Source organism: Miscanthus floridulus, chromosome 9, assembly GCF_019320115.1.
Source record: "Miscanthus floridulus cultivar M001 chromosome 9, ASM1932011v1, whole genome shotgun sequence".
In the NCBI taxonomy this organism is placed as follows: Eukaryota; Viridiplantae; Streptophyta; class Magnoliopsida; order Poales; family Poaceae; genus Miscanthus; species Miscanthus floridulus.
In genome coordinates, this window is record NC_089588.1 from 6391730 (window position 1) to 6535908 (window position 144179).

General features: G+C 45.5%; 7 protein-coding genes across 7 annotated transcripts; 2 read left to right on the forward strand and 5 right to left on the reverse strand.

The window, feature by feature from the left end:
* The first annotated feature begins 12068 nt into the window (after positions 1-12068).
* Positions 12069-14740, forward strand: LOC136481249 (uncharacterized). Its single transcript, XM_066478603.1, has 3 exons — positions 12069-12230; positions 12912-13094; positions 14468-14740. Exons 1-3 carry the CDS (start codon positions 12090-12092, stop codon positions 14738-14740), a joined length of 597 nt encoding a protein of 198 aa, XP_066334700.1. The 5' UTR covers positions 12069-12089.
* A 2130-nt stretch (positions 14741-16870) lies between these two features.
* On the reverse strand, positions 16871-18391 carry LOC136481250 (glutathione transferase GST 23-like). Its single transcript, XM_066478605.1, has 2 exons — positions 17834-18391; positions 16871-17734 (listed from the first exon to the last, which is right to left on the reverse strand). Exons 1-2 carry the CDS (start codon positions 18185-18187, stop codon positions 17327-17329), a joined length of 762 nt encoding a protein of 253 aa, XP_066334702.1. The 5' UTR covers positions 18188-18391; the 3' UTR covers positions 16871-17326.
* A 4029-nt stretch (positions 18392-22420) lies between these two features.
* LOC136481251 (salt stress-induced protein-like) lies at positions 22421-23196 on the reverse strand. Its single transcript, XM_066478606.1, has 2 exons — positions 22960-23196; positions 22421-22847 (listed from the first exon to the last, which is right to left on the reverse strand). The coding sequence occupies exons 1-2, from the start codon at positions 23131-23133 to the stop codon at positions 22527-22529; spliced, it is 495 nt and encodes a 164-aa protein (XP_066334703.1). The 5' UTR covers positions 23134-23196; the 3' UTR covers positions 22421-22526.
* Positions 23197-46810: 23614 nt separating this feature from the next.
* On the reverse strand, positions 46811-67547 carry LOC136479144 (salt stress-induced protein-like). Its single transcript, XM_066477104.1, has 4 exons — positions 67311-67547; positions 66957-67207; positions 61534-61549; positions 46811-46936 (listed from the first exon to the last, which is right to left on the reverse strand). The coding sequence occupies exons 1-4, from the start codon at positions 67497-67499 to the stop codon at positions 46811-46813; spliced, it is 582 nt and encodes a 193-aa protein (XP_066333201.1). The 5' UTR covers positions 67500-67547.
* Positions 67548-70506: 2959 nt separating this feature from the next.
* On the forward strand, positions 70507-71007 carry LOC136479145 (secreted RxLR effector protein 161-like). The gene has a single exon (XM_066477105.1). It carries the CDS (start codon positions 70507-70509, stop codon positions 71005-71007), a length of 501 nt encoding a protein of 166 aa, XP_066333202.1.
* A 6789-nt stretch (positions 71008-77796) lies between these two features.
* LOC136479146 (uncharacterized) lies at positions 77797-80259 on the reverse strand. Its single transcript, XM_066477106.1, has 4 exons — positions 79782-80259; positions 79438-79502; positions 78770-79152; positions 77797-78688 (listed from the first exon to the last, which is right to left on the reverse strand). The coding sequence occupies exons 1-4, from the start codon at positions 80257-80259 to the stop codon at positions 77797-77799; spliced, it is 1818 nt and encodes a 605-aa protein (XP_066333203.1).
* A 19955-nt stretch (positions 80260-100214) lies between these two features.
* Positions 100215-103965, reverse strand: LOC136481252 (protein SCARECROW-like). The gene is made up of 2 exons (XM_066478607.1): positions 102108-103965; positions 100215-100936 (listed from the first exon to the last, which is right to left on the reverse strand). Exons 1-2 carry the CDS (start codon positions 103766-103768, stop codon positions 100492-100494), a joined length of 2106 nt encoding a protein of 701 aa, XP_066334704.1. The 5' UTR covers positions 103769-103965; the 3' UTR covers positions 100215-100491.
* Positions 103966-144179: the final 40214 nt, after the last annotated feature.

Sequence of the window (144179 nt, forward strand, 5' to 3'; positions counted from 1 at the left end):
ATTTTTTCCATGAAATGAAAAACTTAGACAATAGTTAGAAAATTGTAGAAAATCCGTACTAGTTGAACTTGCGGACCATGTTCATCTCGGCGAGCATGTTCTCTGCCGAGCGGTAACGGACGTCAAGGAGGAGCTTTGATTCTACGAGGGAGAGCGGCAACGGTCATGGAAGACTGTGTTCCCTTCCTCGTAGAATCGGAGCTGTTCCTTGGCCAAGTACGGTGTCGTCCGGTGGCGAAATGCTCGCCGAGATGATCACGTAAGCAAGGTCAACTAGTACAGATGGTTATTTATTGAAACATGTTTTTGAGCTATAATTTGATGGATATTTGATAACTTCAGACCTACAAATGTCATCTACAAATGTTACTATCCTCGGCAACATAAACGCCCGCGAGCTCGCCGATATCGAGCAGGTCACTTAGAATTATTTTTTCCATGAAATAAAATACTTAGAAATCATGCCTTTTATTTTTTAGAATTAATTTTTCCATGAAATGAAAAACTTAGACAATAGTTAGAAAATTATAGAAAATCCATACTAGTTGAACTTGCGGACCGTGTTCATCTCGGCGAGCATGTTCTCTGCCGAGCGGTAACGGACGTCAAGGAGGAGCTTTGATTCTACGAGGGAGAGCGGCAATGGTCGTGGAAGACCGTGTTCCCTTCCTCGTAGAATCAGAGCTCTTCCTTGGCCAAGTACGGTGCCGTCCGGTGGAGAAATGCTTGCCGAGATGATCACGTAAGCAAGGTCAACTAGTACGGATGGTTATTTATTGAAATATATTTTATTTTTTATAGATATATCTAGTGGAGTAAAAGCTAGATGACTGCCCCGAGAGACAACATAGATGAAGAAATGATGAATATTATCAACACCGGCACTCAATTTGCCGATGGTGACCAGCAGGATGTAGATGACGGGAGTCAATACCTGGCTCTTGAAGATAACCAAGAAAATATTGTGCAAGAAAATACTGGCGAGGTATATATATTTATATATATATTTGAATATCTATCATCTATTATGTGTACACATGATATTTATTTATTCTTTTTTTATACATAGCCCTCTGGATCGACGACCACAACGGCGAAAAGCAAAAATATTCGAGGCCCGAAAAAGCCATTGGAGGGGCGCTACATAATATCGGAATTCAATATCGAGACAGGCGAACCACTTGGGCCACATGCAAGAAAATTCGTGCAACACTATGGGTACCTTGTAAGGGATAGACTTCCGATCAGTGCCCATGAATGGAAGCAAAAGATCAACGAGCCTCATGTTAGTTTTGTCTCTGATCTTGATAAGAATTTAATTTGGGATGATATCCTTCAATATTTCACGTTGCAAGCGGATGATTATGATGATATCAACGATGATGAATTGAAGGAGCTAGTTTGAAAGTGGGCTATGAAGAAGATGGCCACACAATTCCAGACTTGGAAGAAATCCCTATACATGAAATACATCAAGAAGAACCTAACGTCCAATTTCAATACTAGGGGCCTGCTTGCGAAGTTGAGGCCCTACTGGAATGATTTTGTACAGTACAAGACATCGGAAGAGGGTGAGGAACGGGTGGGAAGGAACCAAGAGAATGCCCGACAGAAGGTATACCACCATGGCATGGGATCTGGTGGCTACGTAACTACCATTCCTAAGTGGAAAAAATGGAAACGGATATTCTTGCCAAGGGTATCACACCAGAATCACTCAATTGGTCCAAAGGCGCGAAGAATTGATTTTTCGCTCATGGGGGAAGACTGGACCTAGAGACCGGAAAGCTGGTTCATGGCCCAAAACTCGAAAGAGCAACACAAAGATTTTTTTATGCTCTACAAGCTAAAGTTATTGGTGCGTTCAGGCCCAATAGAGAGAAGGATGAACTAACGTATGCCATCGGGACTGCTGAACACAGTGGCCGAACGAGAGGTTTAGGACGGAACATTTCTTGGGAGCATGGTTTCCCTAACGATAGAGATACCTACAGAAGCCGGCAGAGAAGGAAGGATGAGGAAGCAGCGTGGATCAGCAGGTCGGAGGAATATGTTCGTTAGTCACGGGAGATGTTGCTTCAAGCACAGGAGCGCGAAAAAAACATGCAAGCTAGAATGCAGGGCGGAATCATAAAGCAAGTGCAAATAGCAGTGAGTGCCCAAAGGCAGGCATCAGATCTAGGAATCAACATTAATATTAGCCCCCTGATCAGTTGAAAAGCAGCTACGCTTCCATGGAGTTGCCAAATCAAGATGACGCAATGCTACGTTTCCCCGTGGATGACATCACTGCACCGTTTACAACATGTGAGCTACATATTCCAAAAGAGAATGCCACAATCATGGTGGCTCTCGGTGTTTTTTCTCCTCCAGATCATACCAAGACACCAAGAATCCATGGGGCAATAATACCACCTGTATATGTTAGCGTCTCAGTGGATAGAGTTAACAAAGGTTTTAGTGATCTGGCTCTTGACATTCCAGGAGGTGATGGGGAGAAGACTCTAGGAGAAGCAGAGAAGACATTCATACTATGGCGCAAGCGCGACATCATTATTCCCGGGGTCTCTAGTCCACCGCCGCTTCCTTAATTGCCAGACAATAGGTGCGGACACTAATTTTGTATTGACATGCATGATTAAAAATAATAATTTCTTATACCTAATTATTCTTTTTTGTACTCACACAGCAGGGTCGCCGCCAACCTAAGTCCAATTATTCAATCTCTAGATCATCATAGTGCTCCGAGCAATCAGGTGGCAACGTCGCCACCGCCACCACCTCCAAGGAGGTCTCCAACGCCTCCAAGGAGGTCTCCAACAGCTTCCCCGCCTCCCTTGATGACTAAGAAGAAGCCAGCTCCTAAGAGGCCCGCCCCGTAAACAAAGCCGTTGGCCCACCAGCCGGCAAAGAAGAAAGCCTTATCTAATCCAGTTATTCCCCAAAAACTATCTTACGAGAAAAGTGAAAAGGAATTAAATGTTGCAGTACAAAAAGATGTGGACAGTTTCTTCGAAAAAGTGAAAAAGCAACGAGAAGCGAGGGAGAACTCGGAGAAACCGTACTTCTACCTACCTCCAGATCTTCTAAGAAAGAAGGTGGACCAGAAAAAGCGGAAATCTCAAAAGACCCTACTAAAATCGGACTACGACCGCTCTCTCACCAAGTCATTTGAGGCGGCGTAGAAAAAGACTAGAGTAGAGAAAGGTGTTGCACAACTCAGACAACAATCGCAACAATCAGTCCCCCCCTCTTATCGTTCGTAATGAATATGGTTCGAACTTAGAGTTAGACGTCGATTTTGAGGAGCTGGCTCGGTTTTACGAGGAAACTGGTTTGGACCTTGCCCAAGTGCTCGCTGAAGGACTATCTGCTCCGAAAGTGGATCCTTGGAAGAAATTTGAACATGGAAAGAGTCTATACAACCCTGAGGCCTTGAGTGAACTAGGTACGCAAATATACCTGCTAAACAAGTGGTACATGGCGGCGTGTGAACGGGGAGAGGCCTTTGTTCCTGTCAGAGTTAGAAACCAACATTACTTCCGTGACGATGACGTTATATATGTCGAGTTTGTAGAATTACACCAACTATGCCATCTGGACTCTATCGACAAAAGTCTCATTAGCTGCTATTGTCTGTAAGTGTGATTATTTTCTACTATTAAAGTGTATATATATAAAGCTACATGTATATATATAAATTATATATCCTCACACTATATTTTTATATATGCAGATATGAGATGACATAACTTAGAAAGAGAAACGATAATGATGTTGGTTTCGTTGATCCAAATGTCGTATTCAAACACCCTAACCCTCCGCCTCAATGGAAAGCTGAACTCGAGAAAAATCTCATGAGGTTCTTAGTGAACCAACAAAACAAGGACATAGTCTTCCCCTACAACTTCAAGTGAGTGTTAAATAATTAATGTCGATCATATGGACATTTGTTCAATTATTTGCTTACTAGCTAAGCTATCTCCCATATATATATGTTGACTCTAGTTAATGTCGATCATATTTGTGTATAAAAACATATGCAACAATCACTGGATATTGATGGTCATCGATATGGCCAATAGTTGGTTGAGCATCTTAGACTCGTTAAGAAAAGAGCAAACAGAGTACCAAGACATGATAGATATTATCCAAGGGTAATTTGGTCTCTCTAGCAACTATATATACCCCGATCTCTTAACTGCAACAATTATTAAAGGCCAAATTAATTTTTTATTTTATTGGGCGTAGTGTTTGGAAAAATTTCATTGAGGAACACCACATGAAATATTACAAAGCGCCACTAGATGTAATCACACACAAAGTAAGTACTATATATATATATATATATATATATATATATATATATATATATATATATATATATATATATATATATATATAATTCAATTAACACCATGCATGCTTTCAATTCACCGGATCATTTTTCTCGTAAAAGTGGGTTCTGAGGCAAGAACAGGGGAACAACTACTGCGGATACTATGTTTGCGTGTTCATCATGACGTACGCAAAAAGAACTCCTAAAGAGATCCTCAAAGTACGTTATATAAATATATTCATATATTCATAATTTCTTTTGTTGCTCATATATATAAGTAATCACGTGACCAACACACACACACACACACACACACATATATATATATATATATATTAATACTTTTCCTTTAACTTTTATTGAAGACTCTATGGTTGAAGGAAAAAGTCATACGACGTGACCAACTGAAAGCAATTCAAGAGACCATAGCAGGATTTCTTAATGACCAGGTCCTCAACCTCGCCGGCGAGTTCTACAATGACATCAACGAAACATGGAAGCCAAACCAGATGGAGTGAATTTGTTATCTCAAGGATATGATAGAATATACAATGCAAGCTTTATTTGTAATATATATATATATACATACATATTATATGTACATAAAATAATGTACAATATATGTATATGCATGTAATATATACGTTAGTTTCATACTTTAGTTTGTACAAAATGTTCGAACATTATAAACATATAGAATACGTATATTACTAGCAGCGTAGAATGCGTATTCGAAAACCAAAACGAATCATCAATTGAAAATAGAAACAAAAAAAGGAAACCTTTAGTCCCGGTTGATAATACCAACCGGGACTAAAGGACCGCCCCACGTGGCCAGGCTGGGAGGCCTCTTTAGTCACCTTTAGTCCCGGGCGAGAAACCGGAACTAAAGGAGGGACCCTTTAATCTCGGATTCGTGCTCCCGGTTGAGAAACCGGGACTGAAGGGGTTTCCCAACCGAGAGTAAAGGTTGTTTCTATACTAGTGATCTAGCAACTATACAAGTTATACCTATATGTATTTATGTTTGTTTCCAAAATCTTGGGTATTCCTTGGCATACAGGGGAATACCCCTAGCGCCGCCCATGGTTTTAACCATATTCGCTGATGTTGAAATTTGACTTACGCTACAAAAAAAAAAATACTATTCTATAGCTAAAAAGTAGTTTCTGAATAAGCTCACGTAAACGGGGCCAATTTGTTTTGTGCTGTGTGTGCTAGATTGAACAAACGGCCAGCTAGAGCCCATGGCGTCTCGTTAAACTGCCTGCTTTGTTCGCTTGAACTAGGGGGTGGATACTTCCTCCTAACCACCGGGCATGACATGGGAATGGGATCCAGGCTGCAGGCTGCAGGCAAAGGCAAAGGCCTGCCTCCACGGATGAAATGAATGAAAGCGATGGATGTGAAAATCAATGCATGGCAATGCAAGCGATGCTCGAGGCTGCTGGACACTGGAGCTAGTAGCAGCAACATTGACGCTGACATTTCAAAACGTTTCATAGAGCCAAGCTATAGGAATCCTGCCAACATACGTAGGCCAACGGCCGTTTCGCTGTGTTAGCTAGCTGTTTCAAGCGCCGCAGGTCACACGTGAGTGAAATATGACACCCTCACCCACACGGCCACACCCTAACGAGTGCGGTGCCCGTGGGCACCCACACCCACGAGTGGATTGTCATCCCTAACCAAAACTGGGTAAGTTGGTTTCACAAACCGACTACGTCGATTTGCACTAGTTTACACTAAGCCAACTAAAATTGGCTTATGCCCTGTTTAGTAAGGCTCCTTCCTAGCTCGGACTCCTTCAGAAGAGTCATATCATATGTTCTGTAGGAGCCGTTTTTCAGTAAAAAACGGAGGAGCCAGAGTCGTTTTGAAAATTTTGGCTCCTTCAAAATGGCCTCGGCTCCTCTGATGGAGCCTCTCAGGAGGAGCCTTGCTAAACACCCCCTTAGCTCATTTATGTAGCTTTAGCTGGTCCTATCCGTGAAAACCGACTGAGCCGGTTTTGGCCTACAGTCCCAGGGGAGATCTAGGAAATACATAGATAGATTTTCTCCATATATGAGAGCTTCACCGCTGATTAAAGTATCCAACTGTTCAAAAAATAAATCTACCTTTACTTTTTGCACCGTCACACCTTAATCTCTTCTACCCCCAATTACTTGTTATTTACGCTTCTCTCGATGAGATTCATTAGTAGACATCTTAGGTGGCCTTGCCGAATCTACGGCACCCCCTACGTGTCTCCAATAGAGGTGCTCTTGGGACTATGCGGCGCACCCTGTCAAAAGACCGATTTTCACGAGTCGTCGTTGGCTGCCGTGTTGCATGGCCCATGCGCTTTAGATAGGGATGAAAATGGACAAAAAAGGTATCCATTTTCGCTGGATCCTGTTTTAATCCATTATGAACCTATATTTAATGGGCTTACTGGGCCTATTGTGCATCGAGCCTCTTTATGGAGGCAGGCCACTATCAGAGAGGCGGACCTGTTAATACGCCCATCTCTATAAATCTATTTATGGAGACTAACAATTTTTTATTGCCTCTATAAAACTATTTTAGGATATGAGGAATTTTTTACCGCCATCGAAAATCATCAGTTATTTTAGAAAACAGATAAATTTTATGACCGTCTCCACTAATGATTGAGCAGTGCTTCGCGAAATCATTTGCACAGTAGTGTAAGCTAGATTTGAGTGTCCGCTAGGAGATATAGGGCATGTTTGGCAATGATCCAACAGCTCCACATTCACCGTTTTCAGCTTCTCCACCAAAACTTTACCGAACAGTCCATATCTACCAAATTGGTGAATTTAGAGGCTAGTCAGTAAATTGGTGGAGCCCTCCCAACTCAAATTTGATGGAGTCGGAGAAATTACCCTCCACCGCCACCGGTTCCCAAGAACCAAGATACCGGTTCGTTCTAATTTTTTTCCTATTCTTCCCCGTCGCGTCGCTCTCTCTCTCTCGTAGCGCAGCTCCTTCGCCGCGACGCCGGCCACGCGCTCCGGACCCGCCCCGCCGACGAGGCACCTACGCGATAACCTCCGGCCGCAAGCGCTGCCCTGACACCGTCCGCCCCGCTGCCGGCGCCACCGGAGCTCCGTCCGCGAGCGCCATGGCCAGGGAGCGCAACATCCGGCGAGCCTCTGTCCGTGAGCGCCCAGCGCCTCCCTCTCCTACTCCGCCGGCGCAGTGGTCGCCAACCGCGCCCCATGGCCTGGCCGCGTGCCTCCCCGCCGGCCGTGCCTCCCTGCTCGCGAGCTCTGGCGAGGCCGAGCCCGGCCACCGTGGACACGCTCGGCGAGGCCGCCTGTGCGCACGACCTTCGCCGTGGCCGAGCCTGGCGAGGCCGTCCCGAGCCGTCGTGGCCTCGAGCTCTGGTGAGGCCGATCTGCGTGCCTGCGATGTGCTCTCCTCTGATAGGATGAGGATAGAAGAGCTGACGTGTAGCCCAGGATGGCAGTGAGATAGAGAGAGCACTAGTTCCAAAGGTAATTTTGTCCATTCGAACGAAAATACCCTTACGTGCATCTGGAGCAGCTGTCATTAGCCAAACAGTTTTCTAGTAAATCCACGAGGAATGTCGGATCTACGGTGGAGCTGAATGCTAGAGCCAGCTTCAGTTTTTACAACGGTGAATTCCTGCCAAACAGGCCTACGAAGTTTTTTTTTTAAATACGTTTAGATGCACGCTAGCTATTGGTGAGCATGAATGGCAACAGTGCTCCCTTGTTCCAACGCAACCAACCCTAGGAAACAGCGCAACTTGGATTCTCGCGTGGTCAATACAGCAGCAGTAGCTGGTCAAGCTGCTGCTCAGACAACCCTTGAATACACAACTGAACACGCTTCGTGAACGGCAAAGTTCAGTCTAAAGAACACCAGTGTGACACTGACATACGAATCTCTAAATTTTGCCCAAATTCATAATGATTAGTATTAACATTTATGTTTCAAACAAGATTTATTACGAAAATATATTCCGTTACTAATCTATTGATACTTATTTTGTATTATAAATGTTAGTAATTTTTTTGTATAATTTTAGTCGAAGTTGAAATCATTTCACTTACCGGGAAACAAGAATTGCATTTTTTTGGGACGGATGGAGTAATAAGGCCAGTCTCATAAGTGATTTCATCATAGTTTCGTTGGCGTTAAATATGCTGATATGGCACCGCGAAGAGAGATGATAAGAATTTCATGGGAGCAGAGAGAATTTCGTTGGGATGAAACTCTATCTTCTGCACTGTTTTCAAAATACGATGTGTTGAAAACTCGGACATGATATTAAGACTAGTCTAATAGTATAATTATGGAGGAATATGATGGATATCCTAAAACAATGCTGAATGATACGAAGCCTTTAGGCCTTGTTTAGCTTGTCCCTCTTAAAGTTTAGTCAGCTAAATCTAGTCTGTTGTAGTCACTTTTCACCCAAATAGTATGACTAAATGAGACTAGATGGCCTTTAGCCAACTAGTCACTAAAATGTTGCTAAAAGAAACTAAACCTCACTTTTTAATCACTTTGGAGCCAAACCCTGACTAAAAAAGACTAAAAAGCCTCTTTTAGCCGTCTAAACCAAATACCTAGTGACTAAAGTTTAGCTCGCTGAAATTTGGCTGATGTGATGCTTATGCTAATTTATTACGAGAGAAAAACACTGTTCATTCGCTGAAAGGTACTGTTTGAAGTATTTTAAGCCATCAGATCCTAAAGCTTAAGAGAGGGAACCAATAAGGTACAGGACGATGACAACGTACGGGTGGAGTGTTGAAGTGGAATCCATTCTTTTGAGGACATTTTCTCTGTTCACTCTTTTCGTTTGTTGGTTTCAGTCAGGCTTATTTAATCAGTCAATAGTGTTTTCCTCTAAAAAAATCAGCACCGGTCAGCCTAAACCAGCACCACCACCAACCAGCGAATACGCCGGTTGTGAACACTTTTTTTATGCAGCACTGTGCAGACACCCACTCATCTCTATAAATACACGTATGCACAATCCTACTTCTATGAGCATATCTAAACGACCGAACCGATAGATCTCGAAATTCATAAAGTCATCGATGTCGCCTACCACTAAAAGCATAGCGCCGTTAAATTTAGGATTAAGGGCCTGTTTAGTTCCTAATTTTTTTTGCGCAGTACCCATCACATCGAATCTTGCGGCACATGCATGGAGTACTAAATGTAGACGAAAAAAACTAATTGCACAGTTAGGTGAGAAATCGTGAGACGAAACTTTCGAACCTAATTAGTCCATAATTAGACACTAATTGTCAAATACAAACGAAAATGCTACGGTAGCAAAAAAAAAAAAAAAACCCAAATTTCTTTGCATCTAAACGCGCCCTAATACCACCTATGCTAAATTGAGCCCTTGTTTAGTTCCACCTCAACTTCCAAAAAGTTGCTACAGTACTTATCACGTCGAATGTTTACGGCCTGTGTATGGAGTATTAAATGTAGACAAAAAGAAAAACTAATTGCACAGTTTGGTGGGAAATTGCGAGACGAACGTTTTGAGCCTAATTAGTCCATATTTGAACACTATTTGCTAAATAAAAACGAATGTGCTACAGTAGCCCAAAATTCAAATTTCTCCTACTAAACAAGGGCTGAGGAATTAAATGCGGGTGGAGCCTGACAAACCCTGTTCTGAACACCTGATCACTGCTCTACGGACTACGAGTGCAGTACTACCTACAGTGTCGTACCTGAGTCACCGTCCCACCAGGATGGGTTACAGACTTGCAGTCGCACAGGAACGCAATACCTCATGGGCTGCTCACGCTTGTCTCCCGCCGTTCAGACAGACACTCGTCTCTGTTTACAAGGTGTCAAATTTTAAAAGTTTAATTACAAGAGAGTTACCGAATATATATTATATACTACATACACCGTACCATACCATGCTAGTGCATCAATCCAAGGTTCCTATGTGACCTGCTGACTAGTAAGAGTGACGGCCCGCTACCCGAGAATTAAAGTTTGCTCAGTGCCCTCTTTTTGTAAATAAAACTTAGTAACTCCTAAGGGTAGAGCAGACGTATTTTTAAAAGCAAGTAAATAAAGTATTTCAGGCATATTACTTATGAGATCTTTGTCTAGGATAAAAATATATAAGTTTACTTATGAGCGGACATATAAAAGCAAGTACTCCTTGCAGATGACCGGCAACAGCAAGCACTCGTTAACAATAACCAGAAGCATCATCTGCTACAGTACACGGCAAAGTTCAGTCTAAAGAACACCAGTGTGACACTGACATACGGTTGGATCGAAGTTTACCATGTGTTTGGTTTATCAGGCATGCGCGAGTTGCAGAAAATCTGGTGGTCGGCGACCTACCTGGTGTCGACCCGGTCGGACCTTAATCGCCTCCGCTAACTAGAGGTAGAGGGATCATCAAATTTGGCTAGAAGCAGCAATGGAGTCCGCACGTAATTCCGTAATTCAGTAGGCTATAATGATAATTTTATTTAAGGATAATCGAAAATAAGCCCTCGCTGTATAGTTTTTTTTTAACCGCTCCCAAAATAAATTCGCAAAACTAACAATTTTAGTCACGCCAGCACGTCAGGCCCAACAATCTTACTATGGTGTCCTCGACGAACATCTGGCAGGACAGGTGGATACCGAATTACCGATGCACTTTGACGCTAAGCCCTTGTTTAGTTGGACCCCAAAATCCAAAAAGTTGCTACAGTACCTGTCACATCGAATATTTGCGGCCCGTGTATGGAGCATTAAATATAGACGCAAAGAAAAACTAATTGCACAGTTTGGTGGGAAATTGCGAGACGAACGTTTTAAGCCTAATTAGTCAATGTTTGGACACTATTTGCCAAATAAAAACGAAAGTGCTACAGTAGCCCCAAAATCCAAATTTCGCGAACTAAACAAGGGCTAAGCCACTCACAACCAGGGATGGACAGGAGGTGACTATGGTGTGTATTCTGTAAAGTCGGCGTACCGGAAGCTTACGTCAGCACACCAGCAACAAACACTGGAGAGCTCGGGAGATGAGTTTTGGAAGAAGACCTGGAGGCTGAAAGTACCCCCGGAAGTGAAAGTGTTTTGCTGGAGAGTTCTCCATGAATTTTTGCCGGCGAAATCAGTGTTGATCCAACTGCATTCTGTGAGATATATGTGGAGCTGACAGCACGCGAATCCATTCGGCATGTCTTCTCTTGACTGAGTGCACAATGCTCTTTGCCAAGGCGGTCGTGAAGATAGACAATCAGGAGCCGGTCGGACTTTGGGCAAGAGGGGATTTTATCAACATTCTCGTCTGCCGCCAATTCTTACTGGGTTCCCCTGCTTTGAGAAGGCCACCACGATCTCCTTCTTCCTGGGTTTTCAGGGCCTCGCCGTGCCTCTCACCGGTGTCTTCGCTCGCCTCATCGGGCTCCACCTGAGCCGCGTCTGGTTCCACGGCCCAGGCGAGCTAGGCGATGCCGTGTCCTCGCCACGGTGCCCGTGCTTGCAGAGGCTCACCGTTGAGGACGCCCGTGGGCTGAGGGATCTCGCCATACATTCGGAGTCTATGCTGTTGATGGAACTCAGGGGCTTGCGAGACTTGTCTCAGCTCACGGTTGTGGCGCCGGCGCTCGAGGAGTGAACTGTGGAATCTTTTCTCAAGAGTCCACCAATCGCCAACATTTCGGCCCCTCTGCTAACGAAACTTGATTGGATTGATGAATATGACCCGAGCTCTGTCCACCTTGGCAAGATGGCACATCTTCAATGGCTGGGAACTCGCTATTATCTTGTTTATGGAAATGGTGGTTTCCTGCACAATCAGTCTTGTTTGAGTCTCTTGCAGCGCTTTGAGGGCATCAGAAGTCTTTGTCTAACGCTGGTGTATCTACAGGTGAGTTCTCACTTCTATTATCTGGAACCATTATGCCATCGTAGTACCATACCATGCTATGCTAGTGTATCAATCCAAGATTCCTATGTGACATGCTGACTAAGAATGGTCCTCCGCTACCACAAAATTAAAGTTTGCTCAATGCCCTCTTTTTGTAAATAAAAACTTAACTCCTAAGGCTCCAGCAGGCATATAAAAGCAAGTAAATAAAGTACTTCAGGTGTATTACTTAGGAGTCTTTGTTTAGGATAAAATAAGTTGACTTGTGCATTGAACCAAATGGCTTACTTAAAAGAATGTTTCATTTCCACTATTTTGACTTTTTGTCAAATTGTCTAGAAGATGGTGATATCAGGAAACCATCATTGGTAGAAGTCATCGCATATTTTGGTTTGCTTAGGACCTCAGGTCTCTCCAACATTGCTGAGCACACTGATTAATTACTATTTTCCATTATATATGCAAGAAACATGAGAGCCAAAGTATTTTCTAGAGAACAAGTAGTCCAGTCTTTTAAGCAGCTCACAATGGCCATGCTTTGTGTAAGGAACCCAGAATGAACTTGTTAGCTTATAGCGACAGTTTTGTTCACACAATGGTCAGCTAGCAGCTTTAGGTTTCATTCCCCTTCGAACTGTCACATGTGACTCCCTTTGTTTTACTTCCTATGAAAACACACAGGTTATAATGAACTGTGACTACATGATGGAAGACATGGCAGTGCTACCAGACATTACATTTTTGTCCCTGATGGTAATGGCAAATGGACATGCCTTGGAGGCCAGCGCATTCCATGTTCTCAGATTGTGTACTGGTATAACAAAGTTGATGCTGTTGTTCGTTCCTACTAGATCAGAGTTAGAGGTAAACCTATTCTTTGTTTACCTAATATCTCTCTAGACACAGAAAAAAAGGTAGCATTTTGGTCCCTAAAAGGCATTTTTGATGATTAATTTCTATCGAAGTATATATCAAAAGCCAAATTAATTTAAAGCATTCTTATTAAACTATTTTTCAAGGTAGATGAAGGGCAGGTCTGGTGCAAGCGGTAGAGTCTTACTGCCTGTGACCGGAAGATCCCGGGTTCGAGTCGCGGTCTCCTCGCATTGCACAGGCGAGGGTAAGGCTTGCCACTGACACCCTTCCCTAGACCCCGCACAGAGCGGGAGCTCTCTGCACTGGGTACGCCCCTTTTTTTATTTTTCAAGGTAGATCGATGCATGTTGTTTTTATGAAGAAAAAAAAACATGTGTTTGTATTTAGTTAGACATGGTCCCTAGTTAAACACAACACATTTTCTTACTAGAGTAAGTATTTAAGTTGCCATGGAAGTAATAGGAAGAAACCTGCATTTGTATTTTTTTTGTCAGATGTATGGTTTATTTGATATCCCAATGATAGCACTTTACTCTGTAGATTTAACTGTTGGTATACTATTTGGGCTGTAAATAGTTGCTCTCTTTCTAGTTATTGTTAGCCTGTTTGAAATATATGGTTCTGGACTTCTGGTGAGTCGTTGAATGACGCTAAAGCAGATCAACCTTGGTAATGTATATAAGAGTTAGAAAATAATATGTCAATGAACTTGAAGTAGTAATTAGCCTGAGTATTTTTATTTTTTTAAAAGAAAAATATAAAGGTTATGTAGGTCCATACAGGGGCTATGCACTAAGGCCGCGTTTAGTTCGCCGAAGTCGGCGCCGCCTAATTTACTGTTCATCCATGTAGCGCACTGTAGCTTTCGTTTGTATTTGGTAATGATTGTCTAATCGTTGACTAATTAGGCTCAAAACGTTCGTCTCGCAAAGTACAACTAAACTGTGCAATTAGTTTTTGATTTCGTCAACATTTAGTACTCCATGCATGTACCGCAAGTTTGATGTGACGGGGAATCTTCTTTTTGCATAGTGCCAAAGTTTGGATTTTGGTGGAACTAAACATGGCCTAAGATTGATTCAAAGTCTCCTTAATTTTGGGCAGTTAATAATAGCATATTTCTGTTATTCCATGGAATTCTATGTGATTTTATAAACAGAAATTATGCTCTTGTGTGCTATCTTTTGTCTTAGCAGAAAATTATATTGCTGCAACTGGTTACTAGGCTGAATTATTTTGTAGTTGTTGATATCAACACATTGGCGCACCTCGAAAGTGTTCAGGAATCTGACAATTTACTCTCTCATTTTTGTCATTCAATCATCAATTAATTTTATTAAGTTGATACTTCCTGGTTTCAGGCCCAGACTGTATGCACATCCGATTGCATATGCCTTCAGCTAGTAGAGTGGGAAACAGAGGAACTCTTGTTGAATCACCTTGAAGTAGTAATTGGTGGATGGATAGGAACTAAACATGAAGTTGCTTTTGTGAAACGACTTTTTGATTGGGGGACAAAGATTAAAGAGATGACAGTAAATTTCTGTCGTTCAATCTCTGAAGTCAAGGCCAAGGAGCTGTACCAAATATTTCAGAGTTTCTCTAGGCCAGGACTATGCATGAAATTTTACTGATTTGAGAACTGTAGTAAGGTGTTATACGCACCTAAGGACTAGCACACCAAGTTGTCACTATAGGCACTTTTTTTATGTGTTTCTTCTTGTTATGAACCGTTGAACCGTACTAGCACACCAAGTTGTCACTATAGCACCAACATGCTAGCAGATCTTAAACAATTTGCTAGCGTGTGTGGTGTGCGTTTGTATCAAACAATTTGCTCTCTATAAAAGCAGGTAACAATTTGCTCTCTATAAAAGCAGGGTTTACCTCGGAAAAAAAAAACAGACAAGTCGGTCAGCCAGCATGTGGCATATAGCTAAAAAAAAAAATCAGTAATAATCGATTACACTAGAAAACCTGGGGCGCGGTGTTGCTGCGCCATTTCTGAGCTGACTAGTAGTGATTTTGTGTGGGGTCTAGGAGAATTTGATGAAGGAGCAATGCTATCTCTGAGCTGGCCGGGATTTGACGAAAGAGCAATGCTTGCCTTTTAGTAAATCTGAATGAAATATAATATTCAAATAGAACATGAAATTAAAATAAAATATGGAGAAAATAGTTTGTTGGTGGATTAAGATTCGACGTCAGAGTATAATTATATTATAATTTTCTAATTTTTATTTGTTTTATCAGCTTGCAAGACTTTTTGCTACGAGCATTGTACGACAATGTCGGCACATGTCTCTTGAGCCGTTAGCTGGTTTTATCGTATTTTGTTAGCTGTTGAAGACATGCATTTTGCTGTTTGATCGAACTTTACTGAAGGATGGTGGAAGAAAAAGGTTATTACCTTGTGATTCGTGATGAAGAACCTCGGTTTGATTTTTGATGATGGTGTTCACCAGCGATGACCTATTGCGTTGTTACAGTGGGTGTTCACCAGCAAAGATACAGTGTGACTTGGCGTTGTTCTACCGGTAATAAGGAGATCTGAAGGGTGATGGGTGTGTAGAACTCGAGTGAGGGATGCCTCAAGTTTTTTTGACGACAGTAGTGGGTTCAATTATTAGGGTACAAAATCTTCCTTCCGATTATGCTTACGTATGGATCTGATAGAAGAGTTCTCTAAAATGCGTTTTTTGAACATCACACGATAACATGTAAAGCTCCGTAGAAAGACATAGTAAAAAAAGTCCATCCAGGGATGGGCGCCATTTATAGTTTTCCAAACGTGCCGGCACGGCACATCTAGGCACAGCACGCTAGACACGGCTGATGAACCGTGTCGTATCGTGTCGTGCCACCGTGCCCGACTCTAGGCCCAGACACGGCACTATCATTTCTGGAGCGTGCCGTGTCGTGTCATGCCAAGTCTAGGCTTAGCATGCCCGTGTCGGTCCAGGCACTAAACTGACAAAACCCCTCAATAAACTCAGCACAGTAATTCAAAGAGATCTAAAATGACTAAATTCACATGAGATAAAAACAGACCAGAATCAGGCCCGTGCCAGCCCGTATCGCGAGGCCCGTTTGGAAATTTATAGCGCCATTGAACGTCACCCGAATTAGCTGCCAGATCACTGGTACTGCCAAAGAATGGATTAGTACGTGGCCAATGAAGGAGCTAAAGATGTGTCCTTGGGATGGGCCCCGTAGAGCTGCCAGATCGCTGGTGCTATCCAAAGAACGGATCAGTACGTGGCCGGCGAAGGAGCTACGTGGCAATTTTGAGACATGCTACTACCGGTTCCTCGCTGTTTGGCACACGGTTCAACTGATGTTTTTTTTTCGTTACGAAAAAAAACATTATACTATAACTGATAAATCAGACAGATAAATTCAAACTTTTTGTATAAAGGATTACTGCTACTACCTGCGTCTTGGTAAAGTTAACTCGCTTTTATTTATAATAACCATGCGTGGAGGGAGAGTAAAAAAGCAGAGGTTGCGCTGCACATGATGCAGGGCACGCGACAGAGAGTAGAGATCGACCAGTAGTTGCTTTGGAAATAGCACACTCAGCTCATCTCAAAATCTTTGATTCGTGCATGGTCAATGTCTGGTCAAATGTCTTAGTATAGCAGATGACCGATGCCAGTGCTGCTGCTGCAACAGCGACAAACAATCAAACATGCATGCCATGGTTCATCAGAGCAGCAGCAAAGGACTAATTAATAATAATCTGAAGCATGCATCATCTGTCATAGTAGTGCCAAGAACAACAGTGACAGTGACACTGACACGGTTGGATTGTCGTTTATATATGCAACAGGCATGACACAGAGGTCAAATTATCAGTACGACACTGTACTATGTACATATAAGGGCTCGTTCGGTACGGCTCCGCCGTCCCCGGCTCTGTTACTGTAGCGCTACTGTAGCACAGAGCCGGAGAAACTCAAGTCATGGCTTCTCCAGCTCCGGCTCTTCACAGTTATTTTCTGTCTCGATTTTCGAAACGACTTCTGCTACCGTGTCGCTTCAGTGCTACAGTGCCGTGCGGAGGAGCCGGAGCTAGCCGGAGCTGCACCAAAGAGGGCCTAAATACCTTGGCTTTGTCTTTCTTTACATGGTAAAAGCTCTTTGACTCTTTCAGAAAGGATAGAGAGCAGAAGAACGTGATAAGACGAGAAACGCACAGTGCAAGTAGCTAGCTCTAGTTACTGCTGCTGCTGCTGCTCAACTTTTGCTCTTGCTGAGACGAGAAACGCTTCGCGCATCGCCTGACACCTGGGCCGCAGCTTCTCCAGCGGCGGCAGATGACCCCTGACGGCCGGCGAGCTGAGGAATCTCCCCATCCACGCAGCCAGGGACGGCATCTTCTCCTCCGTGACCATCTTCACGCCGCCGCCGCCGCCGCCGGTGACGATCTCCTCGTAGATCGGAATCACGTACGCCAGCGGGCTGAGCGACAGGTCGACGAACCCGACCTTCTCCCCGCCGAAGAACGGCTTCCCGGAGACGGCGAGCTCCTTCTCCAGGACCAGCAGCTGCTCTACGGCGGCTTCGTACGCTGCCTCCTGCTCCTCGCCCTCCGTCGTGAACCACCTCCAGATCGGCGGCGAGAGCTGCACGCATGAAGGCACGTATGCAGAAACTGAAACTGATGAACACAGACAGAGCTGCATGCAGATAATGAACTCCTCTTCTTCTTCCTGAGTCCTGACCTTGTCCTGCTTGAATCTGGCCCAGAAACGAGCCATGGCACGCCGGTAGGGGTCGCGAGGGAGGATGGGGTCGCCGCGGTGGTTCCAGGCGTCGTCGATGAACTCGAGGATGACCTGCGACTCCGCGATGGGCCTGCCATGGTAGACCAGCACGGGGACCTTCTTGTGCACGGGGTTGTACGCCAGCAGCTGGGCGCTCTTGCTCCGGAGATCCTCCTCCACGTACTCGTACTCGACGCCTTTCATCGCTAGCGCCCATCTCACCTGGAGGACGTAGGGGCTTGCCCACATGCCGAGCAGCTTCACCGCCTTCTTCTCGCTCTCTGCTGCTTGTTGCTCGAGATGATGATCCATGGTGCCGTGGTGGTGTTAGCAACCCACTGGTAGAACACAATCACTGAATGGACTAACACGATCTCAGGTAACAGATACAGTTAGAGATGGAGTTCAGGGGAGTAGCAAGCAGGGGGGAATGAGAGAGGATGAGGAGCAGGGGGCGGTTACAGAGGAAGAGGGAGTTGGGGAAGAGGAACAGTAACTAGGAGAAGAGAGGATGAGTTGTATTCTGAATATTCGACGCTCCGCATAAGGCACTCCTGGTTCCTTTTGTAGATGCTCCGGACAGCCTACGTGTGGGCCCACATAGCAGCGTTCCTGACAGGTGGTGTGGTGTTTACTGATAACTACTGATATATGAATATGATGAGCTTATCTCAGTTGGTTTAATCTGTTATTAGCTTCGTTTTTATTTGTGTATATATATAAGCTACTATTTCTTTAATTTGGTTTCATGTGGTGGGGACTAATTTCAATGGTTAGTCAGCTTTGGCGGCTTTATTTGCCATGGAATAGTCTGCATATGTCGTTGTCTCAACATGGACATGACTTTTCTCTTCAGTAATTGGTATAGGTGTTGCATTGCACATTATATTGACCACGTGTCTGACCACAGCATAGCTCTTTTTCAGCCATACAAACGCCAACAGAGTGAAAAAACCTCGCGTATGAGCGTCCGTGGAGCTTATTTCTGAGCTCCTGATTGGTTGCTTTTTTATTATAGATCCCATGTGCATGTCACTTTTCGCAGCTTTTTTATTATGGACCCCATGTGCATGTCATTTTTCGCAGGCAGTGGACCACATGCATGCAGCCAGCTGCGCTAGGCTCGTTTGCTCTGGCTCGGCTCGTTCAGCCTGTTCACACTCACCGTAGCGGTACCGTGTAGCCTTAAATATTCTTGGATGCTCTACCATTTTACTACTCTCGTGTCCAAGAAGCCATACTCTGTCCTCCTGCTTGTGTTTTCCTCTTATTTCGAACTCCCAGCCATGAGCCAGACACCAGCTCTTCCTGTTTCCAGCGATTGATCTGAGACTTCTCGTTCTAGTGGTCGTGGCCAACGCTTCAGGCATCCTTTGCTTCGATGTGCTTGTGGTGATTTGGTTGTCGCTTTACATGCTGGCACACCTCGCAACCAAGGACACCACTTCATTAAGTGTTCTAAGCATGTAATAGATCTTCACCTCATACATTCAGTATCTTTTTCCTATTTTTTGCTTTTTGATGATGCTTTTTTTAGGACAATGGTTGTGCTCATTGGATCTGGGACGACCTCCTTGAGGATTATGTCAACATTCGGTTGTCTCAAGCTGATATGGTTTATCATAACATAGTTTTTGGTCTTAGATCTGAGATTGAAGCTAAGGCTGTCCTTTTGGCCGAAGCAATGGAAGAGCTTGCTACTGCCAGAAGCAGTAGTCGCCGTAGGCTTTTTTTCTTTTCTGTTCTTTGTTTTGTTGTTTGCCGGATCCTAGCCAAATCATTCAACTGAGCTATACTCCGTTGTTTGTAACTACAGTAATTTCTTAGTAGTTCATGTAGCACTTGTATCTTTGAACTTTATGAACTTGGCTCAGTCTTTAGCACACCAGATCATAGCCAAAGTATTTTTATTTTCTTTTTAATTACATCTTGGTGCTACCTCCCTCGGTTTCCCATGATTACATAAATTATGTGCGTGTTATTTAAACCATTCATTCCGCTTTACGGTTGATATATTTTATCATTCATTTAATTGCGAGTATTTATTTAGAAAACAACGTGTTCTAGGTGTCTGTATTACTAATTTAGAAATTAGGGCAAATTCATGGTTTTATTATAACCAAACCATATTTAAACTGTCATCTAGACATTATCAATTATTTTACTTAACAGGTTTTTGTTAATAATTTTTAGTCCATGTCGCTTCAGTTTTCTAGACTTACTTTGTGAATTTTGAAATATTTCAGTCCCAGCCGCTTCAGTATTCTAACCTTTCTTGTCACCTATTTGTACTGGCATCCTTTTTTTTGCAACAAGGTACATGTCATATACTACTGGCCAAAAGTTTGACAAGTCTATCTACTGCACCGTTATCTTTTTTTATCTCCATCCATATCTCTCATGTTCCTCTCAAAAGTTGGACAAGACTAAGGCCCTGTTTAGTTGGGCTTTTGGCTTTAGCTTTTGGCCCCAAAAGCCAAAAGCCCAACCAAAGGGGCTGCTTTTGGAGGGTGCTTTTTCAGAAGCATCTGCTTTTCCGTAGTTCATTTTTGAAAGCTGGTTTGACCCTGCTTTTAGCTTTTGGCTTTCTGCTTTTCGAAATTGGTGGAATTAAAAGCTCTTCCATAGTTGTTTCAAGAGAGATAAAGATAAAAGGTATATTTTATACTTGTTTAACCAAACAGCTTTCAGCTTTTCTACAGCTCACAGCCCACAGCAGCTTTTCCACAGCTCACAGCCCACAACAGCTTTTTCCCACAGCCACAGCTCAACCAAACAGGGCCTAAACCTGATAGCACATTGTACTATTATATCATTTTCTTTATCCTGCCCTTGTGTCTCTAGTTCTTTACTAGACACCCCTATTCTCGGAATATGTCACTAGAACTGCATAGTATGTTTGTGCAGTTAGTACTGACTTTTTTAAAGAAAAATAACATAAAAAACCTTTTGGATCAGTTATATTTAAATTGTGTGTCCTTAATTTAAATTATGTGTTCTAGTTTACTTAATTTAAATTATATGGTTGCAGTGGGTAAAGAAAACCACAAGGGTTGGATAAAGAAAATGATAGGTTTAGTCTTGTCCAACTTTTGGGAGGTACATGAGAGGTATGGATGGAGATAAAAAAAGATAACGGTGCAGTAGGTAGACTTCAAGCTTTTGGCCAGTAGTACATGGCATGTACCTGGTTGTAAAAAAAAGATGCCAGTACAAATAGGTGACACAAAAGGCTAGAATACTGAAGCTTCACAAAGTAAGGCTAGAAAACTGAAGCGGCAGGGACTGAAAATTATTAACAAAAACCTGTTAAGTAAAATAATTGATAATGTCTAGATGACAGTTTAAATATGGTTTGGTTATAATAAAACCATGAATTTGCCCTAATTTCTAAATTAGTAATACAGACACCTAGAACACGTTGTTTTCTAAATAAATACTCGCAATTAAATGAATGATAGAATATATCAACCGTAAAGCGGAATGAATGGTTTAAATAACACGCACATAATTTACGTAATCATGGGAAACCGAGGGAGGTAGCACCAAGATGTAATTAAAAAGAAAATAAAAATACTTTGGCTATCTAAAGACCGAGCCAAGTTCATAAAGTTCAAAGATACAAGTGCTACATGAACTACTAAGAAATTACTGCAGTTACAAACAACGGAGTACATTTCAGTTGAATGATTTGGCTAGGATCCAGCAAACAACGAAACAAAGAACAGAAAAGGAAAAAAGCCTACGGCGACTACTGCTTCTGGCAGCTTCAAGCTCTTCCATTGCTTCAACCAAAAGGACAGCCTTGGCTTCAATCTCAGATCTAAGACAAAAACTATGTTCTGATGAACCATATAAGCTTGAGACAACCGAATGTTGACATAATCCTCAAGGAGGTCGTCCCAGATCTAAAGAGCACAACCATTGTCCTGAAAAAAGCATCATCAAAAACCAAAAAATAGGAAAAAGATACTGAATGCATGAAGTGAAGATCTATTACATGCTTAGAACACTTAATGAAACGGCGTCCTTGGTTGCGAGGTGTGCCGGCATGTAAAGCGACAACCAGATCACCACAAGCACGTCGAAGCAAAGGATCCCTAAAGCGGTGGCCACGACCACTAGAACGAGAAGTCTCAGATCAATCGCTGGAAGCAGGAAGAGCTGGTGTCTGGCTCATGGCTAGGAGTTCGAAATAAGAGAAAAACACGAGCAGGAGGATAAAGTGTGGCTTCTTAGATACGGGAATAGTAGAATGGTAGAGCCTGCTAGAATATTTAAAGACACATGGTACTACTACAGTTACAGGGACAAGAGAGAGAGACGCGCATGTCCATAGAGCTGAACGAGTCGAGCTCCGATTCACAGCCGAGCCAAAGAAAATGAGGGTACACGCATTCAAGTGGTCCTTTGTCTGACAAAAAGTGTGCATGTATGTGGGTCCTATGCCAATAAAACAGCCAACCAGAGGCCTGCAATAGGCTCCACGCAAGGTATTGCATTTCAGCAAACGCCAGTGATCAGTTACATATATACTCACTCTATCCACAAATATATAAAAAAGACCTATCAGATTTAATTTGTCTATTACAACATACTACGCCCGGCCGATTTGTTTTTATTTATTTATGTTTCCATCATCCTCACAGTACTAATTTCGTCCCTGACGTCTGGATGCATACTTCTTGTATGCCGCCGTGTCTGATGATGATGATGACGACGACGACTTCATGTAAACCCCAATGGCGTCGACAAGCCAGCCGGAGCGACCCCAGAAGCCGACGATGCAGGCGCCGTCCGCTGCCGGCACGGAGAAGTAGTGCGACCCTGCGGCCACGCTGCCGTAGGGCCCGTACGTCCTGCCGGCGCTGGTGCGGAACGTCAGCGAGGTGGTCACCACGCCGGGGACGTTCGCGAAGTGCCCCGTCGTCCCCTCCACTGCCGTGATGTGCTCCCCTGAACGCAGGTCGATCTGCACAGGAATTATTTGTATATATATTCACATAACTTTTGCAAACCAAGCGAAATGCATGCAAGGATCGGAAGAAAAGGAGATGGATCTGGGCGGTCGCGTTAGTCGTTACCTGGGTACGAACTCCTCTGGAGCCGTAGGAATCCGGGAGGCCCCACGGACCAGCCACTCGGGGCGGCGGCCCCCCATAGTCGCCGGCAAGGGTGTACTCGCAGGAGAGGGAGTGGACGGCGCCGGAATGGTAGAGGATGATGCTACGAAGGCGAGGAGCGCTGGCGCCGCGCATGTAGAACGGCTGCCCGCCGGATCCACCCCACGGGCCCACGCTGATCACGCCCCTCGGCTGCAATGCAATACACCACGCCATCCATTATTATTCACATATATTCAGACTGCTAGTACTACTTTATATATAGGCCAAAATTTTGATATGGAACACTTAACAAAGATAGAATTAGCTAGTCCGCGTCTCAAACATCAAAATTTGCTAGATATGATCGTGAAACCATGATCTTTTGTTATACGACACCGAAACAATATCTTTTTTCTCAAATCTAAGGAAAGAAAAGGTGGGGAAATGTTGTTTTTGCCTTTGTATTTACTTCATTATTCTGAACTCACTACCGGAAACCGGCACTTTGCCGAGTGCCTCGGCACTCGGCAAAGATTTACACTCGGCAAAATGAAAATGCGAAAAAACCCAAAAATAATAGCAAATTTTTTTTCCGGGAGAGGCCGCCATCGGCCAGCGCCCATCGAAGTCGTTGCATTTTTTGCGCAAAATTCTCGGCTAACGCGGCCGGCGGGATTCAAACTCACGACCTCTTCCTCGTGTGTCTGTGTGTGCTGCTCTACCACTGCACTACACTATCACTTGTGTCTAGATTCCGTTATCTATCCTCATATATTATACTAAACCGAGAGTAAATTGCTTGTTTGAGGCCATAAACGAATTCAAATTAAAAAGTGGTCAACTACAAAGTTTCATAACTTTTCGAGATCTATAATTTTCATTTAGGAAGTTTTTCCATCCAAGATCGTTTGAAAAATTCAAATTTCAAATTTGAGAGATTCAAACATAGTTTTGCATGATAAGATGATTTCAAATCAAAAAGTTGTCAGCTACATAGTTTCATAACTTTTGGAGATCTACAATTTTCATTTAGGAAGTTTTTCCATCCGAGGTCGTTTGAAAAATTCAAATTTTAAAATTTTTAAATTCAAACGTCGTTTTTGCATGACAAGATGATTTCAAATCAAAATGTTGCCAACTACAAAATTTCATAACTTCTCAAGATTCTACAAAGTTTATTTTGGTCATTTGTTCATCCAACATAGTGGTAGTAACATTATTCACAAATCTTATATCTCTCTTCTACTTTCATGAAACTAATATGAGAGATGAGAGAGATGTAGATTTTATGAACAACGTTATTGTCGCTTTGTCAAATGAAGAAATGATCCAAAATAAACTTTGTAGATCTTGAGAAGTTATACAACTTTGTAGTTGAAAAGTTTTTCATTTGAATTCATTAGGGCCTCAAAAATTGCTTTGAAAAAATAATTTGCCGAGGACAAAAAAAAATACACACGGCAAAATGCTTCTTTGCCGAGTGCCAAAAAAAAGGCACTCGGCAAAGACGCATTTTGCCGAGTGCCAAAAAATGGTACTCGGCAAAATACATCTTTGCCGAGTGCCAGGAAAAAGGCACTCGGCAAAGACGCATTTTGCCGAGTGCCGAAAAAATGGCACTCGACAAAATATATCTTTGCCGAGTGCCGAAAAAAACACTTGGCAAAGCCATCTTTGCCGAGTGCCGAAAAAAAACACTCGGCAAAGCCGTCTAAAATACACTCGGCAAAGCTTCCGGCACTCGGCAAAGTGCTGGTTTCCAGTAGTGACTGCATGACACACTAGTACTACTTTATTTATATACACTAGTAGAAAACAGACATTCGTTTCAGCACATTAGTCCCGAGTCCAAGTTTCAAGTCCGTCAAAGGACCTTTAGTTCCGTTTGGTAATAAGTCCCGATTCGTGTAACCAACCCGGACTAAAGAGTCTTAAGGCATTAGTCCTGGTTGGTAACACCAACCCAGATCAATGTAGACCCTTTATTCCCGGTTGGGTGTTACCAACCTAGACTAAAGGTCCTTTAGAGGTTAGTTCAAAAGGAAAGCATCCCATCCAAAATCACATGTGTTGTGTAGGTGGGGTGGTTAGTTATAAGCGAGGCAATGGATGAGGTTTTGAATTGAGTTCGAGTCCCACAAATCACACATTATTTTTTTAGCCTCACACAGACCCTTTAGTCACGGGACTATAACCCATCTATGTACTAGTGATATATGCGCTTAACTGCATGCCACCCTAATTATATATCTGGTATACGAAACCCTAGCTTGCCTAATACCTTCTCCATTTCAAACTGTAAGTCATCTTGTTTTTGTTTTTGAATAAATAGATTTTGCTATCTACATGTGTATGAAGTAAAAGCTATAAATTTGGAATAACAAAAGCGACTTACAATTTGAAAAGGAGGGTGTACTCACAACTACATAAACGCCAACACTACCGGTTTTGCAGGGTAGTGGAGAAAGTGGTGGTTGAAATGGAGGTTATCATTGTCGGTTTGCATCCGACGGTGAGAATTGAAGAAAAATTATAAAAAGAGTATGCTAGAATCTGCGACCGGAACCACCGGCCAATTCCACGCCCATGCCTAGGGGTGGAGCTTCCTTAGGGCCAAAGAGCCCCCCCCCCCCCCCCTATACAAACAAATTCTTAAGTACATATTTAATTCTACCATTCAGTTGACAAGAAAATGTTAATATGGCACCTATTAATGTTGATCATATTTGATTTGCCCCCTGTAAAATGGTCCAAAGTCTGCCACTGCCCATGCCTCCGTGGCTGAGCTCGCCCCTAGCTTGCCATTGAGCTCGTGCCCGTGCCCGCACCCACTGCCATTGAGTTTGTGCTGCCCCGAGCCACCATCGTTGAGCTGTGCCTGCATTAGGCGGCTGCTATGGTGCTGTGCACCCCACAACTGTGCCAGGGAGGGGGGCACTAGCCGCGCTGAGAATGTGGAGGGAGAGAGAGTCACGCGGAGGAGAACTCCAAGGGCCGTATGCCCCATGCCCTAGAATTTGCCGCCACGGGCCACGACACGCCTGGGGTTAGACTAGGGAGTTGGAGAGAGAGAATCACTGGGGAGGACATCTCCACGGAGAGCCCAAGAGGGAGGGGAGAGACAAAAAGGGAGGGAGATAATAGAAAGATGGGAGAAACATAGGGCCGGTGGGGGCTTGGATTGGTGTGCTCCCTCCATGTGCACCCGTTCGCAGGGCTGACATGTGGGCGCAAGGGTCCTCCTATCAGACACCTTGAGAAAGCACAACCTATGTACGTGGTGCGAGGGCGGTGCAGGTGAAAGCTCGGTGTGCTAGGGGGGGGGGGGGGGGGGGGGGGAGGGGGGGCGTTGTTAGCATCGGCTCCTCTCTCTTGAACAGGCAATAAAGATTGTTTTCACCACCAGTTTTAGTTTAGTGATATATTATCACAAACGGTTTTAGTAAAATCGGCTGTGAAAAAATAATATTGAAAAAATATATTTCTGCAGTAGTGGCTAACAATAATTGATCTCCATCGACTCCTATATAAACAGTCTGAAGTAAAAATAATAATAATAATAGAAAAAGAAAGATATTATTGTAGTGTCTCTGGGTACTTGAGGTAGCATTTGCACTGCTCTTTGTCTTTAGCACATCATTAGCCGAAGGGAGCTCAGGCAGGGCGACGTAGGGTTCCAGTGCTTCTTCACGAAGGGAGGACGACGACCTCTCAACATCAGTGCTCCATGACGCCACAACGACGGGTACTAGTTCTCTGACTCCACCACTAACCCTCCTGCCTCCTCGTCGCCGTCCCAAAACATCGAGGTCCCAAAGCTCCTGAAACACAAGTACATGGCAATTGACAAACAAGTCACCTCTTTTTATGACGACGACGACGCATGGAAGCAGGGGATGGATAGAAAGATGATCTCTACCCTAGAAGAGATCGAACACAACGTATATGTAACTGATGGATGGAGATGATGCATGAACAAGCAGGTAGCTGTAGCTGGAGCTATTGTGCTATCGTCGACGATACGATCGATCGATCGATCACCTTGGTGACGTAGTCGAGTCCTCCTCGCCAGGTGAATTCGACGCCGCCGCTGTTGTCCGGCCCCCTCTCTAGCGCCCGCCCGAGCTGGATGCCCACGAACAAGGCGCATGTGTACATGCTCAGAGGGACGACGACGAGGAGCAACACGGCCGCCCCGGAGAGCTTCGCCATTTCTCTCCCTGCCCTGCCTGAAACAGCCGGCCGGGGATCGGTCGACCTGGACGACGACGACGGCAGGACGGAAGGTATATATGTGTATATGGTTGGCTAGCTAGGGCGGCGTCCTCTTATCTTAATTATTATGCATTGATCATTGATGGTATCGATTAATTACCTAGGTCGTTCATTTGATTGTCATTGTCGTCGCGTCTCTGTCAATCAGCTGCCGCCTGCCGCCGGTACAGCGACATGCATTCATCGAGACATCCACATGGAAACAAGGGATAGCCCGAGTAATTAAAATAATTAAGAATATTTCACTTTGGATTCAGCAATCCGCCGTGGTCTTCAACGCTTGGCGACTAGGAAACTCCGAACGGCGACAAATGGATTCAACAGGTTAGGCAGTAGGGTTCATTGTTGCCTGCTTCATGCATTACATGGTTGGACAAATCAAGCAAATATATATGAGAATTTTTACAATGGTTATCGAAAAATGGACGGCTCACGAGGAGCGATCCGACGGCTAAAAAGGTAGAGGAACCAATTGGAGAGGCACCGGGAGACACCAAGTGCGTACTAAATGGTGGGACCACCAAGTGCATACTAAAATTAGTGGGATCAACACCTTAAAAAATGGTGCGATAATTCTATTTTTGAATTTCTTTTATACAATTAAGGGTACAATGGTAAATTTATAATACAAAAATAATGTTTAAGTAGTATAGAGATGATTGAATTAGTATAGTTTGTCACATGTATTTCTTAAATTTCGACCGTCTGTTCTTTCGCTCCGAGCGTCCGTGCTGCGGTGGCACCAGCTGGCAGGGAGAGGGCGAGGCAGGGTAGCGGCGGCGCCGGCTACCGGGGCGAGGGCGAGGGCGGCCAGAGCACGCGATAGCTTCTCACCGGTCCCCGGCGAACAGCGCCACCGCGTAGATCCGGTGAAGGCGGTGGAGGAGGCGAGATCCGGGTTCGGCGGCGTCCGTGCTCCTGTTCACGGCGGCGGCGGCCGTCCCAGCTGCCGGGAGGGTCAGGCGGCATGGTGCGCGCGTCCGCGGACACGGCGGTCCGAGGTCGCTCAAATAGGCCGCCACGAAGACGGTGGAGGGGGCGAGATCCAGGCCTGGCGGCGTCCGCGCTCCCGTTCGCCAAGGCGGCGGCCGTCCCCGCTACGGGAGGGTGCGGGCGGTCCATGGTGTGCTACGAGGGCGGGTACGCGGTGGACACAATGTTCGATGGCAGCAAGCTGGGGATCGAGCTGCAAGCCGTCCAGATCACCCCCGCCGTCTTCGACGGCAGCAAGCTGGGGATCGAGCCGTACGCCGTCGAGATCACCCTGCCGGCGACCTCCTCGTGCTGACTCCATCAACACAACATCTACAGGGTCCAGCTGCCGCTGTCACCATGTGAGCATGCTCTGCCTCCGACCAGTTCCTGCCTGTTTTAGTTTTTTCAGGTTTTAGCCTCATGTTGGACAGGATGACATGAGCAGTACAAAAGATGGGAGAAAAGAGCAACAACTGACCGAATTACTAATAGAATTTTCAAGTTGCAATACACTAGATTACTTGTCCACGTGATATAGGTACCAGTTAACACAAATTAGGTTATCAGTAACTTTCCAATTTCCAAAGGTGTGGTAAAGCTGTGTTCAGAGAGAGAACATAATGAAATCACCAGTTTTGTACTTAGTAACATTTATTAAGGTCGCTGTATGATAGTACCAAATTCTATGTTATATCTGGTGCTGTGCTTTTTTGTTTATTGCATTTTAAATCAAGCAAAGTTCCTTTGGATTGTCCTTTTGACTGAAAACTGACCCTTTCTATCCTAGGTTAGACTACACAAATTCTAGGCTATTCATATTCTAATAACTACATCAGAAAACTATCCAGTTATGCTATCAAAGCTACAAGAAGGATTAAAGTTTGAAACTGATAATGGCTATGTACTCCTTCCTCTAAATCCAATTGAGGTACACTGTCTTCCCTTTTTATGGTTTAGGCAAACTCTAGTTGGCTTGTGTATCAGATGACTGCAGGTGGGTGCTGGCCTTCAACTGGAAATACCTTCCATGCTGCTGTAATCATAAGGATTTTCATATTTTTGTGTGATAAAAATATTTCCTTTGAACCACTGGATGGAGTGCATTTGTCATGTGTGTGGTCCTTGATTTCTGATGAATCTGCATCTAATTTAGGTAGGGTGAACACAGAAATGTGACTCTTGATTCCTGGGAGCATGACGCCAGCTTGCTCCGAAAATTTAGAATTTGTGACGAGAAATTTATTTTGCTACCCAGTGCTAGCTGCAGTTCCAACCATTATGCTGTTGTATAGTCCATAGGATTATAAATTTTGAGTTGTGATGTTCATGTATCATGAGTACACAACAGTGCTAAAATGTTCAGAGATCAGTCTAGCCGGTAGGAAGCTTAATGGAACTTCATTGCAGTGAAGCATCTCCAAATTTAATCAAAACCAGTATAGTAAACATGTCATAGCTTACCTATGCCAATAAGCAGAATATTTCTCAACTATATGTACAGGTTGCTGCAAGCAATGCTGAATTCAAAGGAACTTGCATATCAGATGTCTGCAGGTGGCTGCTTGCCTTCAACTAGAAATTAATATTTCAGTCTCTTCTTTAACTTTAGTCATTAATATAGGAACTCTACTGATTGATATACGGTGGGCAGCAAATGAGCAAAAGATTCAGATCATCAGACGAACCATACAACTGCAGGAGAACAGATTAGTAGATGTGAATTGTGTGATAGATAGATTTGTTTACTTCTTTGTGAGCAAAGGGAAGTGATATGGTTACTTACATGGTGCTTGGTCGCTGAACTGATGATCATATATTTAGAGTACCTAGAGAAATAACAAGTTCGTCAATTTGGGTCAACTGGAGCACTTGTCTCGGGAGTTGAAGCAAAAAGTGATGATGTAGAAGACTATATGGCATTTGCTGATTTAGTACTTCATTTAGAAGACTAGTTTTACTATGAAGCCTAGCTGCTGTTATTTCCCTGTTAGTAGTATTGCATGCTTGTATGAGGGACACATTCCATACTTCCAGTTAGACATGTATCATATGGATGTTTGTACGAGGGACACATTTCGTGTTTAGTTTTTTTTCTTCAGAAAGAAACAGGAGATGATTAGTTTCTTCTTTAATTGTGCATGTTTGGTTAATGTCTCAGTGATTGTTTCCTTAATAATATCAGTAAAATTCATAGAAAATGCTATCTGCTTGATCTGTTAGAGGTGACATCCAAATTGTTTCATGTCCATAGGTCCATCAGATTTGGGAAGCTTCAGGGTATCCAAACTAGCATGCTATTTTATCAGACAACTGCTGGAGAAAAAAAATTATCAGACAACTAAACACAATGTAAGTTTGAACTCTTTACTCGCTAGTAGTTTCACACATGAATTGCTGAAGAAAATGTTTGACTAAGTATTTACGCCTGAACACACATGAATTTAGTTCAGCACATCATTTAGGTCTGAACACACATCGTTCTAGCCATCTGGACAAACTAAAGATCAAATATAGCTTACTAAATAGACAGCACATTAGTTCTAAAAAGGCCTAAAAGGGCTAGTCTGCTGTTTTCCGGGATGCTTGGCCCTTTGAACTCGTTTAGCGATAGATTCGCTACTAAATTCATCTGCGACAGTAGGAGGAGTATTGACAACTAATTTCGTTGGCGGTCGTCCTCTTTTCCTATTTTGAGCTCCTGTTCCTTTTTTAGATCCTGTTCCTTTCGTTCCTTTCCCTCCTTTTGTTCATTTCCCTCCTTTTGTTCATTTCCCTTCTTTCGTGCTGGCCTCAGGGTTTGGAGTTTTAGTCTCTATTATTTGAACATCGCTTGAATTTTTAGCCTGTTCGTGCTGGCGTTGTTCATCCGGATTATTTGCATAGTACTCTTCCTCCTAAGAATCATCAAGAAAAATGTTAGACCCAGCATATTTTGTACAGTCTGGTATAAGTTGATGCATCTGGATCATTTTTAATATGAATTAAAAGTTCAGACCGTGATAGGATTTTGATATGATTGTTGTCGTCTCATGTTGTGATCAGAAAGGAGCAACCTCGTGCATATTCTCCGTTTAAATCCTTGCATTTGTGTCTATACAAGTGAAAATAGTGCACTGTCATATAACAATTATTGAATGAGTCTATAGATATTTGGAATTAACAAGGATTGTAAGACTCACGTTTGTGAAATGATTGGCCATTTTTTCTCCATCCCATGCCAACATATAAAATATTATGAACGCCCCGCATGAATGACTACAACGAACATAAGAATTAGTAATTGACGTAGAACATTAATGTAGAAAAGGGAAAAGGAGTATCCGTCTGTTTGTTGCGGTATGTTATGATAAGGAATTCGTTTCCAGACGCGCAAGTTAACCAAGCCATCGTTGCCCAAAGAATCCATGCATTCTTGTATGCTTTCCACCTAGTGGATGGTGAGATAGATGTTAAATTTGATCGAACTGGAATTGTAATTGAATAGGTGGTACGTGTTACGTTGTACTTACCAATGACTTCTCTTGGTTTTCATCTCGGGTTGAGGCTAAGGAGTTAAGTAGCTAGACCTCTTTCTTTATAAAATTTAGCACTAGGAGAGCCTAGTGGTTTTTGTTTATATGCATAGGCACAAAAATCTGAAAACAATAATTGCAATAGAGATTACCACAAATACAGTAAACCGTCCTAATTGACAAAACTTTGAAAAATAAATACAGATATGATCCTGAATGCAAATGTCAAGTAAAAGTGTCCAAACAAAATCAGTATTACATACTAAATGCCTTCGAACACATTTGTCGGCAATTAACTTCTTAAATGTCAGGTGTTGGTCACCCAGATTATCTGTAGCCAACTTCCTGGCTTGGAAAGTTGTTATGAATGATGCCTCTTCAGTCTCCACGTTGCTGAAAATCAACATAGGCATTTATGACCTGCAAAGGGTGGACTTATTAGTACATAGTAGGTGTTTGCATGTTATTGTGGACAAAAATGATCTAAAATCAGTTTACCTCATCTACTATAAAGCCATCTGTGAAATTAGGGCATAGCTGTTTGGCTGTAAGAACCTGGTCACCTATTTGTACAACCTTAACATGGTCGTAACTCATTACTACGAAGCATCCGGCTTCTGTGTCTATTGGACTCACTTTGTAATCATTGTCGACAATTGGCTTCCTTGGTGTGATGTGTGTAGAGGCGTCACCTTAGTGCTGTGTAGAGGGGCTGTTCTGCTGCTGCGTGTTCTTTTTCATCTTAACTTTTGTTTCAGTGTGTGCTTCAGCATTGATTCTCGCCAGTGCATGGGAGAAATGCAGTGGGCCACCTGGTGCTGACTTCTTAACTAGTATCTGTGAGTATCTGTGGTGATTCCTGTAGTTGGTATTTTTTGTTGAATTCTAAAATATCAAATCCAACATTAGACAAAGTAACTGAAGCCACATTTGCATACCCGAACTTATACAGATGTAGGCAAAGATAACCGAACTTGCGAAGATGTAGCCATAGACGGCTGACCTTGTGCAGATGTTGGCGTAGATGGGTCAACAATACTTTGCAGTAGTTGTAGGATTTGTTGTTGTACCTATTGTGTTTTCTGTTTTTTTTGAGAAATTGTGTTAGACAATGAAGCACGGATGGGAACCGAAAATGAGTACTCACGCTGGTTACCTTGATATTCATTTTCATTTCTACAGTATCGTCTTCTATCTTGCTCACCCTAGCTTCCAGTCTGTTGTCCAGCCTTTTCTTCTTTCTAATCTTAGCTAACTTCTTGTTTTGTGATAATATTTTTCTATCATATTTGTGGTCTATATCCATAATTTTTTTCCATTGCTAGTGCAATATCCGTTTGGCTATCGTTCGCCCATTCTTCAAGAAATTTCTTCTACATAAATAGGAAAGAATGAATTAGGCACACAAATGAGGTTGTGCACATAAATAGATGTCATACATACTTGTTCGTTGCTTAGACCCTCCTCGCGTATTGACGCTTGTTCTAACATTGATGTTTCTGCTTTTATATTTTTTGGCTTGGTGGTCTGCTGCAGGGTGGTCTGACCAGTAGTGCACGTCATAAGCTAGAAACAATTAATAAGATAGTTAGGATGTATGCGTATGAACAACAACATATTGATGGTATGTTTTAAAACTTATAGTTCCTCCATCTAGGCCGGCCTGATTAAAAGCATGCCATCGAAGACCAGCATTGTCTTTAGTTCACCTCGCCATCAGTGGTGGTTGGATTGTCTCGTAACTGATGCCAAAGGAGAGGCCACGGCACTTGCCGCCGGACATAACCGCCGCCGCAAGGCCCTCGCCCGGTTCCGCTCCCTCGACTTCGGCGAGCGCAACGGGTACCTCAAGGGCGTCGCACCCATAGATGCTCAGCAGAAGAACATGGAGCTCCTAACCTTCTCATGCAGTCGAGGTAGCTCCTGGAAAGGAACGCTGCCCACCGAGGTATGGCTACCGTGGCTGGAAGATATCTCATTTACTTTATGAACTGGCCAACCTGAGCAGCTGCAAGGGTGAAACCTCCCACCGGCGCAGCCCCGAGCATCTTCCTCTCCGACAAGGCTCGCCCGGAGAAGACTCGCCGGAAGGAGTCCACGTGCGGCTCCATCCCGACAAAAGCCTCGTAGACAGTGATGAAGCCGGCGACGTACGACACCCTCTAGTGCGCCACCTCCTTCGGCGGAACCAGCCCCTTCTCTGCGAAGGCGGCTAGCACCATCTCATCCATGTTGGGGGACCTCCAACTTGACATCGCACTCTGGAATCATGAACGGGTCTGTGAGTTCTCCTTTCCTTCTCCCTTCCCCTATTTAAAGAAGAGGCAGAGCAGTTGAGGAAAGGCGAAAGGATTAGGGCGAGAAACCCTCTCCCTTCCCCATTCAATGCGGACGGGAAACGACGGGACGTGCCCTGACCAATGGGACTCACCCTACCCGACAGAACGGCACCTGGTCAGATGGGACATGGCCTGGGTATGGCCCACCACTACCGCACGACCGGGCACGAGAAACAAAGCACCACCACACGCAGGCGGCCCTCCACCTTCCCAGGCGGGACTTGGAAAGGCCCAACTATGGGATCTCCGCCCAAGAGAGACCATCGGGCTTCCTAAAGTCAATTGAATGGCTCAGGAAAATGCCGAGAGACATGTCAGGAGCAAAGGGATGCCCCATGTGGGCCATGCCGACTCCGTCACGAACGACGAGCACGGATCCTAGTTGGACATTTCTGATTGGAGCTCTTCAAACCCCATCACTCGAGTCATCAAGGTAACATTACCAACCTCCACTATTTTTTATATAAACATTCATACATCCATACACGCATTCATTCATTCCATACACCCGCGCCCCCAGACGATTCTACCCAAATCGCCCGGGGGCCCGAAGCAGACAGGGTCATCTCAACCTTCTTATTCGATCCTAACCTCGACCAAACCCACAGAATCTCCATCGAGAGGAGGCCAGCGGGCCACCCGAGTCGGTCTTCGGAATGACCCAGGCATCTATCGGGTTGTAGGTTAAGGAGTAGTGGAATGTCACATGAGGGCTATGCCTACCCCGTCACGAACGACGGACCCAGATTTCACTCGATCATACCTATTAGCGAGCTCACCGAGCGCGTCACTCGAGACTAAGCCATCGAGGCAAGCGACGTTAGCTCAGTCCCTCCGGTTGTGAGAAACCGCGGACGGGGTAACGCACAAAACTCAACTGACCCCTACCAGGCCCAACGGGGCTCAGGGTCTCAAAACACCCAAAGGCCTTGGGTGCGCCCGTGACCACGACTCCGACACGCCCGATCCCTCGACCACGCCTCGGCTACGCCCGACGCCTGGATCCACGAGTCCACCTCGCTCGATCCCTCGGCTGTCCCATGGCCTCACCCGACGCATGGATCTGCGACCCCAAACTTGCCCCATCCCTCGGCTACATCTCGGCTACGCCCGACGCCTAGATCCGCGAGTTCCCCTCGACCGATCCCTCGGCTGTCCCACGGCGGCACCCGACGCACGGGTCTGTGACCCCGAACTCGCCCACCAAGGTGCACACACTCACGCCCGCTGACTAAACCCCCCAGGCGATTCTACCCGAATCACTCGGGGGCTCGGGGGCTATACCCGTGGGTCTGCTCGCGCGCACCCGCGGACAAAACAAAAACTTCCCCCACTGGCAACACGAAAACCCCCCAGATGATTCTGATCGAAACGCCTGGGGGCTCGGGGGCTACACCCACGGGTGCGCTCGCGCGCACCCGCCGTCAAGACAAAAATCCCCCAGACGATTCTACCCGAATCGCCCGGGGGCTCGGGGACTCGGGGGCTCCTGTCGGGTTCATAAACCCGGGGTCCCTCGTGGACCGGCTTCACCAGCAAAGGCTCGGTCCAGCAGACAACGTTGCGAACGACGCGCAACTTCTGAGCCGGCCCAAATACCTAAACGACAGGATAGAGGGGCGATCCAATCTCCGAACGGAAGGCCTAGCCGAGGCGGAACGGCGCTCGCTTTCAACTTCAGCCCGCCTCTCCTACCGGAGCACTTGTTTCCGACTCCAGCCCACCTCTGGACAGCCTCTCTGACCAGAAGGCCTGGTCAAACACCACTTCCGACTCTGACCCCACGACTCCGACTGGGGATGCGCCAAACCCCTGCTTATAGTTCTTCTCCGACTGGCGCAATCAGAGCCGATTGGGACCAACCGACCGGGGACGCCCGCTCGGTGAGGACCAGGAAACGGACGGAGCAAGTAAGGCAGGGCACTCAAGTCAACCGCAATACCGAGGACCGTACCCTGTACACCTACAGGACAGTACCCTACAACCTTCCTGGCATGTCAGAACCCAAGTAGTATTGCGGGCGCCGAACATTTTCCCTACAGTGTTGTGGGCACCATCAACTCCCATACCAGACAAACACGGTAAGGCTCCCCCCACGTGCCTCTAGGCATCAACAGTGTTACGGGCGCCGGCATTCACCATACCAGACGAGCACGGTAAAACCCCTTACGTGCCTCTAGGCATCAACAATGTAGCAGGCACTGACATCTGCCATACCGGAAGAAGACAACGCAACCTCCCACATGCATCTGACATTTACAATGTTGTGGGCGCCTACAATCATCTTTTACCCGACGGCATGGGCAACAAGACTTAGCATACGTACTCTCTCTCTCTCTCTTGTAAGGCCGTTCCCTTCATCTATAAAAGGGGACGCGCTCCCTCCCAAAAGGAGGATCAGTTCACTTACATCAATTCAGCACACCACAACAGAACCACCAGGTTCAGACCTCGAGCACACGCTCGAACACTTAACACATAGTGAAGCTCATGTCTCTCTCGGTCCTTCAGACCAGAGTCTGACCGGACCTCTTGTACCCCCCATCTTTCTTCCTTCCGTTTGTAACCCCACAACAAACTTCGAGCACCTAGGCTCAGGAATAAAGTCACCGACCGACTCAAACTGGACGTATGGCACGTTGCCTGAACCAGTATAAACCCTGTGTCATTGAGTGCTAGACCACCTCGGATCACAACGTACGGCAAAACTACAAATATTTACGTGTTGGTCACTTTATGCACCAACAACCTCACTCTACTAAATTTTTCACATTTCTGATATGTTGCGCAGTCACTTGGAGGTTTCTTCACTTTTTCTTTACAAAAATGTGTTGACAAACCCGGCACATAGAAATACAAGGTGTTGACAAACCCGGTACATAGAAGTACTGGCAAAAGATGCAGATTGGCGTATGCACACATTGCAAATAAAGTACTGGCAAATAAAGCATGGCATCATTCAGGCCACTACTGAAGAAGCATCAGCAGATGAGCGTGCAGTAGCGCTCACTTGCTGTTTTTTTTAAAAATTATTAACTAGCAGCAGCAATCATCTGTACTGCAATGTCAAAAAATGTGTAGAGTGAGAAGGCCTGGCACTGCATCAATGGTACAGGGAAAATATCCAGCACTTCGGTTCAAGCGAGAAGATATATGGGATAATCGGAGATAGCCTGAAGAAGGAAATAAGTCCATTCTTGACTATGTGCATACAGGTACAGCAGCTATGCCATTTCAGCTATGAGGAAATACAATTTTCTAACAATTGTCAATTTTCATAGGCTCCAAGAGCTAACCGTGTGAGACCATCTCGGGGATCACTAAAAAAGCATACACTCTAATGCGCTAGCTAGGCAAGCATCAAGTCTACATTGGCAAAACATTGTTAAGTGTCAGGATCATACACTGGAAACAATGAAAAATAATTATGTGAGTCTATTCTTAATATTTTTCAGCTGTCTTACAGTTAGGGAATTGCACAAATGCATTATTGCTGCATTCCTAAGTTGAATATATGAGATAAATCAAATGCAAAACAAGTGCAGAGGACGGGAACCTTGGCCTTCTGTGATTGGAGCTCGATCCGATCCAGATCAGAGAGTTCTCCACGGGGACGGAGGTGGACGCTGAGCTCCAGAAGGGATCTGTACACGGGGGCGACCGGGCGAGCGTTGTCCACGGCGGGGACAGTGGCGAGCGCAGTCGACGGAGGGCATGGGCCAACCGGCGGAGGCCAAGCACGTCTCCTCGGCAGCTACGATGACGGCGCGGGCGGGGGGAGCAGGGGCCGTTGGCATCAGGCGGGGCGCCGGGGAGGAGGGAAGAACGACGGGCTCGGTGCCGCCTCTCGAGCGACGGGGGCGGCAGGCGAGGGCGGCGGCGCCGTGCGAGGGCGTGGGCGAGGCGGCGCCAGCTAGGGCTACAGCATCGGCAGGGCTACGGCTTGCGTACCCCTTCGGCGCGGGGGCTGGGGGTTCGGGTGCGTGGGCTGTCAGGTGGGGGAGGGAGGGGGCAGCAATTACCACACTAACCTTCAACACATAAAATTAATTAGCGCTAATTAATTGGTTAGGAAACCAGAGGAACCAAGAAGTACCCCCAACCATCGTAAAAGAGCTCAATATATATACTACGGAGTAGTAGTTTATTTTTTATATATACACATCAACATCCGGTGGCCGATCGCATGCATGCAACGACATGTGTGCTCACCTAAGGACTTATGCTCACCCCATACGGCTGCTGATCGAGCAAATTGTTGAAGAGGCTGAGCAGCAAAATTCTACTACCGCTTAACCTGTGCCCTTTAGAAATGCTTAACTCGTTGTTCACTATTCGGTTCTCCGTACACCAACGATCCTTCCTCTAAGCCTCTATCCCCTCTCTCTTGTTGTTGGTCATCGCAGATGCCACCAGGTCTATCACAAACCTATAGTCAAATTGGTTTCGTGCCTATCTCTCCCCGTCGTTTCACTGGCAACTGATGATATCATTGCTGATGTGTGGGATGGCCGCACCATCACGGTTTCCCATGCCTCCTTATCTCAGGGATCCGCCCCTCTTGGTGGTCACAGGCAGTTGCTATGCTCTACGCAGTGCTCTCTTCCAGTGTTTTCCACTGCTGCATCAACCGCCACTTCTGTCATGCCGGCCTCCATGTCTACCTGCTAGTTGCCTATTTTCTCTTTTCTCTTCCCTTCTTCTCCTTGGCTCGAGAGGGGTTTGATAGTTAGAGGTTGGGTTGCTTGGAGTGGGTGGTGCTTTCACCCGCCCTCTCTATTTATTATGATTGTTGATATCTACGAGGAATGGTGGCAGTGGTATGAGTGAGAGTCTGAGTCCAACATCAGATTAGGAATCTCGCAAGATAGTTTCTCGCTAGGGTATGCCCTACTCACTACTACAGAAATGAGATCTAGTTCCGGTTGAGAACTAGCTCTACTCCCGGTTTCCCAACCGGGACTAGCAATCCGGGACTAAAGGTGTTGTTCTTTAGTCCCGGTTTGCCACAACCGGGACTAAAGATTCTCCCAGCTTTAAAAAAAATAATGCCTCCCACCGTTGCGTCCCGTGAGATTCGAACCCAAGACCTTATGCACTGCCTCGAGATTCGAACCCAAGACCTTATGCACTGCCTCGCGCGTAGCTTACCACCCCACCTACACAACACATTTAACAATGGGTGGGATGCTTTCCTTTTGAACTAACCCATCGGGGGACCTACCAACCGGGACTAAAGGGTCCTTTAGTCCGGGTTGGTGTTATCAACCGGGACTAAAGGGTCTACCTTTAGTCTGGGTTGGTATTACCAACCGGGACTAAAGGTTGGAGGACTTTTAGTCCCGGTTGGTGGCTCCAACCAGGAGTAAAGTCCACCTTTAGTCTCGGTTGATGTCTCCAACCGGGACTAAAGGTTCCCTGCCACTGTGCCGAACCCAGTAGCCGTTGGTCAGGGACCTTTAGTCCCGGTTGGAGACACCAACCGGGACTAAAGGCCTCTCTAGTCCCGGGGGCAAAAAATGCCGAGGCTAATGCCAAATTGGCACATCGTTCTAAAGTCTGTTATCTAGTAGTGACTTGTTCTCTCCTAATTTTTAGTCTCAAACTACAAAACTTTCTTTGTTTCTTTATGAATGCTCAACCCAACCCAGTTACCCACCCACCTATACACCTGTCTTCCCTCCCCTACTACTAAAAAAGAGTGAGAAGCTTTTGTCCACCAGCCATTCACTACGCATCCCCCCTAACCATTGATTAACCTACGCTAGCTCCAGGCTTCGATTTTTTGGAAAAAAAAAGCGTCTGACGTGAGCTGCCTTCGATTTCCCTCCAAAAAATGGTGTCGGAAAAATATGAACCAACCTCTAGCAAAAAGGGAATCAACCTCTCCACTCTCTCCAAAATTTTCAACAAAAAATCTGAGATCAAGTAAAAAGGAAAGCAATAATTAGTCGGTCCTCAATGGCAGACTCTCAAATATTGACATGCCTAGCGCAGAAAGATATCAAGGTCCATCAAGGGTTCCTTATGTCCATACTAACCATGAATCACATAGATATTATTAAGAATTATCACAATAAAAAATCGAGCAAATAAAGCACTAATCAGTAGTCCACTCCAGTACTGTCAGCGCTACACGCGTTCATATGATGCAGCATCCTAGCTCTCGGCTTAGGGAGGAAGAGACTATGGCCAAAATCAGGTTTTGGAAGTGGAACTAGCAAACAGAAAAGATGAGACGCTCCCGCGGGTCCCGCTGGGCTCCCTCCCCCGCCGCTAGGGCGCCCTCGGCGGCCTTGGCGGCTGCTGCCTGATGTGCCTCCCCCTCCCTTCCCCTCCCTCTGCCCTTCCGGTGAGCCCTTCTTCCCCCCGCCTCCTCCTTCCCTTCTTGGTAGTGCTCTGCCATGGCCGCCCCTGCTAAGCTGCCTTCCCTAGCTTCGGCGGCGGTGGGGAAAAAGTTCTCCTTCATTCTCGGCAAGTATGGGATGTCTGTGGCTCCTGGTGCGCCATCTGCTGGTGCCTTCGCTCTGCTCGTCACCCTTGGCAGGTGCCGTTTTCGACTAGATGAAAGTTTCATTGCTAGTACTCTCAGTGCCATTTTGGGTGATCTTGCTGAGCATTTTCGTGTCAGTTTGATTGAGGATAGAATCTTCGTCTTTTCCGTTTCGTTCAAGGCTATTGGTTTTGAAATCTACAGAATCAGAAAGTTTGTCTGTGATGAGCTTGAGCTTTCTTTCCATCTTTTTAATGACTCTGGCTTGGCCTCTGCTCGCTCTTTCTCAAGTTATCTGCCGGTTTTCCCTTGGGCGGAAGTAAGGAAGAAATCTTCTTATGCTGATGTAGTGAAAAAACTGGTTGCAGTTCTTACTGGTGCAAACAGAGGTTTTTGATCGCTTATCCTTTCCAAGAATTTCTGTCTTTGATCGATTGAATTGGGTTCCAAGGCGTTCAGTGAAACATCAGGTATCTCAGGAGCAGATCAGTCAGCCAATTTCTAACTCTTCTGTAATGGAACGATTGCAATGTTCTGATCATAACTCACATGGACTCAGTGTTGAGCGGGATGAACTTAACTTAGATTTGAATTTGGGTTCTTTATTTGGGGTTTCCAAAGGTTCAGTTGATCTCTTCTCTTCGGTTCCTGTGTCTTGTCGGCGCTGTCACTCTTCATCCCACTCGAGGTTTGCATGCAAAGCCCCCATTAAATGTGATAAATGTCTTGGGTGGGGCCATGTTGCAGCCTCCTGCCGTGCGAATTGGGAGAACCTGTAGAGACGTGTGAATGGACGCCCCCTGCTCGCGAAGGATTTTGGTCCATCTTCCGATCACGCCAACTGGTTTAACCCAGCCTGAATGACTGCGGGCCCATCTACACCACCGCGGTTCCTGGACTTCTCGGATTTCTCAGGTGCCCCTTGGCCTTCCCGCACTATACATTGGGACCCTCCGTGCTCTCCGAGGCTCTCGGTGGATTGCATTGCTCATCCTAGAAACCCCAGTCCTCACCACTCGCATTCTCCTAATCATCACAAGGAAGGGTCGCCAATGGCATATTTCCGTGCTGATCCAGCGCCTTTCATCCCTGAGGGTCTGCACTAGATTGATGTCCAAGCGCGCAAGCCCATGGAGCGTGTGGTTCTGATGCGTCCACGTGCCAAGCATCATGATCTGGCCATCGTCTCCATCGACCCAATGCCTGAGCAGCAGGTAACTTTTCAGGCTATCAGAGAAGTTGTCTCAGATTTCTTGGTTAATGAGCAGCATGTTGTCATCACTGATATGCAACCAACACACCTTGGTCAGGCGTTTGTTAGATTCAAGAATGTTTTTGATAGGGATCGGTTGATTCAGCATGGTGCGTATGTGTTTGGTAATGTCACAATCACCTTTGTTGAGCATAATAAGGGTAGGAACTGGCGTGCAATTAATTTCAATAGGGAGTGCTGGATGCTTTTGCTAGGGGTACCCGCCTGACTATAGAGAAGATGAGTATGTGGTCAACACAATCTGCTCCTTTGGCAGAGTTATTTCCTGGGTGGATGACGTAAGACATCAGTATAGAATCCTGGTTAGGGCTCGTGTGGTTGACCTAGAGTCTATTCCACAGTTCTTGGTGCTTATTGAAGGCGAGGGTTTCAGGGGGAATCTTGGACAGTGCAGTGTGAGATACTGCAAGGATAGATGCTAGGTGGTTTGCCGGAAGATGAAGACCCAGTGCCTGGACCGGATGATTTCCCTCCGAGGGGCCCTTTTGATCTGTTTGGTTTTGGCCAGAATGGTCCTAGCCTAGCTCCTCAGCCCAATTAGTAGGGTGGGCCTAATGTGTTTCCTGCTGGACTTGATGGAGGCAACGTGGGACAGAATAACCAGCCTGCTGATGCTATCTGGGATGGATGGCCAGATAATGTTCAGGAGATCCCCAATTTTGATCTCAATGAGGATGCTGAGAACCCACCAGAGCTTAATCTAAATGAGGTCCTTGACATGTAGGAAATGATTATTGACCCAGTCATTCAAGGCCCTCAACATCACGAAATGTTTCTTGAGCTCAATGATCTGCTTAATCAAGTAAACGAGGAGGAGGAAGATGAACATGTGAACAATGGTGCTTTGGACCACATTCAGGAGGATTTTGCCAATACCTTGAATGATCCACTAGCTGTTGAGGTGAATATCCCTATCTTGGATGGGCCGGCTGATAACTTCATGCCTTTAGAGATCTAGGATGGATGACCTCATGAACGAATGCAGAGATTCAACTAGATTGTGGCTGAGGAAGCCCAGAATGAGGGTATGGGGCCTCAAAATCTGCAAGTTGGCATGGTCCTGATCGGTGATCAGCTCAATGCTTCCACCCAATCCCTTTTTGAAAGGCACAACTACGATAGCTCCTTTGTGGACCTAGCTGGGCCTTGGGCCAAATTCTTTGCCCCTGGTCCTAACAAGGTCCCCTCAGTTCCTGATCCCCAGTGATTGGGCCAACTACTTCACTGCCCTCCTATTGTCCCCAGGCCATTTTAGTCATGCCAAGCAATTCATGCAGTCCAATGCTCTCTTGGGTAGTATTGATAATGGTCAGAAAATTGGTTTCACTCTGCCTGCTTCTTGTCCTGTGAAGACCTTCCCTTCCTGCATAGTTAAAGCACATGTTGCAGATGATGAAGCGCTGGAAAGTGCCAGTATGGTGACAGAAAGCTTAGCTACAGATATGTTTGTGGACTTAAATGAAGCCCCTCCTGTTGATGAAGAAGGAAGAGTGAGGAACAAGAAGAAGAAGGGTGCTTGTTTTAGTGGAAACAGATGTTAGGAGAGTCCCAGGATCAAGGTGAACAAAAAAGGATTCAAGGATCCAATCTGCAAGGACAAGTCTTGCCTTGGCTGTAATGCCAAACCACCTTCCCTCTCTACTAAGGCCATCAGGAGTATTAGCTCCACTCTTTGTGATCTTGATGCTTCTCAAGTTACTGATGCTGCTCTCAGTAAGAAGAAGAAGAGTCAGCCGGCCCCTGTGGGAACTGGCTCTCAAAAAAAGAAGGATGCCTCAAGCAAGAAGGATGCTTGCAACTTCAAGCAAGAATGATGATGCCCCCAAGTAAGAAGAATGGTGCTACTGATAAGTAAGGTACTGCCCTCCTCACGGTGCATGGAAGAAGTGGGTAATAGGATGGCCTTTTGCCTCCAGTTGGCTTCCTGCTTTTGCTTTTTTCTTTTAGTATCTGGAATGTTAAACTTTCTGGTAGCTTTGGCTCAGTGCCTGGATGGTCTGTTGATCTTTGAGATCATATGTAATGTTTCTTTCTATCTTTTGCCTGAACTATGTACTTATGCTATGCATACTTGTACTTGGGCCTACCTCTTTACTGTTTTCTATGGATAGTACAAATTACAATAGATCTTGGAATGTTCTATGTTGGAACATTAGGGGCATCAATGCTGATAACAAATGGGAGTCCATTAGAAATAAAATCATAGAAAGTAAATGTGATATCATTAGCATCCAGGAAACCAAGAGAGAGGTTTTTTTATCTTACTTATATTAGGAAATTTTGCCCTAGATCTTTTGATAACTTCTGCTTCATCCCTTCGGTTGGAGCTTCAGGGGGTATTCTTATAGTCTGGAAGAGTTCTATCTTCTCAGGTCATGAGGTTTTCCAAAATAGGTTTGCAATTTCTGTGGAATTCTCTTCTATCCACAATAATGATCCCTAGATTCTCACTTCAGTTTATGGGCCTTGTGATAGTGAAGGCAAGGCTAGAATTCATGCACTGGTTTGAAAATATTCAAATGCCAGATGATCTTGCCTGGCTTATCATTGGTGATTTCAATCTCTATAGAAAACCTGAAGACAGAAATAGAGCAGGTGGAAATGTGGGTGATATGCTCTTGTTCAATAATGCAATCAGTGCATTGGGGCTTGTTGAAATTCCTCTACATGGGAGAAAAATTTACTTGGACCAATAAGCAGCATCCACCACTCTTAGAAAGGCTTGACTGGTTTTTCTCCTCTCAATCTTGGACTCTCAGGTATCCTCTTACCATTGCTCATTCCTTGGTCATGGAAACCTCTAATCATTGGCCTTGTGTGATTAAGATCAAAACTTCCATTCCTAAGGGAGGAATCTTTAGATTTGAGAATTGTTGGATGGCACATGAAAGCTTCTTGCCTATGGTTGCTAGTTGTTGGAATGGCTCTTTTTCTCAACTAGGATGCAACCAAGCTCCTGACTACCAAATTCAAGTCTCTAAGATGTGCTCTAAGGTATTGGCAGGCTAAACTTTCAAATCTCAAGATCACAATTGAGAATGTTAAATTAGTTATTTCCTTCCTTGACTCTATTGAAGAATGGAGGGATCTGTCATTACAAGAATGGAATTTCAGAGACATCCTCAATCTGAAGCTCAGTTCTCTCCTCCACCAGCAAATGATCTACTGGAAGCAAAGAGGCAATGTTAAATGGGTCCAGTTGGGGGATGAGAATTCTAAGTTCTTTCACTCAATAGCAACTAGTCAGGCATAGGAGGAACCTGATCACTTCACTAAATAGCCCATCTGGTGTCCTAGTTTATGACCATAATTCAAAGGCTGAGCTCATTTGGTCTGATTTCAAGGACTAGATTAGGCTCCTCAAGCTACCAGAACATGCTGTTTGACCTTGATTCCCTCTTTGGCCAGCCCTGTGATCTAAGCTCTTTAGAAGTGCCCTTTAGTAATCAAGAAATTGATGAAGTTGTGAAGAATTTGCCTCTAGACAAATCTCCAGGGCCTAATGGGTTTAATAATGAATTTCTAAAGAAATGTTGGTTTCTGATCAAGCATGATTTCTATAACCTATGCTCTGCTTTCTTCTCTGAAGAGGTTTGCCTCCAGAGCATCAATGCCTCCTTTATAACCCTCATCCCAAAAGTTGATGGGCCAACCAGAATCAGTGAATACAGACCCATCTCCCTGCTCAACTCCTCGGTAAAAATCATCACTAAGCTGCTGGCTAACAGACTTCAGCCCTGGATTACTAAGTTGGTCCATGTCAATCAATATGGCTTCATCAAGTCTAGATCTATCCAGGACTGTCTGGCTTGGTCCTTTGAGTATCTGCACCTTTGCCACTCTTCAAGAAAGGAGCTTGTAATCTTGAAGCTAGACTTTGAAAAAGCATTTGACAAAATTGAACATGAGGCTATGTTGCAAATTATGATGAAGAAAGGTTTTGGGCAAAAATGGCTGGCTTGGTTGAAGCTTATCTTTTCTTCTAGGCACCTCTTCTGTTCTACTAAATGGTGCTCCTGGTAAGGTCTTCCATTGCAGAAGAGGAGTTAGGCAGGGGGATCCTTTATCCCCTCTTCTGTTTGTGCTTGCTGCAGATTTATTGCAATCTGTTCTCAACAGGGCAAAGGAGCAAGGGTTGCTCAATCTCCCAATCCCTCTTCAGTATACTAATGACTTCCCAATCCTTCAGTATGCTGATGACACTCTTATCTTTATGGAAGGATGTGCTAGGCAATTGTTTGTGATGAAAGCCCTTCTAAACACTTTTGCTGATTCTACTGGTCTGAAGGTGAACTTCTCCAAGTCAATGCTAGTTCCAATTAATCTCTCGGAGGAAAGGCTTCAACATCTTGCTGCCACCTTTGGCTGCTCCACTGGTAGTCTGCCTTTCACCTACTTGGGGCTCCCATTGGGTACTACTAAACCAAGAGTTGAGGACTTCTTGCCTTTGGTGACTAGATGTGAAAGGAGGCTGGTCAGCACCTCCCTTTTTCTCTCTCAAGCTGGGAAGCTACAGATGACTAATTCTGTCTTCACATCCCTTCCTATGTTCTTCATGAGCACTTTCCATCTTCATTTCCACTGTCAGGGAGCAAATTGACAAATATAGAAAGCACTGTCTTTGGAGAGGGTCTGAAGAAAACAATAGAATCAATGCCAAGGCTGCTTGGCCCATGGTGACCAAGTCAAAAGAAGAAGGTGGACTTGGGGTGCTGGACCTCAAAACCCAAAATGAGGCCCTGCTCCTAAAAAACTTTCACAAGTTTTACAACAGAGCAGACATTCCCTGGGTGCATCTTATCTGGGAGAAATATTATAGTAATGGTAGGCTCCCTAATCATGTCAAGAAAGGGTCATTCTGGTGGAAAGATGTCTTGAAATTGTTAGATAAGTTCAAAAGCATGGCCTCAGTTTTAGTGGCAGATGGTGCTTCTTGCCTTCTCTAGAATGATTGCTGGATGGGTCAACCTCTAAGATTAACCTTTGCTGAATTGTTCTCTTTTGCCAAGAAGCCTCTCCTTTCTCTCCAATGTGCAGCCTCAGTTACTAACACCTCCAGTCTGTTCAGCCTTCCTCTTTCAACAGAGGCCTTTGCACAATTTCAGCAGATTGAAATCATCCTGCAAAACCTTCAGCTGTCTGATGGTGTTGACACTTGGATGTATATTTGGGGCAGCTCCATTTTCACCTCCAAGAAGGCTTACTGTCAGCTACATGGAAGAAGTTGGTCACACCCAATTTATAAATGGATTTGGAAATCCTCTTGCCAGCATAAGCACAAGGTCTTCTTCTGGTTGCTCACTAATGATAGACTGAGCACCCATAACATTTTGAGGAGGAAGCACATGCACCTTCCTTCTTACAATTGTGTGCTTTGTTCTTCGAATTCATGAGGAAACTGTTCAGCATCTTTTTTTGGAATGTGAGATGGCTAAAGCCTGCTGGAATCTTGTTGGCATCACAGTTAATTTAGCTCTGGACCCTTTACAGATCTTTGAGAGTTTCAAAATGCAGCTAAATGTTAGTTTTTATATGGAAATTATCATCATTATGAGTTGGAGTATCTAGACTATTAGGAATGATGCCATTTTCAGAGGACTCCCTAGTTACCGTTCAAAGGGCTTCAGATGTTTTCAAGCACACTTTTGGCTTGCTCCTTTGGAGGGCTAAAAAAATACTTTCCTTCAATTGAATTATGGCTAGAGCACTCTCTGTAATTGTCTTAATTTTCTTTGTTTCTTTTTTTGTTTCCTGAATTTCTCTCTGCCTGCGGTCTTCCCTGTAACCTCTTGTAAAACTTTTATTTTTTTGGTAACCTTCTTGGTTACTCTAATAAATTTCTAGTAGGTACTACCCGAGTCCCTCCTGTTCCCTAAAAAAAGCACTAATCAGTAATTATCACCATTTAGTACCTAATTGAGGGGGTGGGCTTGTATAGTATAGAATCCAGGGGGTGAGGGCCAGCGCAAACCCCTGCCCCCCCCACACATCCCTCGTTCACTACATGTATTGTTGAGTCTTGTTTAGTACCTGCTTTCTCATCGTCTACAAACAGAAGTGGTTCTCCTCTTTTAGGTTCAGTACTGACCCTTCTTTGCCAATGTCGTCAACAACATCATCTCTTCTCCACCCCATTAGTCGTGGCATCTTCATTTGCAAATGAAAAGTATGTGTGTGATCCAATCTACTATTTAATCATGCATGTTGTTTCAGAGACAATGTTGTTATTAGTTGTGTTGTTTAATTCTACTAGTGTATTATAGAATTAAATGCTAACTAGTATGTGCATTTATTGTGATTTATGTTCTAAAATTAATCATAAACTTACCTAATTATGTAACACGATACTCGGAGGGTGTGGCTAGAGTTTTGGTGCAATCTTATCCTCGTTTGTTGAGAGAAAAGAATGACGAAGGAGTCGCTAGCATTTTTTTTATTTTCCCTCACCTCTAAGTAGGACGAAATCCAAGTGAGCTGTTTTTTTCTATTTTATCTCACCTCCATGTCAGACGAAATCTGAGTCGCAACATCTCCTCTTGTTAGGACACCCTTTGTTTTGTGAGAACAAGGAACTTTTGTCTCTCTCCCTTTCCTATATCAATACATTTTTTCACTTATAATTAATGTCACACCCAGTTTTAAGAACAAAACCAGATGTACCCCATATGTGTGTCCAGTAATCAATCACACACATATGACGACAAATTACATAGTATCAAGTACAGTGTTTATTACATATCGAATAATAATAAATACATAGAGACGAAGTAGACATCAAAGTAGCGGAAATTTAAATTCTAATCTTCAAGTGAAGCCTCCAAGAGCCACAGAGATGGTTGACTGGGGTAACATACACCTAGCACTCCTGTTAGTCTTCTAGGAACTCCTCTATGTGTTCATCATTCTCTTGAGCGCCTTTGACTAGAGACTAGGGTGTGGGGGAAATAGCGAGGGTGAACACATGTCGTACTCAAGCAAATATAACATGGAAAAATGAAGGCTCCAAAGGCTAGACATGGTTTAAGAGCAGTAAGCATTTTTAGTACATCAAGTTTTATCATTAGAACCTGAGTTGCTAAGTTATACTTAAGCTCCAATTCCCACAAGATCATGAGTAATGGCAATAATACAATAATGATTAAACCTGAACATCAACATCATAGAATAACAATAAGAACCGATTATTTCATCAGTTTTCCAAGCCACTCGTGATCGTGAGCACGACTGTTATAATAGTTTTACACTCTACAGAGGTTGTACACTTTCACCATGAGTTGTGATTTACCCTTTTGCCCGAGGTGTTCAGCCTCTTGACCCACTACCAAGGAAGGCCGGCAGGGTTCACTATGAAGTCTTTCAAAGGCTTGTCTAACAAGTTAGGGCTGTTAGGTTTCCAATTGGCAAGTAGATATAGAGCCCCTCTTTCAAAAGGCACACTCACGCAGAAATACTCTTAGGAACAGAGGCCGCACTATATCCATCGTGGCAAGCCCCTTTTGCGCCCTTTCGGGTAATCACTAACAAGCTAGAAAAGATCCTCATACGTGACTAAAGCCAGAGCCATATAACACTCATGGTTGTACTGTAAGTCTCGGATTTTGCTCACAGATAAGTCCTTAGGGATTCCATGTTACTAAAAAAGCACATTTTAAACATAATTGCATTTGTCATTAGTCAACATTAAGGAGCTTCTTCATTAAAGTAGAGCAACTAGCAAAACTACCCATATTCATAAACCCAATAGGTATCAAGGATCAAGATAACGAATACTAGAAATATCCTTAAGGGCTAATAATATTCGACACATGCAACATGAATACAGTGACTATGATTATTAGGTATCAAGGAGAGCCTCATATTATACTTGTCTTCAATTGCTCAAACTTCCTCATACTTTGCTTCCAGTCATCGCCTTCTGATCTTCGGCGCTCACAAACAGTTCTCGTTCTACTCGTAGCAAGCACCACGCATAGGCAGACATACAAGCAACAAGTAAAAGCAACTAAGAACAGTACACCAAACAAAAGTAAGCAACATAATAAAACAGGGCTAGTTCTACGGTCACGAGATCACAAGAAATGTCGAGAATAGAACTATCATTAAAAGAAACAACTACAAACTTGATTTATTTTAATTGAGCAAAACCATGTGAAAAATATTAGTTCAGATTAGCCAAATTACAATTTACTTAAAAACCTAGTTGAACTAGTCATATTTTATTTATGAGTGTTGCCGCATAAGTTAAGCAAGTTAAACTTTAACTTTGCAAAGATAAAAGAACACGTGAGAACCACACGTGAGAACAACTATTCGAACTATATGTGATACGTGCTTGGGCTAAGTAAATTATAGTAAAAACACATTTATGTTTACAATTAATCATATTAACATTTACATATAAAATATCAAAGTATAGCACCTATATTGTTTTTAATTTTAAAACAACTGACATGAATATTAATCAAATTAATATTTAAATTATAAGATTCAGAGATATTTGACATGATAAATATCGTCACTAACATGCAGTGGATCATCACAGAAAGAACTATAGCCGGATGGAACGGGCATGCAGGCTTATTTTTTTTGTATAAAGAAAGATCTTAGACCGGTTTGCAAGTATGATGAGATACAACAAAGAGTAAACAGTGAACTTGCTAAATGATCGTAGAATGGCTTGTACAGAATTGATTGGTACGTTCCATAAGTCACAAACAATAGTAAAAAGGATATGATATAGATTAGATAGGAACCTGAACACAAAGGAAACAGAATGCGTTGGCTTCCTCATGGCCGATCTGTGATAGCAGAGACTATGTGACGGTCGTTCGTGGTGAGCAGAGGCGATGACAAAGTGCAGAATAGCTCCGTGGAATGTGAAGCTCGATCGGCCAAATTTCTCTATGATCTGGGCTCTTTAACTTCCTCGGCGTGGGGGTGCAGCAGTCCTAGACGTGCACAGCTAGCATGCATGGCGGCTTGCATGCTCCTGCTCGGCAGGACAGATGAGAGATGATGAGTGGGGATGACCATCAGCATGGCACAGGCAACAGATGGTAGATCACCAGGCCAGGCACAGCAACGTACCGAAACTATGTATGGTCTGCATGCACTGCCAGAGATGAATTTGACGGCAACGGATTGATCTCCCCATGATGATGGCGCTCCATAAGCTTGAGAGGCGAGGGCGACGGACGCCATGTAGGCACGGCCGGCGGCGGTCGATGGTGTCTTGGTGGAAGAGCTTCACGACCCTCGGGGTTTGTCTGTCCGAAGGCGTGATGGATCGGCATCGTCGACTTCGTGAGATGAAGGTGATCAGACTTGCTGGGAGACAGATGACAGAAATCCTGGGTGGTGGCGCAAACTTGAGAACCAGGCGATGGTGACATGCGGTGGAGCTCTGATGGATGGGCACTAAATGCAGAGCTGAGATTGGTGGCGGCGGCCATGAGCTCAGGCGCCTTTGGAGCTATGCTAGGGTTTGGAAACAGGATATATCTGCATCAAGGCATCACGGCTGAAAGCTTCTCGATCTGATCCTTTTATAGCGCGGCAAGTTTGGGCTCAGAGGCAGAGTTGGAGCAGTCGGCGTTTGGTGCAGCAGCATACGGGAGATGGGGAACGATTCTCTCCTTTCCTTCTAGCCGAGATGGATTAGGATTAAGATTCATATTTTCGGAATATTTAATTTCACGACTAAAAGTAATGCCACCGCCACGCCAGACATGGCTGCTGATGTCGTCAAGGATTTCATCGACTCCTTCCGATCCTCGATGCGGCATCCTTTGAAGAGTTTCAACGAGCCTTCGCTTTGCAGCTTTCGCCCATGACGAGGGAGGCAATGGATGCGCTCTTTCCGATTAGGCGGGGTACGAAGGGTGCGGCTGTGGCTGATGCGTAGATGAGCTTTAGCCGCCTTAGTTGCCCCGTATAGTACATTTTGATGGATTTGATTCTCTAGTGTTCCGGTTATGCTGATGTCTCGCTAGCAAGAATGGAAACACTGTTGTAACCTTTTAAAGTTTTCTCTTGATGAAAAACGGGTTAAACACCCGATCGAGAAAAAACTATTTAAGTCACGAAAAATACTCCGAAAACTCCAATAATTCAGAAAATTTTCTAGAGACACTTTTGAACATGAGGAATCCAAATAAAGTATCTGCATCAGCCCCCTCATCGCGTCCCCTCCTAGGGTGAGGGTGACTGGGAAGATCAACTATGATGCGGACGATGATTTCGTGCCCAAGGGCAGTGCTCGTCTAGCGGCCAAGAGTAAGTTCAGGGAGCCGAAACGAGAAGCTCAGGCGAGGAAGGTTATGATGAAGAGACTAGGCCTCGAAACACCGACGGAAGTCCTCGATGCGGCATCCTTTGAAGAGTTTCAACGAGCCTTCGCTTTGCAGCTTTCGCCCATGACGAGGGAGGCAATGGATGCGCTCTTTCCGATTAGGCGGGGTATGAAGGGTGCGGCTGTGGCTGATGCGTAGATGAGCTTTAGCCGCCTTAGTTGCCCCGTATAGTACATTTTGATGGATTTGATTCTCTAGTGTTCCGGTTATGCTGATGTCTCGCTAGCAAGAATGGAAACACTGTTGTAACCTTTTAAAGTTTTTTCTTAATGGAAAACGGGTTAAACACCTGATCGAGAAAAAAACTATTTAAGCCACAAAAAATACTCCGAAAACTCCAATAATTCGGAAAAATTTCTAGAGACACTTTTGAACATGAGGAATCCAAATAAAGTATTTGGAGCCCATAAAAAGATATTTTGGAGCATTTAAAAATTAGATTATGCTCGCGGAAAAGTGGAAACGAGTTCCAGAAAAAGCCAGAAAAAATCTCGAGAAGTTTTGGGAGATAGTTTGATGGATGATGAACTCAAAGAAATGATTTGGTGCACAAGAAAAGGATCTCAGAATGAAAAGATTAGGATCAAGAGAGCACATGCTTGATTATAGAAAAAAGACAGACGAGCCGGAGAAGGATAGACGACATACTAAACGCACTTTAAAACTTATCACAATCACAACACGTAGTCATGTAGCAAGCAACATCACATCAAGTAAAAGCCCATCAAATTAATTCAGAAAAGTTCAGAGATTCATATTTTTCCTATAACTAAATTTGCGCTGGCTCTAACTGAATTTGGTAAATTCTATCCAAATATTAAAATCATTCAGTTTGTTTAGTGCTTTCTATTTAGAACCCAAAATCAGAAATTTTGAGGTGTGACAATTAATCTTGCACAAATCGCTGAATTGCATGCATGTCCACAGTGCGCTACATACCTATGCGCAACAATAGCATTATCAAAGAAGAACTGCAAGATCGTGTCAAGCCATGTGGCCGGGTATGTACTGTGATGCTAATCAAGTATCATAGCCACCAGAAGGTAGTTGTTCCCTTTATGGTCACCATAGATGGAGAGTTGTGCCATATTTGTAGATTAGGTTGTTCACCTATAGTTGTCTTTATTGTCGCTTTGTCTTCTATTTCTGTGTGCTCGGCTACCCCTGGTCGCAAAATATTTGTCTATAATAACAAAAATTCTGATAGTGATCCTTGAGAATCATCTCGCAAGGTTTGTGTAGGTCATGCCTTCCGATCGATGATCTTGGTAAGTCTAGGGTTAATAAGATCATGGATCGTTGCTGGTGTACTTCTCTCTTCCTCTTAACAAAGTACATGCTGGGACACATGCCCCCCACCTCCACCCCCGCCAAAAAAAGACCCTAGACTAAGATTGAGCTAGCTAGTAGTAGATAGATATATAAGTTCAGTGCAATATCATGCAAAGAGTATACAACCTGATCAGTTTATATGAACCGTCGACATTGGCTTGGATATAACTCAGTGAAAGCCATGTGTGTCCATCCATGTGCTATCAGTAGGACCACCAGATCGATCTATATAATCCGTAAATCTCTGCGTGGTGTACAGATTTTCAAGAATAATTTGGAGTTAATTCAAATATATATGCTGCCTCCATCACACATGCATGGATGGATCCATGGTCCATGCATGGAAGCACCACTACCAACCGACAGTGATGCCCCTTCACTTTCGATTCTTAAGTTGAAAATTCGAAAATGACACTGGTAGAGAACCGAGCTTTACTCCCGGTGGGGAACCACCTCTAGTCCCGGTTCCCCACCCGGGAGCAAGCATCCGGGACTAAAGGGGGGTCCTTTAGTCCCGGGTCAGGAACCGGGACTAAAGGAGGACCTTTAGTCCCGGTGGGTAACACCAACCGGGACTAAAGGTGCCTCCTGACATGCCACGATGGCCGGCACCTTTAGTCCCGGTTGGTAATACGAACCGGGACTAAAGGTTTTTTTTCTTTTTTCTTTTCTTTTCATTTTTTTGTTTTCTTTTCAAAATAGGTTTTCGAAGTCGTATTGTACACTGCTAATTATACATTTATACGCGCATATAGTATGTTTCGGTTCAAGCACAATGAACGTATTAAATCACACAATTCAAGCATATATATATATATATATATATATATATATATATATATATATATATATATATATATATATATATATATATATATATATATATATATATGCATGCATGCATCATATATATATATTTACATGCATGCATGCATATGTGTATTTTACATTATATTATTTCATGTGCATATATTACAAAAGATTGCATTATAGTTGTTGTGACATAACAAGTTTCCTCTCATCCTCTAGCTTGGCTTCAATGGCAGTGTTGGGTCGAAGTAGAACTCGCCCTTGGAATCGATGACCTGCTCATTAAAAAATCCGGCTATAGACTCTTGAATTGCTTTGATTTGGTCTTGCCGTATGACCTTTTCCTCCAACCATCGAGTCTACAGGTTTGAATTAAAGGAAAATAAATTAATATATGTACATATATATATATATATATATATATATATATATATATATATATATATATATATATATATATATATATATAAAGACATAGTAACACAATTAATAATAATAATTAAACGAATATACAGTGTATTTTTAACGTACTTTGAGTCTCTCTGTAGGAGTTCTTTGGGAGAGCACCTTGATAAACTTGCAAACATAGTAACCACAGTAGTTGTTCCCCTGTTCCTGCCTCAGACACCACTTTACGAGAAAAAGATTTATCATCCAATCTGGTGATCCGGTGAAAGCTATATGTTTAATTAATAAAGATGATGCGATTCAGGGGACTTACTTTCAAAGGGATTACATTCAGTGGCGCTTTGCATTTTTCCATGTGTTGCTTCTCAATAAAGGTTTTCCAAACACTGCCCAATAAAAAATTTGCCACGTCATCAGATATAGTTAATCATCATGTTTGTGTGTATATATAGTTGCTAGAGATCCCGAAATTACCTCTGGATAATATCTATCATATCTTGGTAGTCTTGTTGTGGTTTTCTCATCGAGTCATAGATTATCAAGTGACTTTTCACCAGATCGATGTCCATCAATATCCAGTGATTGCTGCATGTGTTTATAGGATATAACGCATAACACTCATTAATTAACTAGAATCAACATATGAGCCATTAAGGCTATGATCGACATGATTAACACTCACTTGAAGTTATAGGGAAAGAGTATATCCTTCTTGTGGCGTTGGTTCACTAAGAAGTTCATGAGATTACTCTCTGACTCAGACTTCCAATTAGTCTTTGGAGTAATTGGGTCTTTGAATACTATATGGGGATCAACAAAACCAATTTCATTGCAGCCTTCCTTTCTGAGCTCTGTCATTGTAAATCTGCATATATATAGTACTTGTTAGGATAATTTATATGCATATACACACATATGATGAGTTTAATAATAGATCGAAAGAATTATTACTTACAGGCAATAGCAGCTAATGATAACTTTGTCCAGAGAGGTCAGGTGGCATAGTTGATGAAATTCTGCAAAGTCAACATACATAACATCATCGCCACGGAACCAATGTTCGTCTCTAATTCTGACACCAACGCAGAAGTCTCCACTGGTAGACGCCTACATGTACCACTTGTTTAGCAGGTACATTTGCGTCCCCAGATCAGATAAGGCTTGAGGGTTGTATAGACTCTGGCCTAGTACAAATTTTTTCTTCCAAATATCAACCTCCGCCGCACTCTCAATGTTTCCATCACCAAACATCTGGTAAAGATCGAGACCAGTCTCATCAAGAAATTCACCAAGGTGATCCAAATCGACATCCGGAGGTATGTTTGCCTGATGCATTAATCCTAAATTCGAACCATATTCATTACCAACAACTAGCGGGGGGATTGATTGGTGCGCTTGTTGTCCGAGTTGGGCAACTCCTTTCCCTGCCCGCTTCTTTTTCTGTGCCGCCTCAATTGACTTGGTGAGAGTGCGGTCATAGTCTGATAACGTTGATTTGGACGGCTTACGAGATTCCCGCTGTTGTTGCTGGTAAGAAGTCACCTTTTTTCTTAGAATATCCGGAGCTACGAAGAAGTACGGTTTCTCCGGGTTTCTCCTTGCTTCTTGATTCATTTTAAGTTTGTCATAGAATCTAGACATGTCTTTTTTATATGCATCAGTTCCTTCTTCCTTGTCTTCAGATATTATTTTGGGAATAGCCCTTGGTTTCACGGTGGCTTTCTTTGCAGGCGGGGACTGGTTCTTCGTTTGAGGGGCTGGCCTCTTGCTAGGCTTCTTGGTAGGCGGGGGCGGGGGAGGCGTTGGAGACCTCCTTGGAGGTGTTGGCAGCGGCGTTGGAGACCTCCTTGGAGGTGGTGGCTGCGGCGTTGGAGACCTCCTTGGAGATGGTGTGGATGCAGCCTCGTCTTCCAACACAATGTCATCGTACAGAGCACTATGATGATCTGGCGATTGAACAATTGGATTTAGGTTGGGGGAGGATCCGCTACAAAAAAAGGAATGACATATTATTATGAGCAGATTGTTAATTATTTAAGCCAATACAAATTAATGATGTAGTGTTTTCATCCGCACGTACCTATGGTGAGGTAGTTCAGGAGGAGGTGGAGCCGACATCCCTGGAATGATGATGTAGCGCTTGCGCCATAGAATGAATGTCTTCTCCGCTTCTCCTAGAGTCTTCTCGCCATCACCTCCAGGAATGTCAAGAGGCAAATCACTAAAACCTTTTTCAGCTTTACCTACCGAGATGGTAGCATATCCTTCTTGGATTATATTCCCATGAATCCTTGGTGTCTTGGTTCGGTCGATAGGATTAACAAGACCGATAGCCACCTTGATTGTGGAATTCTCCTTTGGAATGTGTAGCTCACACGTTGTACAAGGTTCAGTGACGTCATCCATAGGGAAGCGCAGTCCTGTGTCCCCTTGATTTGGTATCTCCGTGGAAGCGCAGCTGCTTTTCAACTGAACAGATTGGCTAATGTTGATTCCTGGCTCTGATGCCTGCTTGCTTGCACTCACTGCTATTTGCACTTGCCTTTTGATTTCCTCCTGCATTCTCGCTTCAAGGTTTTTTCCCGCTCCTGTGCTTCATGCACCGCTTCCTCCAACCTCTGGAGCCGCTGTGCCTCTTCTTCCTTCTTTCTCTGGCGACTTCTGTAGGAAGGTCTGTCCTGAGGGAATCCATGCTCCCACGAGACACTTCCTTTGCCTCTAGTTCGGCCACCATGTTTAATAGTCCCGATGGCGTATGTCAGCTCATCCTTCTCTCTGTTGGGCCTGAACGCACCACTAGCAGTAGCTCTCTGAGCATAAAACAATCTTTCTGCTGCTTCTTGCAGTCTTACGCCATAAACGCACTTCCCTGTCTCCTGGTCTAGTGTTCCCCCATGACCGAAAAACCAATTCTTTGCACGTTCTGCCCACTCGAGTGATTCTGGTCTGATACCCTTGGCAAGAAGGTCTGCTTCCATTTTGTTCCACTTCTTAACGGCAGTCGGGTAGCCACTTGATCCCAAGGTATGGTGGTATGTCTTCTGTTGGGCATTACGTTGGTTCTTTATCACCCGACTCACACCCTCTTCCGAAGTCTTGTACTGTACAAACTCATCCCAATAGGGCCTCTGCTTTGAGATCGGGCCTGGGACAGTAAAATCTGGTGCTATGTTCTTCTTGACATACGTCGTGTATAGGTGTTTCTTCCAAGTCTGAAACTGGGTGGCCATCTTCTTCATTGCCCAATCCCTAACTCGCTCCTTCAATTCATCACCATCTATTATATCATCATAACCATCTGTTTGGAGCGTGAAATGTACCAAGACATCATTCCAAATTAACGCCTTGTCACGATCGGAGACAAAACTGATATGAGGAGCATTGGTCTTCTTCTTCCATTCACGGGTACTAATCGGGAGCCGGTCCCGTACAAGGTAACAACAGTGGTGCACAAATTTCATTTTATTCGGCCCCCCCGGTTCTCCTGTATCCACATTGAACTCCGAGATGATGAAGCGACCCTCCAATGACTTTTTGGGACCTCGAACATTTTTACTCTTCGTTGTAGTTGTTGATGTCGATCCAGAGGGCTACAAAACATAAACATTATTTTTAATGTCATGAGCACACATAAGACATATGATAATATATATAGCTAATAATAAAAAATATATACTTGGCCAATATGTTGTTGCTCATTTTGTTCAAGAGCTAAGTACTGACTCCCGTCATCTGCATCCTCTTGCACGTTATTTTTAGCACCATCATCGCCGGCAACTTGAGTGCCAGTGTTGATCAAATTCATCATCAACTCCTCCTCATCCATATTTCTCGGGTCGGCCATCTAGCTTCAAAAAACAAAACCAATATATAGTACGTCAAATCTTTGCTTATTACATGCGTAAAATCTACAAACAATATGCATTATTAAATCTTGCCCCTCGGTCACGGACGCAATTCGCCACACTAGGACGAACTACGTCGGTACTAGGGCGAATTAGGGCACGAGAAAGGGCGGTGTGACAAGAGTGGTGGTGCTCCACTCCGCCGTATATATGTCTGTACACATGGGTGAACGAGGGCGGCGGTGCTCCGCCGTATACATAGAAACGCATGGACGAAATGCATATGAATACAAATGACGTATATATATGTGTCGGCGCGGTGGCCGGTGTGCTGACGACGATGACGTGAGGCGGGCCGGCGTGCTGACGACGACGACGACGTGAGGCGGGCCGGGGCGGTGTCGGTGCGTGATGTTGTGATCCTATGTACCATGTGAACCATGTAGTCATTCATCATATGAGAAAATTCTATGTTAATAATGTAAGTATAAGTCATTATGAAATGTAAGTATATGTGTCTTATTGCTCATATAACCATTACTATTTCCGAAATGATAAGAATTTATTTTCTTCTTCTACAGGCGATCTCTGATGCTATGATATAAAGTTTGAAGATAGTCTTCCCGGAAAAAAATATGTAATGCTCATATTACTTTAGCAACATTAATATATTATATCTGTATATTCAAAGTTCACAAATGAAGAAACATTGAAGTTTTCCTTCATTAATTTGTCTGTAGCCATGCATGCAAGTCCAACCAAAACTGCTAACATCATCACATGTGATATTTTTGATAAACTAAAAAACGCTTAGTTTACAAACTGGGTATCAAAATTGAGTTCCTATTTGACCATTATATATCCTACAACAAATCCTTCAAAAAAAAAGACCCTATGAATATATTTGGATAAAATTTCGTTAACAAACATTGATCTATGAAGATAGAAAAAATTCTTCTATTGAAACTGCATCTTGGAATAATGGCATATCATATAGTGATGAATATATGGCGGTTGATGGGCTGGATCATTTTCAGCTTTAGTGACAACGACAATGGTTGCCATCCTGAGGAGTTTGTAACGAAAGTTCATTAGCGGATGGTTCGTAGCGTTGTTTCCAAAAAATATATAGCGTGTTTATTATACAAGCCATGGATTTACATCGATCTAATTAATTTCTAAAGTAATTTCATTGGTGGTCCTTAATTATACTTGTCATGAGTTCAGGTCCCAGTGATCTTAAAATGTATTTTGTACCATAAAATGCAGTTTTTGACACTCTAATTAAACTTGCTAATTTATCCATATAATATCCAAATATTCAAAACTTGCCTTAAGATATGTTTTTATTTAAAATCATTTAGAGTTCCAAATATTCATTTTTAGTTCCTAGATTTTGTGATTCAAAATTTGGAATTTTCAATCGACCTCGAGCGTTGACATGGCTTACACCAAAGTTGTAGTTTTCGACGTGATCTATAACTCGGCAGTGGAGGGCTCGGACAAATGTACAAAGAGATCGACGAATATATCACCTCGATCATGCTCGGCAGTGTGGAGGGCCTCGGGCGTGGTGGGGCAACGCGCGGTGGAGGGCCTCGGGCGCGGAGGAGGGCGCGGTGGAGGGCCACGGGCGCGCGCGGAGGAGGGGCACGGGCGCGCGCGGTGGAGGCCGCACGAGGAAGAAGACGGCGGCGCCGGTGTCACAGAAGGCGAACGGACGCGGCGCGAGGAAGAAGAGGGCGGCGGTGTTCGACGAGGAAGAAGACGAGCGGATCGATCTGCGCCAGGCGCTGGAGGTTATATATCAAAGAGAATTACTCCCGGTGCCAGCCACCAACCGGGAGTAAAAACCCTTTACTCCCGGTGCGTATTACCAACCGGGAGTAAAGGTACCTTTACTCCCGGTGCGTGTTAACAACCGGGAGTAAAGGTATACCTTTACTCCCGGTTGGTAACACGCACCGGGAGTAAAAGGTTTTTTTGGCGGGCCACGAAACTGCAGCCCACCTTTACTCCCGGGTGGGCTTCCCACCCGGGAGTAAAGGTGGCCTTCAGTTTTGTTTCCCGCCTGTTTTAAGCAATAGTCTTGTTAAATACAATAGAAATGTAATAGTTTTTATTAAATACATAGTAAATTAAATAAAAGGCATAAAATTATTTTGTTAAAAATATGAATTTTCTTTTTGTTTATTGCACATAGGAAAAATCGATAACCTAACTTTTTTTATTTTTTGTTAGAATTATAAAACATAATGTAACTAATATTTATTATTTCGTTAATGCAAAGATGTAGTGTTTAATTAAAATTATTAAAACTATTGGTTTTGGACAGGAAATTTGTTTTCACATCATTTTAACGTTAATATTTTAATTTTTCATCACTCAGTATCCTAATTTACCTTTTTGAGAGAGAAATCCCACCAAATCAAACATTGATTTAATTTGAAACATGACATAATAAACATCTGAATTCACAATTATTACATAATATCTCAAACACACACTATATTAAATCACTATATCTCAAGTGGGCACAGCAGTGAACTTCTTCTTTACGTATGTCCCTTGGTTATGATCGCTTCGTAACCATGGAGTGTCCTCATCATTTACCAAGATGCTAGGGTCTTTGTTCACTTTGAAGGGCGGAATTCGGTCATCCTTTTCATATTCTTCTGACATGTCCGACTTGTCCTCAATTCCCACGATGACTCTTTTCCCTGAAAGAACTATGTGGCGCTTTGGCTCTTTGGTTGAGTCATTATCGTTTTTCCCTCTTTTTGGTTTGGTAGACATATCATTGACATAGAACACCTGATTCACATCCTTGGCAAGGACGAATGGTTCGTCTTTGTACCCAATATTACTAAGGTCTACTGTTGTCATTCCATACTCGTTGTCTACTGTTACCCCGCCTCCGGTCACCTTGACCCATTGGCACTTGAACAATGGGATCTTCAGAGTAGGTGCATATTCTAGTTCTCATATTTCATCTATGCGTCCATAATATGTCTGCTTATTCCCATTCGGGTCTGTGGCATCTATGCAGACACCACTGTTTTGGTTGGTACTCCTTTTATCTTGGGCTACTGTGTAGAATATGTTCCCATTTATCTCGTACCCTTTGTATGTGACGATATGCCATGATGGTTGCATAGCCAATAAATACAGTTGCTCATGGATGCTCTCATCACCTTGACATTTTTTTCGCAACCAACCGCCGAAAGTTTCCATGTGCTTATGCGTAATCCAAGCTTCAGTCTTCCCTGGAAACTCGGATCGTAAGAGATCCCTTTGTGTCTCAATATACGGATCTACCAAAGAGGAGTTCTGTAGAACTGTGTAGTGCGCTTTATTGAAATAATCATCATCCGTACCAATATATGTTTTCCTCCCTAGTGTCCCCTTTCCGCTTAGTCTCCCCTCATGTCTCGATTCAGGAACACCAATCGAGTCAAGGTCAGGAATAAAGTCAACACAGAACTCAATGACCTCTTCTGTTCCATAGCCCTTGGCGATGCTTCCTTCTGGGCGAGCACGGTTGTGAACATATTTCTTCAGGACTCCCATAAATCTCTCTAAGGGGAACATGTTGTGTAGGAACACAGGACCGAGAGTGAAAATCTCCTTGACTAGGTGAACTAGGAGGTGTGTCATAATATCAAAGAAGGAAGGAGGGGAACACTAACTCAAAGCTGACGAGACATTGAACCACATCATTCTGTAGTTTAGCTAGATCAGTTGGATCAATTGCCTTCTGAGAAATTGCATTGAGGAATGCACATAGCTTCACGGTGGCTAGACGTACATTTGGAGGTAGAATTCCTCTTAATGCAACTAGAAGTAATTGCGTCATGAGAACGTGACAGTCATGGGACTTTAAGTTACAGAATTTCTTCTCTGGCACATTTATAATACCCTTTATATTCGAGGAGAATCCAGATGGTACCTTGATGTTGTTTAAGCATTCAAACATGATTTCCTTCTCCTCTTTGCTTAGAGTGTAGCTAGCAGGACGTAAGTAATGGCGTCCATCATCTGTCTTCTCTGGATGCAGGTTGTCTCTTTCACTCAAACAACGCAGGTCCTGTCGTGCTTCAAATGTGTCCTTAGGCTTTCCATACACACCCATAAAGCCTAGCAGGTTCACACAAAGATTCTTCGTCAGGTGCATCACGTCGATCGAGCTACGGACCTCCAGGACTTGCCAATAGGGTAGGTCCCAAAATATAGACTTTTTCTTCCACATGGGTGCGTGACCGTTAGCGTCTTTCGGAATAGGTTGGCTTCCATGTCCTTTTCCAAAGACGACTTTCACATCATTGACCATATCGAGTACATCCTCACCGGTTCGGTTGCGAGGCTTGGTCAGGTGGTCTGCCTTCCCTTTAAAATGCTTGCCTTTCTTTCTTACGGGGTGATTTGCAGGAAGAAATCGACGATGGCCAAGGTACACGACCTTTCGACATTTTTTCAAGAATACACCTCTAATATCACCGAAGCAGTGTGTGCATGCATTATATCCCTTGTTTGACTGTCCTGAAAGATTACTTAGAGCAGGCCAATCATTGATTGTTACGAACAACAATGCTCGTAGATCAAAGTGTTCCTGTTTGTACTCATCCCACACACGTACACCTTCTTTATTCCACAAAATGAGAAGTTCGTCAATAAGTGGTCTCAGGTACACATCGATGTTATTGCCAGGTTGCTTCGGGCCTTGAATGAGCACAGGCATCATAATGAACTTCCGCTTCATGCATAACCAAGGAGGAATGTTGTAGATACTTAGAGTAACAGGCCAAGTGCTATGACTACTGTTCTGCTCTCCAAAAGGATTGATACCATCTGTACTTAAAGCAAACCTTAAGTTTCTTGCGTCATTTGCAAACTCCGGGAATTCTCTGTCGATTGCTCTCCACTAGGACCCATCAGCAGGGTGTCTCAACATATTGTCTACCTTACGGTCTTCTTTGTGCTATCGTAACAATTTTGCATGTTCTTTGTTTCTGAACAGACGTTTCAAGCGTGGTATTATAGGAGCATACCACATAACCTTGGCAGGGATTTTCTTACGCGGACGTTCGCCCTCAACATCACCAGGGTCATCTCGCCTGATCTTATACCGCGACGCATGGCATACCGGGCATGCATCCAATTTCTCGTACTCTTTGCCATGGTATAGGATGCAGTCATTAGGACATGCATGTATCTTCTCTATTTCTAGCCCCATAGGACAGACAACTTGTTTTGCTTCGTAGGTAGTGGCGGGCAATTTATTGTACTTCGGAAGCATCTTCTTTTGCATTTTTAGTAACTCTCCAAATCCCTTGTCAGATACACCATTCTTTGCCTTCCATTGCAGCAATTCTAGTGTGGTTCCCAACTTTTTCTGCCCTGCATCACAAGTTGGGTACTAACAATTTCTTGTGATCTTCTAGCATCCGCTCGAACTTGATCTTCTCCTTTTCACTTTCACATTCTCTTTGTGCATCACGAATGACCTGACAAAGATCATCAGCCGGCTCATCTTCTGTGGCTACCTCTTCTTCAGCTTCTCCCATTGCAGTATCATTGAAGCACGCACCATCAGGAATAATATCATTGTCGTCCCATTGTTCTTCTTCACCTTCTTCCATTACAACACCGGTTTCTCCGTGCTTTGTCCAACAAATATAGTTTGGCATGAAACCCGACTTGAACAAGTGTGAATGAAGAGTCCTTGAGCAAGGATATTCCACCGTATTCTTACATATGGCACATGGGCAGCACATAAAACCGTCGCGTTTGTTTGCCTCGGCCGCACGTAACAAAGAATGCACGCCGTCAATGAACTCTTGGGAGCGGCGATCAGCATTATACATCCAATAACGGCTCATCTGCATTACATGACATAAATATCATATTAAAACCTAGATCATAATTAATTATTTATACAACATGCGTGCCACCACAAAAGATACAAATTTATGAAAGCATCGCTACAATGTAGACAATCCCAACTACCACTAAAAGAACTAAAGCTAAAATACATTTCAGGAGCACAAGGATTTCGCGACCAATCTCAACTAAAACAGACAGATCCCCCGATTGTGCAACATCTTTGGGCTTCTTCGGCTGGATCACTGCCTCATTAGCCGCCGTATCTGCCTGTTGTGCAAGATATTTTTGCACGAGTTCAACATACTCTTCCTCCCAGTAGAAGCCTGAACATCGTCCACTGCCATCCCACTGAAATTAAAACAAAAAATTAGAACTTTAATCACAACCATCATGAAAATAGGTATAAACTAACCATAATCATTAAATACGATAAAATAACTCACATTGCGATCCGGACACTTGTAGAAAATACGATCCTTGTTGGGACCCTCCTTCTTCACTCGGTACTCCATCACAATCTTCGTCTCATCACGACACTTACCGCATGGAATGAGAGGAAAGCCCGGCCTAAGTCGCTCTGGAAACCCATGAGAGGCCGAGGACCCGGAAGCAGTTGCCATCTACTCTCTATACTCATTTTTTAATACACTATAAATTTCTCCTTTTATAAACAAATAAAATTAACAAACTATAAAATTATCTAGATCTCTAAACAATGATATTTTTAATGGTCATTGTGTTCTCGTCTTTTACTGCGGCAGGTAAGTAATTCATATGATATTTCCGCAAATTAACAGAAGAATGGGAATGTACACACATAACAGACTACTACGTTTAGGTACGGTGATTGACAGACTACTGCGACGATATCGGGACATGTGAATAAATAACCATCCGTACTAGTTGACCTTGCTTACGTGATCAGCTCGGCGAGCATGTCTCCACCGGACGGCACCGTACTTGGTCAAGGAAGAGCTCCGATTCTACGAGGAAGGGAACACGGTCTTCCACGACCGTTGTCGCTCTCCCTCATAGAATCAAAGCTCCTCCTTAACGTCCGTTACCGCTCGGCAGAGAACATCCTCGCCGATCTGAACACGGTCCGCAAGTTCAACTAGTAAGGATTTGCTATAATTTTCTAACTATTTTCTAACTTTATATTTATATATACTACGTTTAGGTACGGTGATTGACAGACTACTGCGACGATATCGGGACATGTGAATAAATAACCATCCGTACTAGTTGACCTTGCTTACGTGATCAGCTCGGCGAGCATTTCTCCACCGGACGGCACCGTACTTGGTCAAGGAAGAGCTCCGATTCTACGAGAAAGGGAACACGGTCTTCCACGACCGTTGTCGCTCTCCCTCGTAGAATCAAAACTCCTCCTTGACTTCCGTTACCGCTCGGCAGAGAACATCCTCGCCGACCTGAACACGGTCCGCAAGTTCAACTAGTAAGGATTTGCTATAATTTTCTAACTATTTTCTAACTTTATATTTATATATACTTTAACATTCTTTCATGTAAATATGCAAGCTTGAAGTGATTTTGAGCTCAAATTGCTTACAAATGAAAAAAATCACAATAAAGAACCATAAATATATATAGTGAACAAAATGGCATAAGAAAATGGTAAAAATTGAGAGTATGAGATTGCTAACCTTTACAACTGAAGAATCGACGGAGGAATCGAAGAAATGGACGGAGAAATCGAAGAATGGATGGAGGAACAATGGAGGGAGGGAGGAAGCAAGAACACTACTGCAGTGAGCTTCAAAATGTGCTGAGCTCGGGCTCGGGGAGGAAGGAGGAGACGGCCGATTTATAAAGGGAGAACATTTAGTCCCGGTTGATGGATCCAACCGGGACTAAAGGTAACTTTCCAACCCCGGGCGCAGCCACGGCCCGAGAGTAGACCTTTACTCCCGGTTGGAGCCACCAACCAGGAGTAAAAGTATACCTTTAGTTCCGGTTGGTGGCTCCAACCGGGACTAAAGGTCCCTGCCCCACCAACCGGGACTAAAGGTCCCTGCCACCTCTGTCTGGCGCAGTAGCCGTTGGGCAGGGACCTTTAGTCCCGGTTGGATCCACCAACCGGGACTAAAGGTATCTCTAGTCCCGGGCGCAAAAAATCCTGGGACTAAAGTCCATTTTGGTCGAGGATCAAATGTCTGTTCTCTACTAGTGTGATTAGGCATCCTGAAGAGCCGACAGTGATAAAGCCACGGGCCGGCAGTTACACCGGAGACTCTAGAGTCTAGACTATACTAGACAGTCTGAACACTGAAGGCATAAACATAGAGTACATAACATGAGCATGTATGGAGAGGTCCTTCTTCAACTAGTTAAACTGTAAACAACGTACGCAATATATAATCACTGAAGCTCTGGAAGACAAAAGTCTTATTGGACACGGTTACTTTCATCCCCTGTCTCCGGGTACGGGTAGTTGTAGGTTATGGTTGGTGCGCACGGCTTGATGTAGACGCCAATGGCGTCGAGAAGCCGGCCGGAGCGTCCCCAGAAGCCAACGATGCAGCCGCTCGCAGCCGGAATGGAGAACGGCGTCGCAGTACCAGTCCCGGAGCCGCCATACGGGCCGTACGTCTTACCGCGGCTGCTGCGGAACGTCAGCGAAGTGACGACGACGACGTCAGGGCCGTCGCCGAAGTGCCCGGTCGTCCCCTCCACCGCGGTGAGGTACTCCCCCGCAGACAGCTTGATCTGCACAGGAATTTACCCACACCGAGATGTAGTTTTGCAATCCACATGCATACATAGAAGAAGGAGGAGGATGTCTGGGTCCGGCCGGCCCGGTCGTCGTTACCGTGGCACGAACTCTTCTGGAGCCGAAGGAATGCGGGATACCCCATGGAACCGCCATTCGGACTCGCTGCTCGCCGTTGGCGTCTTCATCGTCTCCGGCGAGGGAGTACTCGCAGGCCAAGGCGTGGATGGCGGCGCTGGAATGGTACACGGTGATGGCACGAAGGCGAGGCACGCTGGTGCCGCGCATGCGAAATGGCTCGCCACCGGGTCCGCCGCATGGCCCCACGCTGATCACTCTCGGCTAACAATGGATATGGAGTAAACAAACACATGTGTTAACAATGGATGGCTGCATGTGTGCCAGCCATTGTTATCAGCCATTGTCGGTATCTAACGGCAAGAACACATTGGTAAACTGATATGTCAACGCTTGGCCTGCAAGGATGCTGCTGCTTTGGCTGCATAGACCTTCTTCCAAGACGACGGCTTTCCATCACAACTTGCGCAGCAGCTTCAGCGCCGCTCCCTTTCGCCGTCTCCCAAAGTTTCTGGAGAGGATCGATCGTGAGCAAACAACTGTCGTCGTGCCTGTACAGATATATATATGGCCGGCGGCTGCCTATATGATCGTCGATCAGTCACATACCTTAGCGACATCCTCGATGCCGTCGACGATGTGGAAGTTGTGGCTGATGACGACGCTGTCTGCTGCTGCTGATGCGGGGCTCCTTGCTGGACCTCCCCTGCCAAGCTCCAGGATTATCAGGAAGACAGAGATGTACACGACCACGGGAACGGCGAATGCGACGACGGTGAAGACGGAGAGCCGTGCCATGTCCTTTGCCGCCGGCCGGCCTGCAACGCGATGGATCGAGTTGTTTGCTTGGGCACAACACAACCAGGTTCGTTGGTGCACGGACGGCAGCACAACCGGTCTATATCAGGCTACACATATAGCTAGGCCGTCGCCATATGCAACTGATAATGCTATTATTCTTACAGCTTATTGAATCCACCTATATTTGTGGATTCAGCTTAGTTGTCAGTGTTGTCTTTGTGTCTGTCAATTAACAGCCGGCGCAACAATGTTGATGCTTGATAGGGACATCAAAATCCAAGGAAACAAGGCCAAGAAACAACACTACCAGAAGACGAAAATCACTGACGGTTGTTGGTTTCCCTGTCAGTTTACTATTATAAAGAACAAGGTAATAGTCCTGTCGGCCTTCAGAAATCGATAGAAAACGCTCATTTTATTCAGTCGGTTTAAAACTATAATCAGCAATATATAGTTAAAAACATCAGGAATCAGAAAACACCGCTCACTACAGTTTTTTCAAAAGACGAGTAAAAGGTTTTTCCTGAGATGGCTGACATATCCTTCTCTCTCCTACGTAAATCGCCAGCGCTTCTCCTTGCACTGGCGGCGCCTGTCGGCGTCGTCGGGCGCGAGCACACGCGCAACGACCTCAGTGGCCAGCTGGCGTTCATAGCGTGGGCACAGTGGTGCCTGCGCCGTCAGGCGGGGTGGGCGACGAAGCAAGCGGCAGGAGCGGCAGAGCAGGAGCAGGAGCAGCGTGGGGTGACCATCGACGGCGAAGCAGAGCTGAGCAAGGCAGCGAATGGGCGGCGCGGTGGAGGCGCCCATGGGGAACGCTACGACAGCCGATGGGCGATGCGAGATGGGGGAATGTCACTCTATATTATTTTATTAGTGAAGAAACAGAGGTAGACGACAGCAGGCCTGTTGGACCGGTCCGCGGGCATGAGAAGAAGCGACCGGGACGAGAGGCGTCCGACAGATGTCCTCACCAGAGTATTTCCGCTAAAAGATCAGGGGAAACAAGACAAAGTTATATTTGAATTTGTTCATGGAAAATCCTCAAGGATCCCCGGATGACATAAATCCATAAAAATTTTACCACCTGTTAAAAAGCAAGAATGACTAGAGAGATTCAACAAACAAGAGATGGGCTATCAGCCTATCACCCGACTACCAGAGTGCATCATGAAATATAGTGCTGGCGTTCGAGTACATAATATGGATCGCGAGGTTCTTCGTCTAAACTGTAAACAACAACGTGCGCAATATAATCACTGAAGCTCTGGGAAGACAAAAGTCTTATTGGACACGGTTATACTTTCATCCCTGTAGTGTCTCCGAGTACGGGTATGTTAAGTAATCTGCTGCTCTCCTCTAAACGCGCGACAGGAACAGGCGCTGAAAGGCTCCCCGTGCCACACTATAGCCATAGTAGGGGCAGCGCCAAAGTCAGCCCTGCTATCACATCTAGTCACTGTAGCAGCATTGCAGCCTGATATGTCTGTGTACTAAGGTTAGATGGGTAGAGTTGTATATATAGTTTTCCACTGCAACTCTACACATCTAATTCTAGTACAAAGACATGTCAGGCTGTCATGCTGCTACAGTGACTGGATGTGACATGACTTTGGCGCTGCCCCTACTGTAGTTACAGTGCGGCAGAGGAGCCTTACATGTCTGTGTACTAGGATTAGATGGGTAGAGTTGCAGTGAAAAACTATATATACAACTATACCCCTCTAATCCTAGTACACACATGTCAGGCTGTCATGCTGCTACAGTGACTAGATATGACAGCAGGGCTGACTTTGGCACCTGCCCCTGTTGTGGCTACAGTGCAGCAGGGGAGTCTTTCGGCGCCTTCCCCTGCCGCGTGTTCAGAGGAGAGCAGCAAATTACTTAACAATTATAGTGTGCGAGTCAGCGTCGGCCATCTGGTGCCGCTGACCTCTCGCACCATGCGCACGGCGACCTCCTATCGTGGCTGGGCAGCCACAACAGCGTCACTGCTGTCGCCCATCTACAAACCGTCCGTCATCGTCAGTGGTTAGTCCAGCGACGGCGCTTGTACGACTTTGATACCACTTGTTTGCCCCTAGATCTCCGACACGAGTGAGCCGACCGCTCACCGGCGTTGCCGACCACACACTATGGCTAGAGATAGAAAAAGAAAAGAAGAACAGAGCGCACACACACAGCACAAGCACCAGCGTTGGCCGGAGCTCTGCAGAGGAGATGGCCAGACTGAACTCGCTCTCTTTACTGAGTTGCAGTCATTCGAAAACGAGCCGCTATCTCGCTATTGAAGCTGTCGATGTCCTCCGCACGCGAAGGTAGATGCAACACTCTACCGAAACATCGTTGGCGGTCTGTGCTACCTAGTCCACAGAGGCCGAACATTGCGTTCGTCGTAGACTACGTTAGCCGCTTTATGGAGGATCCCCTAGAGGATCACTGGGCTGCGGTGAAGCGGCTGCTGCGCTACGTTAAGGGGACGGTGGATCAGGTGATCGTCTTTCCCAAGACCGACGAAAGTGGGTTGCAACTCACTGTGTTCAGCGATGCAGACATGGCGGGGGACATCGATGGACGGCGGAGCACCTCTGGCGTGCTTGTCTTCCTCGGGTCGGCTCTAATCTCATGGTTGTCGCTGAAACAGAAGGTGGTGGCGTTGTCCACGTGCGAGACAGAGTATGTAGCGGCGGCCACAACGGTGTGCCAAGCTGTGTGGCTGCGCCGGCTGCTGGACGAGCTGACCGGTGTGGAAGCTCACCCACCAGCACTGATGGTGGACAACCAGCCCGCCATCGTCCTCGCGAAGAATCTGGTTCTCCACGACCAGAGCAAGCACCTCGACGTCAAGTTCTACTTCCTCAGTGACTGTGTCGATGGAGGACAGATCGTCATCGAGTTCGTCGAAACTGGTCGATAGCTCGCGGACGTTCTCACCAAGCCGCTCGACCGTCATTGGTTTATGGAGCTGAAGAAGATGATCGGCATGGTGGAGGTTCTAGGGTTAGCAGCAGGATTATAAGAAAAATTATTAAGTAATTTGCTGCTCTCCTCTGAACGCATGGCAGGGGCAGACGTCAAAAGGGCTCCCCTGCCACGGCATTGTAGCCACGGCAGGGGCAGACGCCGAAAGACTCCCTGCCGCACTGTAGCTACAGCAGAGGCAGACGCCAAAGTCAGCCATGCTGTCACATCAAGTCACTGTAGCAGCATAGCAACCTGACATGTATGTGTACTAGGATTAGATGACTAGAGTTGTATATATAGTTTTCCACTACAACTTAGTTAAGAGAGCGAGTTCAGTTTTGTCATCTCCTCTGCAAAGCTCCGGCCAACGCTCGTTCTTGTGCTGTATGTTTACGTTCTGTTCTTCCTCCCTTCTTCTATCTCTAGCCATAGAATATGATCGACAATGCCGGTGAGCGGTCGGCTCACCCGTACCGGAGATCCAGGGCCAACAGGGTATAGTAGCCTGTGGCGGGTGCCACCGCACCGCACGCTAAGGGCGTCGAGAAGCTGGCCGGAGCGTCCTCAGACCAACGATCGATGCAGCCGCTCGCAGCCGGAACGGAGAACGGCGTTGCAGTACCAATCCCGGATAGAGCCGCCGTATGGTCCGTACACCTTGCCGCGGCTGATTGCGGAACATCAGCGAGGTGATGACGCCGCCGGGGGCATGGCCGAAATGCCCGGTCGGCGTCCCCTCCAATTTCCAAGACGACGGCTTTCCATCAGAACTTGTGCAGCTTCAGCGCCCGAGTACAATCTTCGACGAACTACAACATATGCAACTCTCTCTTTCGCCGTCTCCCAATGTTTCGGGGAAAAAAAACGAGGCCGTACGCATGCAGGACATGCGCACATGGCTATCTGGTTAGAACTGATGGAGTGAGCAGCTCGATCATGAGCAGACAGCAAACGCCTGGATCGACGTGGACCACGTACGTTGACGACAGCCTCGACGCCGGTGCCGATGCGGTAGTCGTGGGTAAGGATGAAAACGGACGGAATCGAACGGAGAACTCCTCAACCGTTTTCTACTTTTACATTTGAATACGAAAACGAAAACGAAAGCGGACAAACCGAACACGAAAACGAACACGAACTTACGGAATATCGAGAATTTCGAAAACGAAACAATTCGAGCGGAATTATATCGAACACGGTCGGTATACGAAAACTCAATACGGAATACCGACCCGTAGACCAAGTGCATGACTAAGTGCATACATGATCAAGTTCAAGTGCATATAATAATTAACAAGTGCATATTATAGAAACATGAACTCGATCTGAGTCGGAATAATTTTATTAATCTTTTTAGAATAGATGTAGTATTTTATTTTAAAGATTTATTCAGATTTTTCTTTTGAGTAACAAAGATTTATTCGGCTGATGCAAAAACTATCAAATGATTGACTTTGCAGGTGGGGGTTAAACCGATGAGCTTGATGGGCTATGGCCCAGGTGGGCTTTCGTGTAGATGCTGCCGGTTTCCTGACATTTAGCACATCTCATGAGGTGAAGAGAGACGAGGCTGAGCGCCGTCTATAAGAGAGGGCAGCTGGCCACCAGTAGAAAGAACACAGCTGCGTGGTGAACAACCTGTAATTGGGCTGTATGACCTATGCAGTTGGCCAAATTCGGTTTAAACCGAATTTTCAATTCGGAATATTTCAAATTAAAAGTAGAAAAGTAGAAAACGGTCGGAAAAATGTCTAAACCGTTTTCTACTTTTACATTTGAAATACGAAACATCTGAAATGCGAAAGCGAAAACGGTAAAGTCGGACAAGAAAATACGGATTCGATCGGATTAAATATAAAAAAACGATACGGTTCGGTTCGGGATATTTTCGTTCCGTTTTCATCCTTAGTCGTGGGTGATGAGCTGAGGATGCTAAGTACTGGATCTCCCCAGCCAACCTCCAGGATCACGAGGATGGAAGAGGTGTACAAGCACACGGGGACGGCGACGGCAATGGCGAGCACAGTAAGTTTGGAGAGCCGTCCTCGTGCCATTTCTCCCCTCTCCCGCTGCAACTGCGATGGAGTTGGATCGATGTCGTTTTTGCTTGGCCACAAACCCAAGTTGCTGGACGGACGGCAGCACAACCATATATATAGGCGTCGCCATATGCAATTATTACTCTTCTTATTACAGCTTATTGATTCTACCTATATTGATCGTTATCTTTACTTGTCAGCGTCGTCTTGTGTCTGTCAGTGTCAATCAGCAGCCGGCGCAACGATGTTGTCATGTTGATGGAGACATCAAAATCTGAAGAATCGAGCAGACGACTAGAGGAAGTGAATGAAAGCCAATTCAAAATTTTCCTCCAAGAATCAGGCCTATGTGCCAAAATAAACCCCAAGCGCTTTCAAAGCCCGAAACTAGATCACACAGATCAACGAAGATCAAAGACAACGAAGAAACTGCATGGAAGCGAAACGAACTAAAACGCGGCAGAAACACAAACAGCAACAGGAAAACCGGCATGACCAGTTTGCAGACCAGCCTGGCCAGTTTTCAGTTTTTACACACCACATAGGGAAGCTAGCCTAGCCGGTTTGTGAGCTGGCTTGACCAGTTTGCTAGAACTGGCTTGGCCGGTTTATGGAACCGGCCTGGCCAGTTTTGCTGAAACACCAGCCCGAGCTAAAAGGAAAAATCCTAGATTTCGATCAAATACATCTGCAAAGTTTCAACTCCAAAGGATCAAAGGCAGGCAATAGAAAGAAATGACTCTCCAAAATGGGGTTTTCTCCATTTCCAAAACGAGTTGATTTCTCTGTGCTCGTGGGAAAAACCGCTTGAGCCAGTGGCTTGAGATGTTCCCAGGAGGCAATAGCACCAGAAGATCAACTTAAAACAGTCCCTAAAACTCAGATCGAATAGATATCAAAGATCTCCAAAAAACAACCAAAAACACTGAAAAGAGGAGAGGGGAAAGATGGGCTCGCATTTTCAGATGACAACTTGATTGATTGATCACACCAAATCATCTTTACAAGACCAGGTCTAGCCTCATCCCTTCTTCCTCCCTCTAGAAATTGGAAAACTAGATTAACAGGTGCTCACCCTCTCTAATTCAAATCCTCTCTAAACATGAAACACTTGGCTAGCCTATGGAAATGACTTAGGTGGGAGACATGGTTGTCTTGAGCAGCCACTATCTTTATTTATTGGGCTATTACACATTTCAAGACTACCCCTAGGTATTTGACTTGAACCTCTTAGCCACGGGTGCATAATGGTCCAAAATGGATTTCGAGCATCGGACGGCCACGAGCCCTTCATAAAGATGCTTCCCCTCAAAGCAAGCTCTCCGATGACGCCACGTATCGCTCTGAGATCCTTCCCTAGGTTTGAGGTCCAAACACAACAAACCTGCCACCCGCGGTTTTTTTTAGACCAAAGATATTCACCTAGCTTTATTAGAAAACGTATCGAACACCCTGGTCCGATGCTGGGGCCTCCAGCTTACAATGACAGCATATTGAACAACTAGAAAAACAAACTCGACTTAAAGAGTAACTCAACAAAAGCTCTCAGCACACAACGACTAACTCGACTAGAACTAACAGAACGACCTGGGTAGATACATGATACCCCGGAGGGGAGACAAATTACACCGCAGTAGACGCATTCGCTGAGATCAGATTTATCGTGTCTTCCGGCATTGGTTTCATCTTCGGCTTGAGGAGAGGGTGCCAAGTCTTGGATAGCATTAGTGTCTTGTATATCAGCGTCGTCGGCGTTGTCATGACTTTCTTGTTAAACACCACATCATTCCGGGACTTCCAGATCGACCATAGCGCCCCTGCACATAGGAATATGGTTACCATCTGCTTGTTACCTCGACATCCTACCAAAATCTCTAAAAATAGAGAGGAGCAGCTAGTTGGTGACTTCGACCACCCCAGGCAGTCCCTCATGAAGGACCAGAGGAAGACAGCAATGGGCATTGAAAGAGAATGTGGTCAGTAGATTCATGCTTATCACAGACAAAGCATTTCTCAGGGCCGGATCACTTCTTTTTCTTTAACTGAACTCCACACCGAATTCGGTCATGCACAACCTGACAGCAAATGGAGGAAGGAAAGAAGAATCGGAGCAAGGGCGAGGCAGCAGAGCAGGAGGAACCGGAGCAGACGACGCTTTAGTTGCAGTTTAGAATATTTGGTTTACAATGTTCATGCCTTTCTCTCTGTGGCCTAAGCCTTCTCATATATGCAACAGACTCACGCACGCATACATACCGGGCTCACTCATTCTCCCACTGAGGCCCAAACACCCGAACGTTCTTCTTCTTGGGCCGAGCAGGCCTTCCTCCTGCCAAGCCCGGCACCGCAGCCTCCACTTGCTCATTCGGCACAGAGTGGATGCCATCGGTCCTGACATCCCATCTCCCTTGCGCGCCTGGATGTCCCCAAACAGCAGTGCGCGGAAACTGTTGACGAAGGTACTCCAGATCCTCCCATGTTGATAGAGATGAAGGCAACTGAGACCATTTGATCAACCCTTGACGCACAGGAACGGCACCTTTGAAGATGGAGCGACGTTGAAGAATCTTCTCAGGAATACTCCAACGAACGGAAGAAGGAGGCAGAGTCTTCTCCACAACGTGATGACCGCCCACTGCTTTCTTAAGCTGAGACACATGAAAAACAGGGTGAATAGAAGACGAAATAGGAAGCTCCAACCGGTAGGCGACGGACCCAATACGCTCCAGGATCCGAAAGAGCCCGAAAAACTTGAATGCTAGCTTCTGGTTGGCGCGGTCGGCCAATGACGATTGCACATAGGGCTGTAGCTTAAGGAAAACCCACTCATCAACTTGAAACTCGCGCTCGGAACGGCGTTCATCTGCCTGCTTCTTCATGCGCTGCTTAGCTCGATGAAGATGTTGTTTGATCAACTGAGTCATCAGATCACGGTCCCACAACCACTCAGACAGATCAGCGATAAGGTGATCATCAGCAGCCGGTAGCCCAAACTGGCGAGGAGCAAACCCATACAGCACCTCGAATGGAGAACGGCCGAGAGCCGAATGAAGCGAAGTATTATACCAGAATTTCGCCACATCCAACCAAGAACTCCAACGGCGTGGACAAGCATGAACATAACATCTGAGAAAAGCCTCCAAGCACTGATTGACCCTCTCTGTTTGGCCATCCGATTGCGGGTGATATGCCGAACTCATACACAGATCGACCCCAGCCAATTTGAACAGCTCCCGCCATAAGTGTCTGGTAAAGATACGATCCCGATCGGAGACAATAGCGTTGGGCAACCCATGCAACTTGTAGACTTGGGACAAAAACAGCTTAGCGGCCCCAGCAGCAGTGAAAGGATGCTTAAGGCCCAGGAAATGTGCATAATTGGAAAAGGTGTCCACAACAACCAAAATACAGTCAAAGCCGCCAGATAAAGGAAGACCCTCAATAAAATCCATAGAGATTACCTGCCAAGCGCGATCCAGAACCGGCAAAGGTTGCAGGAGGCCAGGTAACCATGAACGGTCTGGCTTGGCTTGCTAACAAGTGAGACAGGAATGGACAAAGACTTGGACTGTTGCTTTCAACTCTGTCCAGGTAAACAACTGCTTGATACGGCGGTAAGTGACTGGAATCCCGGAGTGACCTCCCACATGGCTGGTGTGGAGAGCAGCAATGATACGAGTCTGGAGCTCCTAATTATGACCGATCCAGACACGCTGATTATAGCATAGTAATCCATCCCGAAAAGTGAAACAGGGAACAGCCGCAGGATCAAGGATCAGTTTAGCAATCAGCTGCTGTGCATGGGCATCGGATTCATAAGAAGCAGCCACCTCTTGCAACCATTGTGGTTGAACTACAGAGACCGCAGAACATTGCCGTGCTGGTATGCGAGACAAAGCATTAGCAGCGCGATTATCCACGCCTTTACGATACATAATCTGGTACTACAATCCAAGGAGCTTGGTAAAAACTTTTTGCTGCCAAGGCGTATGCAGTCGCTGCTCTGACAGTTGCACCAAACTCTTCTGATCAGTCACAATGCGGAACTCAGCATACTGTAAATAGCTACGCCAATGATCCACTGCCAAAAGGATGGCTAGGTATTCCTTCTCATATGTAGACAGACCTTGAGATCAGGGACACAGGGATTTGCTGAGGAAAGCTAGTGGATGACCATCTTGTGTAAGCACTGCACCAATGCCCGTCCCACTGGCATCTGTCTCCACATAAAATGGTTTGGAAAAATCCGGTAAAGCCAACACTGGAGCATATGTCAGGGCCTGCTTCAGAGCGTGAAAAGCAACTTCATGGACTGTCGACCATAAGAACAAAGCTCCTTTCTTCAACAAGTCTATTAGAGGCCAGGAAATTACCCCAAAATGCTTCACAAAACGCCTGTAGGCCCGCTAACCCTAAGAAACTGCGAAGCTCCTTAGCCGAAGATGGCACTGGCCAATTCAACACTGCCTGAACCTTGTTTGGGTCAGTCGCCACTCCCTGCTCCGAGATAACATGCCCCAAATATTTCAACTGGCATTGGGCGAAGACACATTTGGAGCGTTTAACTTGCCACTGATCACGGCGTAAGAGATCCAACACCCGCCGAAGGTGGACCAAATGTTCTTCAAGCGACTGGCTGCAAATAAGGAAATCATCAAAGAAAACCAACACTCCCTTGCGAAGCAACGATGCCAAGGTAGTATTCATCGCCTTCTGGAATGTGGCCGGGACCCCGTGAGTCCAAATGCCATAACCCGGAACTCGTACTGACCTGAATGAGTTTGAAAAGCTGTTTTGGGTTCTTCACTCGGCTGGAGGCGAATTTGATGATAGCCGGCTGTGAGATCCAAACAAGTAAACCACGAAGCATGAGTCAGCTCATCCAACAACTCCTTGATCACCGGTACTGGGTATTTGGCCTTAACAGTCACTGCATTCAAGTGCCGAAAATCCACACAGAATCTGAATGACCCATCCTTCTTCTTGACCAGCAATACCGGAGACGAAAACTGACTGTTACTAGGTTGAATGATGCCTACCCTGAGCATATCGGTTACTTGCCTCTCAATTTCATCCTTGACAACAGGCGGGTAGCGATAAGGACACACTTGCACGGGCGGCGTTCCTGGAATCAGAGGTATAGCATGATCCAAAGGTCGTGCAGGAGGATAACCAGTGGGAGGAGCAAAAACTGAATCAAACTCTTGCAACAGTTCAGATACTGCTGGATGAACCAGGGTGTGTTGAGCAGTGTCCTCAGCTGACAAAGCCATCACTTGAATAATAGAACCCTCTGGTAATGCCATCAACTTGCCTTGCAAGCGAACCATAGTCTGGCCATGAGGAATCAAGAGCCACTTGTGCTGCCAATCAATCTGCATGGGGCTATGATGTGCCAACCAGTCCATGCCAAGAATCATATCATATGATGGCATAGGCAAAGCCAAGAAATCTGAACTAAACGGACACTGCTGCACTTCCCACGAGAGCGCACTGAACAACTGTGGGCACTCGATGATGTTACCATTAGCCATGTGAACTCGAGGTGGAACTACCAGAGATTGGCCACCAGTCAGCTTACTAGCTAGATCAGTACTGACAAAAGAACAAGTACTGCCAGAATCCATCAAAATCTAAACTGGAATGCCTTGGACTGAACCCTCGAGATGGATAGACCGAACTAGAGAAGAAGCAGCCACTGACGCCAGCACCTGGACAGCAAAAACTTGTGCTGAAGTCTCCTCATCAGTGGCTTGATCAACACCATTAGATTCATCCAAATTACACATGTCCCAGAACTCCTGGAGAGTGTGCAACTGGAGGGCTTCAGGACATTTGTGGTCGTGAGACCATTTCTCTCCACATCGAACACACAAACCGCGGGCACGCCTATAAGACCGCAGTGTGTTCAATTTGTCCTCCATGCCCCGGGGTCGACGGTCATCAGTTAGAGCCCCACCCGTAGCTGCCCGACTGCCATGATCAGGAGCGGTGGCCGTCGGCAGCATAGGTAGAGACTTGGACGCCGATCTCCTTCGCCTAGGATCCACCAGCTCTTCCTACAACAAGGCGAGAACGCAGGCAGCATCGACAGAAGATGGGCGTTGCATATGCACAGCAGAACGAATGTCATCCCTTAACCCATCCACAAAACGCATAGCATAGAATAGGGGATCAGTAATTTTGCCATAAGCTATGAGTTGATCAACTAACCTAGTAAACCTATCAGCATACTCCTGAACATTTCCAGTTTGACGTATGTGAAACAACTGACGAATCAACAACTCATACTGATCCCGACCAAAACGATCTAGGACCAACTGACAAAACTCTTCCCAACTAACCTTCTTCACCTTTGGGTCCAAAGATTGCAACCAGCGAGATGCAGCACCTGTCATCCGCATCGTGGCTACACGAATCCATTGACTGGGCTCAACAAAATACATGTCAAAATAGTCATCACAACGACTGAGCCACAACTTTGGACCCTCTCCATCAAAAACTAGAAAATCCATCTTCGGTAACTTGCTACTAGAATACTAAGGTCCCCAATGCGCGCGATACTCGTGCGGCGCACCCTCAACACCAGAAAACTCCCGATCCCCCATGTCCAAAGCAGAACTAGAAAGAGACCGATGCAGGACAAACTGATGGGCGGGCTAGGGAAGGGGATGGATGGTTGGCTTACCCTTGACCGAGGGCTGAGCCATGGACTCAAACCCCTGGTGATGATGTGCAACGCCGTGCCCAACAGACGGGCCAATGGCCGGGTGCCCGGCAGATGATGTCGCCGCGGCCACCACGGGATGGAACTTTAGGACACCAGCGGAAGTCGCCAGCTCCGAGTCGAGCACCACATGACTCACAGGTTTGCGAAGGGCAGTCATCTCCTCGTGCAACTGCTCCACCACTGCATCAGACTTGTGGACTGCCCCCAACTCCGAGCGCAGCTCCGCCACCAACGCATCCACCTTGGGCTTCCATTCATCGAACACCTTAGCGGCATCCTCCAACTGGTTGAATCGATCCGCGATGGAATACTCCACCGCCCCGATCCGCTTGCCCAGCGACACCTCCACCTCCCCGATATGTTCCCCAAGGGACGATTTGAGGTGGGTCTTCACGGACTTGAGCTCATCCATCAGGAGCTTGGTGTTGATATCCATGGCACCGAAATACTTACAGAATCTGGTAAAATGGTCGTGGATAATTTCGTGGGGTTCCAGGATGTGGATATGATAGATCGGCCAAGGAACGATAGGCTCTGATACCAATTTGTCAGCAAATGGAGGAAGGAAAGAGGAATCGAAGCAAGGGTGAGGCAGCAGAGCAGGAGGAACCGGAGCAGACGACGCTTTAGCTGTAGTTTAGAATATTTGGTTTACAATGTTCATGCCTTTCTCTCTGTGGCCTAAGCCTTCTCATATACATAACAAACTCACACACGCATACATACCAGGCTCACTCATTCTCCCACTGAGGCCCAAACACCTGAATGTTCTTCTTCTTGGGCCGAGCAAGCCTTCCTCCTGCCGAGCCCGGCACCGCAGCCTCCACTTGCTCATTCGGCACAGAGTGGATGCCATCGGTCCTGACACAGCCATCCACAAGAAAATCTTCACTTTCAACGGAATAGGACATTTCTAGATCAGGATAGCTCTAAAGTCAGAGACACCTCCAAATCTTATCGCCTTATACAATGAACTAGTAGTGTATTTCCCTGATTTCTCTAAAGCCCATCCTACTGAGTCTGAACCATCAGACAGATGCCTCATACAACATATTCTGAAGTTCCAGCCATTCGTCCCTCAAACTTTCACTCAGTTGTCTTCTAAAGGAGATGGACCATTGTCCATTCACCGAAGCTTTAGCCACCTCTATGTCAGGGTTAGATGCAATTTGGAAGAGATTATGAAATCTGATCTTTAATGGACATTCACCCAACCAGTAGTCATGCCAAAATCTTGACTGTTGCCCAGCTCTAACATCAATGACTCAGACTTTTTTATACCAAAATCTCATATCTAATAGAGACCTCCATAATTGAGAACCTTTTCTATTCTTGATATGAAAGATGCTCTTCTGCCCCAAATATTTCTTCCTGAGCAAGGAGCAGCATAAACTACCATCACCTCTTTCTAACTTATCAATCCACTTGGCCATCAGACATATATTCATAACTCTAACATATGAAAATCCCAGACCTCCAAACTCTTTGGGTCTGTTGAGGGCTTCCCACTTAATCATATGATATTTCATTTTCTTACATGTGCCTTGCCAGAAAAATCTAGATCTGATTGAATCTAATAACTGGTAGTTTCCTTCATAAAGTTCATACACTCCCATAGTGTACATAGGTATGCTAGATAGGAATGATTCAATCAGTGTGGACTTGCCTCTAGAAGAAAGGTAGTCACACTATCAAGTACCTAACCTCTTCTCAGCTTTATCACTTATGAAGGACACGTGGACGCCTAAGAGGCCGGGGTGAATTAGGCAACTTAAAAATTCTAACTCTAAACTATGGCATCTTTTTCTACCTCTAGCAAAACCTATGCAAAAGATAATCTATCTAGATGTGCAACTACGGTTTTGCTAGTGTGTTGCTATCTCTACCGCAAATGATAATAATATGATCAATGTAAATGCGGAAGCTTAAAGAGCAAGGTAGAGATATGCAAACTCCCATCGATGACTCCAGTATTTTTACCGAGGTATCGAGAAGCGCGCAAGCTTCCCCCTAGTCCTCGTTGGAGCCCCTCGTAAGGAATCCCTCGCAAGGGCCAAGCTCCCGGTCGGGTAACTCCGTGGATAGCCTCGGGCCTTCCCCACACGCAAGTGGGTCTTCGATGTGCCTTCTGGCAAGCCTCTCCCAGATGCTCCCCGCCGTCTTCACTATCAAGCTTTCGGTCGAAACGCCGCGGGCCTTGTTCCCTTCGGTACACGGTGGCGGCCGCACCACAAACGCGGTTGGTGCGATCTCGCAAGACTTCAAGCCCCTTCGATGTACAACTCTTGTGCTCGCAAGCATGAGGTGGCAAGAGGTATGCAAACCTCACTAAACACTAGGCATACACCTAGAGCAAGCGCATAGGCGGTGGTCTAATCAACCTAAGCACTTTGCAAAGCACCTACGCTAATCACCTGATGAAACACTAAGCACTATGCAAGTGGAGATCACTAAAATGGTGTATCAACACCCTTGGTATGTTTCCTCAGCTCCACTCTGCTCAAATGGCCGGTTAGGGGTTGTATTTATAAGCCCCACTGAGAAAGTAGCCGTTGGGGTCGAATTCCCGCGAAACTGCTACTGACCGGACGCTGAATCGTCCTGACCGGACGCGTCCGGTCGTCTTGACAGTTGAGACGGCAAAACACTGATCGGATGCTGGCAGCGTCCGGTCGCCTACCATCGAACACGTCCGGTCGCAGATATGCCGCTCTGGAACCTTACTATACTCGATCGGACGCTGTGTTCCTGCGTCCGGTCGGTTGCCGCCAGCGTCCGGTCCTCGTGTCCGGTCGCCTGTTTGCCGAGTCTCCACCCAGCGTCCGGTCGCTTGTCCAGCGTCCGGTCTAGCAACTGGTCACCACAGTGAGCTCGTTTCTTCGCGATCTTGCGTACGGCTTGGTTCCAATCTTCATGCTTGGACTTTGCTTGATATCTTGGGTCTTCACTTGTGCTTCTAAAGTCTTGCTTGAGGTGTTGATCATCGGATCATCACATCACCTTCATCCAAGTCACGTCTTGCACCCTATTGGACTACAAAACAAACACTTACAAATTCATTAGTCCAATTTGGTTGTGTTGGTCATCAAACACCAAAATCCAAAGTAAATGGGCCAAGGGTCCATTTTCCTTACAACTTACATATCTCAATTGGGCTTTAGTCATTTTGCAATAGCTCACAGGCATGCCTAAATATTTCATGGGGAAAAATCCAGTTTTGCAACCCAACACACTAGCTGCCTGCTGCTGCTCACAATCTGTTAGGCCAACAGTGAATACCTCACTTTTTTCATAGTTGATTTTTATACCTGACATGGCTTCATAACATGATAGGATCATTCTGACATTGGTTAGAATCTCAGCTGAAAACTGGAGCAGCAACATAGTGTCATCAGCGTAATGTAGATGCGTAATACCTCCATTAACTAGGTGAGGAACTAATCCCTGAATCACACCAGCACTGCTAGCTCTAGTAAGCATAGCTGAAAGCGCATTAGCTACCAAGTTAAAAAGAAGAGGAGACATGGGATCACCCTGTATAAGACCTTTAAAGCTTCTAAAGAATTCACCTCTTTCTCCATTTAAGTCTATACATACTCGGCCACCTCTAACCGCCTTGTTGATCCATTGAATCTAAATATCAAAAAAGCTTTTTTTAGTAGAACATCTTCCAAAAAATTCCAGTCCACCTTATCATAGGTGTAAGGGACCGTGACATCTAAGAGGGGGGTGAATTAGACAACCTAAAACTCTAACTCTAAACTATGGCCTCTTTTTCTACCCTTAGCAAAACATAAGCAAAAGATAAACTATCTAAATGTGCTAATACGGTTTTGCAAGTGTGTTGCTATCTCTACCGCAAAAGGAGTTATGCAACCTTAGTTCTAAACCTATCAACTAGCTTATCACTAAGCTAGAAAAGTAAAGCACACACCAAGATTGCAATGTAAATGCGGAAGCTAAAGAGTAAGGTAGAGATATGCAAACTCCTGTTGATGACTTTGGTATTTTTACTGAGGTATCAAGAAGCGCGCAAGCTTCTCCCTAGTCCTCGTTGGAGCCCCTCACAAGGAATCCCTCGCAAGGGCCAAGCTCCCGGTCGGGTAACTCTGTGGATAGCCTCAGGCCTTCCCCATGCGCAAGTGGGTCTCCGACGTGCCTTCCACCAAGCCTCTCCCGGATGCTCCCCGTCATCTTTACTATCAAGCTTCCGGCCAAACCGCCACGGGCCTTGTTCCCTTCGGTACACGGTGGCGGCCACACCAGAAACATGGTTGGTGTGATTTCGTAAGACTACAAGCCCCTCCGATATACAACAATGGTGCGCACAAGCACCGAGTGATAAGAGATGTACAAACCTCACTAAACACTAGGCCTAAACCTAAAGCAAGCTCATAAGCGGTGGTCTAATCAACCTAAGCACTTCGTAAAGCACCTACGCTAATTACCTAATGAATCACTAAGCACTATGCAAATTGAGATCACTAAAATGGTGTATCAACACCCATGATATGTTTCCTCAGCTCTCCACCCCTCAAATGGCCGGTTGGAGGAGTCTATTTATAATCCCCATAAAGAAAGTAGTCGTTGGGGGCGAAACCCAACTTTCTGCTACTGATCGAACGCTGCCGTCGTCCTGACCAGACGCGTCCGGTCATCCCGATCATTGAGCGTGTGCGTTGATTGGACTCTGGACCGAGTCCGGTCATCATCGACCGGACATGTCTGGTCGCATTTGCGCCGCTCTAGAACCTCTCTGGACATGATCGGACGCTGCACTTTGTGCGTCTGGTCATCCAGTGCCGCTGCATCCGGTCCTCACTGAGTTGTTGCCGCGATGATGAACAGTGAAGTTCGGTCACTGCCTCGCTCAGCGTTCGGTCACAGCTACCGACGCCTGCTGTTGACGCCTGCTGTTAACAAGCAACTGATCTGATGCGTCCGGTCCTCATAGGGCCACGTCCGGTCACCTCTGTGGAGCTCGTTTCTTCACGATCTTTCGTCTGGCTTGGTTCCTATCTTCGTGCTTGGACTTTGCTTGATATCTTGGGTCTTCTTTTGTGCTTCTAGGGTTTTGCTTATGGTGTTGATCGTGGGATCATTATATCACCTTCGTCCAAGTCACGCCTTACACCCTATTAAACTACAAACAATTAGTTACATGGACACACATGCAGGTTTTCATGGCTAGGGACGTAACCTCCACATGCGGTAACATAGCAGTGGCTCATGTAAGCGCGAGGCCTTCAGAGCACGTAGATTCTTTCGTTGATTAGTGCATGCATAATAAATAGGGAATATTATGTTCTTGCCCCTACTTTGATATCCAATTGTGATTTTACCCTCGTTTTTGTCATCGTTGTGATTTTACCCCTGCTTTGTAACTACTAAGGCTCAGTTTACCCTTACTTTTAACTCTATTAGTTGTATCTGGAATAAAAAATTAAAAAACAACAAAACCATTCACAGTAAGGCCAAAGGACAACAATACCCCTTAACCACTCATACCCTCTGAAAGGTCCTAATATGGCTAGAAAGGGGGTGAATAGCCTATTTAAAAATCTACAAATCAACTAGAGCAATTTGATTAGTATGACAAATAGCGAAGTGCAAACTTGCTCTAGCTCTACAAGGGTTGCAAGCCACCTATCCAACAATTCTAATTGCAATGATTACTAGGCACACAACTTGCAATGTTACTACCCACTAAGAGCTCTCAATCTTGCTACTCTAAAGAGCCCCACTAGATGAACTTAAAATAACAAAGCAAGCTCTCAATTCCAATTACACTAAAGAGCTTGCCACAACTAGCTTGCAAGAATATAAATGAGTGAGTAGGTTGATTATACCGTCGTGTAGAGGAGTAAACCAATCACAAGGTGAATATTAAATCAATCACCGGGAGAATACCAAATGGCAAGAGACAACCAATTTTCTCCCGAGGTTCACATGCTTGCCAACACGCTACGTCCCCGTTGTGTCAACCAACACTTGGTGGTTCGGTGGATAAGAGGTGTTGCACAAACCTCGTCCACACAATTTTGACACCGCAAGAACCTACCCACAAGTGAGGTAACTCAATGACATGAGCAATCCACTAGAGTTACCTTTTTGGTGCTCCGCCGGGGAAGATACAAATCTCCTGACAATCACCGAAGATGGCCACGAACAATCACCGACTCGTGTCAATCCTCCTCCGCTGCACCAAGCCATCTAGGTGATGGTAACCACCAAGAGCAACAAGTGAATCCCGCAGCAAAACACGAACACCAAGTGCCTCTAGACGCAATCACTCAAGCAATGCACTTGGATTCTCTCCCAATCTCACAATGATGATGAAACAATGATGGAGATGAGTGGGAGGGCTTTGGCTAAGCTCACAAGGTTGCTATGTCAATGCAAATGGCCAAGAGAATGAGCTTGAGCCGGCCATGGGGCTTAAATAGAAGCCCCCACGAAATAGAGCCGTTGTACCCCTTCACTGGGCACAACACGGGGTGACCGGACACTCCGGTCAAATCGACTGGACGCTGGACCTCAGCGTCCGGTCACGCGATGCGTACCACGTGTCCCCTCTCTTCAAATGTTGATCACCCGATCTCAACGGTCAAGTGACGACCGGACGCGTCAGTTAGAAAGTGACCGGACACAGGACCCTAGCGTCCGATCATTTCCAGTAAGGTTCCAAATGTAAAATTTCATGACCGCTCTACGGAACACACCCAGCGTTCAGTCACTCAACGTTTCCTCTGTGCGCCTCACGTCAGCGTACGTCAGCACTGACCGGACTTAGATCATGAGCGTCCAGTCAGTTTACACGCTAGCGTCCGATCACAAGACCGAGACCGTGTGCTTACTGTTGTCACTAACCGGACTCTGAACCCAGCGTCCGATCACTGCACCACCAGCGTCCGGTCACTCTATGAACCCCTGTCTTTTCTGTATAGGGCGCCGGTAGCACCGTTGGACTGTCCGCACAAATGTGCCAACCACCAAGTGTATCACCATGTGCACATGTATTAGCATATTTTCACAAGCATTTTCAAGGGTGTTAGCACTCCACTAGATCCTAAATGAATATGCAATGAGTTAGAGCATCTAGTGGCACTTTGATAACCGCATTTCAATACGAGTTTCACCCATCTTAATAGTATGGTTATCTAACCTAAATGTGATCACACTCGCTAAGTGTCTTGATCACCGAAACAAAATGGCTCCTACTATTTATACCTTTGCCTTGAGCCTTTTATTTTTCTCTTTCTCCTTTTCAAGTTCAAGCATTTGATCATCACCATGCTGTCACCATCATCATGATCTTCGCCATTGCTTCATCACTTAGAGTAGTGCTACCTATCTCATAATCACTTTGATAAACTAGGTTAGCACTTAGGGTTTCATCAATTAACCAAAACCAAACTAGAGCTTTCACCCTCCCCAATCCCCCATCCTCTACTGTATCCTATCTGTCTCTCTCATTCTCCTCATGTTAATCCGTTCGTCGGGCGGGAAGGCGCTCGGGCGTCAGGCGGCCAGGGCCCAGTGGCTGAGAGCAGCGTCGCGCGTGCCCCTTCCTCATGACTTCGAGCGGTGCTACGCCCCCTCCCCTCCCCGAGCAGCGTTGTGCCCCCACCCCTCCCTGAGCAGCGCCACCATCCTCTCCTTCTCACTCTCCCTCTTCCTCGCTCGGCTCTCCAGCATGGCGGGCATGGCTCTCCTCCGGCAGTGGATGGCGCGGCTCTCCTCCATTAGTGGTGGGCGCGGCTCTCTTCCGACGGTGTGGTGAGCGCAACCCCTCTCCCTCACCTCGGATCTGGCTGGATCCATGGCGGGCGTGCCATCCGATGGCTGGATCCGATGGAGGACGGCCGGATCCATGACGGCCGTTCCCCATGTGGCTGGATCCAGTGGAGGGCGGCTAGATCCATTGTGCCCCCTAGAAGATCCATGCCCGGCGCGCTCCCCGATAGCGGATCTAGGGAGGTCTCGTCCTTCGTCGATGGATCCATGGTGGGCACGATCTCTGGCGGTGGATCCAGCGACGACGGTTGGCTCTACAAAGGTCCCGACCCGCTCGCTGACCTCGCCATCGGCAGGGACCATGTCACGGCCTACGAAGCCAACACTTCCGCCTCTAGGACCGGGAGAGTCCTGTGGTGGCACGGCGGGGATCGGTTGCCCACGTAGGCCAACAGCGGGTTTCGCTCGCTCATCTCTGAGGATGGCTTCACCTACGCCGTTGAGACAAACGTGTCCATGGCCATCCGATGTTGGGGCCCACAGGGTAGTGCGGTGTAGGTGGGGATCGCCAACGCGACCGTCGTGCCATACCTCGCCGCGGGGGGCTCCCAAGCATGCACCGTCCTTGCCTCCGGCACCGCGCTCTGCTCGAGCGTGGACGACGTCGGTGCGGCAGTGAACGCCTCTGCCACCGGCGTGCTGCCAAGGGACCTCTTCGGGTACAGCCTGGCCATCGGTTACTCCCACACGTGCGGGCTCCGCCGGCCCAACCACACCGCGGTGTGCTAGAGCCTCGGGGGGCCCACCACCACCCTATACGAGCCGACGCTCGGGATCTCCTTCTAGTTCCTCGTCGCCGGCGGCAACTTCACGTGTGGCGTCGCGTCCAGCTCCTATGATTTGGTCTGTAGGAAGAATGAGTTTATGTCTGTATTCGGTGATGTGATTTGTAGGCCAAGCAGGGGTAAAATCACAATGTATTCAAATAAGTAGGGACAATTTCGCATGGGCAAACTTGTTCTTACTGAGCCCATTTGACACAATTAACTGTTGTTCATGGAATAGGGGTAAACTTAAGCTTCGTTTTAAAAAAACAGGGGTAAAATCACAACGATGACAAAAGCAGGGGTAAAATCACAACTAGACGTCAAAGTAGGGGTGAAAATGTAATAGCCCCTAATAAATATTATAAAAGTTTTTTTACTGTCAAAGTGTCAATATTAAAAAAGTTCAGTGGGCTTATTGGCTTTAAAATCCATCATCGGAGACTTCCACCTCGTCCTCGTCCTCGACGTAGCCCTTGGTGTCGAGCTCATGGTGGTAGTACTCCTGTATGCTGCGGATGTGGTCATGATTGCCCCTGATGAGCCCGTTCACCTTGGCAGACTGGCTCCGGCACTCCTCGGAGATCCGCTTTGGCTCCGACCCCGGGGGAAACCTAGCCGGCTGCTTGGGCTTCATCGCCAGGACGGAGTCAACGTAATCATGGGGAAGCCTCCTCGTCACTTTCTTCGTCTTGGTCGCCGTCGCCGCCGCCGGCGCCTCCTCTGCAACCCCACCCTTGCCCATCTCCGTTCAAGGATTTGGTCGCGGCGGCGGGCACTTTCTTCCCCTCGACTCGAGAGATCTGCGCTGCGAGGAACCGTGGTGGCTTGGGGCTTGGGTCAGTTGGGCCATGTGCTCCACCCGTCCTCTCTATTTATTGTGATTGTTGAGACCCGACATCAGAGTCCAGCATCGGATTGGACTCCGACCCGGATTCCTTTCACCTGGTCTGGGCTGGCCGCACTTGTTCTCTCCTTCTTCCTTCCACTACGGACAGCCTGCGCTGACCATACCTTCGTCGAATTTGTGGCCTCGTGATGGGGGCCAGCCCACACGGATTGCGAAGCAAGCCAACGCGCCCGTGGTCCTTTTTAGCCCACAACACATCTCAAACTGAATTTTCAGAAACTAGCACTTTTTTATCAAACGAGGACACATGTTGTGATTGATAAATAAATATGATCATATGACATAAATTGATGTGACTAAATGAACATCATGTTAACTAAAAACTGAGTTAAGCACTTAAGCGACCAATATGTGTGGCATGACACACATGGTGATGGTGGCGTGACCCGTGGTGGAGCGTGCCCAAAAATGTAGATGGGCAAAACATAGCTCCAAAATGTTTACCTCCTCACGAGGCAAACAACATCCTCATGTCGGACTAGCCTCACAGGTTTTGAGCAGTGGTGGCAGTGGCGACACAACGTGCACAACAATGTAATGGCTGAGTGGGTCAAGTCGTCTAGAGAGCGCCAGACAACCAAGGAGGGAGAGAATGGGCCCTTTTTGTCGCTTTCTACTACGCTTTATTGGTCCAACTCATGACACATCACAGAACTCGACATCGTCAGCAACTCGACATGGCCGCCCAGGCCATCACCATGGCCCCTGGCAACTGGGGAGAAGACAGGGGTGGTGTTCTCTGCTCCGGCGGTAGGGCATCTACCCCACCCTGCCATAGGGGAGCTCCACCTGTGTCTGTGACACACATAGTGTGTTCGTACATTTCTACCTTTGTTGATCTGTACATTTCTCTAGTGACGGATCAGGGACGAAAGTTCAGGGGGACTAAAGTTGTCATCTTCAACCTTCAGCTTCTCCTCAAAGCAATCATGGTCAAAAGTTCTTGAAGGGGCTCTAGGGGGGCTCCATAGGATCAGCAGCGGCAGGGGGAGCTTGAGCGTCCCGGCCCACCGCTAGATCCATCCCTGCATTTCTCGTCCACTTGTTTTCTCCTCCTTTCTTGCCTCTGGTTGTCTAATGTTTAGAACAGTGATGAGATCATATATTGGAGTATGATATTTGAGGTGTGATTATTGCTGAGCTCCTAGCACCATGAGTACTTTCTTTGTCTTATTTGGATTATAGGGTTTATTTTTCCGGTTTTAGGCCATGTTTGAATCATGTGAAAATTTTCATGTGAAATTAATGTGACTTGTGATTTCTATGAAATTCTTGTACTTTCGTGTGAAATCTCTGTGTTCTAAACGTGCCCTCAATGCGTTGTTGTCGGATCAGTATTAATCTAAATTAATTATGAAACAGGAAATAATCTATCTGACCACATGATTCTTGGTGTTGTTTTCCCCCATTGATCATGTAGTGCGTTTTTCGCCAATAACAATGGTATAGATTTGAATCAAAGAGGAAAGAGCTCAACACCAAACATAATTTCTGCCATCTAACTAATAATGCACAATTGACACCGTTTGACCATAACTTTGTCACGCTATGAGATGAGGTCAAATTCATATGCTAAATATTTCTAATTTGCTTGCTATTATGAGAGTATGCTAATTACAAGCATTTCCTTTTAAAAATAGGTCGCTTGAACCTGATAATTTTCTAGATTAGGGAATAAAAAATATTTTGGCCTCCCACATTCAAGCATGAATGAGTATAGCCTTCTATTACAACTCCATCGTACTTAGACTCAACTCCATTAAACGGAACTCAAACAACACAATGATCAGCAGAAGAAGACTCAAGAACCCAGACTTAGCAAAACCAAAGGAAGCTTTAGCTCGCTATCTTTCTTTGATGTCCCCACGCCATCTGTCCAAAAGACTTTGATCACCATAACTTCCAATCGTCTCCATCCTTCCTTTAAAGCTCATCTCTCCTCTTCTGAGACCAGTGCCGAATCTAGTATGTCCCTCTGAAAAATACCTACAGAAAAGAATTCATATTTATTGATAAATATATTGTTTTTATGAGCTATCATTGTCTACGTTATATACCCACATGCTTTAATCTCTACTTGTGTAATTATTTTGTAATTACAAAGACGTTGATAAGTCAAAACAGCTACTTGTTGCCTACCATTCTTATTTGGATTTCTTCACTTGACCTATCATTTTATTAAGGGTAAAGTACACTTTTCAACCCACAACTCGCGCCGATGTTCGATTTTCAACCTTCAACTATGAAACCGGTTAAGAAACACCCTCCAACTATCAAAATCGGACAAATTTGGTCCTCGGCTGGTTTCAAAAGCGGTTTTCTATTTTCGGGAGGCGCCGAAATTTTATATTATTTTTTTGAGCATCTTAGCGTCCTCAAATGAAAAAACTCAAAACTACAAAGTTGTAGATCTCATTGAAAGCTACAACTTTGATATAAAAAGTATTTTCATTTAACTCCATACAAATAATATATTAGTGCTCTAATGCGGCAAGCGCTAGTAGACAATTATTATGGTGCTGAAATTTTATATTATTTTTTCGAGCATCTTACTGTCCTCAAATAAAAAAAAATTAAAACTATAAAGTTGTAGATCTCATCGAGGTCTATAATTTACATATAAAAATTATCTTCATCCAACGTCCTATTGAAGAGTTATGATTTTTCAAAAGTTGAGTCTTGTCATGCCACATTATTGTTTTGTCGCATGACAAGACTCAACTTTTAAAAAATCATAACTCTTCAATAGGACGTCGGATGTAGATAATTTTTATATATAAATTGTAGACCTTGATGAGATCTACAACTTTATAGTTTTATTTTTTTTTCATTTGAGGACAGTAAGATGCTCGAAAAAATAATATAAAATTTCAGCATCATAATAATCGCCTACTAGCGCTTGCCGCATTAGAGCACTAATATATTATTTGTATGGAGTTAAATGAAAATACTTTTTATACCAAAGTTGTAGCTCTCAATGAGATCTACAACTTTGTAGTTTTGAATTTTTTCATTTGAGGACGTTAAGATGCTCAAAAATATATAAAATTTCGGCGCCTCCCGAAAATAGAAAACCGCTTTTGAAACCAGCCGAGGACCAAATTTGTCCGGTTTTGATAGTTGGATGGTGTTTCTTAACCAGTTTCATAGTTGAAGATTGAAAATCAAACTTCGGCGCGAGTTGAGGGTTGAAAAGTGTACTTTACCCTTTTATTAAATATGATCCATCAATTTAGTTCACTTCTCTATTAGAGATTATTTGAAGTGTACTTTGATTTTTTTTTCACTTTGGTATCAATGAACTTATTAGTAAAATTCTATTCATATATGTTGAACTCAACAATATGCACTCTAAATTAAATTGAGTAAATATCCTAATAGAAATCCAAATTTGAGACATTTGTTTTGTATTTATATTCAAAAATATATGTATCTATATTCAAATTCAAACTAAAATAGTAAAAGCTGATATCGGAATCCGACTCACATGAATCCGATCTGTTTCAGCTGTCTCCCTGATTAGAGTAATTAAAGTAAAAGTAAGGCAGTGAGGTGACGTGTGTGAGCGAGTAGAGTCATGGCCCATCAAATCAAATGAAGAAAATCATTTCAGAAAAAAAAACAAATGAAGTAAAACAATGGCCCAGCCCGGACTGGGCCTGGCGTATGGCATGCGAGTCCAGACTGGCCCAACCAGCCATGATGGCTGCCGGTGGCAGCCCGCAGCCGTTCAGTGTGGAATTGCTCCTGCTTACAGCGTGGGCCGTGTGGGTGACTGTGCACAACATCGGCCCGCCTGGATTCATACTATTGCTTCCACGTCAGTACACCTGCAACGCTGCAATTACGCTTAGACCGTCGTCAAACACGTCGTGGCAGCAGTTGTTAAGAACAAGAGACCTCAGTGCAGTACAGCTGCTAGACCTGATCAGAACACTGTGACGGACTGACCGGCCATCAGTAATAATGGATTCAATTCAATGCATTCAATTCAGCATCGTCGTTATCACCAACCAACCATGGCAATTCAGGCCCTGCGGCTGCCAAGCTGCCATGGCCGCAGCAGCAGGAACAGATGCAGGATTGCCCAAAACCACCTACCAGCCCAGCCACTTGGACAAGCCAACTTGTTTAGATCCCATCAAAGTTCCAAGTTTTTTCACTCTCTCTTCATCACATCAATTTTTAGCCGCTTGCATGGAGTATTAAATGTAGGTAAAAAAAATAACTAATTACACAGTTTAGTTGGAAATCACGAGATGAATCTTTTGAGCCTAGTTGGTCCACGATTGGACAATATTTACCAAATAAGACGAAAATGATACTATTCATCATGTTGAAAAAAGTTGCAATCCCCATGCCACTACTCGTACTGCGCCAGAAGCCGCCCAGAATTGCCAGTGCCCACTGCCCAGAGCCGTGCCTGGCTGCCTGCCGCTGCCGCTGCCGCAAAGATGAATAGATGATGAGGTTGAGATGAATGAAGGTGTCCTCACCATCGGTCTCAACCACCCACCCGATGCCCTGCAGCTTGAATGAACCTCGCCTTCATTTGGGCGTGGCGGCGTGCTGTGCGCAGTGTCGTTCCCTTGCAGCTGCTCTGCTTTCCCTTCCCCAACCACATTCCCAGGTGACAACACACACCAGTACACCACCTCTGCTCATCTGCTGCTCCGCAGGAAAGTGAATCTAGTTTCCCGTCCTGTCACTCTTTCCAACTCCGGGTTCCTTCCTTTCCTTGAACGAGCAAAACAGGGGACCGTCGGTGTTCTCCGCGCCGTTGCCGTCGTTCTCGTCGCCCTCCAAGCGGCGGTCCATCTCATGGTGGGACTAGTCAGCTGCGTCGCCCACGCCTTCTGCTCCTCCATGCGGTATTCGGTGGTGAACGAGTCCTCAACCTCGACGCTGCGGCCATTGACTAACATTTCCATCCACACCCACTGCGTGCTCCGACTCTGACACGGCCGGCTTGTCACCATCGCTGTTGTCGGCCTCTCCGCTGGACCCTGATACCGACGACGAGCGCTCCTCCTTGGCTCCTCCTCGCCCTATGGCTTCTCCCTCCCGCATTGTTCCTCCTTCGTCCCTTCGTCGGCCTGCAGGTCCTCCTGTGCTTCCCGGCAGCAGCGGCCTGCTGCTCCTCCTCTCGCTGCCTCTATCCCGCGTTGCTCTCCTCCTCGATGCCGCTGTCCAGGTTCTTGTCCTCGACGGCAACGACGACGGCACGAGCCCGCTCGTGCGGCATCTCTAGCTGTGGTTCCTGCTCCCGCTCTCGCTGCTCACGGCATCTCCTCCATGCCTGACTAATGGGGTGTTTTGATCCAATGACCGGGCCATGTTTGTTTTTCTTATAATCCGTCTTTTTCAGCTTGTTTCCAGCTGGAAGAGTGTTTCGGTTTGTTTTTTAGTGAGGCGAACGAGATCTAAAGTTTAGTCCATGTCACATCCAAACATGAGCTGACTATAAAAACTAATTGTACAGATGGAGACTAATTTGCCAGACGAATCTATTAAGTCTAATTAATTTATCCTTAGCACATGTTTACTATAGCACCACATTATCAAATCATGGACTAATTAGGTTTCAAAATTAGGTTTAATAGAATCGTCTGCAAATCATGGACTAATTAGCACATGTTTACTGTAGCACCACATTATCAAAACATACAATTAGTTTTGTAACTAGTCTATCAACTCGTGCTCTCGCACGGGGAGTCATATTCGTCTGTAAATTTTATGTTTACTTTTTTCATGTTTCTTAATTGCATAGGTGGGTAATTTTAATGTAGATTCATGGATTGCTTTATGTTTTTTTTATAAAATCGTAGATGAGGGTAAATCTTTAGAAAATAGATCTAATGGCTATTATTATCAATGGTGATTAGTTTACCGAATTGATAACTGGATGTCTCAATTTTTTGTGAGATTTTTAGGATATATCATTTTTCTAGCGAGTCCTATGAGAATTTATGTGGAGGCTCCATTAGCTACCTATAGTTACAAGAGAATTTTTTAGGTTTTATCCATTTTCTAGCGCAATATGGATTTTCTTAAAACCTAAGCTTAAGATATATAAGTTCTTGCTGCATCCCTTTCTACGACATCATGAACCTATAGTTTATATTTCAAAGTTTTAATTTAGTTGTTGCATTTTCTATTCTTATGTTAAGTTGAAACTCTACTGCCCATTGTATCTTTTATCTAAATACTTTTTATTCAAAAAGATTATAGGTCCTAGGCTACCCAATGTAGTTCTTACCATGGTACAAATAATCTTGCACCATGACAATCAACATGTTATATCACATAATTATATTTACAATAATATTGTTTTATAGAACATAGAGTGCTTAAAGCAAAATTAATAATATCGATATGGTAGAACGTTTTAGTCAAAATTTATAAACTTATTTAAAATAAGAACTCACAAAATTCATTATCACAGAGTATTAATATAACTTAAAGTGAATTATCAATTGCATTGCTATGTGGTTTGTTAAGGAATAATTTTCACGTTTGATTAGTTATTAAAATAAATATTTATCCTAATGTATTCTATGTGGTGGAAGATAGCTATATATGCTTTACTTTTGAATTAAGAGTTGTAATTATGATTATTGAATTATTATTTTTTGTAATATTTTGTATTAATATTTATATGTCCTAGTTGTATTCCAAAAGGATGCAATTACATGTTTGTATCGAGTCAAACTTTTTTAAGTTTGACTAAACCTATAGAAAAATAATATTGACATTTATGACTTCAGGTAAGTATAGTATGAAAAAATACTATTAATATTCATGACTTCAGATTAGTATACTATGAAAATATATTTCGTGATCAATTTAATGACACTCATTTAATATCATAAATTTTCATACTTTTTATGTAGATATGGTCAAAGTTAACACTCCTTGACTCCTTGAAAAGTGAGAATTGCACCTTTGTAGGGATTGAGGGATTATATTTAAGAGATGCCTTTGTTTATTTTCTAAAGGGTTGAGGTGGATAACTTAGATACATATTAAAATGTGTTGCTTCATATTATCTTTCATAATGGCAGATATGGGTAATTTGAATGCAAACTTAGGGTTTACTTTGCATTATCTTTCATAATGGTGGAGGTGGGTAATTTATAAAAGATATTCAGGATTATTGTAAATTGTCTTTCATAATGGTGTAATTGGGTCATTTACATACAAAGATGTGGGTTATTGAAAATATTTTTCATGATGGTTTATGTGAGTAGTTTATATGCAAATTTAGGAGGTTAGTTTAAATTCTATTTTATAACGATAGAGGTGGGTAATTTATATAATTTAGTAGTTTGTAAATTATCTTTTACATAAGTTGTTAATTTAGATGCAAAATTAGAGATAACTTGATGTATTTATCATAATGGTAGAGGTGGGTAAATTTTGAAAGAATAGAATAAATCCAATGACTATTATTGGTGATGGCAATAAGAGTCTACCAAATTAATGGCCAAATATTTCTATTTATTGCAAGAATTTCTAAATTTACTTATTTTTTTTGTCGTGACGGATGATAATAAATGTGGAGGTTCGATGAAAAAAGAAAGATGAGTGCCGAGCAGATGGATAACTCTTCTTCATGTGTGTCAAAAATTGTATCATCTTCATTTATTATATATATATATATATAACTGCATTGTTTCTTGGTGTTCATAGATTAAACTTCCATCTAATTTTTGGGTTAATAGATTGATGGGCGTGATGGGTACCACCGTAAATTAATTAATCTAGTGTCTTTCTCAAAAAAAAAATAATTAACCTAGTGAATGTAGCTTGTGGGCCCATGCACATATGGGTTTTCTTTAATGTATCTTGAACGTGGCTTTTTTTTAACGTATCTTGTCTTTTTGTTATAACCGACCATACCATGTCGTTCAGGATTTTCTACGTGTGGCTGAATTTTTTTCTCGGGAACAATAAATTTTTTACGCTTTTTTATTTATAAATAATGATAGTGGTGGGTAATTTCTTAGAAAACAAAGTGAGATCCAATGGTTATGAATGGCTAATTTTTAGATTTGATGGTTTAATGTTTCTGATTAACGTAAGAATTTCTATCATTTATCTTTTTTCTTAGAGCATCCTGCGAGAGTTATATTTTTTTAGACCAATGATAGCACGGTGCAGAAGTGAGAACTGAGAAATGGTAGCACGGTGCAGAAGTGAGAAAAAGATTACGAACCACGATACTTTTTTAGACCAATGATTCAGCCCAGCTCTATGAACCCCTGATCCGATGCCGAACCACAATACTGAGAAGCAATCCATTTAAAATAAAAAAATTAATATCCATGATAATAATTTAATGTAAGTTGTTACTTTAGAAAAGAAAAACTTATGCATTTTGTTATTTATATTGATATTATGGTAAGGTACATTTTTCAACCTACAAATTGCAAGTTAGTTCGGTTTTGAAATCTGAACTACAAAATCGGGTAATGGACACCCTCCAATTGTAAAAACCGGACGAATTTGGTCCTCTGGTTGGTTTCATAGGTGGCTTCCGTTTTCTAAAAAAATCTGGTTTCTAATTTTATTCTAAAAATGTTATCCTCTTATTTAAGATCTCTATATATTTTTTAGGGAAACAGGAGGGGGTGCCCCCACCGTGGAACATGTTTATTTCTGATTCTATTGCTTTATTACTTTATTGTCGTGCTTATTATTTATTTAAAACAAATAAGATCGAAATAACTCTGAATCAACAAATAGATAACCTTTTTAAAAGAAGCCCGAACTAGTATCATATTTTTTCCTTATTTAGAATAAATTAATTATTTTTTTAGAGATCAAACGACCTATGAATCCAAGTTATGCCTTGTTTGAATGTTGTCAGATTCACCTCAATCCATATGTGTTGAAGTGTATTGGGGTGGAATTTAGTTTAAGCTCCACTCCAATCCACCCCAATACATGTGGATTGATACGAATCCGACTGCATCTAAACAAGGACTTACAAGCGGGCGAATTTGTCTGGTTTCGATAGTTCAAGGGTATCCGTTACCAGGTTTAAGTTTAGGTTGAAAAATAGAATGACGTGTAAGTTGGAGGTTGGGAAATGTGCGTTACCCTTGATATTATATTTTAAGCTTTCTTTTTTTCAAAAAAAAAAAAGATGCCACCACACACATATAATTCTTTGATAGAATAAATCCTAAATCTATCCTTGAATTTTAAACACTTATTCTACATAGGAGTATATACATTATTAAAGTTGACTGGCTAGTGTTTGTCAATGCCAATGCAGATCTTCCCGTCTGTTTGCCGGAAGCAGCACATGGCTGAGGATGCAGTCATGCAACACCACCGTCCCCATCGGATGAGGAGATGAACATGACTAAACATGAGATCAAACCAAACCACTGTGCACTGCGCTCTGTGGTGAGGGTGATGCTGCTCTACTCTTCCCGGCCGGCCCGGTCTCCCCTTCCCCGAATGGGGTTTGGCACGTCCAACAACCACGCCGCACTATCATCATCACTCCCCCAAAGGCCAAAACCAGTGCAGATCGATGTCGCAGTAGCTTTTGTGCAGGTCCAAGGCTGAGCTGAGCTGATCTGAGACCTGCTGACCTGCCAATAGGCCACTACAAGCTACCCCAAGTCCCCAAAGAGAAGAAGAGACAAGCAACAGGGCACGGCACAAAAGCTGGGGGACCTCTTCTCCTCTAGCTGCAACAGGGCACAGCACAGGGCACAAAAGCTTTGCAGACTTGCAGCAGCAGCAGGAGAGAAGACCCATTCCCCAATCCCCATCATGGCAATGTCAAGACTCAAGAGAGCCACACCAGCACACCACAGACACAACTCCCCATCTCTTCTCTCTTCTCTATGAGATCATGAGATGAGTGCCTTTTATTTGCTTCCCTCACTCTCCATAATGAGGGACAGTCCTCCAAATGGCATGGCCCCACCCCCCAGTGGCTGGCTGGCCGTGGGGGCAAGCAAAAGGCTTTTTGTTCAAGCCAAGCCATCCATGAATGTGATGGTCTCCTACAACATTGGCTGATAACCCAGTTTGGAAATGTGACTAGGAAGCAAAGCAATAGCTAAGCTAAGGTAGGGCCAGTGCCACTTAAAAAAAAAGACACTAGCAACAATTCCTTCTGCCCCACTTCTGATCTCAACAACACTTGTAATTGTAAACTAAACAAACAAACCGCAGTCGACTAGTAGTTTGCATACTAAATAATGCACGGAGAGGCGGTTCTACGCCCGGCTTATTTGGCTTATAAGCCGTACTTTTTCAGTCAACGAACAGTATTTTTCTCTTACAACAAATCAACCAACAATACTTTCAATCGTGGCTTATCAGCCAAACGAACAGGGCACTAATCTGAATGCGCTAATTAAACAAAGTAGTCAAGTGAGATCGCTTGATGGGGACGGTGAACTAACAAAATACGTCCCCATACACTCATCACTTTATTAGGGAATGTGCATGACTGACACTGGGTAAAGAACCAGTGGTCAGAATGTCAAGACGCAAGAATTGACAAGCTAATGACCTCGGCTCATAGAGTCATGGAGATGGAGGGGGGGAGAAAAGCTGAAAACGATGTTAGAAGGAGACAGCGCATATCGAAAGGGTGGAACTCCACCAAAGATCAGTACTAGTAGTATCAAGACACTGAAATCAGCAGTAAAGTACAACTCCACAAGGGTATAATCAGCGGGAACACTTTTTTTATGGAAAGGCAGTGGGAACAGTTGAACATGGACTAGTACTATAGTTTCAGTTTTAGACAGGTCACATGGACCTTTTTTTCTTTTTGGCAAAAAAATGTATAAACATGGAATTAGGATCCCATTGATCTAGCCACAAATACCTGGTGGTTACTTCCCTGAGAAACTACGCATAAATGAACAGCGATTAAATAAAACAGCAACATTAAAAACAAGGACTAACTGGTGATACATTGCTGAAACGAAACGATGGACAGCTGAACAAGATGTACCATTTAAACTAATTAAGCTTACATCAGTAACTATCACTATGAATGGATCTACTCCAGCAATTAGTGATCAGAAGAAATGTTTTCGCTTTCTTATCTCAGAACTGATGACCAACCAAATCGAGCAGCTAGCTACAGATGCAAAAGAACTGGCAGAACTGCTGGGAATGATTTAAGCTCTGTAGTAGTAGTAACAAACAACTCTCATCAACGGCACGGCGGCATCTGGATGGGGCGCCATGCCGACGCGGTGAGAAGGCAGAGGTCCTTCCAGCCCAGCTTGAGCGCGCCGTTCTCCTCCACCAGCGTGTACCCGTCGGAGGGGAACATTCCCAGCAGCAGTGACGCCTGGGCCGCGGCGCTGCCGGCGAGCGAGGCGGCGCGGAACCCGGACTGCGCGAGCTTCTCGCGCCAGCTGCCGAACTTGACGTCGCCGGTGCGGGCCGGCCCGCCGACGGCCAGCACGTTGCGGATCTCCCGCGACAGCAGCTGCTGCTCCACGACGTGCCGCTCGGGGCTGTCCTCACCGTAGCTCGCGTCCAGCGAGTCGAACAGCGCCGAGTAGTAGTGGATGGCCTCCACGAAGCGCGCCAGGAAGGAGCCCGAGTGGCTCAGGTCCTGCTCCACCATTGTCACCACCTTGGGGGCCAGCCTGCAGGTCCATGGATGGATGGAATCAATGAACAATTGAATCCCCGTGGTCCAATCCAACGGGCCGGGGGGGGGGGGGGGGGGGGGGGGGGGGGGGGGGGGGGGGGGGGACAGGAGTCGTCAGTCAGGATGTGCGTTTTGTGACAACCAATCGATTCTGAATCTGTCTGATGGCATTGCCAGGACGACGCTAGGACGGACAGTCACAGGACTGGATCCGTGGCATCGATTAGCGGTTTTAATGATGCATCAAATCAAGGACATTGCAGTTTACGTACATGTTTATCTCATGCTTGAGATGAGATGGTTCACCAGAGAGTCGTCAGTCAGGATGTGCGTTTTGTGACAACCAATCGATTCTGAATCTGTCTGATGACATTGCCAGGACGACGCTCGACGCTAGGACGGACAGTCACAGGACTGGATCCGTGGCATCGATTAGCGGTTTTAATGATGCATCAAATCAAGGACATTGCAGTTTACGTACATGTTTATCTCATGCTTGAGATGAGATGGTTCACCAAAAAGTACAATGGACAGATATGTACTACTGGCATGACAGTCATTGTTGGAGGAGAAAGATAACACTTTTGATAAGCCTTTTTGAGTTTAGCTTACTGATGATGATGATCTAGTGGTTCTGTATTAAGAAATGGTGATTAGTGGTAGAAGATGACAGTTATTCCATTCAGTTAGTAATCATCGTCCTGGCAGCACTTGAACTAGAAACCTTTTGGCATGGAAAGTTGGTCATGATGATAAGAACTTTCAGCTCCCTCCTCTCCTAGTGATCTCCACTAACCAAATGCAAGCGAAATCTATCTTTTGTGGTTCTGGGATCACCAAAGACCATGGAGGATACTCTACTACAGACTACTCCAGTACAGTATCATCTCAAAAGCATTGTCAAGATTCAACCTTTTTAAGCCTAGAAAGTTGCTTGGTCATAATGACAAGCTTTTTGAGCTCCAAAACGCGTTTTTTTACTAGTATAAACCTCTGAAGAATATTTTAGAATCGTTGTACTGGATGTACTACCACGAGTGGATGCTTGACGTGCGGCTCACACATTATCCAATGCCACATTGGTTAAACTAAAGTGTTAGCTGAAAAGAGGTCATGATTGCATCAAGATTTGACATGGAAGCAAGGCAGGATCGAAAATGGAGTACCTTTGGATGAGCCAGAGTGTGTTGGAGTCGGAGCCGGTGACGTCGTAGAGCGAGTGGTGCAGGCAGTGGACGGCGACGGCCTCCCGCCGCGTGACGCCGAGCTTCTCCGGGTCCACATTGCCGGCCTTCTCGGCGACGGCGCAGAACTCGAAGGGCAGGCCGAGCGTGTCAGCGAAGTCGGAGAGGCGCTTCCCCGTGGCCTCGAGCGCCTCCATGGACGCGCCGAGGCCGGTGAGCCTCACCCTGGGCGGGCCGCCGGGGCGGGAGGCGAGGATGTGGAAGAGTCCCGGCCACTGCAGCCCCTGCATGATGTCGAGGTCGATGATGTGCACGCGCTCCTCCCGCTCGAACGCCTCCTGGATGGCCTGGTTGGCGGTGAAGTGCGAGAACTTGACGAAGGGGCTGATGCCGTTGAACACCTGGAACGCGGCGGCGACGCGGCCGTGGAGCCGCGCCGCGGCGGGGGTCCCCGGCGGAAGCGGCGCGTACAGGCCCAGGCACGAGCTGACGAGGCGCGCCGACATGGCCTCCGCGAAGTAGGCGGCGACGCGCTGCGTGGAGGTGCCGAACGGCGTGGCTAGCTCCGCGATCTCCAGCAGCGTCTGGTGCGCGTCGTCGAGGTTGTCCGCGTTCACGGCCTCCGCGCACTGCAGCAGCAGCGTCAGCAGGTGGAGCCCCTCCTCATCGCGCTGCTTCCGCCGCTGCTCCTCCTTCCGCTCCTTCGCGGCCGCGGCAGCTGCGGCCGCGGCCGCGGCAGCTGCGGCCGCGGCCGCGGCGGCTGCCGCGGCGGTCTCCTCCGCCGTCGGGGCCTTGGGAGACTGCGACGCCGGATGCGGCTCCTCCTGCTGTTGCTGCGGAGGCTCGTGGCGGCGCTTGTCTTGAAGCGGTGGAGGGGGAGGGAGCGTCAGCCCCGCGGCGGTGGCCGGAGCGCCGTGCAGGAGAGCATGCTGCTGCGAAGGCTGAGGAGGAGGCGGCGGCAGTGGGGCGGGGTCGGCGGCGAGGAGGGAGCGGAGGCGGAGCTCCAGGAGGGACGCGAGGCCGGGGTTGCAGGGATGAATGATCTCGCGGACGTTGTGGATAAGCTGCGTGATGGAGACCGCGGCGCCGCCGCTGCTCCCTATGATGTCGCGGATGATGCCGTCCACCCACGCGGTGGTGGACGCGGCCGCCGCCTCGCCGCCCGCCTGGGCCTGATGAGCATGGGCCGCCGGGTTTGGGGGCGGGGGCGCGGGCACGTCCACCTCCGCCGCGTGGTGCTGGAACGCGGGGGGCAGCTGGTGGAGCTGGGTGGGCAGCGCGGGGAGCTGCGCGCTGGCGGAGGGGGCACCACTACCACCGGCGGCGGCCGTGACGTCGGAGAGGTCGCCCGTGACGTGGCGGCGCGGCGGCGGGAGGTCCATGTCGGCCGCGGGGCGCTTGCGGACCATGACGGCGGCGGCTTCTTGGCGGTCTAGCTGGTGGAGGTAGTGGAGGAGGAAGTGGTCTTGGGAGGAAGAGGACGGAGGATGCGGAGGGAGGTGGGGGGAAGGCAGCGGCGGCAATAAGGAGTGGGAGGAGGAGGTGGAGGCGGTGGCGGTGGCATGAGAGTGGGGAAAGGAGTGGGGGGCGGAGGATGCGGCGGAGGAGGACGAGGGGAAGAGGAGGAGCGAGGAGGAGCCCATCTAGAAACGCCAAGAGGAAGCCGCCGCGCGCATGGCGATCGGGCGACCCAGCGCCAGCGCGGGGGGGAGCAGTTTGTGTGTTTTGGCGCCGCGCGGCGCGGGCTGCTGATGGCTGATGCACCACAGCGACGCACACCCAGTCAGTCAGTGGAGTGAGTACGCTGAGCTGAGCGGATGGACGGCGACGAGGGAGGGAGACCGGGAGTAGGAAGACGCCGCTGGGAGGCGAACAAGGGCGTAAGCACAAGAGGTTAGGAGAGGCTAATTTATGGAGGTGCGGCAGCGGTAGCCGCAGTAGAATTTTGGTTGCCCTTGGGCTCCGTGCAGATGCCATCCTCTGTCTTTTTTAGCTCCACGAATCATGTTTGAGTATGCAATTTTATAAATTACTATTTTAAAAAAAACTTATTCTTTTAAATTACTATTTTAAATATGGATAATCTAAAGAATTACTCCGATCACCGTATCAAGGCAATTTTACAAGCACGAGGAGTGTGTCTGTAAAATTTTACACACTAGAACCGTGGCGGCTGAATATGCAAAACTCAGTTTGGACAAACCATTCCTCATTGGGAAGTTAGTTACTGTAGCACTTTTATTTTTATTTAGCAATTATTGTTCAATCATGGACTAATTAGGCTCAAAATGTTCGTCTCGCAATTTTTAACCAAACTGTGCAATTAGTTTTTTTTTTCGTCTACATTTAATGCTCCATGCACGTATCACAAGATTCGATGTGATGGCTACTGTAGCACTTTTTGGGAAAGTTTTTGGAACTACACAAGCACTAAACCTTAAAACCATTGTGGCATTGTCGATGACTCACCTTCTGATTCCTAGCCTTATAGGAACACATCTCACCTCCTCTTATGGCAGTCCCAATGGTGTATTGATGATGATTTCTATCCTCATTAAATGACTTGCCACGTAGGTAAAATGCCGACATGGCAACGTAATTAATAAAGAAAAAGAGAAAAAATCCTAGAAATGGTTTCCTCATGAAGAAATTAGGTCTTCTCTTGACCCAATGCACCAAGAAACCATGAAATCGCCATTGGGGAGAAACCACCGGTTTCTAGGGGGCTCGTGTCGCACTTCCACTGGAGAAAGAAGATAGAGTTGGGAGAGAGAAAGAGAAAATAATTATTACTCATAGAAACCATGAATTGAAAAGCAATATTTTTTTAGTACGGTATCCTATGTTATAGAAACTACTAATTTCTTTTATTGGGACCGCCCTTAACATCCCCACCGTCTTTAAGCTCTTCCTTTTCACTCCAAAAGCTCAAGAGACTGATGGGTAATGTTTCTAGTTTTATTTAATTTTTATCCATTGTTAGTGTGATTGGTAGGCTATATTTTTCTAAACTTTAAACACTAAAGAGTCAGTCGCCTACCTTCTAACATGACCCTTCAAACAGAATAAGCTGACGATTAAATGGAAACGGCATACCACAATCTAGCTTTTAAATAGTATAAACAATTGTTTAGGCAAACATCGTTACTACGTGCTTTGTTGATATTTTTATTATAGATTAAGCATGGGAATAAAAATTTATAGCTCATGTGTGTCTGTGTGGTAGCATATATACCGCATTACTTTGAGATTGTCTTCTATGGTGGAATACACATTTTTGTCCTTCATTTTTGTACTATGTTCATTTTTGTCTATGAAATACTGAAGTGGCGATCCTTAAACCACTTTGATAGCGTACCACATTACTTTGAGATTGTCTTCTATGGTGGAATATACATTTTTGTCCTTCATTTTTTTTGTCCGATGCTCATTTTCTCTCTGAAATACTGAAGTGGTTATCCTTAAACCTTACTTCTAGGCTCATTTTTCATCCTAAACTATCAAAGTGGTTTTAAGGATCCTTGTAGGTCACTTGTTTTTATGCTCATTTTTGTCCTTGAAATACTGAAGTGATGACCGCATATGGCACACAAAGTCCATGTCCACAAGCGGACATCAACTACACCGAAGGCGACACGACCTATGGCTGTCATGGCGCATGATGGAATGGGAACATAAAAACAATGGTTAGCATAAGTATGCATGCAAGTGCGGGCTGCTAGTGTTGTGGTGGAGGCCTTTGAGTTGCAGTGCCTCAATGCTTTGCTTGAGCGTCTCAAGATCCTACGCTAACACCGCGGTGCTGCTTAATCTCGTTGTAAAGCGCAATGTTGTAACATGCATCAGGGGCGATGCTAGGGATGGTTGTCGCAACAATGTCAGTCTCTCGAAGAAGGATTGATTAGAGCTACTTGTACTCTCCCACTATATTGCTGTGCAGCAACGCATTGAGGCCCTTGGGCCACAATATGACTTTCGGTGGGGGATGTAGCTGTAGTGCATTGAGACTCCTCTGTAGTCAAAGTCCAGACCAGCATGTACGTGACTAAGTCACAAAGATTCGACTGTAAAGGAACCTCGCCCAATATAGTGATGATTGGGAGAACTGAAAGGCCCGGTACAAGAGTGAATTAGGCTCTAAAAGTTTCAAACAACATCCTTAGCCTATGAAAATTCTAAACCTCAAGCACCTTGACACAAGTTCTTCTATAAAAGCAAACTAAAAAGTCCTTAGAGCCATCAGAACTAACCTAGTCCATAGCAAGGTTCACACTAACATATAGGTCCTTCAGTGAAAGAATAAAACCTACGCTAAACACGTTACTAAGTAAACTTAGTTGTTGCCAACAGAACTTGCACACACAAAAGCAAGAAGTAATGCAAGAAACAAAGAGGGAAACCAAATTTTCCCATGTGGTGCTAAGTTGTTGCCACAACCCCTAGTCCACGTTAGAGCACCAAATAGTCACTACGACTCGGTTAAGCTTCGCTTCTCTCATGAAAATCTGCTCTCCACTCCAGAAATGGCGAGTTTCAAACCATGTACACCAATTGGAGCCACCTCAATAAGAACTCTAGTAAGGAAGGTCACCAAGTCCTCCACCATTGTACCTTGGTGAGGGCAATCACCAAGAGTAACAAATATTTAGCTCCAACTAAAAAATCCAACCAAGAATATCAATAGCTAGCGCTCAAGGCATACTCTCAATTCTCACTTCTTGGCTTGGATGGCTCTCCAATAGCATCACAATCTTTTTGTCTAAGTGTTAGCAATAGTGAGGTGGAAAAGTAGCTCCAAAACAAGCTAGAGATTGCAGTTATATAAAGCCAGCAACCATTGTAATGTGTTGGCAGGCGTAGACTCCACCAAACAATCCGCTGGCTTCCACTACCATCACTGGATCATGTGGTGATGTTGTGTTGGTCTGTTTTACCGATAGCACCATCACCAAATCTTATGGTGATGTTATGTTGGTCTACTTTACTAACGGTTAGAATCAAATATACCAAAACATTCTCTAGTAGATGATATGCCGGTGTGCCACACCAAAACATATGGCATAGTATTGAGACTTGGCCAACTTGTCATGAAGTCAATCTTGACGTGCTGGATGATACGACGGGGATTCACGAAGTCTCCAATGGATGATATGGCGCACTCTATTAAATGGTCATAACTAGGTCAAGTTGGACTTTCACTGGACGATCCGACAGGAGTCATGAAGTCTCACCAAATCACCCAGTGCACATCAGTGGTATGTCCACTTGGCCCTAGCAAAGGTCTAGGATCCACAGGATAACTCATCGGGTGCCACAAAGGCACAACAGATCAGACGGTGACAACTCAGTTATTATTGGGGCTAAACCATTAGTACCATAGCCACAGTGCCACTAGACAATCTACCGAGTATCACCCCTATCATCCGAGCATATTCTGGTGCATTTTCAAATCATGTTTTAGGTTCGATCTTGATCAATTCAACTTTTTTAGATCCTTGACCTAAAATTTATCCAATGGAGCCACTTATGCCTCAATCTTGAATGAGAGTCTATTGTACATAGCAAATTCTCTCAAGATGCATGCCTCGGACACTTATGGTTATTCAATTGCTCTACTATGTCCTTTGAGCCCTGATACACACTATAACAAATGTATTCGAGCATCAAGCTTACATTTTCTCTAGTGTGTGACCTTTGAGCCATACATCAATCAACGATCCAAGTCTTCCAGGGCCAAGACACTTATGGTCATTCAGTTGCAACTAACTCAAGTGTGACGTTCGTTGCACCACTTGTGCTAATCAATCACCAAATTGGGACCTAGATGCTTTCAGTGGCCTTTTTGCAACCACTAGTGTCATTTCCTCCTTATAGTTATACCTAGTGATGACCACCCATCTCAAATGATGGTGGCGGTGTTCCAGTTGACAAATGCAATGACATGGTGTTCCATGTAGGGCGAGGGACAAGGTTGAGCCCAAAAGAAAATTATGATGCCTAAAACGGCCATTTTAATAGTTCATGAATGAAATTGAATCCAAAAGTAAAGGTTTTAGGGACTGAAACAACCGCTTTGATAGTTTAGGAATGAAATTGAACCTAAAAGAACAATTTAAGAAACAAACCTTTCAATTTAGTAGTTCATGGGAAAAAAACAAAGCATCGGGCGATAGCTAAGGAATGAAAATGAGTATTCCTCTTTTTATATAATAATTTAGGTGTAGATTAAGTTGGGGTTTAATTAAAATTTTAACATGGCAAATATGGATAATTGATGTAAATTTAGTGGTTATTTTAAATTATCTTTCATGGTGGAAGAGGCTTGTATTTAGATGCAAATGTAGAGGTTACTTCAAATTATATCCCACAGTGACACATGCGAGAAATCTTTGGTATAGATTTATGGGGTTGCTTTATACCATTTTTCACAATGGCAAATTTGTTGTTTCTCAAACTGAATAGTTCTTATGGCTATTGTTGCTAATGATAATTAGAGGCTACCAAAGTGATGGTTGGGAATTCAATTTTTAGTGAATTTCCATTTAAATTAAGGAATTAATTTAGTTTATTTTTAAAGAAATGCTTCTATTTTTACAGAAATGCTAGCTAAAATTCCTTGCTCGTTAGGGTATCCTAAACTTCACAGCAATGCTTCTATTTTTAAAGAAATACTAGCTATACTTGTCAATGACTCCTTGCTCCTACACTTGCTTTAGTTTTTTAAGAAAAAATTACGGCACATAGCTAATAATTTCATATCATCACTCTAATGCGGTACTCATATAGATGTTTTTATTATTATCCCAGTTGCAATAGACTTTAGTCACCAATTACTTCGTATCCTTTTCCATCCCTATTAATAGTTTTCTACCCTTGCATCGCATCTAGGGTCGGACAAAATACTCAAGGCTCACCAACTCGCTCGACTCGTGTCTGGCTCAGCTCGTTTTATTTTTTTCACGAGCTGAGCTAGAAATCTAGCTCGCTATTTTAACGTGCCAGCTCGAGCCAGCGCACGAGCTGCTCACGAGCTTAAACGAGCTGAGGTCTATCAGTCCACGACCATAAATCTAGAAGATGATGATGTTGACCTAGAAATGTACACCTATTCTATTGATATGTAATCCTTATTTTCAGCTATTTCATATGAATTTTGATTTTATAATTGTTGTGGTACTTAAATGTTGATTTATGCATTGTTTTTTAGGGAGAAGATGATGATGCTGATATTAAATTTGTGGACTTTCCTAAGTCTGTGATAACAAGCAACTAGTAAGTATGCTGAAACTGCATGGATCATGGATGGACCAGCTATGTTGCATGGTTGATACTTTTGATGAACGTGATATGTATTAATAATGTATTATTGCATAATGGTGGACGTCACCTTTTGGAATTATTGTGGCATGAACATTATAAATATGTGTCCTATTTTTTTTAAGTAGCTCGCGAGCTAAACGAGCCAGCTCGAGCTCGTTAACGAGCCGAGCTGAGCTGCCCCTCTTACTCAAAATATTAACGAGCCGAGCCGAGCTGCCTCGTTAGCCTAACGAGTCAGCTCGAGCTAGACTAGACCGAGCCAAGCCGAGCTGGCTCGATATCCAGTCCTAATCGCATGTGGCAGAACTACCCAAAATAATACGCTTTCGAAGGCACTCATCTTCCACTAGACACTAAGCACCCCGAAAGATAGCTACACCGGACAGTTCCATCAAGCACACCCCACGGGAGAACTCGAATCAATCCACGTTTTACCTCCAAAATCCGATAATAAGTACGAGTTTACAATACTTAGTCCATTTCATACAACAAGAGTTCTTAAAAATTATTTATTATAATACCAGAGTTCAGAGTGTGATAATTAGACAGCGAAATTAAAATAAACATCTAGTGGAAACGATAAGGATCCATCTATGTCCACCAGAAGAATCCTCCACACAAGAGCTACTCCTCAAGCTGCACCTGGAACAGGGGTAAAATAAACCCTAAGTATATAATGTGCTCGCAAAACTTACCCGACTAGTGGGAATAGTTTCCTAACTCCAAGAAGTATGATAGGAAATACAGGTTTGTTGTTTTCTTTTTATTTGTGAAAAGCATTACTAGAAGTCCGTTCTTAAGATTAAGTTTTATTAGCAGTCATGATTACTTCATTAGCTAACCATTCTAAGTAAGCACATTTTCTACTTTCAAGCAAGGGTTGAGCAATCAGAACCATTTTACCATCTTTCATCTTTCAGTTCTCACTACGATGCTGGACCGTAGTTAAGTCGTACCGTCTCATAGAAATGGCGATTCGTGAACCAATGTATCCCAGCTGGGTACCCCGAAACACACGCCCCGTTTATATCCTAGGCACAAACAAGATCAACACATTCCACTCCTGTCATGGGGTCCAGATTCCCGTCCAAACTTGGACTCTAAGCCCCCACACTTGAGACCCGGTCTCAGTATGGTGCTTAGACCTCCACCTTTCCCCGTCTTCAATCAGTCGGTCCAGAAAGAGCCGGAACCCATAACAAGAGCGTAATGAGCCTTCCCGCTCCTATAAGCAAGTATATGCTTAGGATAATAAGTCTATGACCTGACTACCATCCACAGCAACGGATGGTCCTCAATCGACACAGACAGGGAAAAAAGTGTAACCAAGCTAAGCCCCATTGGCCGCAGAACCCAACTCGTGACACCCACCAATACCCATACCATATCCCTGTCCGGTCTTTATTTTCCTTTCACCATTTTATCATGAGAGTAAATATAATAATCACCTATTGTGAGTAATGGCAGGTTACTCACACTACCAAAGACCTAAGCATAGCAGCTACTCGAACATGTACTAGTAGGACTTATAGGGCAGATATATCTATGCATGTGGTTTTCATAAAATTTCTGTAACTTAAATGCACATCACATATATATACTTAGTGATTACCAAAAGTAAGGGTTATGCACCGGGGCTTGCCTCGGGCAGGCGCGGTGTTAGCCGAGTCAGTCGTCGGTGGCTCTGGGACTTGCTCCCTTATGAGGATCTCCTATTCGTGCTCCTCGACGATCTCCTCGAACCGACGATCGTCAGTGGTCACTATCTCCACCAACTCGTTCTCTACATGCATGCGATAATGATGCAACACTTAGCATTTAGGCAACAGCAACTCTGAAAATAAGAATACGCATACTAAGCTACTAAGCTAGCTCTAGTGACTAAGATACTAAGGTAAATATCATCTTCATCAAGCAAAGTGTTGGATTCAACTAACAAACCCTTAGCTTGGCAAATTAAGGATATATCTTTATTTCTACTAGTGATTTAATGTATATTGAAACAAAGAGCATTTAACTACCCTAATGCTTAGTCTACCCTAAGGCTACAAAAATTACAGTGAGCACGTAATAATACCATGACGCTACTATAAAAATTTCAGGACCAAAGCTAGCACCAATTTTCCAAAAAAATCCTACAATGATTAATTTAATAATATGAAGCATTCTCAAATGATTTAATAGCTCCTGGTATCAACATGTATATATATGAACTAAATACACCAACAGATAGAGCATAATTTTATGAACCTAACAAAATTTGTTTCATAATTTTTGGACACCTACATGATTAAATAATAAAACTATTTCTAATTCCTTAGAAAAAAATGAATTCTTTCGCGCGGCCCACATGCGTGGCCCACGCGACGCAGCGCGTGTGCGAGCGCACGGCGACCCACGGTGTGGCCCATGCGAGGCCAGCCTGCAGCGCGAGATGGCCCGCGGCGGGGGAATCCCGCGCGCTGGCGATTTTGCAAAAGAGAGCTCGAACTTCTCCCGAATTACAACTAAGTACTAACACTATTTCCTCCTCTCTATCAAACCTTTTCACTTAACCCCCTGGCTTTCCTGGAATTTCCCCGCGTACACCCTCGGTGACTCAGCACACGGCGGCGCGGAGGCCGATGACACAGCGTGGCTGCGGCAGCCACCTGGGACCTACGGTAAACCACCTAACAGGCCAGTTACCATCTCCAACCCGAGCGGCTACGCTAAGCGGCGGTGCGGGGTGACACGACCTGCTGGGGAAGGCTGCAGCGGCGTGCAGCCTTCCACGATGGCGGCGCCTCTATTCCTGTGAGCTAAGGTAGCTACAGACCTTATTGGTTAGCGTGTGAGCATCAGGAGGCTACCATGGATCAGGCCGAGGTGACGGTTGGGGCGGAGAATGATGAAGGAGGGCTGGCCACGTGCGGCCGAGCCATGCGGCGACGCACCGCGGGCCACGAAGGCACGGTCGTGTCAGCGACGATGGGGAGGCGGTAGCGGTTCCACTAGCGTGCGCAAGGTGGAGAGAAAAGCAAGGCGAAGCTAGTGGTGCAAGCAAATAGGCTCAAGAGGGACGGTAGGAGGGCTGCCCTCGATCATGGCCGAGCGCGGCCTTAATGGCACGACGGCAGAGAAAAACTCCAAATTGGAGCTTGGTCGTGCTCGCTTCAAGGCTGGGTGGGGTCGGGGGTCAGGTGGCTTAATGGAGAAGCCAGGGACGTGATGAATCGACGATGGTGACTCAACCATGCCAAATTAAGCGAGCGAGGTGGTGGCAGAGAGAGAGGGGCAAGTCTGGCTCGGCTCGTCCTCACCTTGGTGGCAAGCGGTCGGCCAGACCCAAGGCAGCGTAGATAGCAACTAAACGGTTGAGGTTGACACTAAACCGCATTAACTATGCTAAAGAGGGTCTATTAGGCTACCAATCTGAGCTAAAACACGACACCACCTCTTAACTCAATTTCACAAAATAAATCCCCAAACATGCATTGTCTAGCTATCAATAAAAATTTAAAGAATCTTCTAAGTCTTGGGCTGAATTTAATTTCAAATTCCATTTCTAAGCTACTAGAATTACTAGCTGGCAATGCTATTGAATCAACTTTCATTTAATATTTTTATTGGTCATTTTAAGTTACAAGAAATTTATCTACACATCCTATCTCATGTATTATCACATAAACATGATGATCATGACATATTTTAGTAGTTAGCTTAGGGCGTAACACCGAGGGTGTTACATCGCATCACCACTGGTATTTAGTTGAAATTGTTGGATTTATTATGGGCTAGGCCCATTTATATATCTAATAAATCAATAACTCTATGGCTTGTAATTGTGTGTATTATTATTTGTACCGGATTGGAAGTTAAAAGGATGTTGACTCAACTTAAATGATTGGAATGGATCCTTCTAATTTGAGAGGTTGAGAAACGGACAAAGGCGTGCCACACGCGCGCGCCGCCGCCGCCGCCGCCGCCGCCGGCCGGGCTCGGGCTCGGGCCGGGCCGGGGCGTGGCGTGGCGTGGCGTGGCGTGGCGAGGCAGGCAGACAGGCGGGCGGGCGGGCGGGCTTTAGCACCCACACGACCTAACGCTTGATCTCCCTGAGTCTCTTGGTCTTCCCGGCGCATGCCTCCATGCCTCCGCGGCTTCTCAGCTTCCCTGGCTATTCTTCCAACTCCAGTTAAAAAGAGAGAACACATTCCAGAAACAAGTTCAGTTGTTCGATAGCTTTCCTCATCTCATAACTCTGCACGCACGGAGGAGCGAGAGGGCAGGTGCCTCCGAAGCCCTTGTCGTTCGTGACCTTGCACGGGGGATCGGCAATTAGGTTTTTGGGGAGCGTCTACGCGACTGCCCAAGAGTCTTCGTCTTCTTCCCAATTACCGGCGTCTTCTTCGTCGAGGGTCTTCGTCTTCTTCGTCGAGGATTCTTCTCCTACAGCATGTCGACGTCGGAATCACGGACGGGAGGGTATGATCGTTTCATCCTCTCTCAGTTTGTTCCCTATGTTCAGTTTTACCAGTTTGTTTCTGTCAAATATATGCTCCATATATGTGCTTTATCGTTACAGTCATGTTGCTTCATATGTAGCCTTATGCTTGTTGAAAATCTGAGATGTATATCATGCCAGTTTCTCTCTATTATGATTTATGAATCAAGTTCACATGTTTCTGTTTTTTATATGTTTCACATGATACATGATCTAGCATGTATTTTCACCATGGAGATAATCGATGTCATGATTTCAATGATTAATATTTCTTTACATGTCATCGTCATGCTGTTAAATTATGGAATTAAAATGACATGGAAATTGCCTATTATTCTAACAGAAATCTTAGCATATATTTTTGACGTCAAATACACCACTGGTCCATGTATACAAGACAAGCCTTTAGAGGGTCGACGAATAAGAGAATACCAAAACTTTGGAAAAACAAAGCACTAATGAAGGTACAAGAGTGTTCATGTGGCAAGCAATTCAGGATAGGTCGCCGATATATTGGGGTTAATCTGAAAAAACAAAGTGAAAAGGAAATAATTTTTTTTGTCTGTGTGGGACTGGGGAAACAACTCAGGATAGGCCGCAAACTGGGGTTAATCTGAAAAAAAAGAAAGTGAAAAGGAAATATATTTTTTTTTATCTGTGTGGAGCTAAGGAAACAACATATCATTTTCTTCAACTGTCACACGGCAAGACTATCTGGTACTATTGTTTTGAGGTTTTAGGATGGGACATGGTCCCAAATAGTCTGCATGATGTTTTTCTATTGTGATGTGGAGCTTGTGGAACATCAGAAACAAAATAGGAATTGAGAAGAAGTTTTCCCAGATCCTCTCATGAAGTTTTTTCCCAAATTTTTAGCATCCCTGTAGAAATTGTGGCTTTTGCTGTTCGGCTGGTATTAAAGCCGACTGATAAGCCGGCTGAAGTTGTTTTGTTGTGAGAGAAAAATACTATAGATTCTAGCTGATAAGCCGACTGATAAGTTCAAACGAACAAGTCCTTGGATGACAAGATCAAGACTAGAAGATCAAGACCAGAAGAATTGGTTGCATTGGTGGACTTTTGGTGGCTAAATGAAAGATTGGAGGTGGAGGGCATGTTGTGATTGAAGATTTTGCTTTTTTCTCAGACTTAGCTCTTTGTTTTCCCTAGAAAGAGTGGTTATATGTGTTGTAGGTGCTAGGCTCTAGCTCTAGCTTGTCGACATTTCTGGTTAGTCCTGCACGTCAGCGTCTTGCCAACGAATGTGGAATAGCCGGAACTTGTTGATGTTGTGTAACTTTGATATTTTCCTATTTGCTTAATGAAGAACAGGCTACGGCATGATCGAGAAAAAAAAATCTTTGTTGGCCTTAGGCTTGGAAGTTGTATCAAATTGGCTTTTCCAGTGTTGTGTTGGATGTAATTTCTATCCTTGTTGGTTTCATTGCCAAACTTATAAACTGGTAACCCTAGCATTGGTGGTATGTTCGTTAAAAAAAAGCATAGGTGGTATGTGCATCTGATTTGTGTAGAACTTTATATGCTTTCTATAAAAGTAGGATTTTTGCTCTGTCAATTTTTTTTAAATAAATAAAAATACATATAATTAAATATATTTAACATTTATGATGCAGAAAAATTTGACTGCTATAGAGAGACAAAATGTATAGTTAAGGATGAAAGGGAGTAGGATCTATTTTTTTTCTCGCGCATTTGGTGAGATGTGAGAATTAACATAGACGTTTCGAAGCTAGCCTTCGACTAGTTACACATCAAAGACTGGATAAATCTGAAAACGCGCGCACGATTGTTTGGTTGGAGAATTTCCTACCGCATGCATACTTTTTTAGCTAGCAAGTTCTCGCTGGGTGGTTGCATTGCATTTGCATCACTGGTGTGATTGGACTCGTGGACTAGTACTAGCTAGCCACTCCAGACTTGCACACAGGCAGCAGCGACACTAGTGGTACCCTGGAGCCCGATCGAAGCGTTGCCGTCGACGTGCCTTTCTAGCAATTCTTGTCTTGCTCTTTGTCCACGCGTTCTTCTCCTTCTTCTTCATTCCTCATCATCCGCTTTCTCTTTTGACCACATGACATGGCTGAATCATCGCCTCGATCGACCGATCACCTATGGCGAGACGTGAGAGGTCGGTCGGCGAGGTTGGCCGGCGTGAGCCACGAACGAAAGGCATGGCGAAGAAGACGAGAGGTGCTGAGAGCTAGCTATCTGCCCCATGCGTCGCTGTTGTGGCTATACCTGTTCCGGTGCGTATTCCAGTGAGATTCTCTCTCGTGCCGTCGCCATCGTTGTCCCGCTTTGTTTGTCACCGTTTCGCTGTCCAGCGCGAGGGCCAAGGCGCTCGCCGTCGTCGTCGGCGTCGTCACCGTCGGCGTGGGAGTACGGAGCGGGCAGGCATGCGGCATGCCGTTGCGAGCGGCAAGTTCCCCCTGTTTCTTTCTGCTTTATTTTGTTGTGGCTTACTAGCTACTTTGCAGGCTGTTTCTCATTTGATAGATATATATCTCGGCTTTTGAAACATGAATGCAGGATGTTTTGTACTACTCCATGTCCCTCGTCCATTTTTTTTTTGTTTCATAAAAAACGGCAGGATCGGCTTGTTGCCCAATTAGCCATGCAAGATCTTTAGTTGCCTTGCTCAGGCAACATATATTTAAAGCATTTCTACGAAAAGTTTCTTAAAAACACTTTTTTTGTCAAATCATGAATTGCACCAAGTGTCTGGATTGAGTAGGAAGTTAATTTTTTTTATTAGTTTACAATATTTAGTTGGTAGTTAAAAAGCAAACCTGCCACCCCAGCCGCCACCTAGCAAAGCACTCTAGTTAGCCGTGGCAGCCACCGACCAGCTAGGCGCAGCGGTGAAGTTAGAGCAAAATCGGAAGAGCAAATCGGAAGGGAATGCTCCTGTCTTATAGATACTTAGACTTAAACAATAAACATGATTAAAATTGATCTATTCGGTGGTATTTTATTTTTTGGGTGCATCCACACCCACAATGTTATATAGCTTTGCCACTGGTTGGGTGGCGACCGGCTAAGGCAGGTCGCCAACAATGTTGTCGGGTATCGATAGTAGGGATACCGAAAGCAAGGAAGTTAGTGTCCACGCTGACTTCTCCGGATGGATCAAGACGTATTAAAAGGTCTCGCCCGACCACTTAGGTGCGGGCTCAGTCTCGCCCGACCCCAAGGACGCGGGTTCTGTCTCGCCCGACCCCTTGGGTGTGGGCTCCGTCTCACCCGACCCCTTAGGTACGGGCTCCGTCTCGCCCTATCCCAAGGACGCGGTTTCCGTCTCGTCCGACGGGGACCCATACCGCCGCCAACCACTCTAGGTCCAAACGTATGGGCCTAGGTCAAAACTCTGACGCCAGAGAAAAGACTGGCATGCCTCGATGTAACCCGTGGCCATGACGGGCCATACCTGGGGATTCACATCAAGAACAGTGTCGAACGTGCCGGTGCTCTTCTGCCTAATCCTTGCACGGACGCTGACAGGCGCATCAGTTCACCACGACATCCGTCGGGACGGAGTGGAACACCATGACCGGTAGATGATGCCTGCGCATGGCGCCAGTGACGAACAGGGCCATGACATGGAGCCATCCCGGTTGACATCTACAGGATCGGCGGGACCCGCATGAAGAAGAAGAAGGACCCGACGACCCTGGAAGCGTTCTTCTCTCTCTCGTTCTTCTACCTTTCCTCCTCTATAACCCACGCTTTCCCTTCGCCTATAAAAGGGGAAGCAAGGCGCCCCTACCAGTGGGGGGAAAACACAAGAGCACGACACAAGCACACGGCTGAGCGGCAATCGAGCTTTCAGTACCCGTTCACTCCTTCCACCAGAGACTTGGGATCCTCTCCCTCTCTCGCCTGTTTATAACCCCTATTGCAAACCAAGTGCCGGTAATACGAGCAGCAGCGAACTGGACGTAGGAACGTTCCGTCCAAACCAGTATAAACCCTTGTGTCATTCGAGCACACCATTCGAGCCAGACGTGCAAATGCAAATTTACTCGTTGATGGCCCGAAAATAGCGACAGTTGGGGCCAGGTAGGGGCTTTTTGCGTGTCTCGACGTCCACATCAAGCCTCTGATGGCTAGTCACAGCATCAGTTGGGTCCCGGGCGTGCACGTGTGCTTTGGAAACCTAGACTTCATCATTACGACGGAGGGAGAGTTGGCGCAGGTTCCCGCCGTCGTCTAGCCTCTCCACTCCACCGGCCTCAACACGATCGCCGAGGCGCTTGAGGAGCTACAGCTGCACGCACCGGAGGCCCGTGCCCCTAGGAGCAGCCAGCTCCTTGGCTTCGATAATAGGTGGCTAGAGCGCTAGCTCAGCGCCTTCCTAGGACCTCGACTATCCTAGGAGGACCTGTGTCGCCTCACCTTCTCGATCACCAACATCATGACGCAGTCTGCCGAAGGAGAGCCGCTCTCCCTGGAATACCTCATCAGAGCGCCCCGACAGCGCTCCTGTTTGGTCTGCGTAACGCCACAGAAACCGTTGGCCACCTTGTGGCGCGGCGCATGCCCCTATCCCCTACGATCGATGAGTTCGTGGGGATGACCGAATACGTCGCAGAATCTTTCTATGACCTTCTCGCGGGAGAATTAGGGTCGCCCTCTGACTCTGACTCTAGCAGGGAAAGCCATCACCCCTCACAAGCGTGTTTCATGGTAGGTACCCCCGAGGGATACATCACAAGCATCCGCGAGGGAGGGGTCACCCCAACAGATGACCTCGACGACGAGGTCGAGGGGGGGTGCAGGGGCCCCACCTCGCCTGTAGGTAGAGCAGTTGAGGGTGCGACACCAAGAGCTCTAAGAAGGATGACTCCAGCTCGAGCGGGAACACGCGGAGCTCGAGTGAGAGATCGAGCGCCACGGAGACGGTGGGCGCGCGCGCGTCGTGGCCAGCGACGTGAACCGGAGGATCATTGAGGACGACGAAGCCCTCCCACACTTCAGTAGGGCAAGCCAGAACATCGCTGCCATGGAGGCCTTGCTCTGGGAGCTTCCAAAGCCCACAACGCCCGAGGATCATCAGGCCCATCGCGAGATTTGCACGCTACTCAAGCGTGCGGTAGCGCAGCAGGCCGAGAGCTCACTGGCCCATCAACGCGAGCTCGGCTCCAGCCAGCGCATGCCCCTAGAGCGACCCGATAGGGATGTGTCAGTCCACCAGGCGTAGTGAAGCGACAGGGCGCGCGTCGTGGTCCTGGTGCATGAGCATCTCAGCCTCTATCGTGACGCACGCAACACCCTGGATGCCCGCAGGCGTTCCTACGGTGATGAGAGGGAGGAGGCTAGCCACGGCTACCACCCTCATCATGGCAGACGCTATGACAGCGGCGAGGACCGAAGCCTGAGCCCTGACTTGTCGAGACCTCAGGCCTTTGGCCGATACATCCTCAACGCCGTCTTCCCACCATGATACCGACCACTGACCAACATCCCAAAAAACTCTAAGGAAACAAACCCCGGACTGTGGCTTGAGGATTATTGGCTTGCTTGCCAAGCTGGTGGAGTGGATAGCGACAATTTCATTATCCGCAACCTTCCATTGTTCCTGGCCAATTCAGCGCGAACGTGGTTGGAACACCTTCCGCCCAACCGAATCCAAAGTTGGGCGGACCTCAAAGAGATCTTCATGGGAAACTTCTAGGGCACATACGCATGTCCTGGGAATCTATGGGATCTCAAAAACTATTGACAAAAGTCTAAAAAAACTCTTTGTGGGTACATCCAGCGCTTCTCCTAGCAGTGCAACGAGCCGCCCAACATCGCCGACGTCATAGGAGCTTTCCTGTCTGGGACCACCTGCGAGTCCCTGGTTCACAAGTTGGGACATAAGGGCCCATGAACCACCAAGGAGCTCCTCAACATCGCCACTAGCCATGCCTTGGGCGAGGAGGTGGTCGGGGCGATTTTCAACTGCCCCAAGGGCAAGGCAAAGCAGGATGAGGACGTCGGCGAAGGCGCCTCCAACCGCCCCAACAAGAAGAAGAATGAGCAGCGGCATGAGGGCTCGCTCATGGCCACTGCCGACTGCGAGGGGGGTCAAAAGCCCACTGAGGGTACCCCAGACCACTTTGAGAAGCTGCTCGAAAGGCCATGCCTGAATCATGCTTTCCACGTCAAGCACCTATACAAGGACTGCATCCTCATGAAGCGGTTCTTGTCTAGAGGCTCCAATAAGGGGGAGCATAGGAAGGAGCCCAAGCTGGCCGTAGATGATGCCGAGGGGAAGAACAACGGATTTCTAATGCTGGACGGCTGCCTCATGACCTTTGGAGGGTTGGCGGCCTACGACTCTAAGTGTCACTAGAAGCTTGCATGCCGCGAGGTCTATAGGCTGAGCCGGCCGTGCCTTCATTCTTCCGATGGTCGGAGTCCACCATAACCTTTGATCGGACCGAGCAACTGGAAAGCGTCCCACAGCCGAGAAGATACCCGCTCATGGTCGACCCGATCATCGGCACAAAGCGGCTCACCAAGGTGCTGATGGATGGAGGCAGCGGCCTCAACATCATGTATGCTGAAACACTCGACGCCATTGGCATCGGTCGATCGCGCATCCGGCCGACCAGGGTGCCTTTCCATGGCATCATGCCTAGAAAGCAGGTCGTGCCACTTGGGCAGATTGATATGCCCATCACCTTCAGGAATCCGACCAATTATAGGATGGAGACCCTTACCTTTGAGGTGGTCGGGTTCCACAGGACCTACCACACCATCCTAGGATGTCCATGCTACACGAAGTTCATGGCCGTCCCTAACTACACCTATCTAAAGTTGAAGATGTCGGGTCCATGCGGGGTCAACACCATTGGCACCTCATTCCAACGCGTATACAAGTGCGAGGTCGAGTGCTGCGAACACGCCGCGGCAATTGTTGCCTCCAAAGAGCTTGCGGCCATCAGGGAGGAGGTCATCAAAGAAGCGCCCGACCCCAAGCGGTCTACCGAGTCTTTTGAGCCTGTAGAGGGCGCCAAGGAGGTCCTCATAGACCCTAGCGGTTCTAAGGGCAAAGTGGTACGCATCGGCACCACGCTTTCCTCTAAAAAGGAAAGCGCGCTCATCGACTTCCTCCGCGCCAATAGAGATATCTTTGCGTGGAGACCCTCGGACATGCCTGGTATTCTAAGAGAAGTCACCGAGCATGCCTTGAAGATCAGGCCAGGCTCTAAGCCGATGAAGCAGCGCCTGCGTCGCTTCGATGAGGAAAAATGCAGGGCCATCGGCGAGGAGATTGCGAAGCTTTTAGCAGCTGGGTTCATCAAGGAAGTATACCACCTCGAGTAGTTAGCCAATCCCATTCTTGTATGAAAAAAGAGTGAGAAATGGAGAATTTGTGTTGACTACACGGGTCTCAACAAAGCATGTCCAAAGGATCCATTTTCTTTGCCACGCATAGACCAAGTAGTCGACTCGACCTCAGGGTGTGAAACCCTTGGCTTCCTTGATGCGTACTCCGGCTACCATCAAATCATGATGAAAGAGTCCGACCAGCTCATGATATCTTTCATCACCCTATTCAGATCGTTCTGCTACGTCACAATGCTGTTCTGCCTGAAGAACGTGGGGGCTACATACCAACGCTGCAAGCTCAAGTGTTTTGGGGATCTCATCGGGCAGACCGTTGAGGCCTACATGGATGACGTCATGGTCAAATCCAAATGGGCTGACCAGGTCATAGCCAACCTAGAGCAGACCTTCATGAAACTTCAAGCAAACGGCATCAAACTCAACCCTGAGAAGTGCATTTTCAGGGTCCCGAGGGGTATGCTGCTGGGTTTTATCATCTCCGAGCGCAGCATCAAAGCCAACCCGGAGAAGATCTCAGCCATCACCAGGATGGGCCCGATCTAGAACGTAAAGGGGGTACAACGAGTTACAGGGTGCCTCACCGCGCTCAGCCACTTTATCTCACGTCTCGGTGAATGAGGTCTCCTCTATCGGCTTCTAAAGAAGGCGAGCCGCTTCAAATGGACATCCAAGGCCCAGGAGTCACTTGACAAGGTCAAGCAGTTCCTGACGAAGGCCCCGATCCTGGTCTCCCCAATCGACGAGGAACCACTTCCGCTCTACATTACATCCACCACGCAAGTGGTCAGCGTCGCCCTAGTGGTAGAGCGAGAAGAAGAGGGACACACCCTCAAAGTGCAGCGTCCCATGTACTTAATTAGCAAGGTCTTATCCAATTACAAGACTCGCTACCCCCAAATGCAGAAACTCATGTATGTCGTCCTTATCGCCAAAAGGAAGTTGCGTCACTACTTCGAGTCGTATCCGGTGATGGTCGTGACGTCCTTCCCTCTTGGCAAGGTCATCCAAAACCGAGATGCCACAAGAAGAATCATGAAGTGGGCACTCGAGCTGATGGGTCAAGGCATTTCATATGCCCCTCAGACGGCCATCAAGTCCAAAGTGCTGGCTGATTTCGTTGCAGAGTGGACCGAGATCCAAATGCCGCCCGCAGTCGTCGACCAAGAGTACTGGACGATGTACTTCGATGGATCACTGATGAAGAAGGGTCTCCTGGCCTCTCTCCTTCTTCTTGATCAATGAGATGGAGAACAAATATCTCCATAGCTCGAAGTGGGGCTCGATCGCTAGGTACCCCTAGCACATCACGATGAAGGTCACGATGTGCTGGATCCTATTGGGGTTCAAGTGTTGTAGCTTGATCTGATAGTGGTGCAGTAGACCCCGAAAGAATGGGTGGGGAGGAACCACGAGTCCGTGCTTGTGGAAGGGCGCGAAGGAGACGACGTAGCCATCGGGCGGCGCCGGCACATCCTCATGACCGGGCATGGGCCACTCCGCTGCATCGGTCCTCCCACGGAGAAGACCATGATTGATGAGTCCCTCCATGAGCGCATGGGTAACATCGGAGCGGTACCACGAATCCATGGAGGATGGAGGTGGCTGCGGAGAAGCAAAGGCAGCCGAAGAAGAAGCGGAAGCTACAGATCTAGGGCTCCGGTGGCAGATTAGCAAGCATAACAGATCCGAACGGCGGCGATGGAGAAATGGAGAAGGGAAGGCTGTGGTTTTGGTGTGCATAAACATGAAGGGGGAGGCCACTATTTATAGGACAAAGCAGGGTGAGAAGGCAAACCGTCTGCCTAGATTCACGCACCCGCTATGCCCCATCACGTCACCTCCCTTCGAAGATTGTGCACACGCTATCTCTGGCCGCGCCCTCAAAGGACACGCCGGATGACGGTTTGCCCGGTCGATGGACCAAGAACTATCGCAGGTAAGGAGAGATGGAGAGCTAAAAACACTCCTACGGCCCATTCAGGATCAGGAGTTCGAAGGCTGGCGCACCGACGGGTTCACAGCTGCTCTGGGGCACCCTTAGAGCAAGGGGTGGAAAGAGATGGGCTCACTAGAGACCAGTACCCAGGCGCACGAGCACCGCAGGCATCCCGGCCCACATTCGAGTCTTATTTAGTTCCCAGTCCATGGTTTTTTCTTGAAGAAAGGCAACGAGCCCTTGGAACTAGCCGAACAGACCCAAGAAATATATGGATTGGCCACTAAGAGTTTGGAGTCAGTCACCAGCTGACCCATGCCGGACCCCCATGAACAAGAAGCCGGGGCCCTACTCGGACTAGCCCGTTAACAGCTGACCGAGCACCATATTTCGTCCATCGAGGAAAAACATGGCATGGCTCAGCCCCTCCGTTTTATCAAAAAAATATGCTGGAGGGACGACGATCACAAAGACGAGCTGACCCTCAATCGGACCCCTGCTATGCGTGGGGGCTCAAGGGAAGTTGGATTGACAAGGAGACTGAACGCACGGTTGTAGTACGACGATGGACTTATCGGATCCTAAGGGACTGGAATCAAGAAAAATCTTTTCGACCTCCTGAATCCTATGGTTTGGGGAATCACTGTCCTACTAGGACACGCCATGGGCTACAAAAAGAAGGCCAAGGCCCTCAGAGTCCTCCCATCCGAAAAAGCCTCCAAAGGAGTATTCTACTCCTCCGCAGGCTCGGGGGCTACTGTCGTGTATCGATTGTAGGGATACCCAAAGCAAGGAAGTTAGTGCCCACGCTAACTTCCTAGATACATCAAGACATATTAAAAGGTCTCTCTCAACCCCAAGACCGCGGGCTCTGTCTCGCCCGACCCCAAGGTCGTGGGCTCTGTCTCACCCAACCTTGAGGCCGTGGGCTCCGTCTCGCTCGACCCCAAGGACGCGGGTTCTGTCTCGCCCAAGGCCACGGGCTCCATCTCGCCTGACCTCGAGGCCACAGGCTCCGTCATGCCCGACCTCGAGGCCACGGGCTCCATCTAGCTCGACCCCAAGGCCATGGGCTCCGTCTCGCCCGACATCGAGGCCACGGGCTCTGTCTCGCTCGACCCCTTGGGTGCAGGCTCCGTCTCGCCCGACCCCTTGGGTGCGGGCTCAGTCTCGCCCGACCCCAAGGATGCGGGTATCAACAGTAGAGATACCGAAAGCAAGGAAGTTAGCGCCTACGCTGACTTCCCCGGATGGATCAAGACGTATTAAAAGGTCTCGCCCGACCCCAAGGCCGCGGGCTCCGTCTCACCCGACCCCTTAGGTGCGGGCTCAGTCTCGCCCGACCCCAAGGACGCGGGTTCTATCTCACCCAAGGCCATGGGCTCCGTCTCGCCCGACCTCGAAGCCACGGGTTCCGTCTCGCCTGACCCCTTGGGTGCGGGCTCCGTCTCACCCGACCCTAAGGACGCAGTTTTCATCTCGTCTGACGGGGACCCATACCACCACCTAGGTCAAAACTCTGACGCCAGGGAAGAGACTGGCATGCCTCGATGTAACCTGTGGCCATGACGGGCCATACTTGGGGATTCACATCAAGAATAGTGTCGGACATGCCGGTGCTCTTCTGCCTAATCCTCGTACGGACACTGATAGGCGCGGCAGTTCACCACGACATCCACCGGGACGGAGTGGAACGCCATGACCGGCAGATGACGCCTGCGCATGGTGCCAGTGACGAATAGGGCCACGACCTGGAGCCATCCCAGTTGACATCTATAGGATCGGCAGGACCCGCATAAAGGAGAAGAAGGACCCGGTGACCCTGGAAGCCTTCTTCTCTCTCGTTCTTCTACCTTTCCTCCTCTGTAACCCACGCTTTCCCTTCGCCTATAAAAGGAGAAGCAAGGCACCCCTACCAGTGGGGAGAAAAAACACAAGAGCACAACACGAGCACACGGCTGAGCGGCAATCGAGCTCTCAGTACCCGTTCACTCCTTCCACCAGAGACTTGGGATCCTCTTCCTCTCTCGCCTATTTGTAACCCCTACTGCAAACCAAGTGCCGGTAACACGAGCAGCAGCGAACTGGACATAGGAACGTTCCGCCGAACCTGTATAAACCCTTGTGTTCTCCGAGCACACCATCCGAGTCAGACGCGCAAATGCAAATTTACTCGTCGGTGGTTCGAAAACACCGACAAATGTTGACTAGAAGGCAGCCGAGCTAGGGCACACAACAAGAAAACCATACGGGAGGGTTGAACGAACAAGCATATCTAGGAGGTGGATGAAACATTTGCCAATTGCTTATCTTTAGAGTTTAGATGCACATTTGTTAGGGGTTCATCTTTTTCCATTTTCCTCAAAACCCAAATCAGTTTGTTGTTTGTAAAACTGTTTGAGGCCCCCTTTGAAACAAAGGATTCATGGAGGAATTTTGTAGGCCTTGATTCTAAACCTATAGAAAGTTTTCCTATGTGTCCCTTTGGAACAAAGGATTGGCATCTTGGAATCCTACAAAGTTCCTATGGAATGGCTCAATCCACTGAAAAAAAAACCATGTTAATATCTACAAGACACCTTAAAAAGACAAAATCCCATGAAAATAAAAAATACACATATGACGACTATTTTTGTAGAGAGAATCATTGTATTATAGAGAAAGTTGTAAACCCATAAATTTACTTATAAATTATCCTTCATTATGAACAATAATTTAAGTAGTGCGGCCATCGCACTTTATTTGCTTCTAGGAAAAAATCCGTGTTCCAATGGGGCCTACCGACTCTTTCGGATCACATGGATTTCATAGGATTTTTTTAGGGAATTTACATAGGAATTGTATAGAGATTTTATAGAAATCAGTTTATTTTCGCATGAAAAATGTAAGAACAAGAAAAAAAAATCTCGTGTTCCAAAGGGAATGCCACTAGGAAAAATACATTAAAGAATCCTATAAGTATATATTTTGGTCACCCACTTGTAATGCTTATATTATATCTTTCATCATGTATATATCGTGTGAAAGAGAGCAGGTTGACAGATTAGTGTGTGTGTGTGTCTATATATATATTCAACTTGAGGAACAAGCCAGACCAAGTCTTTTTTTTTTTCTAAAATAGAAAAAAAAAACTTGCCATGCCAGAGCAACAATGATGTTCGTTGCGGGGACATCGAACGGTCATCATTGCCTCTACTTTTACTCGAAAAAAGGAAGTCCCCTCCAAGGGTAGCTTTGAAACTGAAGAAGAAGCGTTGACATTTGGCAGGGCTGTGTGGGCCGGCCCGGGGGACTTTTTTCTTTAGCATGATAACATGTATGAGCATGGAGCATGCATGGTGATGCATACCTACAGTTTGGCCCGCATGCTGTGTGCGTACGTTGCGCTGGACCCTGCAACGCATGCACATCCATGCATCGATCGATCGGCGCACATCCGACATGCATGCATGCACGCTGACTTGTACGTGGACCTGGGTGCATGCCCAAAGGAATTTATAAGGTTTTAATCCTTTGTTCCAAAATAATATATAGTAAAACTTTTCTGTAGGATTGAAATTCTTCAAACTTCATATGCTTTTTCTTGTTTCAAAATGGGACGAGGTTGGAGTGCATATCTCGTTATTTTGGGGTTTTTCTGAAATCTGATATATAAAGAAAAAAGTTTTCTATATTTTTTCTACAAGTGATATCTACAATTTTTCTATATATAGGAATATTATTATTTTTATGTCTTTGCTTTGTTTTTCATACCGACGCCAAATACTAAGGGGGTGTTTGGTTCCCTCATCATCTCCTAAATCTAGGCCCTGTTTGGTTCACCCCTCTAAATACTTTAGTCACTTTTAGTCACTAAAATGCCAAACACCCCACTAAAGTTTAGGGGCCACTAAGAGGTAGCTAAAAGTGACTAAAGTGTACATGGAACAGCTGTTTTAGTGGTCTTTAGTCACTATAATCAAACATGAGGTCAGTAAACTTTAGAGGGGGTCGTTAAACTTTATAGGCACTAAACTTTAGAGTGTGGAACCAAATAGGCCTCTAGTCTCATTTAGTCCCATTTGGTTACTTTTACTCAAACACTATGACTAAATGGGACTAAAAAATGTATTAGCCAACTAGTCACCCAAGTGTTGCTAAATGAGACTAAAGCTCATCTTTTAGTCATTTTGGATCAAACACCCTGATTAAAAGGAACTAAAATGCCTCTTTTAGTCTCTTTTAGTCTACTGAGCTAAATAGAAAATGATTAAACTTTAGGAGCTGATTTAGATGACGAAATTTTAGAAGGTGTAAATCAAACACGTCCTAAGTCGGATTTTTTAGCTTTTGACTCAAGGTTGGGGAAGCAGGAGTTGTAGCCGTACTAGAATACCCTACTCAATCGATCAGCGTGACAACGGGATTCGTGGAAAGGCTGTTGCATCGTGGCCTGGACCCCGGCCGGCTTTTCCAGTTGTTCTTGTTCTTGTGCCTTGCATTGCATGCATGTGTGGCCTCGTTTCCGCTTCCCCCGTTCTTCCCGGCCGACCGACGAAAAGGGTCTCGCCTTTTCTTGCTTGCCCTCTCTTCCATCCTTGCCATGTTTAGTTTCACTAAAATCCAAACTTTGGTACTATGTAAAAAGAAGATTTCTCGTCACATCAAATTTGCGGTACATGCATAGAGTACTAAATGTTGACGAAATTAAAAACTAATTGCACAGTTTGGTTGTACTTTGCGAGACGAACGTTTTGAACCTAATTAGTCAAAGATTGAACAATTATTACCAAATGCAAACAAAATGCTACAGTGTGCTACAGTACTATAGGATTTCCGGCGGCGCCGATTCCGCAGGCAGCTAAACGCCCCCCTTGTCCGTCGTGCTGCGTCGTCCCTAGGCAGCCGGCCGGGCAATCACGTGCGTGCTTCCATTTCCACGCACGGCCGCCAATCCGCCATGGACTGGAACCCCAGAGGTCGGCTCCATTGACCATGCATTGCGTTGCTACCTGCATTGGTACTCCTACTTGGCAACCAACTTGCATTGCTAGAAGCATGTCGTTTGGACCCCGGCCTTTCCCTTCATCAGTAGATGCATGGACCTGGGACTGGAGTGAAACGATGTGTCTAGGCTTGCTGGCAGTTTTGCACGTCCCTTAGAGCAAGTTCAATAATAAAGCCAAGTGTTTGGCTATTAACCAAGTTGCAAGAGCCAAACTATACAACGGTGATTTTTTATTTGTCTATAACAATTTTTTTTATTGTTAGTTTTAACGATGCCCCACCTTCTCTATCTTAATCCTCCTCACATTCAATTAGTGTATGACCCACCACTACATATGCATCCGTGTCCAGCTTATTGTTTGCATGAGAATGAAGATATCCTCTCTCTCTTCTCTTTTCCACATTAGAGCAAGTATAATAGCAGGCTATAAGCCGACTAAATGCTGAGGTGGAGGAGAGAGGGGAGGAGAGAGAGGAGAAGCGGGCTGTAAGCTTACAGCCGGCTTGGGCACAAGAACCAAGAAAGTCTGTGAGAGAGACAAGTGGGCCATGTATTAATTGTAAAGAGCTAACTACTGTATGAGTGGGCTGAGAGAAGGCTACAAGGAACCTTACAGCCAGCAAGCCGGCTGTATTATTAGCCTTGCTCTTAGTATTTGCTTGGCTATGAGCCAATTATTGTACCTGCTCTTATTATATACAACTCTGCTCTTATTATATACAACTATTAACAACTTTTGTCTTACGTATTTCATCTCAGACAACATCGTCGTATTCATATGCGGACAACCAAACGCCATACTAAAACTCAGTCAGAACGGCTAAATACGAGGAACCAAACAAATAAGGCCCAGTTTAGTTAACGAAAATTTTGGTCTTATTTAACCCGATAAATAGTAGCACTTTCGTCTTATTTAGTAAATATTGTCCAATCGTGAACCAACTAAGCTCAAAAGATTCATCTCGTGATTTCGAACTAAACTGTGCAATTAGTTATTTTTTTTACCTACATTTAATGCTCTATGCAAGCGGCTAAAAATTGATGTGATGGAGAGAGAGTGAAAAAACTTTTTGGAGGTGATTTAAACAAGGCCCGAGTAACGCGTACTCCCCGATTCCGATGCTGGCACTAGCATTGGTTGGCATGCATCCTGTAACGCTGGATCCATGCCATGGGCGTGCTACGCATGTCCCTGCGGCGCCATTGCTGCCTGCTGATGCCGTGATGACTGATGAGACGAGCTCACGAGCATTGAGCTAGCTCCAGCTGCTGCCTGGCCTGCTGCTTCCCACTGGCCACTGCATGCTTCAGCCTGCTGCCGCGCTGCTGCGGCTGGTGACTGCCGTCTGGCGGGCGCCGGCCGAGACGAGAGCATGCATGCCTCGAGACACGAGCTGGTGGCTGGCTCGTTGGGACAAGCCGCCGCGCCGCTACTGCAATCTCACTCACTGTTCAGTGTTCACTCCTCCCGTCCTCTCCCGGCTCTCCACTGACCACCCGTGCCATTGGTGGGTGTGGGTGCACTGCACTGCACCTCTGCCAACTGCCCTGGTCTCCTTTCACTACACCTACTACAGGCTACAGATGGAGCTATAGCTACAGGGCAGCTCCGTGCATGCATTCCTTTGCGATGATCTTCTTGTCCGTAATCTTGATCTTCCTGTCATTTGGATTCCGGGAACCAGGAAACAACAGCTGCACTGTACGTGCCCGTCCAAGTCCTACTGCGTGCGCATGCAATGCAGGGGAAGCAGGCCAATTGCATGCGCTGCGCATCATCACGAGACGAGGCAACAGTGGGTCAGTGGAGATGTCACGACGAATGTGGATTAGTAAGCTACTGTAGTAGTACGTACTAATCAGAACAATCATGCAAATGCAACAGCTAGGCCTTGTTTAGTCCCTCCTCTAAAATTTACTTCCCATCCCATCGAATGTTTAACACATTCATGGAGTATTAAATATAGACTAAAAATAACTAATTACACAGTTTGCGACTAATTTACGAGGCAAATCTTTCAAGCCTAATTAGTCCATGATTTGACAATGTGGTGCTACAGTAACACATGAATTAATAACGGATTAATTATGCTTAATAAATTCATCTCACTTGTTACCGACAGATTCTATAATTTATTTATTTTTATCAGTTTCTAGACGCCCAACGAGTGACACCCTAAAATTTTAAGCTCTGATTTAAACAAGGCCCAACATGGACTGCGCTGCGCTGCCAAGCTGCATGTACTAGTACTATTCTGCAGTTTTTGCGGTCGACTGCGCTGCGCCGTCTTCATTTCTCGGACTGCTCAAAGGCTGACGATGTACAGTGTATCCCCGTACCCTGTAGCCTGGAGCCCTGGATTCTGGACTACTACAGTCGGAGATATCTCTCTCTTTTATTGTTTTGGACAACACAGTCTGAGATCTCTTGATTGACCATGTTATAGACATCATGTTATTCTGCTTCAGCTCTGCTCTACTACGTCTACGCCACGTTTACCGGTTCCTCTTGCAAACAAGAACAGCTCACCTCCTGATTTTCTCAACCGCTCAAGAGTGCCAGTCGGGGTGTCACATCAAGATGTTATATATGAGTTTTTGATAGTAATAATAAAATAAATTACAGAAGTCCTTAATACTCCGCGAGATGAATTTATTAAGCCTAATTAATCTGTTATTAGCGCATGTTACTGTAACATCATATTGTCAAATCATGGACTAAATAGGCTTAAAAAATTCGTCTCGTAAATTAGTCGTAATCTGTGCAACTAGTTATTTTTAGTCTATATTTAGTACTCCATGCATGTGTCAAACATCCGATGAGATATGAACTAAACTCTTAAGGGAATGAGCTAATCAAGGCCGCCTTAGTACTAGTCTTTAGGCTCAGGCCCGTCCCATGGGGGAGGGCAGGCAGTGCGACGCCCGGGGGCCCATGGCACTAGGGGCCCATGAGTATACGTATATGTAGTACATGTATTTGGCTCCATACGGTCACGTCCAGTTCAGTCTGCGGCTCTGCGCGGCAACCCTTTCCTATTCGCGACTCTGCGTCAAAGCATGCGTGCTGTTGCGCCGCGGCGGCTGTTCCGGCGTTCCCAAATCCTGAAATCCCGATTTCCGTAATCTGGAATCCCGTGATCCCAGCAGGCGCCCACTAACCCAGCTGCGCTGCAGTCCCTTCATCCCTGTCCCCAACTCTCTGCGGTAAGTGATTATGTTTTCAGTTCATCAGTATTTATTGTTTGTTCGATCTGAAAACTTCAGTTTCTTTTTTACCTTGCAATCCAATACATACAGGCATCAAGCGATACTGCAGCGAATTGTTGATCTATTAGTTTAATTATTTAATTCATCAAGGAACTTATGGACATGCCACAGGCAGCAGGCTGCCCATAATTTGTTTTAAATTTTAAGTCATTTCATGGATTTCACCGTTCTTTAAGCTTCTTTGATGTATTGTCGTTTTTTAACAAACTATATTTTGCGAGTTAACTCTTATTATCAGTAGCACTATATAGTTCAATCTCGTGATATTAAAATATTAGATTGCCAGAACTTCATTGTCTTGTTTGCCCAAGAAACCTAGAAATTGTTGGGACGGCCCTGTTTAGGCTAATACTACCACTCTCATTTCTCCGACACAAAAGACCGTTACAAGTTGTAGGTTTCATTGTGTACTCTTTCGACAGTACCATGTCAGCTAAACACGGTACACATTTCTTCTGACAGTAGTATCTAAATGTTTGTATGTTAATTTTCTAATATGATGAAGACTATGGGCCAGATTTTATTAAGATAAAAACTCATTTCCCCCTATGTTGATATGTTAAACAAACGCTGGACCCCATTGCCTACCTAGCTAGCTGAGCTGACTATAGCTTGTTGATCAGCGGCAAAGCATCGACCTTTTGGAGAGATTCTACAAGTACTAGTAGCCTTTTAGGTACGGTGAGCATTTGACTATCCGTGAACGTGAGAGGCTCGAGGGCCAAGAATCCAGGAATCCGTGTCTATACGACTACTGTACGAAACGAAAGTGCCATGAAAAAAAAGCGACTCGGATTTCCAGGGGCACTCGTACTCAACGCTTGTGCTTTTCCTCTTGTCACAACACGTCTTCCAGAAAATAAACACACTTTGCTCCAGACGACATTGATTCTAGCAGCTGCGTGTCAGCAAGCTAGCGCCTCTGTCCGTTCGATCCTGAATCTTTTTTGGGCACAAAATGGTGGTGTAGCTTTCATGCAGCTTTATGTAGACAATTTTTTTGAAAAAAAAAACACAACAACGGTCGGATACATAGGGTAATAAATACTTTCTCCGGTCCATTTTATCTGGGGCAGCCAAAGAGCCTCTAGTCTAACTAGTCAGAGCGTCCCGACGACACTCCTCAGTTTCTGAGTTCGACTTCTCGTGGGAGCGAATTTCAGGTTGTGATTAAAAAAATCTCCTCGTCTGTCCCACGCCAAAGCACAGGTCTAAGGACCGGCCCGTTCTCACAAGGCGACGGTGCCGCTGTGTAAGGGTGGGGTAGGGGTTCTTGGGTTTTCTGAGCCTGCGTGAGAATGTCTTTTTCTTAATGCAATGCCTATGGGTGGTCATACCCTCGTAGGTCCAGTTTTTTATTTTATTTGGTGCAAGTTAGAATGACACGGTCTTCTAGATTACACTTTGACCATTCATTTGTTTTATATTATATTATATTATATTATATTATATTATATTATATTATATTATATTATATTATATTATATTATATTATATTATATTATAAACTTAGAATCATTGGATAGTATAATTCCTTACAATTCTAATCATATTAAGTGTATTATAATAGTTAAAAGTTATTAACCTAATTATTGCTCAAAGCTTTTAAAGTTTGAATCTTGATATGCGTTTGCGCCAGATAAAATGGACAAGAGGGAGTAATTACAGTATGATGTACTACCTCTGTCCCTAAATATCTATCGTTTTCGCTTCTCGAGAAACAACTTTGATTAAATATGTATTAAAAACATTAATAATTATAGTAAATAATGAAAGATCTTTGAATCTAGTTTTTTTAATAAATTTATTTGGAGATACAAATGTTTCACGCATTTTCTACAAATCGAGTCAAACTTGCGGCACGCACACCAACGACGACAGTTATTTAGGAAAGGAGGGAGTATGTGTTAGATAATGTTATTAGGATCAATATGAATTTTTTATTTTATTGCTAGAATTATAATAGCCCATCGATCTGTACTACAATGCGGTTAAAAATCTTATATGCCACTTTTTCATTGGCACGGCAGGGTTGTTAATTTCGGTATTGCAAAAAATTTGGCCACCACTGAACTTACCGAATTTCACGAAATTCGGCCGAAATTTCATCGATTTTTTAAAGAATAGCACATGAAGTATGCTTTTCCTAAAAAATTAGAACTAAACAAATATTAGTATGATTTATGACCACATCCATTGAATAGAAGAATATGCAATGTGAACAATAAAAAATATGAGTCTATATTTACATAGCACATGTATTAGTGTATTATAAAATTTTGGTTTTTTATTTCAGCCACCACCAAAATTACCGAAATTCGTAAAATTTCAGCAATATTTCACCGAAATTTTGAACCCTAATTGGCGGTACACAGAGAGTCGCTGCCGTAATAAAGTTCGGTGTACGTGTGTGTGAATATATGCATGCATATTGGATATACATATTGTGACATATGGTATTATCTATATATGTTTCCTTGAAATTCAACATTGGTATAAAAATCGGGTAATTTAGAAAACATATATAGTATACATCATGGCTATTTAATTCTTTTCCATAAAACTTATATTGGCAGTTTAGGCGTAGTGTTTAGATGTTTATATTTTATAACAACTAATGTGATAACTTAGATGCAAATAGAAGGGCTACTTTATGTTATCTTTCATATCAGCACATGTAGGTAATTTAAAAGAGTTAGGTGCTACTTTAAATTATCTTTCATAATGGCAAAAGTTGTTAGTTTAGATGTAGAATTGAGGGTAATTCATGTTTTTTTTTCTAATGGTCTAAGTGAGTATTTTTTAGTCATCCAAATTAATTACTATAAGTTTATGAGTGTTATGAGAATTTCTAAGATTTATTTTTTCTAACACATCTTGTGGAGATTAATGTGGAGTCTTTGTTGAGTTTTTTCTAGTTAATAATATTAAGATATGTGTTGCCATGATTTGCATTGCATGGTCAAGGCTGACCTCGCTATCGCCGCTTGTAGTTGGTGTCGATTTGGCCATTTGCAGCATGGGCCACACATAGCCTTCTCCCATTTTTTATCTATGTGTAGCGACGTTTCCTTCTCTCATTTTTTTTATCTATGTGGAGTCGCTACGAAGAGGCTCATCGGCAGTCGCTATGGAGAGGACGGTCCGTTGCGACTGCCCGAGACTGAGGATGTCATTGGCGATGCTCAGGGGTGGATCCCAATAGAGTGCTAAGGGAGGAGGTGCGGGGAGCCCCCTGCATGATGGAGAGCACCATGGCTAGAGGAAGAAGAGTAAGATGGAGATATGCCTATGCCCACCGACCACCCATTTCATCCCATTGCTAACCATCTTACATAGTATTTGTCAAGTATATATAAAATGCTTGTATCGTTATTGTATCCAAAGCATCTAAATTAAAGTCTTTCTCTTCCACTTCAGGATGAACACGCGCGACACTCATGCTATGATCATCGTGAGGTGGACGTTAAGTATATTGTATGAATTGGGCTATTTTAGTACAATATGATTTGTCTCCCCTTATTATCACTAAGATTGTCTAAGATCCAAAATAAATTTATGCTTTATTTAATATGTATCATTGTGGTTGCAGCATATATGTCATTCATCCTCAAACGAAATGTATCACCGCTATGTTTTTCCTAAAAAGAACGCGTGGGGGTGGTTGTCCATGCGATCTCGGGTCTCATTGGCCTGTAGGGATGCGAACAGGGCAGATGGTGCTCCGTCTAGCGTGTCGGGTGCGACAGCGTTGGACTGGCGTTTGCCCTCGTCAAGGACACAACCAAGGGCAAGGGAGGAATTTGCTGGGGTTTTGGGCCGGGAGTCTGGAGCTTTCCGGCGGCTTGCTGGAGCAAGCAAATTTTGTGATGTTGGGAGGGTCATGGCTTTGGCGAGGTGCGCTGTTGTGTGGCCCTGCATCTTTGTCGCCCTCCTAGGGTCCAAGGTGCACGCCTCTGTTCACGGTACTCGACTTGGAATCCATCTTTTTTTTACCAGACACAAAAAATGTGTCAGTGTGTGAACAACTTAGCTAGCTATATGTACTTGACAATTTGGACACAACACAATGCAAGAAACTTGCATGGTGGGCAATAATTCAGTAATCATCCAATCTGGTTGGCTAGTATACAGTAATTCAGTAATTATCGATCCAATAGATCGAGCACCAGTGAACCGATAAGCCTCTCCATATCGACCACCCTGTCCGGGATCGGGCCGTGGCCCTCCCACTCCACCCAGCCGGTGGAGTGGACGATGGAGCCAAGAAAGCTCTCATGAACAACATCTGAGAATGTCCTTCCAGGTCCGGCCCAGGAACGTCTTCTAGCGATTAAGAGGCTTATCTGTCGGCGCTATGGAGAGGCTTATTGGTTCGTGCGATTGCCCTAAGATACAAAGGCTGGGGATGTCAGGGGTGGATCCCAATATAGAGTGCTAAGGGAGGAGGTGAGGGGGCTCATGCCCCCTACTTGCTAGAGAGCACCAGCACCATGGCTAGAGGAAGAAGGGTAAGATGGAGATACCCCATGCCCACCTACCACCCACTTCATCCCATCGCTAACATCTTACATTGTATTCGTAAACTATGCCCGTGTTTAGTTTCAAAAAAAACTTCTCAAAAAGTGCTACAGTAGCCATTACATCGAATCCTGCGATACGTGCATGGAGCATTAAATGTAGACGAAAAAAACTAATTGCACAGTTTGGTTGGAAATCACGAGACGAACGTTTTGAGCCTAATTAGTCCATGATTGAACACTAATTGCCAAATAAAAACAAAAGTGCTACAGTAGCCAAATTCCAACTTTCCCTCCAACTAAACAGCAGTATATATAAAATGTATGTATTGTTATTGTGTCAAAGGCTCTAAATTAAAATCATCTCTTTCACTCCAGGCTTAACACGCACGACATTCATGCTATGATCGCGAGGTGGACTTTAAGTATATGGTATAGATATCCGGCTATTATAGTACAATAGGGTTTGCCTTCCCAATATTATAACTAAGATTGTCTAAGATCCAAGACAAGTTTATGCTTTATTTAATATGTGCCATTGCAATTTCAGCATATATATTATTATTCATCCTCAAACAAAATGTATCACCGCTATGTTTTCCTAAAAAGAATACATCTTTTTCATGTTAGACACAAAAATGTGGCAGTGTGTGAACAACTTAGGCCCCTTTTGGATTTGTTATCTGCTAATAGTTAACTGGCTAATAGCTCATATCTAATATTACCTAGCTACCTATTAGCTACTGCATCCCTCCTATAATATAGTGTATTCTAAAAATTTTAAGACAATTTAAGAGAACACTTAAATGACACATGTACCCATGCATTACATCCGGTTAAAGAGTTTCTCCTCAAATTATGGTTTCCTTTTTAACAAACTTTATCAAATATAGGCATCGTTATTACATATATAGAATGCACTATATTCTAGTACAAATTTTAGAAGTCACACTGCACTATATTTCAGGACGGATGGAGTATCTCTTAGTTGGAGGGTGTTTGATGCACAACTAATGAAAAACGCTGCTAAGATAACTATTAGCTGCTATTATCTGATTTGATTCAACTAGCTAGTGAGATAGTTACATTTTAGAGATTCAGCTCGCAATTAGCTATTTTATTAGCTGCACTTGTTTGGATCCAACGGAGATAAATATTCGCATATAGCTTTTATATAGGGATCGAAACGGGTCCTTGGCCTACTATCTACTTGACACTTTGGACACAACACAATGCAAGAAACCTGCGTGGTGGGCAGTAATTCAGTAATCGTCCAATCAGGGGGGTCGGGGACCAGGCACCACAAGCTGCACGGCGCCTGACGTGGTCGCGGATAAGAGACGAACGGCGCCAGAGGATACACATAGATACACTATTGATAGTCTTCACGGTAGCAGTAGTAGCAGACTAGCAGAGAAGAATATAAAGGAGGAAGCAAAAGGCCGGCGGGGCAAATGCGATGCAGCAATCAGCATGAACAGCTGCTGCAAGCATGCTGTATGTGAGCTACGAAACAGGGTCGACATAGCTCGCATGCATCCAGCAGCAACATCGATCAGAATCAGACGATCACGGCGGCAAGCTCATCACGGGCTCTTGTTTGCTGGCGCGGTGGCGCTTGGCAGGACACGTCCGACACGATGCACGCTGTAGTGGATCACAAGTGAAAATTCTGAATGTTACATGCTGCCAGCAGCTTCAGTATGGCAGTGACTGGAGATGAGTGGCAGAGCGAGTGCAGTGCAGCGTAGGGACGGTAAGGCTGCGCGCTGCCGTCCAGTAGCTCCAGCCGGGCGGCAGCGTGGCAACGGGCAAATGTGAGGCGTCGTGTAGCTAGCCATTCACGTGACTCTCGCTAGGCTAGCTGCTGCTAGCCTCAGTGCACCAGTGGTCCGAGTCCGACGAGTATGGCCCATGCCATGCATGCACGAGAAAGCGTTCTCCGGCTCCAGAAAACAATAAACTACAGTGTGCTGTGTGTCACTGTGTGCGTGATCTGCTTTTGAAACCATTCGATCCGTGCATCCATGCCTGCCTGCCTGTGGACGGTGTATGTAATAGACGCATTGGACAACTGCCGGATGAACTGGATGTACTAAACTGCAGTGGATTTTGAGTTGCCATCTATAAGCCACCAAACTCATCACAGTTTGACTAATTAAGTTTTTAGAAATAATCTATAGTATTTGCGATATCAAATGAACATCTACCTTATGAAATGTATATTCATAGTTTAGCTATTTGATTTGAGGTTGCAAATGTGAATACATTTTTTATAGACAAAGGATGTGTTTGGCAGGTTCTAGATTCTTGTACAAACGTTTTGAATCCAGATTCCCTTCTGAAATGTTTCTCTGATGAATCATAATCACTTCGTGGAATTGTTTGCCTAGCTCCCTAGATTATCGAAACTAGAACTATATTACTACAATCATGAGAAACTATGCTTTGTGGTGTTTGGTAGCAATTCTAGTGATTCCACTGAGAATTTAAAACGTTTATCGCTGCCAAACTTAAGGTAGTTGATCTAGAACAAACCTAAATCCATTATATGAGAGAGAGAGAGAGAGAGAGAGAGAGAGAACTTTGATGTTTTCAAAAGTGCCACGTCATCTAAAGTAATTTGTTATTATGATATGTAAATGAAACAACATCCCTCATCAATACATAAGCATTTCATTTTTGTTGTTCAGTGCAAGGGCGAGAACCTAGCCACGGTAATTAAAAAGAAACCTCATGGATGGATACGTACGTGCCGATAAATGTGCACATGGACCATGCATGCTTGCATCGATGCATGCGCGGGCGTGTACATACGAGAATCTGACGACGGGCCGGGGACGATTGATCGATGATGCATGAGATGAGATAGGAACGTGACGCGGGTGTCATTTTCCGTTACGCCCTCGTCTCGGACAGAATGCCGGTTATTCCGGCGAGACAAGCGGTAACAGCTGAAGCTTGCATTTGCAAATTGGGGCTACACAATCACGCATGGCGACGACCAGGCCAGCTGAGCCGGTACAGTGTACCAGCTGGTTGGCGGTATTCCATGCATTTCGTGGATGAGCGAGCGACTTGTTTCTTCATATACACATGCATGTTCTTGGAGCCACGTACATGTCTTCAGCACAGCGGACGAATGAACTGCATACTAGTTTCTCGATCGGTAGCAGTAGCACTCCATTAGCTACATGCTACTAGACGACCGTGGAATAGCGAGAGAGAATATATATATGATACGATATGATTCAAGTTCACTGTAGATACATGCCTAATAATACTACAAACTGAGATGATCGATCAATCGATGGATCGATCGAGATGGTATAGAAAAGGAGTAGGAGTACGCACGAATGCTGTCAGAAGCTAGCTCACAAAAAGGATGGGATCGATTCGATCGGAAGGTCGCACAGCCACGGTGTGCTTTCCTCGCCGGGGCTTGTGTTAAATTCAGGGCCTAAAGTTCAGGGATGTCGCATAGGGTGTTACATCGAGTATTTGGATAATAATAGTAAAATAAATTACACAGGTCATCAAGAATCCGTGAGACGAATTTATTAAACCAAATTAGTTTATCATTAATTATTAAATCATAAACTAATTAGGCTTAAAAAATCATTTCGTAAATTAGTCTCAATCTGTTCATTTAGTTTTGTAATTAGTCTATATCGTGAAACATCCGATGCCATCGAGGCTAAAGTTCACAAGTGGGCGATCAAGCGCTGCAACTTCAGTCTGCTGCTGCTCGCACTGTGCTGCTGTGGAATTTTTTTTTAATTTTAATATTTTTTGAAAACTAATTTTAAATCTGACATGGTCGGTTTTTTTAAAAACTAACACTTTTGGCCTCGCCTATTATCCTGGCGCGGCCAAATGCCTGTGCCGCGCCACTAACACTTTTGGTCGTGCCTATTATCCTGGCGCGGCCAAATGCCTGTGCCGCGCCATGTATGGTGGCGCGGCAGAGGGCTGACGTGGCGGCGACCGGAATCGCAGACCGCTGACGAGGCAGGGCCTGCCGCGCCATCGACCTTGGCGCGGCAGTGACGCGCCTTGATCCGTGGCGCGACAGAGCCAAATAAAATCCCGCGGCCAGTCCCGCCTGCCCTAGCAGCAAGCCCGCCTGGCCGCCGCGCCCGCCGCCCGCCCAGCGGTACCTAGACGGTTTAATCGGAATGCGTCGTGCCGATAGTGGGAGTTATTCTAAGTATTGCTTGACGTAAAATCAATAGTGGATTTGTTTCTGTCTTTTGTTGAATTAGTTTCACGGCCGAATAGAGAATTTAATAAGGCAGTGATTTTTTTTTCGTCTTTCATAATACGGTTAACCACCATGTTAACTAATCGATTACGAAAAATTAGATCGGATTGAAACGAATATTTTTTTTAAGGGAACTTATTTCTTGGGCTTTTTGGCCCCATATTGTAGGATCGGTAGCGACGCGACCATGGACCCCGGCTTCCTCGACCCCTCGCGCAAGACGCCGGCCACCGGCGTCGAGATACCCCGGTACTGCCGGTTTCCGAACTAATTGCTACTTAATCTCGCATGCAGTGATGCCACGACGCATTGAAACGAATATGAAGCAAATAAATGAAGTCCGTGCGCAAGTTAACAAGCTACCACATAACATTTTTATTGGTTTGACATAAGTTCGACATAACATAACCAACTAAGCCAGCAAGTTTTGGACGTCAATAATAGTTTGACCTAACAAACTAAGACCCAGGAGTGTAAGGATCCCTCGGATGCCTATGTCTCTTCGGATTTGTTGGCAACACATTAGAAGTGTAGCCAACGTCGGTGTGGTCATGTCGCCGGTGCGTACGGCTCGTACCCTGCAAGTATATGATATGCACGATTACTTAGAATTCTTTATGATCGTTAGTTCATGTAGCCTACGTATTTAAAGAAACTACCTTTGTTAGTACCTGTGAGGCTCCTTGGGTACCAAGCGGGGCGCCACCTAGCTGAGACAAGCCGATCTCGTCCTGCGGCCAATCGTCCCACTGGTCATGCTATCTGCGGAAGCCCAGGGGGGGGGCGTCATCGTCATCGTCGTCCTCGTCGTCCTAGGTGGCAGGGTCCTTCCCAGCGCTATGATGTGGTGGTGTACGCACCGTGGAAGTGGCACCTGTCACCGGCTGAGAAGAGCCGGCTGGTGTCCTCAAAGAGGCTGAAGACGTACCACCCGACCGTGCCGGGAGTGGCGGTTCCTCATAAGGAGTGTCCATGCAGCTCAGCTTTTGAGCTAGCTTCCTGCAGCTCTTCTTCACCTTCTGTATAAATAGACATTAAAGTTAGTGCATTTCCTAAACGCATATACACTAAAGAAACAATTTCGGAACGGACTGGTTTATGTTTACCTCCACAAAAGCCTCGAGAACGCCTAGCCCCTGCCCTCTAGACTCGTGAAGCCGGAACACTGCTTCGTTGGATAGCCTCGACAATTGTGTCGTCTAGGTACAGAAACGCGGTTGAACAGTTTTAGTATACATACTTAATACCAAATGGATAACAAATTATACCATTCAAGTATCTTACCACGTATCTTTGTAGCGGAGCTCTCTGTAGCTGTGTGTCCTCTCTAGTGGCAACGTCGTACACATCTTCGATCACATCTTCCTTCGAGTCCTCGTCAATCGCCTCCTCAGTGTACGGGGGCTTGATATGTGTTCTCGTAGACCTGTGAAGCCAGCGCAGGTACTCGTCGAAGGTGTGCTGGTCGTGTGGAGGACCCACATGGACCGGCTGTCGTTCCCTGGTCTCCCACAAGTGGATGTGCGCGTTGTGTGTCACGCGTCAATCCTTGGTCTTGTACCTCTTCCTGCGGTCATACCTGCAACAAAACGATGTTAGTTGTACCACACATACCTATGAATTATAACTTTGTTATTAATCGATAACGCACCCGTGCAATCCTTGGTTGGTGGAGTAAAGCGGGGGTGGGCAGCCTGTCATTCTTCCAAACTATCTGCAGACCCTGACGGGCAAGTGAATCTCGACCACATGGAAGAAAATAAGAGAGACGTTGCAGCGATACTCCTCTGACTCGTCCCTAGTGACAGGACTGAGATAGTACTGGAGCTCGGGAGCATCCCAAGGACACCAATGCATCTGAACATTTCGTAATTGAGTTAGGCTATGATATAGTGTAGATCGAACAAGACAGGTATGATAGTAAAGAGAGCGTAACCTGGTGTTATGTTAGGACGTCGAGACCGTCCGTGTACTCCCTGTACTTGCGCCTCACATTCCCTCTAACTAACTCTGATTCTGTCCAGATAAACAGAGCTGTAGGGGGTGTATCCTGCCCGTTCCATTGCTGCATTGAACATGATAATGAATTAGCCATTAATAAACTCATCATATATAACCATATCGAAGAATATAATGAACCGAAGTACTTATCGGTAAACCAGTACTAAGGGGCCTCCCAATGGGCCATCGTTCCCAACACCAAACCTAGAGTAGGTACGAGCAACCTCCAAGGTTCGCATACCCTGAGGTGCGACGGCAGGCAACACATAGCTGTCGATACGTCCATGCCAGGACTGCGCTGCCCTAGCTATACGCCGCTATGTTCTCCCACAGTTGGCGTAGTATGTCAAGAAAGATCCAGCTGATGGTGTTACCCGAGGCGTCTAGGAAGAGGAAAGCACCAAGAAAGTGCCAGAGCCACGCTCGAGCGAACCTATCGATCTGAGCCTCCTCAGCCTGTGGGTCCAAGTAATCAAAGCGCTCCGTGATCCAGGACGACGAAACACCAAAAGTTTTCCTGAAATTTACCAAAGAAAATGAGACCCGATGGCTGCAGGAAAGCAATGCAAGTATTAAATAGGCTTCAATTTCTCACTTATTTTTCTTGGAAGCCTCGTCGTCCGGTGGAAGTAAACTGAGCCACCAGCTCCCTCCAGTGATCGTTGTCAACTATCCCTGTCACTGGAAGTCCCCCCAACCGAAGGCCAAAAATAGTCTTCACGTCCTGCATGGTCAAGGTCATCTCGCCACAAGGTAGGTGGAACATGTGGGTCTCAGGCCTCCACCTGTTATAAGAATAGAATGACTGTTAGTTGCCTCAAATTTGTTACAAGAAAGTTTACGTACAAAGAATGCACCCGCACATGTCTACAGCTGCAGTAAGTAGTGCTGGGTCAAGGGGCGGAAGACCGTGGTTGACAACACGGATAAGCTCGAGGAAGCCGGCACGCCGTATGTACAGCGCATAACGCTCGTCCCACTGGTGCGTCCTGGTGTGCGTGCGGGGCCTCAAAGTAGGCAAGGCCACCTCTGCGTCGTCACTCAAGATGTGTGCTCGGTGCTGGTCGTCGTACTTCACCTCAAGAATGGGGTACAACGGGTGCTGCGTGGGAGGGGCCATCCTGTTATAAATTGATAAACAAAGCGTTAGAATATTCAAATTAATAAAATTCAAATTAACATTATGTAGCATTGCAAAATTTGAACTACTTGTTATGCAATATGAAAGCACATGTATATATTCCCACGAAAAAAATAGCGCGCTATTTTGCCGCTATAGCGCGCTAATAGCATCCTAGATAGCTCGCCGCGACGATATTTTGCATTTTCACGCTATACGCGCTATTGCCGCTATAGCGCGCTATAGTGCCGCTATTGCCGCTATAGCGCCGCTATTGCCGCTATAGCGCCGCTATTGCCGCTATAGCGCCATAGCGCTCTAAATCGCCGCTATTACTGTTTCATGTGCTGACAAAAAAAACGAGGCAGAGTCAGATTTAGGCCCATCTTGAGCCCTCTAACCCTAATCCAGAGTACCCTCCGTTATTGTTGTTTCATGTTAGCTACTGAATATTTGAACCTTATGGATGTTTAGACTGTATGGAAGTATGAAACTATGAATATGTTGCCTGTTTGGACTGTTTATTATTTTTTTGCCCGACTGTATATAAATAGCGCGCTATAGCGGCGATATAGCGTGAGCAGCTATCTCACGCTGCGGCGCTATAGCGGTGCTATAGCGCGGCTATAGCGGCGCTATAGCGGCGCATAGCTCCCAGGAGTGGCCGCCGCTAAATTATATAGCGCGCGATTTTTTTCATGGATATATTCAAAGGAAAATTAACAGACATATCACGCACTAGTAACAAAACAACTTCACTAAGAATATAAGCATTTGACGAAACTTCATGAAGT

What these genes read in the sequence shown, in the direction of transcription:
- LOC136481249 (XM_066478603.1), top strand. Translation starts at nt 12,090, where the DNA reads ATGGCACATCTTCAATGGCTGGGAACTCGCTATTATCTTGTTTATGGA. An exon ending in TAACGCTGGTGTATCTACAG is followed by an intron (nt 12,231 to 12,911) that starts GTGAGTTCTCAC and finishes GAAAACACACAG; the next exon opens with GTTATAATGAACTGTGACTA. An exon ending in CTACTAGATCAGAGTTAGAG is followed by an intron (nt 13,095 to 14,467) that starts GTAAACCTATTC and finishes TCCTGGTTTCAG; the next exon opens with GCCCAGACTGTATGCACATC.
- LOC136481251 (XM_066478606.1), bottom strand. Translation starts at nt 23,133, where the DNA reads ATGCGCGGCGCCAGCGCTCCTCGCCTTCGTAGCATCATCCTCTACCAT. An exon ending in CCAGAGGAGTTCGTACCCAG is followed by an intron (nt 22,848 to 22,959) that starts GTAACGACTAAC and finishes ATTCCTGTGCAG; the next exon opens with ATCGACCTGCGTTCAGGGGA.
- LOC136481250 (XM_066478605.1), bottom strand. Translation starts at nt 18,187, where the DNA reads ATGGATCATCATCTCGAGCAACAAGCAGCAGAGAGCGAGAAGAAGGCG. An exon ending in CCAGATTCAAGCAGGACAAG is followed by an intron (nt 17,735 to 17,833) that starts GTCAGGACTCAG and finishes TCATGCGTGCAG; the next exon opens with CTCTCGCCGCCGATCTGGAG.
- LOC136479144 (XM_066477104.1), bottom strand. Translation starts at nt 67,499, where the DNA reads ATGCGCGGCACCAGCGTGCCTCGCCTTCGTGCCATCACCGTGTACCAT. An exon ending in CCAGAAGAGTTCGTGCCACG is followed by an intron (nt 67,208 to 67,310) that starts GTAACGACGACC and finishes ATTCCTGTGCAG; the next exon opens with ATCAAGCTGTCTGCGGGGGA.
- LOC136479146 (XM_066477106.1), bottom strand. Translation starts at nt 80,259, where the DNA reads ATGGATATCAACACCAAGCTCCTGATGGATGAGCTCAAGTCCGTGAAG. An exon ending in GGCTCAGCCCTCGGTCAAGG is followed by an intron (nt 79,503 to 79,781) that starts GTAAGCCAACCA and finishes GGATTCGTGTAG; the next exon opens with CCACGATGCGGATGACAGGT. An exon ending in GCTGCTTCTTCTCTAGTTCG is followed by an intron (nt 78,689 to 78,769) that starts GTCTATCCATCT and finishes TTCTTTTGTCAG; the next exon opens with TACTGATCTAGCTAGTAAGC.
- LOC136479145 (XM_066477105.1), top strand. Translation starts at nt 70,507, where the DNA reads ATGGAGGATCCCCTAGAGGATCACTGGGCTGCGGTGAAGCGGCTGCTG.
- LOC136481252 (XM_066478607.1), bottom strand. Translation starts at nt 103,768, where the DNA reads ATGGGCTCCTCCTCGCTCCTCCTCTTCCCCTCGTCCTCCTCCGCCGCA. An exon ending in ACACTCTGGCTCATCCAAAG is followed by an intron (nt 100,937 to 102,107) that starts GTACTCCATTTT and finishes ATGGACCTGCAG; the next exon opens with GCTGGCCCCCAAGGTGGTGA.